The following is a 138,692-nucleotide window of genomic DNA, read 5'->3' as shown; positions in this document are numbered from 1 at the left end:
TGCTGCCCCCAGCCCCAGCTCGTTCCCCAGGGACCCAAGGCGCAGGTTGCGGGGCTGGCAGCTCGGCCCCGACTGGCCTGGTCTAAACCGATGTTCTGCCAGCCAGGCCCGGTTGGCTGCCACGGGCGCCTCACAGCCAGCCTTTGTCCCGTTGGCCGCGTGCTCTGTGCCCAGCTTGTTTTCCCCAGGCCAGGCTGGGCAGGCAGAAGCACTGAAGCCATGGAAACAGCACAGACCACCTGTCCCGTTCCAGCTCTTCCCTCCGCCCGGTTCCTTTCTTAGGCTCCGCAGACCTCCTGGTGTGCTGGCCCTGCCCCAGCCGGGCTCTGAGCCGGACAGCACTCACTGCCCTCAGCCCCACCCACCCTGGCACCTCAGCTGGGCCAGGGCAGAGAGAGCCAAGGGTGTTCTGGAGCTCTGGGGTTCCCTCACCTGGCCCCGGCACTCATCAGATGCAGGCTCTGAGGACCATGGGTACCGAGGGCTCCTTCCTTGACCATACACCCCTTCCTTCTTCCCCTGGGGCCCAGGAAGGAGACCAGCTGAGGGCAATGCTCTCTGATCCGAGCTGCCCCAATGTGAAACAGGCTATCTTGAAAGGTGGTGAGTTCCCCGTCATGGGAAGCATGCAAGAGTAGACTCCTGGAGCTGCTATAAGGGAATCCTGGTTGCGTGTGTGGGAAATTAATTGACTGAATGAATAAGCAGGGGAAGAGTTCTTTCATTTATTAATTCATTGTCTCATTCTTTCATTCAGTAAACACCAGTGTGTCCACCTTTGGGCTAGGTCCAGGGCCAGGGGCTAAGCATGTACTGGTGAGATTACAGTCATGATTCCTGCCTTCATGAAAGGTGGAATCATGTGGATAGAAGGACTTGGGGGGAGACACACATGCTCTGCCCCCACTCAGGCAGACCTGGGAGCCCAGAGGGACCCCAGAGGTTATGAGTTCAGTGCCCTATTCTGTGGGTGGGGAAACTGAGGCACGGGGTGCAAACATTCCACACAGAATCTGGATAACTCCCCAGAGCTTTGGGTCCATAGTTACCCAAGCTGCAAAGGCTCTCGGGAGTTCTGAGGAGGGGAGACCCTTTTCCAGATTTGGGGAGTGATTCAAGAACAGCTCTACGAAGGAGGCTGGACATTATTCATTTATTCAGTGAGCTTGCCCTGACAGCACCGGTTACATGTCAGGCTGGACTGAGGAACGCCGAGAGCATTTGGGGAGGATGTGTTCCTGGGACTGAATTCCAGGTTAGGACAATTTGCTTCATGGGGCCACGTGGCTGGCTGAGCTCACCTGTTCTAGTTAGCTAGGGCTGCATAACAAAGCACCCCAAAACCGTGGCATAAAACTACAGCCACTTTATTCTACTCATGAGCTCTGTGGGTCAGTTATTCTGAAAGGGCACAGTGGGGACAACTGTGCTCTGCTCTGTGATGTCTGGTGCCTGGGCTAGGACAACCTGAAGGATGGAACCGTCACCCAACACACCTCTGCATGGCCTCTCCATGTAGCTTGGGCTTCCTCACAGCATGGAGGTCTCAGGGGAGTTGAATTTCCTTCTTACATGGTGACTCAGGACTCCAGGGTAGCAGCTGTGTAGGCTTTTATGACTCAGCCTTGGAAGTTCCCCAGCACCACTGTTGCCACACCCTGTTGACAGCAGTAGTCACAAACCTGCCCAGATTCAAGAGGAGAGGACATAGACCCCACTTCTCAATGAGAGGAGAACCAAGGAATCGGCAGCCATATTGAAAACTGCTGCACTACTGCCTCTTCCTAGCTTCCAATTTCTTCCCCTCGTCTTTGAAAATCTACCATCTGCCAAGGCTGGGCTTACATCCCAAGCCAGAAAACCTTCCTGCTAACTCCCATCCCCAGTTGCACTTCCGGCTCACACATGTTTCTTTGGTTCTAACCTCTTTCTGATGAATAACAAGGACAGCCGTGAGCGTGATACCCCTTACGTTGCCTATATGTTCTTTTTTGGCTCTCAGAGCAACCCTGTGAGACATTTCAGAGGAGGGGGCATCTCACCTGGAGTTTTGCAGGATGAGTAGGAGTTCTCCAGACAGAATTTAAAAGAAGGTGTGGTGAGCTTGGGCACATGCACAGTCAGGTGTGGCTGGAGGACAGTTTCACTTACCCTGGGGCAAGGAGCTTTTAGTGGGGACGTGCACCAAACAGACCTGTGTCTTAGGAGGACCCTTCTGGCCCCAGCAGTGTGAAGACTGGCAAGTGGCCCAGGAGGAGCTGGTGCTGGTGATTGCCCACACGTCCCCCCACAAGAGCCTGTCTGCCTGTGCCTCTACTCCCTGTTTTATGTGGTTTCAAGAGTCCTTCCAAGCATTCTCTGGGGTGGGTGGGAGGGCACTGTTAGCCCCATTTTGCAGATGAGAACAGTGAGGGTCTGAGAGGTTTCTCTGGACTCCAAGTTGGGTGGAAGGGCTGGGACCAGAGTTCGGAGCTCCTCTTGTCTGCCCCACACCCTCAGCCCTCGGCACCCACCTCAGGCAGGGCGGGAAGTTCCTCCTCTTTCCCCAGCACCCCAGCTGCCCCTGCGGCTCCCACCCCTCTCAGCCCTGACCACATGGCCCAGAAAGACTGATTCAGAGCCAGCTGCAGGCAGCCGGGCCTCTGGTTTAGATCAGGAGGCAGCAGGGAGCACGGTCATGTGCTCACTTATGTCCAGGGCTCCTCGGGGCCACAGGAGGGGGAGGGTAAGATCTCGGGGGAGGGGTGCTGGACTGAGGGGAAACCAAGGCCCGGAATGGGGGCGGGCTCAGCTTCTGCCATTAGCTTGGGCCCGGCTTCCCCTCCCGTCCAGGCATCCAGTTCCGGCTCTGCCCACTGGGTAGCCAGCCGGCCGGGGCCAGTGCTTTGCTGCCTGCCTGCTTCAGACTGGCCCGGTCACCCCGAAAAGCTGACAAAAGCCAGCTGCCCTCCCAGTGGTTGCCCGGCAGGCAGACACCCAGAGGCGTGATGCCTGCCCTGGTCTGGCACGAGAGGCTGCCAGGAGGGCCCTTGGAAAGCTCCTCTCCACTCCCACTCCCAGGGGCTCTGCAGCTCCTTTCCGGAATGGCTTCCCGATGAGGTCATGCCGCTCAGAGCGAGGGAGGAGGCCGCAGGGAAACGCTGCTGGCCGGGCCCCAGTTCGCCTGGAAGATGGCTGCTCGCGGCCTCTAGGCCTGCCCGCCCAATGTTGCCAGACGGGGGCCACAGGGCCAAGCGGGGAGAGGACGCCGGGCTGGGACGCTTGGCGGCCTCGCTCTGGGGCGGCCCAGGGGCCCCCGGATGTTGACTCGTCTCCTGGCCTCGATGGCGCGGCCCCCCGGCCCCCAACCTCGGCCGCGGCCCCGCACTGAGCCCGCAGCCCGGCCTGTGATCACAGCAGTGCCCGCAGGGGACCGAGGCCCGGGCCGAGTGGGAGTGGACGCACTCTGGGCCGCAAGGGCGGCCTCGCAGCACCGTCACCTCGGGAGCTGCCCGACATAACGGCTCCAACCTGCCAAGCTGCAGGTTCCTGGAACACGAGTCCTTTCCGGCCACAGAGCAGAGAGCCCGAGGCCGCCCGCCTTCCTGTGCCGGGGCCCGGAGGAAATGCCGAGCTGGCGCATGCGGAGGGCGGCCAGGGCCTTCGCCCGCGCCCCTGTCAGACCTCCCCGGCCCCATGCGAAGCCAGGCCCCGTTTCCCTGTCAAGCCTGGCACCGCTCCCTTCCTGGGGCTCTGGGCCAGGCTCCTCTGCAGGTGGGACCTGCCCAGGAGACTTGGGAACTGAGTAGGGAAGTGTCCCAAGGGGTGACTCACCTCCCTCCCCCACGGAGGCCACAGGAGCCAGCGTGACCCAACAGCCCCTGGGCCTCCCAGGGGGGAGGAAGGGACACTGAGATTTGAAACTGCCCCATGAGGGCTGGGGGAGCAGGGTCCACAGAGGCCTCATCGGGTCCTCCCTGGGGCCTGGCAGCCAGAGGAGGGTCACCCCCACGCCGAGGGTGGGCCCAGCTGGAGGTGCAGCAGGATCCCTGCTCTTGGTGGCCTTTGGGACTGGTGGTGGGCAGAGCGAGCAGGGCAGGCCTCGGCCTCTGCAGGCCTGGCCAGTCCCGTCTCTGCCTCGAATTCGTTGTGTGACGTTGGCCAAGCCCCTGCTCTCCATCTGCAGCCCGGAGGCGTGGGGTCAGGGGCCCCCCAGGCCTGAAAGCTCAGGCCCAGGACCGCAGCTGTGTGGGGTGGGAAGCCTCTCTCTGGGCCTCGCCTTGCATTTCCGCGTTGGAAGAGATCCAGCCACCGCCAGGTAGCACCCCGCGCACAGAGAAGGGCCCGGGTGCGGGAGTAAAACGGCCGGGCCGGGATCCGAGCCCAGACTCCTCTGCTGGCCCCGAGTGACCCCGCTGGGCCTCCTCGCCTCCCTCCCGCTCTCCCTGCCCGAAGCACAGGCTCCAGGAGGGCCCGGCTCCGGCTCCCGGAGCAGAACTGCTCCCCTCTGCTGCCCCCTGGTGGCTGAAGTGACACATGGCGGCCCAATCCCCAAACCCCGGGCACCGCAGGGCCGGGCACCCTCACACCCAGAGACACCCACAGATGTGTGCACCCACGGGGACACAGATGCCCTCACTAGCAGCTCTGGCTAAGAGCACCACCTGTGTTATTTCACTGAATCTCCCTGTCTTCCCATAGACGGTGTTACCCCTTTACAGATAGGGAATCCAAGGTTCAGGGGCTCGGTGGGCAGCCGGGCAGACCCGGGCAGGGAGGTGGGCAGGGAGGTGATTTGTCAGGTGGCTGGTGAAGTTCGTCATCAGACGCCTCAGGGTGGAAAACTGCCCCAGTCAGCAGCCACCGGGGCTTGAGGCTGTGGGAGGGGAGGAGGAGTGAGGGAGCCCGGGGCTCCCTCTTCTGTAGGGGCGGGACGGCCACCCAGCTGAGGAATAGAAGGGCCCAGTTCATGAGAACAGGAAGGCGCGTGTCTGGGACAGCGTCCCGGGGCCCTGGGTGTAGGGGCAGGAGTGGGGCGGTGCCACCGTCCTGGGACAGAGGGGAGTCGGGACCCAGGCCCACACCTGGAGTCCCCAGAGCCATCACTACCCTCTCCGGCTTCTGGCCTCCAGGACCAGGCTCTGCACTGGCTGAGTCCCCACCACGTGTTAGCTGTTAGCTCTGCGCCAAGGCTGCACGCCCCTCCCCTCATCCTTACCGGTCACCGAGGGCTTTCACAGGGGAGGGAGATGCGCTCAGAGGTCCAGCAACCTGCCTAGGGCCACGTGGTGGCCACAGCGGCGGGCTGCCTGAGGACCCACGTTCCCGACAGCATCCTCGGGATGGGGGTGGGAAGGCTGGCGGGTCAGTAGCTAAGGACATGCTGGCCACTCCTCTCTGCAGGTGCTTGCTCACCTGGGCGCCCTCTCTGCTCCCTAAGGTCTGACTGCCTTCGCCTCCCTGCCCGCAGAAAGCACCGTCAGGCTCTTCCGCTAGCCTCCACCCCAACCCCCGTTCCCTGGCGCCTGCCTGGACACCCATCACAGTGGGCACAGTGCTGGTGCCAGGCCAGGCGCGAGACAGGAACCCAGCAGGGCCATATGGCTTTAGGATCCGCTGAACCCGAGTGTCCACTTTTGCTGGTGGGGAAACTGAGGCCCAGAGAGAGGAAGGGCTTGACCAGGCCCAGGATGGGCCAGACACAGAGCTGGAGTGGGATCAGAGCCAGAATCCAGGGGTTCCCATCACTGGTCCCACATCTGTGGCACTGAGTCCCGGGGGAACAGCAGGGACAGAGGACAGGTGGGGTCTCCCAAGTCCCTCCACCCCTGTCTCCCCGAGTTTCCCACAGGAAAGGAGACAGGGAGGGGCACCACTGTGCCTGTGTGACTGGTGATGGGCGGGCGTGAGGCTTGGCTGGGCCCCAGGGGGGCAGCGAGGGGAAGCCGTGGGCATACCCTGTCTCCTGCTCGTCCCCGGGCAGTCCCCGGGGACCCTTATGGAATGACTGACGGGAGGTGGGGAGAATGCTTACATAATCCAGGGGACACCATCTTGCTGTCCCATGACCTACGCCTTCAGGCCAAGCAGAGGTAACAAGGCCCGAGGTAGTCGTGCCAAAAACACGCCCAGGGCCTGCCCGTGTGCCCAGCCACTGGTCCTGTGGCAGTTCACCCGGGGGTCCTCAGGTAGGATGCAAGGTGTTCGAGCCAGTCTGCCCAGCTCCTTCCAGGTCCCTGCCTATCTGGCTGTGTGTCACTGGGCAGCTCACTCAACCTCTCTGTGCCGCTTCACAAAGCACAGTGAACAAACACACAGAAGATGCTATAGCACCTGGTGCAAGAAAAACGCTGAATGGATCCTAGGTAGCGCTGTTGATGTGATGGGTCAAAGCCAGGGATTTGGGGGGAAGCAGAGGCGGCCCTGCTCTCGGGGTCTCCAAGTCTAGAGGCAGAAACTTGGCTGATGTCACCATCCGGGCAGCCTGGGGCAGGAGGGAGTGACTCATTCCCTGGGACATGGGGTTTGGTAAGGAGGGCGGGGAGGGACCCGCCTGGCCCTGAAGAGGTGTGCAGCATCACATCACAGGCAGAGGGGCTGGGGTCGGGGGTGCAGGAGGCGGGGGGTTGCAGGGCGAGGTCAGTGCTAGGCAGGCAGGTTCTAGGAGGTCTGAGTTTGTGCCGTGAGTGGCCCTAGCTGGAAAAGCCATCCATTCGTCCCCGTGGCAATGGCCACGACGCCCCTGTGGGGAAGGTCGAGGTGAGCGCTGCCTCCACAGGGCCTGGGCAGACCGGAGGTACCTGGCCCCCATCACCCCTGTGTCCTGGAGTCTCCGTCTCGGGGCCAGGCCGGGGCTGTTGAAGGGGGGCAGGGGCTGCGTGAGGCCTGCGTGAGGCCCTGCACAGCTGGATGCAATTAGGAAAGCTGAGACGTTATTGTTTGGGGGTTAAATCGAAACTAATCTCCCCAAGGTGATGGCCAGACACCTCAAGGGTGTGTTCTCGCGATGTAGCCCCTTGGGCTCCGGAAGCGGGGCCCCTGGGTTCCAGGGATGTGTGGAAAGAGGATAGTAAGGGCCCTACTGCCCCGCGGGCCTGGTCCAGCCGGAACAGGGTGGCGTGGGTTCCTCCCACCCCATCCTGCAAATCCCAGCTCCGTCCGCCTCCCACTGAGCCCGCCCCCTCCCACCCCGGCTCAGCTGCACTATTGGCCCAGCCCTGCCCCGCCTCCGCTGGCTCTACCCCCGCACCTTTCCCCTCCACCTCCATTCGTCCACCACCTGGGAGGTTTTCTTAAACTTCCAGGTGGCCCAGTCCTGGCTCCCCACCCTTGGGGAGACCTCACTGCACCCCTCAAGGCTTCCCCACCCTGCACGCCAGTTCCCGTGGCTTTTGACACCCACTACCTTGTTTGTCCCACGACACTGGGGGGCATTTCAGTCAGATGGAGACATCGAGGCCAGGGAGCAGAAGGAACGTCCGGAAGGTCCCGGGGTGAAAGCAAAGCCAGGTCTGGGAGGCAGGGTCTGAACCCCCTCCCACTGAGCACCAGACAGAGGGTGTGGGACCCAGGAGCTGGGAAACGGGGGCAGGGGGCTGCCGCCATGTCCACCGAGGGACGCAGCCCCACTCTTGGCCTCCAGTGGCCTCCGGCGCGGGGCAGCCAGGCTGCAAGGGCCTTGGAAACACGACCGGGGCTGTTTGTTCAGCTGTCTGCGTTGGCGTCTGCTCCCCCTCTGGGGCCTGGTCTTTCTGGAGTTAAAATACCCAGCCCTGCCCCCACCACCGGGCAGTGACCTGCTCAAAGCAGGAGGTCTCTGCAGGAGGCTGGTGGGCAAAGCCGAGGAGTGGAGGCCCGGGCCTCGGCCCGAGCCGCGTGGAGGCGGTGGGACCCAGGGACCACCCTCTCCGAACAGGAGTGCACATCTTCTTTCCCCAAGGTTGCTGCGGGGCAAGGGCCCTGCTAAAGGAAGTGGAGAGCACCCTCGGTTTGGGGCATTTGAGGAGCATTTCATGAAGGAACATGGCCGTGTGCAGAGCTGAGGACGAGCTGCCGGGGATGAGCAGTTCTCTGGAGCTGGTGGCGGAGGGTCGGGGGCGGGCTTGGGCCCCCAGCCTGGAGCCGGCCTTTGGTAGAGGCCCCCGTCCTCCTGCCAGTGCCGCCTACGGGCTGAGCCCAAGTGGACGTCAGCGCTCAGGAAGCCTGTACGTGCGTCCCTCCGTCCACGTCAGCCTCCGGGCGGCTGGAGCTGGCGGAGAGTGGGTCTGCAGATGCAAAGGGAAAGGGGGCGGCAAAGCCCCCGAAGAAGGGAGACTGTGGCTATAGAAAGTTCCTCGTCAGGTGTAGGGGTGGAAGCAGCCACCGTACTTTCTTGCTCCAGAAACGCAGAGAAGCCCCGCCTGGAGGCAAACAAAAAGATGGAACTCTGTGGCCTTTCTTTAGAACCTTACTGATGCCGCCGTCCAGGGGCGGCATCTAATTTCCCTCGCCCTGGGTTTGGATGGGCCCGTGACGGCCTGGGTGAGTAGAAGGCGTGGAAGGGCACTGGGTGGGCTCGGGGGCTGGGCTGTGGCAGCCGGCACCGCCACCCGGCCTTCTCGGGCACTGGCTCTAGGAACCCAGCCGGGTGAGGTGCAGCCACGTTGAGGGGTCACAGCTGACAGCCGGTACTGCCCGACGTGTGAGCGAGGCTCCTGCTGTGATTCCAGCCCCCGGACGCTGAGCCACCTCCAGCGAGGCCCCCGACCTGGTGCAGCAGAAGTGAGGCGCTCCCGCTGCACTCGGTTCAAATTCTGGACCCAGGGAGTCCGTGAGGGTAATAAAACGGCCATGACAAGCCTCTGTCTTTCGGGCTGATCTGTTAGCAGCTAACCCAGCAACAGGGACAAACATCACGACACAGGTGGGCCCCGGCTTCTCTGTGCAGTCTCTCTGGACAGAGTTGAACCACCACCTTCTCTCTCTTTACTCCGAATGACACCTCCTGACCTTCATGGGCTGGCCCCCCGCTGGTCTGCAGAGAGGCAGGGAGAGGGCCGTGGCCTGGGCAGTGGCTGGGGAAGGGGGAGAACAGACGTGGCAGTGCCCAGGAGTCAGGCAGAGGCAAGTCCTCCAGCACAGACCCAGCATCCAGTGGCACCTGGCTGGGAGGTCGGGGTGAACACGACATGCCCAGGGTTCAGTGTTCCTATCACAGGGTCACAGGGTCAGTCAAGGAGGAGAGAGCACACCAGGCTGTGGAGTGAAATCACCGCACAAAGCTGAGGGATTGCACCCCGAGGACACACAGACCCACCGGATCACGGAGACCGCTTGCACCTTTCCTTCGTCTCCTTACTTGTACAGTGGGAGGAGTGACAGGCACTGGGCTGGGCTGTTGTCAGGTCGAAGCGAGTGGCAGTGATGGGCGTGTGCTGCGGGCCTGGCAGGTGGGGCCCCTGTGCCCGGCAGCCCGACTTGGGTCGAGACCTGACACCTTCCGACCCTAACCACAGAGGAATCACTTGTGGAAACTGCCACTTTCCCTTTTTGCCTTGGCTGCTGGGAAGATTCGAACAAAAGCTGGGAGCTCACCTCTGGCTCCACTTAGACCTACCTTCTTGCCCGTGCTTTCCTTTCATCTTTTACCTCTACTTTTCACCCCACGTCCTGTGGCATCTTGGTTGTACCCCCAAATCCCTTCTGGGCGAGGTGACCCTGACTCCTTCCTTCAGGCTCCTCAGCCCCCACCCCCGAATGACATGGAATTCTGCCCTCGGGAAAGATGCCAGCCGGGCACGGGACGCTCACGCCCTCCGCTTGGGCTCAAATCCTTGCTCCCGGTCTCACGGCGGTGTCAAGGCCGCCCCTCCACCCAGCCTGGCCCCCAGGCTCCTGAGTACAGGAGGCAGGAAGGACACCCCTGAGCTGTCCCCTCTCTTCGGAGAGAATGTCCTGCAGATGGCATCCCAGGCCTCTGTCCCAAGGAACTCAGTCTAGCCAAGAGGCGGGGGTGATGGAAAAAGTCCCAGGGCCGTGAGAGCCTGGCAGTGGGGGGCGGGGAGGGGCGAGGCGGAGGGCTATCCAGAGAGGCTGCCTGGAGGAGGGGGCCTCACAGGTGAGAGCTGAAGCTGAATAGGGTCAATCAAGAGAAGGTGGTGCAGGGGAGAACAGGTGGGAAGGAGGCCACGAGCAGCGGGCGGGACAGGTGGGTCCATGGCCCTTCTGGAGCCAAGGAGCTGAGGAGGTCGTTTGAAGCTGGCCCTGTGAATTTGTGTTGTTGGGGTTCTGGGGCCTACGTCAGCAGAGCAGGGATCCCGGGTGCCTGGGGAGGAGGGAGCAGGTGGGAGGCTTGGAGGGCAACGGGGAGCCACGGAAGGTTATGGGAGGAGCGTGTGCCAGGCTCTCAGATGCTCACTCAGAGCACGGTTCTGACCTGATCATTCACTCGGACCTGAAGACTTCTCTGACAAATGAGCCTGGCCCTACTTGCCTGGTGGGGGGGTGTTTCTCCCCAGCTTTGGCACTCCAACCCCCCATACCGTTCCAGGCAGCGGCAGAGAGAAGGGAGATCTCTCAGGGAAGGACAATGGATTCTGTCCAGCTTTTGACACTAAAATAGACTTTGAAAAGCATGGCTGAGACCACATTTTTGAAAGAAAAACAAGAAAAGGAGCTTCTAGAAGCCGGAGCCCCAGCCAACGTGAGTTCACGTCCCAAACAATGGCTCTGGGGAGATGATGAGCCAGTGACCCTGACCTGGCACGGCGGCGGGCCTCCAGGGGGGGTTGGACCTAAGGGGGTTGCAGACCCTCAGGACAGGGCCGGGCTGGGCTCTGAGGGTTTGGCGAGCCTGGCCTGTGCCCGCTGCCCTGAGATCGCAGGGGGCGGAGCCACGTGCTGCTCCCTGCTTTGGTGAAGGTGAGGTGGGGCGGTCCTGCAGTGGCCACGAGAGCACGTCCACTCTTCCAGATGCCCCAAGAGGGATGTGCAGTGATCGAGGCATGGGTGGCCCAGGGGGACCTGGCTGGAAGGAGGACCCCGGAGGCTGCCTGCCTGGACAGAGGCTGTCCGAGGCTGGGCGCTGCCGACGGTGACGTTGAAGGAGAGAGATGCCACTGGAGAAAGAGCGCTCTGAGCGGACTCAGGTTACCCTGTTGACCAAGATCACGGGTCTGCTAGAGCCAGAGCATTAGATACGAATTCGACTATGCACAAGTGGATTCCGTCTTGCCCGCAGGACGCAGCCATCTTTCCTCAAGGATGCCCGGCCAGGCGGGGTGTCTCGGCCCCTGAAACCCCAGCCCAGGGTGGGCGCCATGGGGTCCAGGCGCCATGGGGTCCAGCCAATCCTGTGGCTTCCCAGGATTGACTTCTGCACCGGCCCAGCCACCGATCCCTGTGCCTGGAGTCTAAGGTCCAGTTCCCTTGGGGCCAGAAACTGAAGCCTCTGCGGCTGTAGGGCCTTGGTGGGAACCGAGCAGCAGGATTCTTTTCCTTTGGGGGGGGAGGCCGAGGCCGTCCCTGGAGTCGTTCCACTTGTAAATTAGGTCTTGGCTTTTCTCCCCTCTGGCTTTCTCCCCTTTGCCTTGGCCGAGCGGTGACCATCTGCAGTCCGGGCTAATAATGGGGTGGTCACCCCCCAGCTGGGTGACTAGATGGTCGCGGGGAGAGTTGGGGGGATGCAGGCACAGGGAAGGGGCCCCAGCCTGGGGGGCCGTGCTGGAGGCAGGGCCCCCCGCCCGCCAGCCACGTCCAGCCCCCTCACTTTAGTTGGAGGCGGCCCTGGGTGGGAGCCGGGGTGGGTTGCCCTCCCCCAGCCCCGCCATCCAGGCCAGTGAGCAGAGGGTGATGGGGGCCAGGGCGGCCTCTGCGCAGACGCGGAGCCAGGTTCGCAGTCCCCAAGCCCCCGCCTGCCCTGGGCAGGAGCCGCTTCCGGCCACAGGGAGGACAATGCGCTGGCCTGGGGAGGGGTGGCCCTGGGCCAGACCCCCCCCACCCCGTCCCTGCCACACAGGAAGCCGGAACTCAGAAGACAGCGTGTCCTGGAGTGAACCCTCCACCAGGCGCTGTGACTCAAGGCGCCTCATTCCCAGAGGAGGCACCTCCAGTTGAATCCTTTCAGCCTGAAAATGATGAGGGGCCCTGGGACCCTGCCTCGGGGGTGAGCTGGGGGGGCTTCAGAAAACCTCAGCCTCACGTTTGCGCCTCTCTGGCAGCCTTGCCCTCGGGCTGTGCTGAGCTGCTTCCTACAGGCCGCAGGGCCTTTATGCTGGCTGTGAGCTCGCCTACAGGTCCCTTCAAGGCCGCCTCCCCTGGTCTCAGCCGCCGCGGCCTCCCGTAAGCTACACCCCTCTCCCTCCTGTCGGGGTGTTCCCGTGCCAGCAGCCCCTCTGCGGCCACCCCACCCACACAGGCTCAGACCCGTGCTGGGACCTGCCTGTCTCGGTCCTGTGTGACTGTGTGGGTCCTCCCCGCCCACCCCTCCAGGCATCCCCTCCCTGCAGGCGCAGCTCTGGTTGTCCCCCAGCCCCTGTGCACTTCCTCTAGTGCACACACCACACCCAGTGTGCTCATCTGCTGCTCTCCATCCGGCCCAAAGGCTGGGGTGAGGGTCCTGGCAGCTGGCGGCTGGGTACTCCAGCTGACGACCCCCTCCCTCTGCGACCCCAGGGCTTGCTCTAGGAGACAGGACACGGCCCCGCCTCCAGGCCTGTGGACCAGCCCCCTGAACCGGATGCAAGGAGCTGAGAGCAAAAAGTCTCAAGAGCGGAACTGCCCTTCCCTGAGCCCTGCTCACTGGGGAGACCTTCCCACCCGCCCGCCCCCTGGCCGAGGACCAGCTCCCTCCCAGGCCTCGGGCCCTGCCCGCTGGCTGCTGTGCCCACCGCCCTCAGCCCTCACCCAGGCCCCCAGCCACACAGCCTCCTTTAGGCTGAGAGTCACCCCAGGGCCTTGCATGCCCCATACCCTGCTCCAGCAGCGCTGCGGGCCGACGCCTCAGCCTCACGCTGCCTCAGGAAGTCCTCCGGGATCTGCCTGCTGCGCTCTCTGGTGTCCAAGCCCTTCCCAGCACTGAGAAGGGAGGTTTGTTCACCTCCAACTGGGTCTTATATCTCCTGCCACACTTGGCTCCATTTTTTTTTTCAAGGGGAAGGAGTTAAATTTCTGCTTATTTCTCTACCCCCAAAACTTTTAGCACAAAACCTGGTACATTGTAGGCCTCAAAAAGATCCTTGTTGGTTGACATATGGCTGCGTGAGTGAGCTGTGATGACAGCACAGTCCTCAGAGCGTGAGGGTGTGTGTCTGTGTGTGTCTGTGTGTGTGTCTCTGTGAGTGCGTGTCTGTGTGTGTGTGTCTGTATGTCTGTGTGTGTCTGTGTCTCTGTGAGTGCGTGTCTGTGTGTGTGTGTGTCTCTGTGTGTGTGTGTCTCCGTGTGTGCGAGTGTGTGTGTCTGCGCGTGTGGGTGTGTCCGCGTGTCAGTCTGTGTGTGTCTCCGTGAGGGCGTGTCTGTGTGCATGCGTGTGCACGTCTGCATGTGTGTGGCCCACCACCGCCTGGAGCACACTAGACTACACACTTGCCCTGCTGGTCAGCTCGCCTTGTCCTCTGGACGCTTCCTGGAAGTACGGATTTCTCCCCAACCCGCTGCCTCTGTGGCCTTCCTTGACGCCGGGGGTGTCGGTTGGCTTTAGGGTGTCTCCCTCCTGACCCTGAGCTCCTGAGGGAAGAGCACAGGCTATTATCACAGCCATAAAAATGCATGAGGCACAATGAACGAGATACCCCTTCACATCACTGGGGGCTGAAAATAATGACAACAATAAAACAGAAGGGAAATGACAAGGAGGAGAGAGTGGAACGCGCGGGGGGTGGGGGTAGCCGGGGCCATCGCTGTGGACAACAGTTTGGTGGTTCCTCAAAAATGAAACATCGTGTATGACCCGATAATCCCAATCCTGGGTGCGTCCCAGGGACCTGAGAGCTGGGTCTCCCTCCGATGCCCGCACGCGGCACCGGTCACGGCAGCCAGACCGTGGGAACACGCCGGTGTCCACCAGCAATGAATGGCCGCACAGAATGCCATCCATCCTTCCCACGCTTACCCAGACCCTCGGCCGCGCTGGCCTCTGCTGTGTCCCTTTCAGGGTCCTCGGCCCCCCAAGAGGGCAATTCTGGGGCCTTATAGAGCCCCTTAGCCCCACGGGGGCCCTACATTCAAATGCTTTTCCCACCACTGCTCGCGGCCATCTCGGCCTCAGTCTCCCCGCCTGGGGGGTTGTTGTGCCTGAGCCCTTTCCAGACCCTCAGATGTCCTCCTCGCAGCCCCCCAGGCAGCACCACCAGGGAGGGGGCTGCAGGGGTCACAGCTCTGCGGTGCCTGTCCCCCCAGCGCCCTTCCTTAAGCACTGCCAGTTCCACGGGCCCATCATTTCCCGGCTGCAAAGCGCCCTCTGGTGGGAACACGGGGGGTTGTCGGGGACTCTGGAGGAAGCCAGAACTGGGCGGACCCCCAAGGTCAAGGGCGGAAGGCTAGGGGCTGTCTGGGGACAAAGACCTGTCCACGTGAGTCCTGGGGGACGAGAGCGGGGAGCACATTGGACGGGATGGGGGAGGGGACAGCGACCTCGTGTTGTTGACTGTCTCCACGGTGCAGATGAGGCCGGGAAGGGAGGTGTCACCAGCGCTCTCATCCCAGGGACCCACTTCCTTACACCTGCCTCTGCCCCCAGGCCGGGGCCACCCTTCCAGGCCGGGCACGCTGGGGTTGCAGGCTTGGGCAGCCCTCCGTGCATAGGGGGTGCCAGGCCTCCGAACCCCCTGCCTGGCCCAGCGGCGGTCCCCCAGCCCTGATCCTGACTCTACCCATGGAGGACAGCAAAGACGCCCCGGCAGCCCAGAGCTGAGGGGCGGATCTGGGAAGGGTGACATTGAGATTTACTGTAAGAAATACAAGTTTGATCTTCGTCGCGTCCCCACCTCTGGCACGGAGCTCTTAAAACTTCTGGAATTTCCTGAGTGCAGAGGGTGAGAAAGGTGTCTTTTGTTATGTTGATGAGGTGACTCCTGTTAAGCACCAAAGAATGGGGGCTGGTCACGCAACCAAGTGATTAAAGGCTTGGAACTTTTAGTCCTACCTCCCCATCCCCGACCTCCGGGGAGGGGAGAGAGGCTGGAGGTTGACTCGGTCGCCGATGGCCAATAACTTAATCAGTCGTGCCAAGGTAAAAAAGCCTCCATAAAAATGCAGAAAGGACGGGGTTCTGAGAGCTTCTGGGCTGACGAAGGCACAGAGGTGCTGGGTGGGCGCGGCTGAGGAGGGCGTGGGAGCTCTGTGCCTCTCCTCACACCTCGCGCTGTGCAGCTCTTCCACCTGGATGTTCTTGAGTTTTATCCTTTTATAATAAACCAGTCATCTAGTAAATGCAACGTTTCTCTGAGTCCTGGGAGCCGCACTAGCAAATTAATGAGGAGGGGGTCGTCAGAGCTTCCAATTTATAACCAGCAGGTCAGAAGCACAGGTGACAACCTGGACTTACAACTGGCCTCTGAAGGGTGGGAAGCAGTCTTGTGGGACTGAGCCCTTAACCTGGGGGCTCTGACACCACCTCTGGGTAGATAGTGTCAGAACTGAGTTGAACTGTGGGACCCCCAGCCTGTATCTGAGTAACTGAGACTCCTAATACCCCACTATGGAAAACTGAGGCTGAAGGGGGCAGGTCTTGTCCAGGGACTGTAACACATAAGGGCAAATCCAGGTTCAAAACTGGACCCAGTGGGTGGAGAAGACACTTCCCCTCTTTTTTTTTTTTGTTTTTTTTCCCGATACGTGGGCCTCTCACTGTTGTGGCCTCTCCCGTTGAGGAGCACAGGCTCCGGACGCACAGACTCAGCGGCCATGGCTCATGGGTCCAGCTGCTCCGCGGCATGTGGGATCATCCCGGACCGGGGCACGAACCCGTGTCCCCTGCATTGGCAGGCGGACTCTCAACCACTGAGCCACCAGGGAAGCCCAGACACTTCCCCTCTTTTTAGTCTCTAAAATACCACCATCACCTCCACCATCGTCACCATCACCATCACCACCTCCACCTCCACTTGCCAAAGAAGGCTTCGCAGCCACAGTAGTCACGGCCCAGGCACCACTCTGGACTTGACAAGTACAGAGTATAGACAAATCATCATCCCACATCTGCCCAGAGGCTTCTCCTGGAGAAACAGAGACAGCACAGCCGGATCCAGGTTGAGATGGGAGAGCAAAGGGGCTGTGGGGGGCCAAGGGGAGGGAGCATCTAAAGGCTACCTGGGACAACCAGGAGGGCTCCCTGGAGGAGATGCCAGACTCTTCACGGGCTGAAGAGGAGTTTCAGGAGTCTTCTGGTGAAGGTCTGGGGGCAGGAGATCTAGGCAGTGTGTTTAAAATAGAGCACGAGGGGTCCCTGACCCCTCTGTGTGGCTGGAGGGGGTGGTGGGAGCTGGGGCTGGGGGCTCAGTGCAAATGGGTTTGCCAAGGGTGGGTTGCAGGACTGTGCTCCTGGGAACCTCAGGGAGGTGCCTGCAGGGTCTGTTGGGGGCAGGCAGGCATTGTCACCCCATTTTACAGATCAGAACCCTGAAGCTTCTGAAAGGAAGCCACTCGCCCAGCACTGCAGTGGAGTCAAGGCCTTTGGTCCCCACGCTCCACCGAGAGGCTCGTTCTTGCTCCTCTCTGTGTCTTCACTCAGGCTGGTCCCTCGCCCCAGAAGATTGTTTCTTGGACTGTCTGCCCGCTCATCTTTCAAGGCTCGGCCAGGACTCGGCGCTTCCACTGCAGGGGGCACGGGCTCGATCCTGGTTGGGATCTAAGATGGACGGCAGAGCCACCTGATTTCTTCCTGGACCCCCGGGCTCTGGACAGCATGGCCTGCCCGTCCCACACAGTTGGTGGTCCCCCTTCTCCTGCTGCTGTCACCAGTGCCTGTGAATGAACCTCTGGCCCAAATGAGTGAGGACGCTGTGCCCAGAGAGGCTGGGAGCTCACCACGGTCTCCCTGCCAGGTTGGCACAGCAGGCCCCTCAGCTCGTGCCCCATCTCTGGCCTCCTCCACGCGTGCCTGGGGCACAGGCAACGGTGTGGGGGGCGGGGGGGATGATGGGAGCTTCAGGGCCTCATAAAGTCTGGGCTCTCAAAAGCTCGACCCAAAAAGCCCCTCTCCCTGGCCAGAGAAAGATGCGTCCGCCAGGTGGACCCCATCAGCCACAGCGTTGCAGGAATTCATTTGCTTTAACAACCCAGTGGCCCACAGGGCCCCAGCTGTCCTCATGGGCAGGACCGAAGATCCAGTATAATTCAACTACAAGCCCACCCGGCGTCCGCTGTGAGCTTTCAGTACTTTCCTCTCCTGGGCCAGGCTCTAGTTCCTCCTGGCCCGGCTGTGAGAGAAGGCCACGTTCAGACTCTTGACCTGGCCAGGAAATCAGTTAGATATGCGTGTTCGAGGCACGTTCATTTGCATCACGCTGATTCCCACTCCCTAAAATCTCTCCCATGTTTTCTCCAGTGTCTGGGGAGAATGTCCTAAAAGTCCCAGCCCCCAGGAAGAAATCAGGTAGCTCTGCCCTCCAGGGGAGATGCTACACAAACAGACAGAAGCCTAGGGAGCCATGGGAGCCCCCAGGAAGCCAGCCCCAGATGGGGATGTTCAGGGAAGGCTTCCCGGAGGAGGAGGGCAACCATTGCTGAGCCCTGAAGGATGAGCCAGGCAGACAGTCCAAGAAACAGTCTTCCAAGCGGAAGGACCAGCACCAGAGAAGGTGAGGAGAAGACTTCCCTGGTGGTCTAGTGGTTAAGACTCTGCGCTTCCACTGCGGGGGGCACGGGTTTGATAACTGGTCAGGGAACTAAGATCCCGCATGCCCTGTGGCATGGCCAAAAAAATTTAGAAAAATAACCAAGAAGCGCACACAGAGAAGATGTGCAGGTGTACAGAGGGGAGGAGGAGGGAGACTGAGAGTGGTCCCCAAGCCCAGGTGCTTGCACCCGTTTAACGTCCACCACCCACCAGGCAGGGAGGGCAGAGGCACCCAGAGCGCTAAGGTGGCTCAAGGGGCTTGAAAATCGTGGGAAGGGAAATGCAGTTGGGTGCAGGAGCTGCCGTCCCCCATATTCTGGCTGGTGGTATGGCAGCAGGACCCACTTTCCCAGAGGCTGGGCTCTGTCCTGGGCCCTGGCCTGGATCTGCCCTGTCCGTCCACAGGGGTCCCAGCTGCCCACCTGGAGGAGGAGGGTGTGGGCAGGTCTGCCATCCCCATGTGCCCACCTGCTCCCTCTCTTGGGCACAGTTCCTCAAAAGACGAGGGGTCACAGAGCAGAGCAGTTTCCATATTACGAGCACCCTGGAGATGTCCTAGCGTTTGCAGTCAGTGCCGTTCACAGGCAAGAAGCCTCTTGTCTACGGGGGCAATTAGCGTGTGCCGGGCGCCACGCAGGATGACAACCAAGGAGGCAGCGAGCGTTTCATGGATGGGGAAACTGAGGCTCAGGGTCACAGAGCCTGGTGCCCGCAGCCTCCATCTGTCCCCTACCCCCCCCACTTTCTGCTTACTCACCATGAACCTAGGAGCCAGCTGTGAGGGGCCCCTCCAAGGACCCACCCACCCCCACTACGCCGGGGTGGGGGTGGGGGCGACCGGGTTGGGGGGGTGACCCAGCTGGGGGGGGGCAACGTGACAGGTGCTGAGGGGAGAAGCAGGGCTTGGCAGGCCAAGGCGGGCCCATCACCTCTTTCATTTGTTCATTCACCCAGTCATTCATTCATTCACCGTTATGGGGACACCACCAGTGATAAGGGATCGCAGGGCATCAGTGCTGGCCAAGGCCTCAGCATTGGTGACAACCTCTCATTTCACAGCTGAGCAAAATGAGGGCTGGAGCTTTTCAGATCCCAAGGTGTTTTCTGGGGCAGGACTGGAGACTGCCCTGACGCCCTGGGTGCTGCCTCTGGTGGCCTGTGTGCGTCTCAGGCCGAGGTGAGGGGCCTTTATGAGTCTGGATCTGTGTGCCCACCTCCCCAGGGCCCTGCATAGCGGGATGGCTGCAGGCAAGGAAGTCCATGTGGCCAGGCCAGGGACCCCAGCCCCAGGGCTGGATGCTGGCTCTGCCGGCTGCAGCTACGGGAGCGGGGGCAGTGCCAGAAGCCCTGGGCACCCCTTACCATAAGAGCTCAGAGTACTGGGCGCTGGGGCAGTGCACTCGGGCTTCAATCTTTGCTTGGCCACTGGGCGGCCCTGGCGGTCCTTTCCCTCCCTGAGTCTCAGGCTTCCCACCCTGAAACAAGGGGCTCCATCCAAATACTTTGGCCGCGCGTCAAAGTTTTTGTCCATGAGTCACGTGGGGCGCGGGGTAAGAATGCAGGTTCCCAGGCATCGCTGCGGTCAGTGGTCGGCCCTGGTGCCCTGGCTCTTGGTGCCCGAGACAAAGAACAGACACCTCATTGCTTTTGGGAGACCAACCTGGCAAATAGGATTACGGCTAGATGCAATTACATTTCAGACAGTTAATCCAGCTTCTTAAGGATGAGCCTCTGCTGCAGCAACGAGCTTCCCCCTCCACCAAACGATCGGCCAGTCGTTCTCTGAGAGGCTGGGAAAGCGAGTGACTCAGCCCTGGTTTCTAAAGAATACACTGGGCTTAAGAGGCATGAAAAATGCATGATGTTCACTGCAGTGGCAGAGTGACGACCCGGAGACATGAAAGTGTTTGAGACAATGAGGCCTCGCTGCCCCTCCCGGCCCTGTGTCAGCCGCTTTGTCCAGATCAGCCCGGGGTGAGTCTGACTCACCCCTCTTCTCATGAGCAGGGGTGCCTGGGGGTGGGGAGGTGGGGGTGTCCACTTGCTCCTTTATTCCTTCAGCACAGACCTCCTGGATCCGGCTGCAGGCTGGGGTCCAGCTGAGCCCCGAGAGAGGAACGTCTGGATAATCGGTTGCCCACAGGCTGGGTGGATCCAGGAAGGGGGCATCTGAGTAGATCATGGGGTGGGGAGAAGTTGGTGATGGTGTGCCCCAGTACGTCTCCCCACCTGCCTTGGTAACAGAGCTCCAATTTCACCTGGGCCTAGTGCGGCTCAGCTGAAAGATTACACTTCCCACCTCCCTTGCAGCTAGGTATGACCATGTGACCAAGTTCTGGCCAATGAGAAGTAAGAGGGAGTGTCCAGGCACGGGAAGAGGCATGCCCTTCTTTGGCTCTTTTTCCATCCAGCAACCTGGAAAGCAGATGTGATGGCAGAGCTCAAGCAGCCATCCTGGAGTCTGAGGTGAAGGAACACATGCTCAGGAAGGCAGAGCAATGAGGTGTCAGGACCCTGAGTCCATGATGACATGTATGGCCTTAATACCAGCCCTGGTTTGCCTACATCTGGACTTCTTTTATGGGAAAGATAAAACACACATTTATCTTGTTTAAGCCCTGCAGTTTTGAGTTTTGCTGTAATAGGCGGTCAAACCTAATCAGAACTGGTACAGTGGGGAGGAGCTCTTGAAGAAGAGAGAACAACACGAAAACCAGAGGATTGATCAGGCTGTAGGACTCCTGTGTCTTGAGTGGCTCATGTAGGATCAGTGGATGACTGGTCAGGTCAGGTCTCCTGCACTAAGCTAAGGGGCTCGGGTTGCACCCTCTAGACCAAAGGCCTAGAAGGGTCCGTAGTAATCTGATGGGTAGCATGGGAGCATGTCAGGCAATGGGTACGGAGAGGACCGCGGTGGGGACCAGAGTGTAAGGGGGTGTGAGGGACTGCCATCTGTCCTCCAAAACCCTTTGTTCCATTCTCCCCTGGTCTGGGTCTGTGTACCCACCTGTCCCATAAACTGGGAGCTGGCCCCGGACAGCAGCCCAGCCCACGACCAGGGTTCCCTGCCCCTTGTAGCTGAGTGTGGCCAGAGACAGGCCAGCATCAGTGGAATGTGGGCAGAGGGAATGCAGATGCTGTATCACTGGCTTAAAAGGAAATTGCTTATTTGGACTTTTCTACCAAGCGGGAGCTCAAATGTGCCCATGCCCGTTTGAGCCTGGCTGACTCAGCCACGTCCTGGGGATGGACAGAGCTGTCCGTCCGAGCAACAGGATGGACAGAACCTGCACTGTCCATACCAAAACGTCCATACTTTGTAGCTTAGACCCCTGGTTCTCGTTAGAATGTCTGGAAACACTTTGGGTTGTCACAACGGGGTAGGAGTGCTCTAAGCTTCTAGTGGGTGGAGGCCAGGGATGCAGCTAAACATTCTACAGTGCCCAGCACAGCAACCTCCCACCAGCCTCGAATGTCCATGGTGCCACCGTGGAGAAACCCCAGCTTACTCAGGCACCTGAGTGCATAGTGTTTGGTCCTCGTCTGGGACAAGGTCCAAGGTCTCGGTCTGGCTTTCGGTGCCCTTTATGGCCTGACCCAGCCTAAGGGCTCAGGAGGTCAATGGTCGGAGTCAGGCTGTAAATAGTCGTGGAAAGGAGAGGGAAAGGAATTCCAGGTGGGGAACAGCATGGAAAAGGCACAGAGGTAGGATCAAACTGTGGACCATAGACTCCTTCCTGGACTCCAGGCTGAATGGTTTTAGGGGCACGAGTCAGGAGGCCAGAACATGAAGGGCTTAAAAAGCTGGCCTTGGGGAGAGAGCAACGGAGAGATGGTGAAGCCTGTCATGCTAAGGAAGCAGCCTCTGGTCCAGGTTTTCTAAGAGTTCTGTTTGCCATATGCTTGTTTCTTCAAACCAGGAAGGAGTCTTCAGTTTTTCTCAATGCCTCTTTGGCATCCTTGGAGATGAGCCTGTGGCCTTTCTTCTTTGACTTACAGATGGAACATGCTAGAGTAATTTTCCAATATTGGATCACCCTCAAGTCCCTGAGCAGGGCCTCTCTATGCCTCAGTTTCCTCACCTGTAAATGCGGGTGATAATAAAACCTCCCTCACAGGGCTGCAATGAAGAGTAAATGAGGGCTTCCCTGGTGGCGCAGGGGTTAAGAATCAGCCTGCCAATGCAGGGGATAGGGGTTCGAGCCCTGGTCCGGGAAGATCCCACATGCCGCAGAGCAACAAAGCCCGTGGGCTACAACTACTGAGCCTGAGCTCTAGAGCCTGCAAGCCACAACTCCTGAGCCCACATGCCACAACTACTGAAGCCTGCGTGCCTAGAGCCTGTGCTCCGCAACAAGAGAAGCCACCACAATGAGAAGCCCGCGCACCGCAACGAAGAGTAGCCCCCGCTCGCCCACGCGCAGCAACAAACACCCAATGCAGCAAAACAAACAAACAAATAAATAAATTTACAAAAAAAAAAAAAGTAAATGAGTTAATGACAGAGACTGTGCTATATAAGTGTTTGTTAAGCACAGAGCTTTAAGCATGCAGTGGACACTGGTTATTTTTCCCGCCCAGCATTTACTCCCTTCTTCCATTTTTCTCATGAAGACATTGCTGCTCTTTTCTCTCTATGTAATCAGGATGGCAATGACCCCAACCGGGGCTCCAAAATCCTAGGCCGGTTCTTCCCTCCCCAGACACAGTGGCCAGCTAAAGGATAGTCATGTGACCCAAGCCAGGCCAGTCAAAGGCAATGACAGTCAATCTTGGAATTTTGTTGGAATCTGGGAGAGAGAAGCTCTCTTTTTCTGTGGTTGTCAACCTGCAAGGCAGAACCCTGGAGCAGTGAGGGGCCACTGCATGGAGATGGCCTGCCTGGGAATGAGGCTTATTTCTAAGTAAGCAAAATTGACAGAAAGAGAGACAAAAACCACTGGTAATTTTGTTTGAGCCCTGGCTCCAGCTATGCCTGAAGTCACACTGCCTGCCCTTAGGCTCTTCAGTTATGTGAATCAATGGTTTCCCTTTTTTATTGCTTACAGCTTGGCTTCTGTCATTTGCAATGGAAAAAGTCCTGACTAATACAGGGGTCAGCAAGCTATGGCCGGGGGCCAAATCTCCAAGCTAAGAATGGTTGTTACATTTTTAAAGAGTTGTAAAAAATTAATAGATCAAAGAAGACTATGTGATAGAGACTGCATGTGGCCTGGCAAAGCCTAAAATGTTTACTATCTGGCCCTTTTCAGAAAAAGTTTGCTGAATCCTGAACTAATACATGACTTATAAAAATTCTTAACCTCAAAACTTGGTTCACTTATTTTCATTTTTCCTTTTAGTGATGAAAGCAATGCATTTGCCTCTGAGTATGGCTTTGACTGCCTTCTGCAAGTTGTGACATGTAATACAATGGAGGTTATTTTCCCAGCTGTCTGCTCCCACCCAAGTACTGATATGGGGACTTTTCTTTCCATACTCATTGTCCATCACTGCCCCCCCCCTCTGACCTGTGGGGCTTCTGAGTATTCTGAGGAGAAGGTGGATAGGGAAGGGAAAGTTGGATAGGGAGTGAAAAGTCCCTAGGCAGACATCCTTCCACTAGAAAATTCATGGATTATGTCCTGGCATCTGCTGATGGAAGGTTCTTACTCCACAGCAATGAGAAAAAGAGCTGCTCAAGCTAGGGTCACCAACTTGGCCCAGTTTGCCTGGGACTACTATCTGGTTTTAGAACTGAAAATCTCTCCTCCTAGGGATCCCCTCTGTCCTGGGCAAGCCAGGACAGTTGGTCAACCTACCAGTAGCTCTGCCGCCTGGGTAAGCTGGTGGCCTTCTCCTGAATGGTGGCTATCCTCAGGCATTGGATGAACTTCCATGTGATGGATCATGTCCATGTAACTCTCCAAGGACTGGCCCAAATGTCCTCCCAATGCCAACCTCTAGTCCTTCCCCCTTCCCTCTTCCATTCTGAGCCCAATCTTGAAGGTCACAGCCCCTTTTCTCTGCACCTCATCCAGCCCAAGGGGCCTTCCTGCAGTAGATGGGGCATCCGTCTCTATTCTTTCTCCAATTCTAAGAACTCTCAGCCCTTAGAGACAACCTGAATTCCTTGTCACGAGGAAAGCTAGCAATGGCACGTCAAATGCTTCTCGTGCTTCGAATCTCTCTGACTGCCCCTTTTGCTACAAGCCAGAGAAAATTCTCTGTTTTTAAAGGGCTCATGTGATTAACTCAGCCCACTGGGATAATCCTCTTTTTGATGAACTTAAAGTCAACTGATTAGTAAACGTAACACATCTTTTGCCATGTAACGCAACATCATCATGGGCACTATATCTCATCATAATCCCAGACTCTGGGATTAAGGCAGGACCTGCAGGGGGGCCATTAGGGATTCTGTCCACCACACCTCCCTTCCTTCTGAGGCCCTCCTCACCTACCTTGCCTCCCCTGGGGCACCTTCCTTCCTCACAGCCTCCTGTCCTCTTGCCACACTCAGTGTCCCCCCATTAGACTGGGGCTCCCAGCAGCAGGAAGTGAATGGTTAGCCCTGTACACTTCACTCCATGAAGCCCAGGCTCTGCCTCCCTAGATGCTGAGAAATGCTGAGCTCTGAGCCCGATGGGCCTGGGTTCGCATCCCAGCTTGACCAACTGTGTGACTTTGGCCAAGCACTTTCTTCTCTACCTCAGTGTCCTCATCTGTGCAACGAGTCTAGTAGCACCATTTCACTAGGCTGTGCGAAGCCCAGTAGATGAGCTCTTGCTGCTTATCTAGACAGGGCCCAACACACGTTCAGGGTCTCCTCAGTAGGACTTGCTGGGGTTCAGGAAACACTTAACAGTGAAGCCAACAAAAGAAGCAAGAATGAGGCAGGAGAAAGTGTGCGAGAATGGGGTGTGGTTGATGTGGGAGATGGTGTTTGAGTCCAAACTCAAGGTTCAAAGGAGTCGATGTCAGGTCCATGCTCTCCACAGCTTACAGCACTGCAGTCACGATTGTAGCTGCCTCCTGGAAAATCTTTCATGCCATAATTGCTTATTGAGCCCTTACGATATGCCAGGTTCTCTCTCTCATATCTTGGGAATAGAGCAGGAACCAAAGCAGATGTAGAGATGGTCCCCATGGAGCTTATAGGCTGGTGGTACCCAAGAAACAAATAATGACATTTTGTCCCCAGCGTCACAAAGGGAACAGCAATGTTATGATAGAGAACACTAGTGAGTATGCTTGGGGGGGAGGCATGTGAGCGCCCCTCTGATGTAGGACATTTCTGCTGAGGCCACACAGAACCAGAGGAAGACCACTGTGCCAGAAGGGGCAGCATGTGCAAAGTCCCTGGGGCAGAACTAGCTTGATGTGTTAAGTAACAGAAGGAAAGACAAGGGAGAGGAGGATAAGGGTGCTCACATGTGTGATGAGGTTGAGGGGCAGGTAGGGGCTGAGCCTGCACTGACTGAGTGCCTGCCATGTGCCGGGCACCGTCCAAGCACCTCCACATGGGTTAACTCATTCAAGCATCAGAACCCTACGGGGTGTACGTGCTACTGCTGTCTCCATGTAGCGATGAGGAAACCCAGGCTGCAGAGCTTGAGAGCTTTGCCTGAGGTCACCCAGGGAAGAGTGGCTGAGGCCACTGAACCCCACTGAGCCTAACGGTGGCCTAAGACTCATCCGGGGTCCCCAGGGCATCCTGACTCTGGAGACTTCTGCCCCTGGGCATTGGCAGGTCACCATATTCACTGAGTACCAGAACCCCATTCCCAGCAGAGCTACGCCCTCTACTTCCACCCAGTGGTTCCCCCACCCAAACAGATGTGGGACCCTTGGAGCCAGCCACGGGCCACCACCCTGTTCAGGATGACGGGGAGCTGCAATTCCATTTGGGAGGAGGGACGGGGCTGGGTGTAGGGGTGACTGCGTCAGTGGACCTCAGAGCCCTGGAATCAGCCCCGGGGACCCAGGCTGGGTAGGAACCTCAGGCCTGCTGCCTGCCTCTGTGTGTGTGTGTGTGTGTGTGTGTGTGTGTGTGTGTGTGTGCCCCTGCACATGCGCGTGCGCACACACACGGGGAGGGGATTCATAGAGCTCTTCCACCCCAGATTTCCCCTAACCTTGGAGCCATTCAGGGACCCCCTTGGAGACGGACTCCGGCGGGGAGCGACTCGCTGGAGGTCACGCAGGCGGCGTCCTCAAACCTGGCCCAGCGGTACCTGCTCCGCCGACATTTCTCCCGCGGCCGGCAGGAGGCAGCACGACGCTGCGCCGCTGTTCCCAGTGTCCGGAGAGGTGCGGCTCTACATGCAATTCTCCCGGGGAAACTGAGGCACGGAGCAGCACGCTGAGTGAGTGGAGTAACCTATGCGTCCCACACCCTAGCCGTAACCCTCTCCTCTCCTGGACCCACTACGCCGGGCCGGCTGGTTCGGGAGCCTGCCCGACCTCGAACCCGGGAGCGGGTTGGGGGTGGTGGTCCGCGAGGCATGAGGTCTGGGGCGGTCGCCGAGGCCCCGGGACGGGAGGAAGCAGCCGCTGCGGGGTCATTACTTAAGTCCCGCCACACTCCTCAGCTCCCGAGGATTCGCCCCATTATCGGAGGCGGAGACTGAGGCTGGTGGCGCTGGGTGGGGGGGAAGTGGCCCCCGGAACCTGTGCCAGGTGGGGCACCCCGTCCGCTTCGCAGTCCCGGGACCCGGCGTGGCCCCAGCGGCCCGAGACACCCCCCTCCCACCCGGGTCTTGGCGGGCCCGCAGCCTCGCGTCCGCGCGTCCTCCACGTCACCGCCGGGTGGCAGCATCGGCTCGTGCTCCCCAGCCCGCCCGGCTCCAGCCAGCAGCCTCCCGTTTCCCGGGCTCAGCTTCCCGTTCCATGAAATGGGGTGACATCTGGGGCGCTGGGACGCAGGGAACACTTGGCGGTGAGGCTGCTCTTGTCGTCTCACTCCTTTCTGTGCCTCCATTTCCCTGCCTGTGCTTATCTCCAACGTGCCTTTCATCTGTGAACGCTCCCTATCTGCCCCGCTCTGCACAGCTGCCCCCACCACACCTCGGATCCAGGGGCCGAGGAATGGCCCGTGTCCGGGTCGTGGCAAAGGTTCGGGGGATTTGGAAGGAATTAAGAGGGGATCCGGAGCAGGGGGTCGAGAGGGACGGTGGGGCGCGGGAGGGAGGCAGACTCTGAGGTAAAGCCCCCGCTGGGGCTTGGCTAGGTGGGACCAAGGGTGGCTGGAAGCAACACCCCTCCCCCACCTCTGGCACTCTTTCCCCAGCAAGTCTCGGGTCTCGGCTGGTCCTCAGGGACTAAGTGCTTCCCAGTTCCATCCACTCGCCCAAGAGGCGTCCAGGTCCGTAGACACTCGGAGCGGGACGGGAGCCTGGCCAGGACAGCGCTTAGGCAGAGGGTCACCGTCCAGCCCTCTCGGAACAGACAGGGCTTTGGCCAGCAGCAGGGTCTGCCGGCCCGGGTGCCCACTGCCCAGGACCGAGCCAAGTCAGACCACTCCCGTATGCGAGGCACCGCGGTGGTTCTGACCTCGCGCTCTGGGCACCGAACGTGAATACTGAGCCTGGCACTGCAGAGGGGGTGGTGCAGACTGAGGGGACCGGGGGCGGTGGGGAGAGCCGTCAGGGAGTCCTTGGGGTGGGAGCCTGCCACACAGCCAGGGAAACCCCCGTAACCTCCTCCTATCCCTCGCCATCACGGTGCTGAGCCAAACAGCTTCTGTAGGAGGTCGTCCGAGCCACCGCCCTGCATCTGTCTGTCCCTTCCCTGTCCCTGCTTTGAGTAAGCGCCACTGGCAGCGGTAGTGACAGGTGTCGGGGGACCCTGGGCGCTGGAGGAGGGTCTGATCGAGCCCTGCGGCCTTGGCAGAGGTGCCTGGGCTAAGGGTGTGGCCCTGGTGGACCCCGTGTGGATAATTGCTGGGGGTAGGGTAAGCGTGCCCAGAACGGCGACGGGGGCGGGTGGGTGGTCTCTCCCTCCCCCACTAGAAACTGGAAGCCGAGTGGCTACCACAGCTTGAATCGGCCATTCCCCCCGGCCCCCCACCCTGGCGGGCGCAGAGGAGCGACCGGCCCCTCCGCAGGTGTCCCTTCGGTGCCGCACCCTCCCCCGCGCGGCCCCCCTCCCCGCGCACCCAACCCCTTTCCTCCCTCCCAGTCCCGGCCGGGCGATCGGAAGAGAGCCGGCCTGGGGAGGGGGTTCCGGGGGATAGATGCGTTTGTGTGTCACGGGGGAGGGAGGAGAAAAGGGAGGGGAGAGCCCGCGAGCGAGGGCGAGAGAGCGCGCGGCGAGCGAGGAGGGCGGGCGGGAGGCGGATCCTCCTACCTGGGGCGCGCTCGCACGCTCGCAGCTCGCTCGCCGGGGCCGCGAGTCACCTGCGGAGGCCGACAAGTGCGGACACATTGGCCGCCGCAGCCCTCGGCGAGGCGCGCACGGCCCCAGGCGCCTGCGCCCAGTGGAGGCAGCGCCCGCCCGCCGCGCTCGGGCCTCGGCCCCGCCGGCCCTCGTGGGGCCCCGCGGTCACACAGTCCGGCTCCGAAGTTGCGGCCCCCGGCCCAGGTCACTCCCCCAGGCGCACGCGGCGGCGGCGGCCCGGGCTCACCATGGTGGCAGCGCGCTCCGAGTGCCCGCGCGTCGCCGGCCGCCGGAGCCGCAGCGCCGGCTGAGAGCTGTCCACCGAAGCCCCCAACTCCTGCCCGTTCCTCGCCCGGCCCGCGCGTCCCCTCCGCCCGCCGCTGTCTATGGCGCAGCCCCCCTCCCTGGATCATGCACAGAAACTTTCGCAAGTGGATTTTCTACGTGTTTCTCTGCTTTGGCGTTCTCTACGTGAAGCTCGGGTGAGTAGCCCCGTGGTCGGGGCCGGTGCCCGGGATCGGAGCAGCCAAGAGGAGCCGCTTCCAGGGTGTCCCCCAGGGGACGTGGGGACCGGAAGGGGGCACGGGCAGCTCTCGGGGATCCGGGGCTGGCCTGCGCGTTGGACGCTCGCCCCGGCCCTGCAGAGACGCAGCCGAGCCCTTTGAGCTGCGGGTATGCCCGAGGGGCGCCCAGCCCAGGGTTGGAGGAGGGAGAGGAGGACGCGCGGGCGGCCAGGCTTGCTGGTAGCGGCGAGCGTGCCCGGCGCGTACTTTCACCTGTTTGGGCTCCAGGCCCCGGGGGTGGGACGCGCCTTCCCTCCCCCGGGCTGCGCTGGGCGCCGAGCCCGGGCCGAGCGCTCGCCGCCTGGAGGGCGCGCCGGGGCGGGGGGCGGGGGTCTTCGGGCGGCCGAGGGCCCCGGGTGGGCGGGGGGCGCGCACCCCGGCAGCGGGCGCGCCGGCCTGGGCACCCGCCACGGCCCTTCGTCTCTATCCATCACCCGGACGTGTTGAAATTACCTTGACAACTCGTCCGGCTGGCTCGGGAGGGGCCGCGCGGGCGGCCCGGCCGCTTCGGGCTCGGTCCGGGCCCCGCGCCCCCGCCCGCCCGGGGCCCTCGGCCGGGCCCCCTCTCGACGCGCTCCCCCTCGCGCGGCCCGGCGGGCGGGCGGGCTCCCGGCGGGCCGCGCTCGCTGCTTGAGGCAGTAGCTGCCCCGAGTCGTATTTCCACATTCCTGAACCCAGCCGAGTCCTTACCTGTTGAGCTGCGATCTCCTTTAGACAGAATCTGTCTCGGCCTCGCTCGAAGCGGGGGTGGGCGGGCAGTGTGACCGTGAGGAGGGGGGGGCGCGGTCCGCCAAGCCCGGGGGGCCCACGGCTCCGCGCCCCGACGCGCTCTGCGCGCCTACTGTGCGCCGCCAAGGGTGGGCGGCGGGGGCGGGGGGGGGGGGGAAGGCAGGCCCGGTCCCGGCCGCGGGCAAAGCCGGTGAACAGCCCCGAGGGAGGACCGGCGCCGGTGCCGCCGGCCGAGCCGCGGCCTCCCGGGCAAAGAGGTAGAAGCAGACCTGAGAGTAATTTCATCCGTTGCCTCTCCATCCAGCGCCTCCTCCGCCATTTTACAGATGGAGAAACTGAGGCCCAGGGCCGGCAGGGACTGAGGCCAGCGGCCACACAGGCAGGGCTGGAAGCTCCCTGTCCTAGCCTCAGCTCTGCAGGCCTGGGCGGGCGTGTCTGCGGCTGCTGGTGGCACTGTTTATTGTGGGTCTGTTGTAGGCTGTGTCCCTGGGTGTGTGTTTACGGGAGGTAAGGGTGCAGTGTGTTGAGTCTGCTGGGGGGTGGGGGTGGGGAGGGAGGCACTGTTTTCTGGACCCTCCAGGAGCCCCTGCAGTTACTCCCCCTGTGCCCCCTAATGTAATAGGCACCCCCTAATGAGGCTTGCCTTGTGCTGCCTGGTTCTCAGCACTGAGGCCTTGCCGCCTTCTAGCTGTGGAGGTGAGTGCCTTCACTCTTCCCGTTTTAAGGACTAGGAAGCGATGCAACAAGGGAGGCCAAGTCACTGTGCACGAGGGTAAGCGGTGGAGCTGGGACGTCCGCCTCTGACTGCCCTGCCTAACACCAGCTCCTCAACAGGAGTCCTCTGCAAACACCCCTTCCCCCGGCTGCAGGAGGAACTCCATGGATCCACCCCCACCTCCCCAGCCCGGGACTGTGGAAGGAGCTGAAGGCGGTGCCCGGCCTGGGCTCCCAGGACTGGGGCCAGGGCTCGAGGTGGATGTCAGCTCGGGCAGGTTCCCCCTCGCCTATCCTTCCTGAACCTCCTTGTTCCGCTCTGTAAATGGGACCGCAGCTCTGGCCGTTCTCAACAGGATGGTGGCCAGTGTCTGAGTAGAGAGAACCCAGTGAGTGAGACCCAGCCCGTGTGCCCAGGCACCTGTGCCAGCCTCTCTGGGAGCGCGTGAGACAGCGAACCAGAGCTCGCTGAGCCTTTCTGTCCTCTGCCCCACCAAGGAGCCCTGGAGGGGGGACTCCTCCCCCGGCGTGCCCCCTAAAACATATATTCTCCCAGTCCCAGGGGGAGAGAAGATGTGGCTTCCAAACACCGCTGTGGAATTCCATCCAGGAAAGCCAGAGAGTCAGCCTGGGACCTGCCAAAGAGAGGGAAGGGGAGGGGAGGGGGGGAGGGGACTCAGGGGACTCAGCCCCTGTCACCACCACATTGGTGGTGCCTGTACTGGAGTGAAGGGGCCTGCTTCCTTTGCAAGCCATCTTGGCTACACAAGGTGGGGAGAAGGGGCAGCTGGGCCAGATGTGACCTAAGGGGTTAATGACTTGGAAGCCCAGTGCCTAAGGGCAAGGCTTGGGGATCCAACCTCCCCCTCACTCCTCACTGGGTGGCTTTGGGCGAGCTCTGCAACTTCCCAGCCCACCTTCCCTCATCTGAAAAATGGGGTAGCGGTAGCACCTTCTTCACTGGCTGCTGGGAAGGTTAATCCTGAGGGCCTTTGATCTGGGGGCGTCCCAGTAAAGTCGACCTTTTCTTATTGGTGATGACATCACAGCCACTGCAGGCACCTGGGGACTCCTCCAGATAGTGTATTCCAGGGCCCTGACGAATCCCAGGACATGGGATTTTAGGATCATAAAAGTTCCAAGGAAATATCTTGAGATTGTATGTACTGGGGGACTCTTCCGTGATCACAGCCCCCTCCCCCCGCCCATACCCCCATGATTATGAGATTGTATGTACTGGGGGACTCTTCCGTGATCACAGCCCCCTTCCCCCGCCCATACCCCCATGATTATGAATGTCCAGGAGCAGCTTCCCTCACCCCCATGTCTACACGTGCAGCTCCCATACACACATGCCCCTCAGCCCGGGTGCCAGTGCAGATGTGCCGCCTCTGGGGGAGCCCCTGGGCCGGCAGGAACGGAGAACTCAGCCCTTGAAACCTTCTTGCGGATCGGGGCTTCAAGAGCAGATGCACCTTGGATTGGGGCGGTTTCAAAACGCATGGCTTTGAGGAGGCACAGTTCCTCACTTTGGAACTGAGCAGCCTCCAAGCTGCAGCCCTGGAGGAGGCCGAGCCGGGGCCGCGAGGAACCATCTGGAGTCTGGGTACCCTCTGCGCACTGGAGCTGGGGTCATGAAGCCTCAGGATGAGCCTTGCTCCATGACCGCCTCCTGCTCTTAGGGTTCAGGAGAGGCAGAAGGGCCCAGAGGGGTGAAGGTAGGGGAGGCGGCCCCCCCTCCTCCTGGATGCTGGGGACCAGTCTCCATGCCAGGTCTAGGAGCCAGGAAGTCCACTCCCTTGGGGGCCCCTGGCCATATTGCACAGACCTCTCCTGTCTTGTCACCTTCCCTCTTTGTGCCTTCACTCCTGCTTAAGGGATCTACACTGCATCTAGAGAGACATTCATATGTAGCCTGGCCTGGCTGACAATAGGAGGTGGGACTCAAAGCCTTGTGCTTTGGGCTTTAAAAAGATCACGGGAAGGAGGATTGTTCAGAGAAGTGTGTTCTTGTGGGTGTGCTCCGCCCCACACCTATCCCAGCCAACCCCTCAGAGGAGAGTAGAAGAAGTGAGGTGGGGGAAGCCAGAGTTGGGGGCCTCTATGCACTTGTCGGGGGGTCTCCAACAAGTGCGCAGCCTGTCCAAAGAGACTCAGAGGCAGGACCCTGCAGAGACGCCGGCGCGCGGGTGCACTGCTGAGCCCTACCACGCTGGGCCTGGTTGGCCACGGCAGTGAGTGCATGCGACCCACAGCCAGTGTCACCAAACCCAGGGGCGCACGCAGGCAGAGGCGCAGCGAACACAGTGCATTTGGGCGCACACACCTGCGGGCTCACAGACGCGCCCACGCTCCCGCAGTCACGCGCAGACACATGCAGGCACGTGCACGCACACAGGAGCACACATTGCGGAGCACAACACCCAGGAGGAGCGCACGCCCCCGCGTGGTTCTCCCGCGGTGCCTCCCCCCAGGTGCACCCTGCAGAGCGGGCCAGAGCGGTGTGGCTGGTTGAAGTTGGTGGTTGGGGGGATTGTCCGAGCCAAGGCGGTTTGGGCAAGCCCTGGAGGCGGCTCCCGCCGCACGCTTCGGTCAGCCTCCCCTTTAAAAAACCCGCCCGCGGAGGAGGCGGATGTAGGGGTGGCCCGTCCAATGGCAGCCGCGCGCCTCAGGAGACTTGAAGACGTGAGCCAGAGCGAGCGACAGAGCTGGTTCCGACCGATCGACGGGCGGAGGGCCAGACGGCGGCCGAGGCGCACTCGCTGCCCACTGCCCGCTCGCCTGCCGGCACTCCAGCCCCAGCGCCCGCCGCAGCCCCAGCCCCAGCGAGATGCGCGGCCCTGGAGGCGGGGCACGGGCGACCACTGCGCCGGGGCCCACGCGCTCGGGTCCCTAGCGCCGCGTTCCGCCGCCCTACCTTGGGAGGGCCGCGGAGACCCCGGCCTCAGCTGGCCCACGCGCTCTGCCCGCGGGGCCTGCGCAGCCCCGCCAGGAGCGCCGGCCCAACATGCTCCTGCTGTCGCCGCGCAGCGCGCTCCTCTCCGTCTATTGCCCGCAGATCTTTCTCATCCTGTCCAGCGGCAGCTACCTGTGAGTGCCGCGGGTCACACGCGGGGTGGGCGGGTGAGGGGCCCCCCTCCCTGGGCTCCAGCACTGGAACTGGGCGAGCAGGGAACGCGGCAGTGAGGTCCCTGGGCGGGGCGCCGGGTGCCCGGCGCGCGCGGGAGCGGGGGTACTGTGGGTCTTCCAGCCGGCCCAGGCCGCCGAAGTTGAGCAGTTGGGGGGCGGCTGAGGCTGTGAGAAGCTCTGGCCTTGAGGTCAGGGAAAGGGTGGCCCGTTGGAGGCCTGACGGCGCCGGTAGACCTGGCTGCGCGCACGGAGCGCGAGGGCCGGAGGGCGCGCGGGTAGCGCGGAGATACCCTGCGCCTCCCAGCCGAATCCTGGACCAACGGGAACCCCCTCCCTATATAAATACACGCGGCCGCACGGCCGTGCCACACTCGAGAGAGCCGAACGCACACATCCGCTCCCCCGCGTACACACTGGCACACACGTGCACGCCGCGTCCCACCAGACAGCACCCAAGCTGTCCTCTGAGGTTGCCGTGGTTTCGCGCGGCTTCTCGCCGCGCCGAGCGGCCCGACCCTCGCCGCGGCCGACTCCTCGTCCGGGGCGAGGGGGGCGCGCAGTGAGCGCGTGCGGCCGGCCCAGGCAGTGCGAGGAGCGCAGGGCGCGGGTGCGTCGGGCCGGGCAGCGCCCGCCGGGCTCCGGGAAGCTCCCGGCAAGGCCCGTCCGGGCCCAGGGAGCCGAGGGGCGCGTCGGCGCAGCGGTGGCTTCGCCGGATTCCTAATGGGACGCATATGCTCTGGCCTCCGATTTAAAAAGACGTTTGATTTATGGAACCGCCGTTTGGGGGAATTTAAGCTGGATGCTACTGATTAAACCTCAGAGCCAGTTCTCCCCCTCTTCTCTCCTCCCCTCCCCCTCCCCCTCCTTTACACGCGGGCCACGTCCGGGGTCGCCTAACGCGGCCAGAGGGGGCAGCCGCTGCCTTCCCGCTCCCCGCGCCACCCCCTCCCCCCGCGCGGCCGCAGTCCTAATAAATCGCCGCGCCCCCGCCCCCTTTTAATAGAGACGCAGCCAATTTCTCCTCCAGCTCCTAGGAAATTACTATCCTACCAGTTTTCCTTCTATAAATAGTCGCGCATCTTGAAACAAAAGTTCGCAACCGCAGCCAGATGCTGCAGGGCCCGCGGTTTCCCGGGCTGTGGGACATAATTACAAGGTCCGGGCGCAGAGAGCGCTCCAGGCCCGGCGGGCAGCCCCGGCTGCGGAGGCATCGCCTGGATGGGGGTGGGGGGGCAGGCCGCCCAGGGCAGGGCTCCGAGCCGGGTGGGGAACGCCTGATCACTGGGGACTCAGGCTAGCGAAGTACCAGGCCAGAAAATCCTGCTGTGACGTTCCTCCTGGGATCTGGATCGACTCAGCAGGTCTTGAAATCTCAAGCCTCTGGTTCTCAGAGGTCGGAGGTGGAGATCCAGAAGTCCCCCCCTCCCCAGAATCCCCAGCATGTCGATCTTAAGCCTTGCTAGGGAATCGGTAGCTACTCTGCTTAAGAAATCACTTTCGGAGCCAGCTGGCTGGGGTCTGGCGTTAACGGGGAGGTGTCCAGGGGTGGGAAACCAGGAGTCCTCCCCGGGTGGTTTGGAGTAAGAATCTGGGACGAGGAGGTGGGCTCGGGGCTCAGGAGCTGGTGAGAGTGGGATGCCGGGGCAGCAGCTGAGGGGCTCTGGGGCAGGTGATGGCCAGTACACCTCCACAGACCCTAAGTTTTCCTTTGGGGGTTGGCACCCCAAATCCAGGCCTGCCGTGACTACCATCTGTGCCCACAGAGGCTCACTCCTCGAGTGTGCACTGCCAGCTTTGTTGGCAGAAATTCTCCTAAGGCAACAGCTTCCCCGAACGTTCCTGGACCGGTGCTGGGGTCTGGAGTGGGTGTGTGTGTGGGGGAGGGCAGGACGGCAGACTCTGCCCCCTGCCCCGCCATCAGCAACCCCTGCCGCAGCGTCAGTCCAGCCTGACCTTCAGCCCCAGCGGGAAGAAAGTGCTGAGGCCAGCCTTTCCTGAGCAGAAACTAACGCCAGCGTTCCCGAGAGGGAGCAAGGGAGGCTCCGGCATCGCTGGGCTTCCCCCCACTGTTGGTGGACATAGGGCTGACTAGGGTTAGGGTTAGGTGTGTAAGATGCCATGGGTGGAAGCAGGTCCTCAGTGATGCAAATGAATGTGAGTGTGGAGAGAAGACCCTGTGGGCCGCCTATGAGCTGAGGCCTGAATGCAGGTGAGGCAGCCGTGCAAAGTGCTTCAGTCACAGTTGGGGGTCAGTGGTAAAGCCCATCTCAGCAGCCTTCTCAGAATGCTCCCAAAGCTTGGCCCTGGGGATCTGAGGATGCCAGGGGCAGGAGGGGGCCCTGGGCAGAGGCTTCTTTCTGCCCCAGAGAACTTTCCAGAAGGCATCCATTGCTGGGATCACAAACACTGGCGGACAATTGATCCTGCCCCTTTCATCTGGGCTGCTCTCCCGGCTCCGCATCCCGGGCTGTGGTCCGTGCACAGCGAATCCCAGATGCATGCCTGGGCCGCTGCCACTGATCTGGTCGGACGGGTGTGCTGGCCTGGAAGAGCCCCGAGCCCCTGCTGGACTCTGAGCTTGGCCTGGTTGGCCATCCGAGGCAGCTCCGGCCAGCGCGGCTCTCCAGTGTTGTCAGAGCCGGCGCTCTCAGGGCCAGTGAGGATCAGCAAGGGCCTGAGGGAGGGCAGGTGGGGGGCTGCAGGCCGAGGGGAGGGCCTGCGGTGCCGGCTCAGTGGGTCTGGGGCCAGGCTCAGGCCTCGTGCCAGGACCAGGCTGACCTACTGTCCTGGGCAGGTCCCTTCCGGTTTCGGCCTCCCTCTCCCAGACGTGGGGCTGGCTGCAGTGATCCCCCCAGATCTTCCGGTACGAGTTTCTCATGGTGACCGCCGCTCTGGGGACCAGAGTGAGTCATGGTGACGGGGCAGTTACTCACCGACCACCTGGCCGTGGGGGTGAGGGCGCTCACCACTGCCCTGCCAAGGCGGGGCCTCTTCCCGGCTCTGCCGCTGTGGCTTTACTGGTGGTGCCAACCGCAGTTCCAGAAGCCCTGTGGACGTGACCCTGGAAGGGGGCTGTTGAATCAGGCCCACTCCCATGGTATCGCATCCTACGTGGGGGCAGAATGGGGCCACCGGCTCAGGCGGGGACAGGTTGCCCTGGGGAGGAGCAGCTCCTAGCCTAGGAGACTGTGCGTGTCCCGGTACGGGAGGAACTCTGCTGTGTGGCCTCGAGCAGGTCCACGGGCCTCTCTGGGCCTCAGTATGCTTGCCGTCGGTCACTTGGAAATGAAGATCCTTCCAGCACAGGCTCAGGTCAGGCCCATATGCCACTGGGATTCAAAAGCACGTGTGGCTCTGTGGAGGGGTGTGCACACGGGTGAGCCGAGCTGGGGAACCTGACAAAATCTCAACCCCCAAGGGACCCCCAGCTCAAGATATACGAATAGAACTGCTCTGATCACAGAGAACTTCGAGACATCGTTGACGTATGAGTGTCTCGTCAGCCACTAGTTAAAGGGGGAAGTGGTGCATCTGGGACATGACTCCTTCGACTTTCTGTGTGTGGGGCGGGAGGGTCAGGAGGGGAAGGTGGGTCCCCCCATGCTTCCTCCCAGGGCTGCGTTAGGTCCTGCAGCTATGTATTGCGGCCCGCAGGAGAAGGGCCCATTTTTTAACCACGTTTCCCTTTGGTCCTTGTGAAGCCAAGGGGCCTGATGGTGACGCAGACACCAGGTTCACATCACCGTTCTTCCTCTTACTGCCTGGGTACATCCCGTAACCTCAGCTGTGTCCTCCGTACAGTGGGGGCCATGGGAACAGTAACCTAGAGGGGGTGTGAGACTTCAACAGGCAAATGCTGAGATGAGCTCTGCTGGTTGCCTGGTATACAGTAAGTGCTCAGAAGATGGGGTCGTTCTCAGCTATTAGGAGCAGGGAGGCTGGCCACCCGTGACAGAGGGAGGCCCTGTGTCTGTGCTTGTTCAGTAGAGAGTGATGAACTCTCTAGGGGATCTCAGAGGGCTTCCTGGAGGAGGTGACACTTAGACAGGGTTTTGAAGGATGGATAGGAGTTGCCCAGACTAAACAGGAGCACAACAGAGACTCTTAGAGGAAGGAACGATACTCACTGGCAAACACATCCACCCAGGGTTCCTCTCCAGGGAGCCTCTCGGCATCTTATTGAGGTGGGCAGACAAGAATGTCAGGGTCCAGGAGAGAGGCCCTTTCCTGAGGTCATCTCTGGGTAACAGCCCTCCCGGCTCTGGTCCAATAGCGAGAGGAGTCCCGGGATCTCTGGGGCCTCCGGGGTGGTACAGACAGCTGTTGGAGGTGCCCTGGAGAGGGGAGGTCACCACGAACGGGGGTGATTTTTGATTTTTGACGCCCTGACTGCACACTGTTTCATTGGGCTTCTCTGGGGACACCACGGACACAGGTCTGGCAAGTTGCACTCCTTGCCTCTGCCCTCCCCACACACTTGTGTCCCCCCGAGCCTCATGCCAGCCTTGGGGAGCAGGGGGCCAGGGCTGCTCAGCCTGCGGGGAGCCCGGAACTGGGCTGGGGACCTGGACCAATGCCATGGTCCGACTGCCCTGGAAGGACCCTGCGGGCGGTGGCAGACGAGGGGTGAGGTGGGGTGGAGGCCTTGGGTGTGGGGATGCAGACCCTCTGTCAGCTCAGGACTTGGGGTACCCAGAACAGGCCCCTCCATGTGGCCTGTGGCCAGCCCCCTAACCGCCTGGGGCCTCGCTCCTCCTGGGGCAGATGGAGGGGCTTCAGCTGGCTTCCTGAGGCCTCCATGTTGCATGGTCCTGGGTCCAGCTCAGACACAGCTCACCTCCCCCCCACCCCAACTCCCCCAGCAAGGGGACAGGAGGCCGGCGCCCTCCCTTGTCAGATGAAACCCCGGCCCAGGGCTCCCTCAGCCTGATGAAAGGGTCATTGTGTGGTGCGGGCCGCCGGCTGGCCAAGGACAAAACCACCATTTGTCCTCCTTCCCTGGCTCAGGGCAGGGGCCTCCCCTCGGGCCAGCCGGTGGGGTGGGGGTGGGCACAGGTGCGCTCCTCTTCCCTTTCTCCATCTTCCCGGTCTCCATCACAGAGCTGCTCCGCCTGCCCAGGCCCCCTCCCGGTCCTGCTTCCCACCCAGGGCATCTTCATCCTCTGGGCCAGCCCCCCTATTGGCAGGGAGGCAGTGAGCTCTCCAGCCCTGGAGGCATACAAGCAGATGCAGGAGTGAGGGCTCGGGATGATGGGGAAAGGCCTTGCCTGGAAGGAAGCCAGAACTCCTGGTCCCCTGTGTAAGGCAGCCATGTGGTGTGGATGGCCTGCTCCGTGGGTGGAGATGCTGAGGCCCTGGGCCGGTCATCCTACAGCCTCAGCAGCGGAACACAGAGCAGGGCTTGGACCCCTGCCCACTGATGCCTCTCCCAGTTTCGGGCCGGAGCAGGTGGCCTCTGAGGCACTGGGGAGGCCAGAAGGGCTCCATCTGCGGCTGTGAGTAGAAGACACTAAAATTCTGCAGCCCCCAGGTAGACACTGTTGCCGCAGACCCTAAAGCCTGCCGGCTGCCTGGAGCGGGACCGAGGGGGTACCCCACCCTGCCCAGCAAGCAGCTCCCTGGCATCAGCTGTGGTCTGGAAGAGCCCAAGTCAGCAGCCCCTGGCAGTCCCACCCCAGTGACACCTGTGGGCCTCCATCCCTTTCTGGAACCACCCCCCATGGCCATCCCTGCTCCCGACCTTTCTCCACGTGCCTCCCAGGCCAGAGGTATTCCTTGTGCTAGAAAGCCCTGCTGCCATGTCCAGCTGGAGCTATGAAGGAGCAGGCCCCTGGCAGGAGCCTTTGGAAGGGTTGGTGATGGCGGGGTTCACCCTCCCCGTAGCATGTGGCAGTGCTGCCAGGGTGCCAAGGGCCAGGGTGTCGAGGGATCCGGAGCTGAGACTTAGGCCTTCACTGTCCCAAACTGCAAAACCCTTTCGAATAGGAATTCCTCCAGAACATACTACCTGCCCCCTGGGCCCCTGACTGGGGACACAGGGCTTTGCATTCCACTTCTGCAGGACCAGGCCCCCCTGGAAAAGCTTTCTCTCGTGGAGTGGATGTGTGCAGACGTCTGGGGTCTGCTTTGAATCTGCTCCCTCCCAGGCTGCCAGAAAAGGGGAGCTAAGCAAGGGCCTCCCACTTGGGAGGAGCGTGAAGGTCAGAGCACCGAATAACCCTCTAGGTCACGTGCAACAGGGCTGAGCCCAGACTCGAACCTGGATCTGCCTGACCCTTAGGCCTGTGCTGCCTCTCATGGCGTTCTGCTGATGCAGGTTTCCTGCCTTGAGCAAACTCCACTGCTTCTAGTTCGCTGCCTGTAACCTCACATGGGTGGAGAAACCAGCTAACCCAGCTGGTTAGAATTGTCCGTCGACCAGGAGTCATGAGGCTCCGACTCTCAGGCTCAGGGCTGCCTCCACATTTGGATTTGGGGCCAGAGGGACAGCTATCCTGGTAGGTGCGGGGGAGCCGAGGAGCCCTGATTCCTGCCCTGGGTCCCTCTCTGCCATGGGCCCTGACCTTCTTCCTCTGAGACCGGCTTGAGCAGAGAGGAGGTGGCCCAGCTGGCCAGCTGGTGACCTCTGCCGGGGCAGCATGTGTATGGTGCCTTGTGCCATAGACTTGAGGAAACCTTGTGGGCAACCCTCCCCTTTTCTGGACCTCAGTTTCTCCTTCCAGGTGATAGGCCTCGGTGCTCAGGGGCCCTGCTCTCCCCTGCTGACCTCCCGCCCGTCCTCCCCAGCAGTCCCAGCTTGCTCTCCACACCAGCCGCACCCCCTGCAGCCCCTGTGCCAGGGGAACGCGACTGGCCATGTGTGCAGGTGGAGTTGGGAAGCCCCCTTCCTTCCCCACGATTATGCAAAGCCCTGTGGTACCCGCAGCAGGAACAGTAGTCCGTGTGCAGTGAGGGTAGACCAGGGAAAACCTCTCACAGAAGGTGACCTCTGAACTGGGTCCTAAAGGATGTGCCGGAGAGAAGGAGGGTGGCGTTGCTGGCGGCAGCGGGATGACGGGGATGTTGGGGTTGGGGCTGGGGGGACGGGGAGTGGGTGGCGGCTGGTTAGAGTGGGGTGCGCAGTGGGAGGTGAGGTCGGAGTGTTGGCAGGGCAGCTGCCCCAGGCCTGGGGAGCTGCAGGGCTGGGACGGGCAGCTTCATCCAGAGCTAAGGAAAGCCCCCGGGCTCAGGGTGGACGACAGGGGAGAGGGGAGGAGGCTGGTCCCGCTGGCCTCAGACGCAGGGGTGCTGAGGGGAGGGGGCGGATTTCCCCGGCGGGATCTGCAGGGCTGATGGGAGGCCGAGTGTGGGAGGGGAGCCCTGTCAGCACCCAGGCTCGGAGAGGCCAGGCCTGCGGTTGTGGGATTGACCACTGCCCCCTCCTCCAGCGCCCAGCACAGCACTCGGCTCTCAGTTGGTTCCCAGTAAACACATGTTGGATGGTCAGATGGCTGCTTGTGTGTCTGGGGCTCAGCGAGGCCCGCTGACCTGGTCAGGGCCCACTGCCCGGTGGTGGCAGAGGCCTCCAGGTCCCAGGTGTGTTGGCGCAGGTGGACACGGGGTGGTCTGGGTGCCAGGATGACTGCCAGGATCCCCAGACTCCCACCTTGCCCGGGTGAGTGGCTGCGAGTGCTGGGAATTTCCAGGTGCAGCTGACATGCCCCCTCCGGCAGCAGCCGGAACCATCACCTTGCTGTCCCCATCTTCCCGGGCCTGTCCTGTGTCCTGTGCCCCGGCTGCCTGGGTTGGGCCCTGCAGCAGGCTAAAGTGCCGGCCTGGTGGCCCCAATGGACCAAGCCCCTGGCAGTGCCCTGGCGGCGTCACCCCTCATGGTGGCACTGCCCTGGCGGTGGAGCATGGTGTCCAGCATGCCCAGGTTCCCAGGGCGGCCCTCCTGAGCCTCAGGTCCATGAGATAGGCTGGGATGCCAGGCGCCGGGCCGTCGGGGTGCTCAAGGAGTGTGCACGGGGTGACGGGGCAGGAGCCCAGGCGCACCGGACAGGGAATCAGCAGCCTTGGGCTCTGGTCACTCACCCTGTCCCCAGTAGCTCGGAGCACACAGGGACTCTGGGTTCATCACCCAGGGCGCGGGGGACCCCGGAGACACTGGCCTGGAAATGCCACATCGGGGCTGTGTGGTCAGGCAGGGCTTCACTCCAGGCCGCAGCTCCTGGAGCTGTGTAAGGAGTGGAACCTTCCCCCTGCACCCCCCCCTCCCGGGCCCTTCTTTATTTCCTTTTGTGCAGCTCCAGGAGTGAGGCAGGGTCCGAGCGCTGATGACTCCATGGCCTAGGGAAGTCCTCGATGTCTAGCTTCTGCCTGAGGAGTGGGCGTCGGAGGGGAGCCTCTGGCTGACCCCCTGGGCCACATGCTTGTCTCCCATCCTGTCCCAGAGAGGAGTGGAGAGCAAGGGTTTGCAGTCAAGTCTGAGCGTAACCCAGAGCCACTCCTGACCTTCCTTCTTCGGTTGGGACTCCTGTGGGGGTTGGGGGAGGGGGGAAAAGGGGAGGAAGCAGGGGAGGCAGGAGGCTGGCAGGGCCGTGGGCGGGTGGACGCTGAAGAGACAGACAGGGCCTGGGGCAGAGCCGGAGGCGGGAAGAACGGCTGCAGAGCCCGGTCCTGCTCTGGGCTCTGATACCAAATACCTGCCAGGTGGCTGGGGACAAGGTACTGCCCCTCTCCTTTAACCGGGGGCTGGCAGTGGAAGGCAAGGGTGGTGCTCAGGACCCCGGGCCACCTGGGTCAAGCCCTGGGGCCCCCTGAGCTCGGGGAGGTGTTCTAGCCCCAGGAAGCGCTCACCGATCGTTCAGGTCATCACAGCCAGGCTGAAGGGGGCGGGGGGGGGCGTGAGGAGGAGGCTCCTCCTGGAGAGGGTGGGCACCCATCCCAAAAGGCACCCAAGCTGAGGCACTTGGCTGGGCAGGCCCCGGGGGCCCAGGAATTCTTGGAGGGAGCAGCCCAGAGCAGTGGGCTGCTTGAAGAGAGAGGTGGGTGGTGAGGGCACTGTGCAGGGGCTTCTGACCCAGAGAGGGCCCCAGCTTCGGTGAGAGCAGAGGGCAGGGCTGTGGAATGGGGGAGAGCCTGGAGGGGGCTGGGCTCACTCACACTCACACTCCGCTCTGAGGTGCTGAGTGGCCCAGGCAGGGTCCCACCCTCATCTGTTCCTGGGAGAGGGACCCTCCAGGATGCCTGCCTGAGGCTCAGTGCCAGGGCAGGGACTCAGCCCTGCAGTTTGCACAGAGGGGATGGCTCGCTTCCCACTGTCCACAGGGCCTTGGCCCCCAGACCCGCTGCTCATACCAGGTCCGCAGTGGTCGGGAAGGCCAGAGTGCTGGCCAAGCCACTAGGCACTGAGACTCCCAGCCTAGCCATGGGCCAGTGGGGCCTGCCAGCCTCCTCCCACCTGTTCCGCCCTCCTGTTCGTCCATCCGTCTGTCCTGAGGTTTCAGACTGGCATCCTGGTCATCCGGGCCCGCAGGCGCCCCCACATCCGACAGATCTGGGGCATCGGGGCCGAGGCCGAGGCCCAGGCCAGGGGTCTCATCCCTGCTCGGGCCTCAGTTCACTGTGGGACCTCAGGTGCTCTGGCACCTCTGGGTGTTAGTATCCCCTCCTGTACATGGAGCGAGGCAAAAGGTCAGGGGTAAGGCCTAGGGAAGGTCTAGGGCACAGCAGAGGATGCAGGAAGTGTGGCCGTGGCCTGGCCAGGTGGGTATTGCTGAATAGCCCCTAAAGGCCTCCTCAGGAGCCTGGCTAGATGTGACCATGCTGGGCAGGAGGAAGGGAGAACAGAGGAGAGACCTGGGTGGGCTTCTTGGAGGAGGGGGTACCAAGCTGGGCCTTGAATTTTGCCTGGCTGCTGGAGGGGGTCAGGGTGGCCCTGGAGGGGGAATTGCTGGTCCAGTGTGGTCGGAATTCAGGAGTGTCGTGATGGGCCTAAATGCCCAGCAGAAGTCTGGAAGTTCCTGAGGTCAGAGGTCAACGTCCTGAAGTTGTAGGGTCACAATGACTAGGTGAGGTTCCGACTTCACAGATTCGGCAAATGTGGGGGAGGATGGTGGTGGCCGCAGCCCTGCCCAAGACCCCCTGCCTGCCACCTGCTTTCCCTCAGACTGCCTGGTTTCTCACCAGGGTGGGGTCCCAGGATGCCAGGCCAGGAATGCCAGCTATGTGGGGAGGGCGGGCTGGCAGCCGCCCGCCAGGGGCACGAGGGAGCAGGCGGACGCTTTGCTCTCTTCCCCGGGAACGCTGCGGGCAGCGAGCTGAGCGGAGCAGTGGCCTGGAAAGATTGCAGGGCCAGACTCGGGTGCAGGGAGCCAGCCCGCAGGAGGCCCTGCCCACGAGCTGGACGGATAGGTAAACTGAGGCTCCCAGAGGCCAGTGAGAGTCAGTGGCTGAGCGGCATTCGAACACAGGACCCCAACCCAGAGAACCTTCTTTAGGATACAGCTGCAGGTACCTAGATTGTCGCTTCAGCCCCTCACTCTGCAGATGGGAAACTGAGGCCAGGGCGGGCGGGGGGGCCAGCTGGGCCCCTTCCTGCCTCCAGGCCTCTCTCCAGGCTGCTTGGGACACCCTCCTCCCTGCCCAGCACCACGGAGCTCCCTGCTGGGTGTCCTCTTGAAGGCTTAGTTTCCTCATCTGTAAAGGGGGCTGGCAAGGCCCACCCTGAAGAGACCCCATGGGGATGCAGTAGGACAGGGTGGGGGACACTGCTCAGGAAGGGTGGTCTTTTTGTTTCGTTGGATTTTTTTTTTTCACAAGGGTGTTGTTTTGTCTTGTCGCCCCCGTAAGTGCAGGCTCTGTGACTGGGCAGGTTAGGCGACAGGTCAGAGGGTCAGGCAGGCTGCGATCAGGCCTGCCCTCTGCACAGGCTCCACTCCCCTGCACCGCCTCCGGCCACGTCCCAGGGGGTTCAGGTACTTCCTGACCCAATAGAGGGAGAAGCCATTTGCCAACAGAGGATTGATTGTGTCCGATTTTCAGATGAGAAAACAGTCTCAGAACAGCCTTGGAGTGGCCTTCCTGAGGTCTGGGGATGTCCCCAAGCCCCATGCTTCCCCCAAGCTGGCCTAGAACCCCGGCTGGGGAAAGAGATGTGCAGATTCAAGGCAGATCAGAGCAGGGGCAGGTGGCCTGCGTGCCACTGGGCCCTTGCACTGGCTGCATCAGCCCCCAGCCTCCTGTTCCGTTCTATCCTGATCCATCTGACAGGGGAAGGCTGTGGGGACCCTGCGGTGCCGGCTCTGGGACTGTGATGGTGGCCCAGGGGGTCTGCAGTGTGACCCCAGACTTGGAAGACATTCTTGTCCCATTTGACAAACAGGAGCACTGAGACCAGCGTGCACCCCTGCCCCCCACTCTGCCCACGGGGCCCTGCTGGGCTCCAGAGCCGGTGGAGAGCCTCTTCCAGGCCATCTGTGGCTGTAATGTCCTGGGCCAACTTCTGCCCACCTGAGGGAGAGGCTGGCAGGGACGCAGCCTTGGGTGGGCGTGGGGGCCAGGTGCCGCCCTCCCAGGTATTTGCGGAGTTACTTCCTGGACAAGTGGACCCCAGCTCGCCTCCCTGGCTGATCGCAGATAATTAGAACATTCTTCAAATATTTTGCCGGAGGATGCCTGAGGAGGAAGAATTACAAAGCGCCCGGCCAGGAGCGTGGGCTGGAGGAGCCCTGGGCAGCTGGGCGGCCAGGGCCGGGCCAGGGATGGGGGCCTGCAGGCAGGCTGGGGATCTGGCCATCTCGGCCCGCCTGTCCCCACCTCCATGGGGGTGGAGGTGCTTACGTCCAAGGGCAGCTCAGAGCCCGGCTGGGTGCTGGGCAATGTTGGGGATCACCCCAGCTGGTGGTGGTGGACAGACCCTGCCCCAAATGGCATCAGGAGAAGCCTGAGGGGGTCAAGCACAGAGTCCTGGCTCCCTGGGGGTCTGGTGGGTGGGAAGGCCTCTCGGAGGAGGGTCTCTGCCGGGGTGAGATCAGCAGGTCTGGGAAGAGGAACTGGAGGGTGAAGGTGCAGAGGCGGAAAGCCAAGTGTTGGAGGGTAAGAGTGAGTGGTAGGGTGTGCCCGGGGCCAGCCTCAAGACTGACAGCACCCAGGGCCAATGAGGAGCAGCCCAGGGCCGGGCCGGGAGGCCTGGCTCAGGCCCTGAAGCCGTGTCCTGCTGGTACGGGGGCAGGACGGAGGGGCAGACTGGGGCTGGGGTGGGCCACCCCGGAGGGCAGAGGGAGCCCTGGGCTGCCGGTGGAAGCCCTCTCTCATCACTGCTCACCTTCCCAAAGGTGGTACAAGCCTCCTCCCAAGGAGGAAAGCAGGATGTCCCCCAGCGACCCCCTCCTGGCTCCCGGGGCTCTGGGAGGGGTCTGGGGTGTTGAGGCCCAGTGGGCTGAGTCATGAGGTCTGGGTTCCGGAAAGTACTTAGACCCTAGTCTCCCCCATGGCGTGCTGCCCCAGTCCAGGCCTCGGGGACATGCCCAGGATTCTGCAGTTGGTCAGGGGCAGGGGCTGCTCCAGCCCAGAGCCCTGGGGGGTGGGTGGGCTGCACTAGAGCTGGTGTTCTGTCCAGTGAGAGGGAGCTGGGGGTCCATGCCGCGGTAGGCCGTTTGCGCTCTGCGGGGGTATCTCTATCCCAGGCTGTGGTCTGTGGGGTCCTTGTTCGGGAATTTGTAGGAGAAACGAGATGCTGAGGTGGAGGTGCCTGGCTCCTGCAGCCGCATCCGTGGCCATAGTTTTAAGGCCCTGAGGACAGATCAGATGGCGCGGGGCTTCCTCTGGGCCTGAGAGGCTGTTCTGTCACGTAGACCCGGGCTGGCTCTCTAAGTAGGAGGACAGGCCGATGCCAGGGGATCCGTGCCCTGTCGAGGGCACTTTGGGGGCACTCTGGGGTGGCTTCACTCCCATAATCCCGGCACCCTGCCCACATCCCGGGATCCACGTGCTCGGCCCTCATCCGGAGAAACATATTGTTTCTCAACAATATGTAAAGTGGGAATAAAATCTGCTCTTTATCGACTTGTAACAGTCGAAGAGAAAACGGGGTGCGCCTGGGTCCCCCGCCCCGCTGAGAGCGTGCCAGCTGCAGTGTCCTGCTGTCCACGCGCGCGGGGTCATTGTCCTGGGAGGCCCCAGCAGCTGAGCGCGAGCTGCCCTCACGAGTCCCACTGGCTGATGCGTCCGTCCGCCACTCATTTGGCAGCTCCACGGTGACCACTGAGGCTCAGCTGGGCCTGGCGCAGGCCAGGCAGACTGCATAGTGGGGAATGAGATGGGCCACCACCCTGGAGCAGCACGCGGCCTGCGTGGGGAGGGCCTGGCTCAGGTTTGGGGGCCTCCTTCAGCAGCCCTCCTGGGAGGTTCCTCCCAGTGTAGCCTCGTGCCCCCAGGGACCGATGGGGGAGGATGGTTCTCCAGGTGGACAGGTGACCTCTCCAACTGTCTTTGAGGGTCAGGGACAGGGTGATGAGACACTGACCGGTCTGGGGCCAGGATGTATGGGTCCTGGTCCCGGCTTCCTCCCTCCCTCCCTCCCTCCTTCCTCCCTCCCTCCTTCCTCCCTCCCTCCCTCCCTCCCTCCCTCCTCCCTCCCTCCCTCCCTCCCTCCATGAGCTACTCGGCAGGTGGCTGGACCTTCTGGGCCTTTCAGTCCTTATTCTGAGGAATAACAATAATAATTATAATTATTTTCACAACATTTGCCCCCCGTCCCACTACTGAGGGGACCCCTGAGCCCAGAGTCCAGCACACAGTAGGTGCTCACGCCACCTTGAGCCCAACAGCATGAGGGGTTTAGGGTAGACTCCTAGCTGCTGGGGCAGGTTTGGAGGGCGTTAGCTCCTGAACGAAGCAGGGGTGTCCTACACAGAGACAGGGAGGGGCAGGGTGGCTCTAATCCTGAGCATTGGTGAGACACGGGCTCCCCCACTTGACCCCTCTTGGGTCCTCAGGGTCCCCGCTCTTGTTTCCCAAGGAAGAGCCCTAAGGCTGGGCCATGGCAGGACTGGCGCTTGGCCTAGACAGGGGCCTTAGCTGGGTGGCACTGGGAAGAGGCTGCCCGTCAGGGTCTGGCCCCACTGGTGGGCCCAGCTCCTCGGGGCAGAGGACAGCTAGCAGGTGGACAGCTCTGCCCCCTGGCCCCGAGTGCTGCCCGGGGGCAGGCTGAGAGCAGAAGGGCCCTGCCTGGTGCGGTCCCACTGATGAAGGGCTCCCTCCAATGTCACGGTCCTCAGGGTCTCCCGCGCCCACGCTTCTTATGGCCCTGGGAGCTGCTGAGTCAGCCTGCCTCTCTATTCAGGGTTCCCAGAGGATCAGGGCCCAGTGGGGACAGGCTGGCAGCATTTGGACGGAGTCCAGGCAGAGGCAGAGGGCGGCAGGCAGGCAGGGGGCAGCCCTCAGCAGAACCAGGCTGAGGATGCCCTTGGATCCCCGGGCCTCTGAGCCTGGGTTCGGGCTGTACTCTGGCCTAACACAGCTCTGCCTGCAGGGGGCGGGGGCCCAGCCCACAGCAGCCCCCAGGAGCATGTGCTGCAGGAGGGGTTAGCACCCCTCAAGGCCGGGCACACAAAGCATCCAGGAATGATTTTTAATGTTCACATTTTATTTCTTTTTTTAAATTTTTTTTGCGGCACGTGGGCCTCTCACTGTTGTGGCCTCTCCCGTTGCGGAGCACAGGCTCCGGACGCGCAGGCTCAGCAGCCATGGCTCACGGGCCCAGCCGCTCCGCGGCATGTGGGATCTTCCCGGACCGGGGCATGAACCCGTGTCCCCCGCATCGGCAGGCGGACTCTCAACCACTGCGCCACTGGGGAAGCCCCACACATTTTATTTCTTAATTGTGCTTTCTTTATTTTAATTTTTGTAAGAAAACTTGGAGTTTGTATTCTTGCCTTGTTCTGCCAGCCCTGTAAACTTTTGTATTGCAACAGTTTACTTTTTTGTCGAGGTATAACTTACATAAAGTGCAGAAATCTCTAATGGGCATTTTGATGCTTTTTCACCTACATGGGCACCTGTGTAACCCCTGCCCAGCTTGAGATAGAGAACATTCGGGCCCCCAGCAGAGCAGGCTACCCCCGGCCCCTCCCCATCAGTGCCTCCCACCTCAGGGTGACTTCTGAGTTCTGCTTGGCCTAGAGCTTCTTTTTTTTTTTTAAGAAGATGTTGGGGGTAGGAGTTTATTAATTAATTTATTTATTTTTGCCGTGTTGGGTCTTCGTTTCTGTGCGAGGGCTTTCTCTAGTTGTGGCAAGCGGGGGCCACTCTTCATCGCGGTGCAAGGGCCTCTCACTATCGCGGCCTCTCCTGTTGCGGAGCACAGGCTCCAGATGCACAGGCTCAGTAGTTGTGGCTCACGGGCCTAGTTGCTCCGCGGCACATGGGATCCTCCCAGACCAGGGCTCGAACCCGTGTCCCCTGCATTAGCAGGCAGACTCTCAACCACTGCGCCACCAGGGAGGCCCCTGCCTGGAGCTTCTTATACGTGGTAGCATCGGCGTTCTCCCGTCTTTCACTCCATGTGGTGTCTGGGGGAGTCACCCGTGTAAGCGGTTCGCATCTGGCTGGGTGAATGTCCTGCAGTTTATCTCTCATTCTCCTGGTGATGGACACCTGGGTTGCTGTTCCCAGTTTGAGCTGGAGACCCGCGTTCATGTCCTTTGGCAGATGTAAGTGCTTACTTTTCTTGGGCGTATAGACCCTAGTGTGAAATTGCTGGGTCAGAGGGAAGAGCTGGTCCAGGAATGAACCCCTTGGTGGTGGATGCAGTGGCTGATATGAGCACCCACTGGCTTCAGAGTTGCCGGTTTAAGCATCGGTCCCCCTGATAGAAACAGCCCCCCCACAAGGGGGCTGGATCCTGGGGGCTCAATGAATGAGGGTCAGTAATGGGGCTCCAGTCTCAGGCAGTGAGGGTTAGTTAATGATGGCCAACGTCCATGGCCTCTCGCCACAGGCCAGCTACGAAGTGCCATGTGCTTCGACTCAAGCACCCCTCCCGGCAGCTCTGTGATGATCATGGCTATTATTACTCCCACTTTACAGATGTGGAAACTGAGGCACAGAGAGGTTAAGAAACTTGCCTGAGGTCTCAGAGCTAGGAAAAGGCAGAGCCAGGGTTCCAAACAAGCTGGCCCGCACCAGCGCTCATGTTCCTAACCCCTCCCCGCAGAGCTGCCAGGTGGGCAGCCTGGTACCCAGCTAATGATACAGCAAAGCCCCGCCCCCCCGCCCTTGGCCACTTCTCTGCCCATCTGTCACCTGGCAGTGGTCACCTGCCCCTCAGCCCCGCTGGAACCCCCTCGTCCTCGGGGCAGCCCCATCCACTTGGACCTCTCTGGCAGGAGAAAGACCCTCCGATTGTTCAGTGGCAGCCCCCTCCTTGCACAATGCCGGGCTCCAACCCAGCACCCTCTGGTCTGAGATCGGAGAGCCCTGCCCACAGCCCCCGGGGACAGGGACGAGGTGGGGGCTTCTTGTCTGCAGGGCCTGAAACCCTCCTCCTCCGAGCTCCCTTCATGGGACTGGCCCAGGCCAGGAGTGAGGAAAGTTCCAGACTTTCAGCTTTGCCCACTCCCCCTGGCATCTTGCCTGTGTCCCGAGGCCCCTCCCTGAATAGCGCAGGGAGATGAGCCCAGAGCAGAATTTTCCATGGAAAAAGTCAGCAACTGAAACACGAGCGCCCCGCCCGGCTTCTCTGTGCTCAGGGCCACGCAGAGCCGCCCTGCCAGCCTCTCCTGGGGCACCTGGGCGGGCAGCCTCCCAGAGGGTCAGAGCCGGGCCCACCCGGTGGGACACCTTGCTGCGAGTGCCCATAGCATGTCCTCACCCCAAACTGCAGTTACCCCAGAATGCTGCCGAGTCCCGTTCCTGTCTCCAGCAGGGCATCAGTTCTGTAGCCGCCGCGTATTTTTACCCCTTTCCCACTCTGACGGTTTCCTAACGCGCCACTCACATCTGCAGCCCCCTCCCCTCCGGGTGGAGGGAACAGTGCGGGCAGGTCTTCAGGTGTAGTGAGGCCAGGTCCTGGGGCGAGGCGGGCCAGGCCTGTTCAGAGAGGCCAGTGGTCAGACTGTAGGAGAGGGGATGGACGGGGCACCGGACCGGTTGCCAGAGCTCAACCACTGGCACCAGCAGCTGTCCAGAAACCTGCACGAATTAACCAGTGACCTGGAGGATTTTAAATGCGGGCAGGATGTAAGCTGTGTTTTGAGAATGAAGAGTGGGTGTAGTTTCCCACTCCAGGCCGTCTTCTATATTATGCTCCTACTGTGTGCTGTGCTTTGAGCCACAGTGCTGTCTCCACCTGAGTTCTGGAAGCAGAGACCTGGCTGTGTGGCCTTGGGCAGGTCCCTTAGCCTCTCTGAGCTCCAGTCCGCACTCCTGTAACACGGGGATGGCAAGGCTCGTCTTGCAAAGAGAGGATTGAGACACAGCGGAGGCCTGTGTTGTCCAAGGCGGGTGCTCAGAATGGGAATATTTAATATCTTTAGGGGAAAAAAATCTCCACATTGTAAGGGAGACAATGTTGAAATCATTTCTGAACTATCAACCATATCTGATTATTTTTGCTCCTGGTATACGGTGCGACTGTCTTCTCTGAAGCTTTTGTTTTACCTCTAATCTACACACTGACATCCGGAGGATGGCTGGGGGCTCCCATCCCCCTACTGCATCAGCATCAGTCGCCTGGGAGAAGCCTACAGGGTACCAGCCGGGCAAGGCCCCTCTGGTCCCCTTCCACAGATCCCACCTATGGCCGGGGATGTGGGAGTCCTGTGTACAGAGAGCATTTTTAAAAAATTAATTAATTTTATTTTTGGCTGCGTTGGGTCTTTGTTGCTGCGCACAGGCTTTCTCTAGTTGCGGCGAGCGGGGGCTACTCTTCGTTGCGGTGCGTGGGCTTCTCATTGCGGTGGCTTCTCTTGTTGCGGAGCACGGGCTCTAGGCGCGTGGGCTTCAGTAGTTGTGGCACGCGGGCTTCGTTGCTGCGTGGCATGTGGGATCTTCCCGGACCAGGGATCGAACCCGTGTCCCCTGCATTGGCAGGAGGATTCTTAACCACTGAGCCACCAGGGAAGCCCAGAGAGCATTTTTAAAAATCGTGTTCAAAGTTCATTTAACATAAAATTTGCCACTTCACTTTCACCGTGTTAAAGTATACAATTCCGTGGCATTTCATACATCTTCAATGTTGTGTAACCATCACCTCTATCTAGTTCCGTAACTTATCCATCACCCCAGGTGGAAATTCCGCACCTAGGAAGCAGTGACTTCTCGTTGCCCCTCCCCCAGCCCCTGGCCTACTCTGCTTCTGTCTCTGTGGATTTACCTTTGCTGGACGTTTCATAGAAAAGGAATCGTACAATATGTGGCCTTTTGTGTCTGGCTTCTTTCAGTGAGTATAATGTTTTTGTTTTTGTTTTTGTTTTTTGCGGTACGTGGGCCTCTCACTGTCGTGGCCTCTCCCGTTGCGGAGCACAGGCTCCGGACGCGCAGGCTCAGCGGCCACGGCTCACGGGCCCAGCCGCTCCGCGGCATGTGGGATCTTCCCGGACCGGGGCACGAACCCGTGTCCCCTGCATCGGCAGGCGGACTCCCAACCACTGCACCACCAGGGAAGCCCGAGTATAATGTTTTTGAGGTTCATCTATGTAGCATGTGTCTGTACTTCATTCCTTTTCGTGGCCAAATAATATTCCACTGTCCGGGTGGACCACATTCTGTTTATCCATTCATCCGTTGACGGACATTTGGGTTAGTTCCTCCTTTTGGCTATTGTGACTAGTGCTGCTATGAACATTTGTGTACAGGTTTTTGTTGGAACGCCTGCCTTCATTCTTTTGAACACACACCTAGGAGTGGAATTGCTGGGTGCTATGGTCATTCCTTTGTGAGGAACTTCCCAGCTGCTGTCTACAGCGGCTGCACCATTTAACATTCTCACCGGCAATGCATAAGGGTCCCAGTTTGCCCACATCCTCGCCAATGCGTGCTCTTTTCTGTTTTGATCATAGCCGGCTTGGTGGGTGTGAGGTATTTCCTCTCCGTGGTTCTGATCTGCATTACCCTAATGATGATTGATGTTTAGAATCTTTTCCCGTGCTCGTTGGCCATTTGTCTCTCCTTGGAGAAAGGTTTAAGTCCTTCACCCATTTTTTAAATGTGGTCTTCTTGTTATTGACTTGCAGGAGCTCTTTTTGACATAATCCCTGAGTATTCATTCATTCATTCATTCATTCATCCACTCCACACTCATGGTCGGCTACACGGGGCAGTCCCCGAGGCCCTAGGGCCAACTCAGACCTGGCACTGCCCTCGACGTGTTTGCGGGCTGGTGGGGGAGCCAGGGGTGGAAACAACGTCCAAGAGACCAGGGGTGAGGTTGGTACTCGAGGGACAAGCGTCCACAATGCGTGTCCTGGGTGCCTGGGGAAGAGGGGTTTGAGCCCAGTGGGGCTTTGCCCTTGGGCCTGGAAGGGCAGGAGAGTTTTCAAGACAGAAGAAAGGGAGGGAGACCAGCATGCCAGCAGAGGGACGAGCGCAAGCAGGGGTGGCAGGTCGTCAGAGACCAGATCCTAGGAGGCGTCAGATTCCGATCAAAGGAACCCAGGGAGCTGTAGGTGGGCTCTCAGGGACACCATCAGGGTGGGGTGGGGGGAGGTGGGTGCTAGGGGTGGCCTGCCTGGAGAGGGGAGACCAGGGCTGCAATAATCTGTTTCTGCCCCCAGCTGCATCCAGTTAGACCCCATGTGTCTGAACTTCTGCCCCCAGGAGCAAGGGTTCTTACCCTGGGCAGCAGGGCCTTGGCAGCCCAGAGCCTGCTGGAAGGATCTGGGCATGGGGAATGTGCTTTTCGCATCCAGGCTCCGACCAGAGGGCTGGAGGCTGGTGCCCGGCAGGGTTCCCATCCATCTCATTTCCCTGGGTTGGTTTTCTGAGCAGCTACAATTACTTTGGGCTGAATTCCCCAGATTCCAGCCCGCTCCCAGCCCCGCCTGCCCAGATGCTCTTCCTTCACGCCAGCCTCAGGCGTTGCTGCCCGTGGTGCCCGTGGGAGACCCAGGGGGGTCTTGGCCAGATTAGCGGGTGGGGCTGGCGGGCCACGGGGATTGAGTGTCGCCGGGGCGTCCTGGTCGCAGCACGTGCTGTGGGCTCAGGCCACACGGGGACTTTCCCAGCTGGCCGTGGGTGCTCGGCTGCCCTGGAAAAACACTGACTCGTTTCTCTCAAGAAAGGGGCTGGCAGGCTGTGGGCAGAAGGAGGGAACTCACCGTGCTAGGAGGCCAGGGCCTGCGCAGCGGCTTTGGGGAGACCCTCGTGGCCTCCCCACTCCCACCTTTTGCCCCCAAACTCTGTCTTGAAACCCAGCTGTTGCTGTGGGTCTGCGGAACCCAGCCCGCCTCCTTTCAGCTTGCTGTCCCTTCCCTGGGTGCTTAAAACCAAACAATTGATGCAGCTTCTGTGGGGAAACAGCCTGCCCATTCCTCAGAAAGCAAAACCAACGACCTCGTGACCCAGCAATTCCACTCCTAGGTACATGCCCCGAAGAATGGAAAATAGGGACTCAAAGAAAACTTGTGTGCATGTGTTCAGAGCAGCGTTATTCACAACAGCCAAAAGGTGGAAACAACCCAAACGTCCATCAGTGATGAAGGGATAAACAGAATGCGGTCTCGCATTACAATGGAATATTATTTGGCCATCATAAAAAGGAAGGAAGTTCATGATACAATGAGGATGAACTTTGAGGAGGTTATACTAAGTGGAAGAAGCCAGGCACAAAAGGTCACATGTTGTATGATTCCATCTGTATGAAATGTCTAGTGGCTGCCAGGGGCTAGGGGAGTGACTGCTAAGGGGTAGGGGTTGCCTCCTGGGGTGGTGAGTGCCTTGGAAGTTGATAGAGGTGGTGGTTGACCAACATTGGCAATGTACTCAATGCCGCAGGACTGTAAAATGGTTAACTTTCTGCAACGTGAATTTCACCTCCTTAAACGAATAAACAATCACACTGATGACACCCAGGGGAAGAGAGAAACAGGCCCCCAGTCCCTGCAGGGTGCTGGGAGATTAATTACTAGGCACCCTCAGGGGACCACTCTGAGGATACAATGTTGCAATAAAGCACCCAAGCCTAGCACACAGTAGGTGCTCAATGCACATCAGCTCCTGTTTCCTCCTCTGAGTGCACCCAGTCTTCCAGAAACAATAACACCAGTCATCCCCACGTGTGTGTGCAGCCTTTCTCCCCTCGGAGAGGGGGAGAAAGGTGTTTTATACCCCATGTTATGGGTGTGAAAACTGAGTCTCAGAGAGGCAGAATGTCTCCCCAGGGTCACACACGGGCTGTGGCTGCAGTCAGGACCCGGTGGGCTTGGCTGCCGGCCTGCCCAGCCTACTTCGCAGCCTGCCTGGTCCAGGCACCCTGGGGTGGAGGGAGCCGGGGGTCTACAAGTGATGGAAAAGCCTCAGTTGTCTGGGAGTTGGGGTCGGCTGCTTGGGGGCAGCTGTGGACAGTCACAGGCTGGTGGCTGTCAAATCCACGAAGGGTCTGTGCGTCTGATTCGGAGGCACAGAGAGGTGCGGCTCTTGTATTCCACGGGACTGTTGATTCATGGAACTTGTGATGCCGCGGTTCCTGCGCTCCCATTCCTGCAGATTCGAGGCTGGGGGGCGCGGGTGTGTGTGCCTTTTCGAGCTGGAACCCTGTGTGCAGGTCAGTGGAACATGGTGCCTGAGGGCAGGGCTCTGTGCTCTGTTCCCTGGCTGGCAGAGCTTGGCACGAGGTGGGCTCCTGGAACACGTCTGCTGGCCGAGGGACTGAGTGGGGAGAGTGGCAGGGGCGGGGTGGCGGGAGCCTGCCAAGGTGTCTCACCTCCTCGGCATCCTCTCCCCCCTACAGAGCGCTGTCATCCGTCGTGGCCCTGGGAGCCAACATCATCTGCAACAAGATTCCTGGCTTGGCCCCGCGGCAGCGTGCCATCTGCCAGAGCCGGCCCGATGCCATCATCGTGATTGGGGAGGGGGCGCAGATGGGCATCAACGAGTGCCAGTACCAGTTCCGCTTCGGACGCTGGAACTGCTCCGCCCTCGGCGAGAAGACTGTCTTCGGGCAAGAGCTCCGAGTAGGTAAGGGCGCCTCCGGGCTTGCGGGGACCCCGCCTTCGGGGCTTTGGGTGCCTGGGGGCTAGGCCACCCACTGAAGGCCAGGCCAGGTGGCCCACGCTCGCTTTTCTACACCTGCTGGCTGATTTCTTTGCTGTAACAGCACTTCTCTGGGTGTGGCCTGCTGGAGGCCCAGGACCCCAGGGAGACCCGGACCCGGACCTGGCCTGGCCCTCTGGGACACTGCCGCGTCTGGAACGAGGGAGGTGTCGACAGGGGCCAGCCCGTGTGAATGGACGAGGGCCCTTGCTCTGGGCTGTCAGGCTGGGGGACACTGTCCTGTGTGGACGTGAGCGGGCAGGTTGGTGGCGCAGTGGTTAGAGGCACGCCGTGCTGATGCACAGCAGCTGGGTGGCCCTAGGCACGAGGCTTTGTCTCTCCATGTCTCTGTGTCTGTGTCTGGAAATGGGGTAAGTCGTGGTTCCTGCAGGGGGTGGTTGGGGGGCTTGATGCGAAAGGTGGCGGCCCACAGGAAGCGCTGTATGATTGTAGCTGGGATTCTGAGAGTGGAAGGGACTCTGGCCAGAGGGAACAGCAGAGCGCAGCAGTGTGACAGGTGGGGGCAGGGAGGAGTCCGGCTGGAGGGAGGGCAGGGTTGTGCGGGGGTGGGTGGGACGGGGGAGAGGGGTGGCCTCCGATTCCGTGGGCAGTGGCACATCCAGATTTCTGTGGGCTGAGCCCCGCTGCGCTTTGCACAGTCCCTGGGCCACATGGCCCCGGGGGAGGCTCCCGTGTGCCCATTTTACAGGGAAGGAGACTGAGGAGTGAAAGGGAGAAGTGGGACTTGCGGAGCCTGACCTGATTTGGAGCTGCTGTGTGACCTTGGGTCTTGCCCTTGGGGCTTCGGGGCCTCAGTTTCCTCGTTTGTAACCTGAGCTCTGAGCGAGCAGGCCCTTGTCTGGGTCCCCAGCACCTCTCCCAGTGCCTGTGTGCAGTAGGTACTTAATAAACAGCTGTTGAACGAGTGAGGGTGGGGATGGTGAGACACCTGCCACCCCCCACCCCCAGGCCATTGTGAGGGTCAGAGGGCAGGGAGTGATAAGGGGACACAGTGCCGGGCATGCAGGGCTGCCCTGTTATCCCAGACCCCAACCTGCGGGCACAGGTGAGCCTCCAAACGTGTGATCACAACAGGTCCTTCCGTTCCCAGAGGGCCAAGGAGCCTGGGCCTTTGGAGCGGAGTCACAGCTGGCGGGACGGAGGCCAGAGCTGAGCTCTGCAGGGCTTGGAACGCCTGCGTGGGGCTGAGGGAGGCACAGGGGAAAGCCCCCAGGGGCTCCTTTGGGTGAGCAGCCTGTGGGTGGCACCTGGCACGGGGGGTAGCACCGCCCCCTCCCGAGGGCCGCGCCACCCAAGTGCAGCTTCCGCCCTCCAGGTGCCAGCGGAGAGGGTGGGACTGCCTGCCCCGTCCCCCGCAGCTGGGAGGGCATGGGCACCAGTGCCCGCTTCATGCCAGGTGCCCACCTGCCTGCCTGGCACTGCCCGTCCCCTTCCCACCCACCCCGCCCCCCAGGACCCTGGGCTCCGATGCAGCTGTGACCATCCCCACGGCACAGCTGAGGATACTGAGGCCAGGGGACTTGTGCGGTGGCCAGTGGCCACACGGGGGAGCTGGGTTCAGATCCCCTTTCTGGTAGCCCTCCCTGCCTCCCTGTGCAAAGGGGGACGGGCAGTGGACATGGTCCTGTGGCCTGAGGACAGGTGGGAACTTGCCCTTCATTTAGGACCTCAAGACATAGGTGGTGAGGGAGACCTGGCCACTCTGATCCTCTCGTCAGGGTCAGGCCCCAGGCGGGGAGTTCACCAATAGCACCAATAGTAAGTGCCGGGCTCCTATGCACCCTCCAAAGCCCAGAGGATTGGCGTAGGCCCCCCTGCCAGCGACCGGCCCCCGCGTAGGGACCCACATCACTTTCCCTGAGAGCAGCCCCTGGTGCTGTAAGGATCTTGGCTTGCAGCTCACAGCTGTTCCTTCTTGGAGTCTAGCCCTCTGCCCACAGAGAGGGGTGCCTACAGCCAAGGACGGGCTGATGCAGAGGGTATAAACTCCCCTTGTGCAGGGGGGGCTGCTCTGTGACATTCTTCATGCCCTGAGCTCCCCTTGGGATCAGGCATCTCAGGCTCTGCTTCTAGGGAGCCCACCTAGGACACCCCCTCTCACTTTCATGAGCATTTCAGAGGCAGAGTTTTTGGCAGAGATGTCCACACCCACTGTCCCCGTCCCTCATTTTCTCACTCCAGTCACCCCTGTGCCGGCCATTAGTGACCTTGGTGTGGCCGACTGACCCTCTTCCTTGGCTGGGCCCCAGCTCACCTGGGCTTCCTCTAGCCTCTGGTTGCTCCTTCCCAGCCCCGCCCCAATCAGCTCTCCCACCCCCCCCACCGGCGTCAAGACCGGCACGGCTGCCCCCTGTGGACCACTCGGCGCGGCTGACCCATGGGAGCCTCTGGTCAACACGTTCAGCATCTTGCTGCTGAAATCTCCATCCTCAGCCTCCCCTGCTGGCCTGACCACCCAGTCGTCCAGCAGAAACCTGGGGTTGTCCCCTCTGTCAATCCCCCCACTCTGCCCCATGGCCACTGCGGGCCTGCCTCCCTGGCCCTCCTCTGGCAGCTGTCAGTTCCTCCCTATGCCTCCTTCCCCACCCCGTCCATGCCATGTCACTCCCTTCCTCCAAAACCTTCAGTAGCTCCCTATTGCCCAGGATAAAGTTAGCTTCCTAGCTTGGAGTCTGAGTAGCCCCTGCCTCCCTCCATCCCTTCTGGAAACTAGAGCTTTGGCCATCGCTGAGCCTGCCGGCCGCTTCCCTCCTGCAGCTTCTCACTCTGGGAGGCCCTTCCCCTCCGCCTGCTTATTCACATCTGATTTCCCCGCTGGCCGCCAACGCCTTTTTTCACCCCTCCTGGCTCTCCGTCATCCACAGGGGGGCTGAAGCCACGCCCTGGCGCTTCCTCCTCAGGGGTCTGTCAGCCCCGGGCCAGCTCAGCACCTGCCTGAGGTTCCCTCTGCTCTCTGCCCCCCGGGGGGGTGGGCTTCCTAACACCCAGGCTGTCTCCCGACCAGCCGGAAGCCCCACCCCCTCCCCCGGCTCCTCGCTGCCCTCCGGGGAAGGCCCAGCTCTCAGCCAGGAGGGCCCTGGCTGCAGGCTGAGCTGGGCTGAGCCCTGCAGGCAGCAGGAGTCCCTCTGCGTGCTGTCATGGTGGTCTGAGCAGGCCCCTCGCTCCGCCCAGGGCTCAGCTCCTGGGACTCACAAGCAGGAAGTCGGGCTGAGCAGCGAGGCCAGCCCATGTAAGAGGCATGCAGGTGCCCCGGGCATGGGATGGGAGCCGGGCCATGGGCTGGCAGGCAGCCACTCGAGCGGTGCCAATTAATGATTGGCCCTGAGAGGGGGGATGGCCTGGGTGGGTGGGACAGGCCCCCATCAGGCCCTGCCTGTGACCTTGGGCCACGCCTAAATCTTGAGAGCTGAAGGCAAACCCTTTAAAGGCGCAAATCGACGCCTGTGCGAAGTTCCAACTCCTTTTCCAGCACCTGGTGCTGTTGCTTGGATGCTTCCAGAGATGGGGAGCTTACTACTCCACATAAGAGAGATCTTTCTTATGATGACCCTGTGCCGGCTTTGCCCTGGGGCCCTCGGGGGGCCAGTTGCTGTGCTTCCTCTGGGGAGTTGAGGCCCACCCTAATCCTCCCTCCACCAACGAGGTCTCCCCTCACGCCGGGCGGCCTCCACCCTCTGGCCACCGGAGCCCACCCAAGCCTATTTTCTCCCCTACATAGCGAGGCTGGGCCACCCTGGCCCCTCCTACCCGTCTCTCCCGTTACCTGGAAATGAGCTTGTTGGGGTGGGGTATGTGAATGCGTCCCCAACTCAACTGTCTTTTTCCATGGGGTGCGGGAGGGGGACGGGGGAAAGCATGAGAGTCAGGGGTGAACCTCGTATTCCAGGGACACCCGTTAGAAACTCAGGGTCCCCAGGCAGGGCATTTCTAACAGGCGCCACAACGGAATGAGGACTGCTGTCGAGGGCTTCCTTGATGGGGTGATGTGTCCGTTGAGACCCGAGGGAGGATCAGAGTGACCCAGACCAGCCTGAAGGTGAGAGCAGGGAAGGGGGCTCCAGGTGGAGGGAACAGCATGTACCAAAGTCCAGAGGCCGGAAGAAAGTGGATGGTATTTTCCAGGAACTGTGGGAGCGCCTGGAGCAAACGGGACGGTGGGGAGACCGGAGGCGGCAGGAGGGGTCACGGCTGGAGGGCTGTGGGCTGAGGCATGAGCGCTGTGAAGGCCAGGAAGGCACAGGTGGGTCTGAGCACAGAGGGCCTTCTGCCGCCCACCGCCCCATCTCTGCCTGAGCCCAGCCCCTTGGGACCCACTGGCACGGGCATGGGGGCTGCAGCTGCGCGCACTCGGGCCCCCGCCCACCCCGAGCTGCCATGGAACACTGAGTCCCGCCCATCACGAGCCGCTCGGACATGACCAGGCATAGGGGCCACCCCTAATCCTGCCTCACGTGGCGCCCGTTTGTTTTGTGGGTGAGATTTGCGTTGGGAGCAAGCCCTGAGCCTCCTGGCTGCCTGCAGTAGGGGCTCAGCAAAGGCCATCCATTCCTGGACACTCTGAGGGAGCAGAGTGGCCTACCTCTGAGTGTCTGAAAGGCGAGGGTCTGGGGGCTTCAAGTCGGCCACTGGCTGGGGCCTTGAAGGAGAAAGGGCAGCTCCCAGGCCCTGTGCACCTACCGCATGCCCGGCCCCCTGCCCGGGGCTTGCACACCAGGCTCAGGGAGGTCCGACACGAGTCCCCAGGAGGGACGAAGCCTGCACTGTCCACTCTGGGGGCACAGGCCACCACGGGCAGGAGAGCGCTTGAAATATGGTGCGTGCGAGCTGCGGTGTGCCATTGAGTGTGAGACACATGACAGGTTTCAAAGACTTGGAGAGAAAAGAAGCAAGAAAAATAGCTCTTTCGTGATCTTTTCACATTAAGATGTAGAAATGGTAATATTTGGATATATTGGCTAAATAAAATGTGTTACCAAGTTTAAGCTCACCTAATTATCTTCACTTCCTTTATGTGGCAACTAGAAAAGTTAAAATGACCTGTGTGGCTTGTGTGAGACCTCTGCTGGCGGCACTGCTCTCAGAGGGGTCAGGAGTTGCCCGGAGTCACCCTGGTCAGGGGCAGAGCGGACATTCGAACCCAGGTCTGACTGCCTTCTCCCAGGACGCCGTCCTCCAGCTCGGCTGAGGGCAGACCATCTGCTTCCGGGGGCGGCGCAGGGGCGTGAGGGTGGTTCCCTTTGGCAGCACCTGTAACTGCTCAGCCTGCAAGCGCTGAGTGCCTGCTGCCTGTCAGGCCAGGGGCAGGGCGCTGGCAGTGGAGCGAAGGCCACCCAGCCCTGCGCTCGGAGCCTTGCACCCGGGATGCCCTGGGTGAGCCGATGGGGCTGGACTGGGAGGCCTGCCGGGCCCCGGCCTTGCACCGGGCACGCCCTCTCGGCCCACAGGCCCCAGCTCTGAGGGACACACAGCTTTGTCCTGTCTGTCCTGGTCACTCCCTACCCCCACCCCCATCCCGGGGGCCCAGCATGAGGCAGCAGAACAGACATTGTCCAGGCTCGAGGCCCGGGGTCCAGGCGGGCAGGACGCTAGGGAGAATTGGGGCCTCGAATGTCAGAATCAGAAAGACTTTCCTGGAGGCAGGGCTCCCCGAGCCCACTCCTGGTTCAGGGTGTGATGAGCCTTGGTCGCTTGGGTGGCCCCGGCTCTGGGCCCCTGCACCGGAAGGCCAACTTGCTCCCGGGAGCAGCGGTTCCTGAGACGCCCAGGCTCTGGACCCGCCGGTGGTGAGCAGCTGGGGGCTCAGGCTGGGCCGTGGTCGATCCCTCCACGTGACTCCTCTCGGTCCGCCTGGAGCTCATCCAGGATGGGAATTTTCCACCTTCACTGGCAGGGCCCGGACAGACAGGACAGGCTGTGGGGGGGCGGATGGGGTCTGGGAGGGGAGAGGGCGCTGCCGCGGTCCCACTGTGTGACCCTGGGCACGGCCTCCCATTCTCCGGGCCCCCGTCTACCCACCCACACCAGGGCTGAGGCTGGGGCCCCGACACCACCAGGACTTGGGGGGGCGTCTCTCCTCAGAATAGGGGCAGGAAACCCTCTGCTTCCTTGGCACGCACATCTGCCCAGGGCTCCACAGACGAGGGGTCCAGGATGCCGGGGTCTGGTCCACCGAGCAGGACACAGATCCCAGGTGGGCGGGCCTCCACCCCCGGCCTCCAGGGGCAAGGCCTGGCCCAGACCTCGGTCCATCTCCACCTGGGACCCCTCCTGCCGCCACTGTAGGAGCACCATTCCCCCGAGGCCGCCGCGGCCGGCCCTTGCACAAACATCACTCGCTCCTGGTTCCCCTGTCCGCACAGCATAGATGGGGAGACTGAGGCCCACGGAAGCCTGTCTTGGCCAAGGTCACACGCCAGTGAGAACTAGAGATCTGAACCCACGGTTCAGCCCTGTGCCCCGGCGGGGTCCAGGTGCCAGCTGGTGGAGACAGGGGGCAGCTGCGGGGGGGCGGGAAGGGGCTCTGGTTCCATCGCGTCCCCCCTCACAGGCAGCGGCTGATTTTGCCGCAGGCCCGACGAAGGAGGGTGTGGTCTGAGGAAGGCTGCCCGGGGCTGACCTCCCTAAGGAGACAGGCCGCAGAAGAGGCCTTGCCAGCCTCCCCAGAGCCACGGGGCAGGGGTGGAAGCTTCTGGAAGGCCAGCCCAGCTGGGGACGCAGACCCCCCGGCCCTGGCTGCCCCTCGCCGCGTGGCCCTGGGCCAGGCCCCCCGGGCCCAGCCGGAGCATGACCCCCCTGGAGGGCCGCTGCGGCTGTGAGGGCCCCGCCGGGTCAGAACAAAGGCCGCGGGCGCGGGTGTGCCGGCGTGTTCGGACCTGGCATGACTGTTTCCAGTGCTCTGTTTATGACAACGGCAGGGAAGAGCTTAGCGTGGAGACACTGACTCAGCCGGGGACGAGCCGGGGCGGCGGCTGGGACGGGGCTGGAGAGAGCCAGGGGGACAGAGGGCCGTAGAGAGAGAGGCAGAAACTGAGAGGGAAGGACAGACAGAGACCTACAGCAAGAGGGACACAGAGAGGGCAACACACACGCACATGCACGGGCACACGCACGTGCACACACACAGCGCCAGCGCAGGCCTTCGCCTGTCCCAGGCCTAGGGTCCAGGCTGCTCTGCGATGGGTGATAAAAGCAGCTTCCGCGCCCTGAGCACTTCCTCACCCACGCGGCGCTGGACCCCGCGAGGTGGGTGATGTTATCACCTCCCTTTAGCAGGTACAGAAACAGGCACCGGGGTGCAAGGCATCCTCTCCAGCCTCACTCAGCAGAGCGTGGATCGCACCCGGTGGTGGTCCAGGCCGGGCCCCCCACACCGCCAGAATCCTAGGTCAGGATGGCAGGGGCCTGGTGGGGCGGGGCCTCTGGGCTTCTGACCCTTCAAGTGCACAAATGGGGATTGGGGGCCTGGTGGGCCTCGAGGCATCTCTAGGCTCCCCTGCCTCCCCCCACCCACAGCCTCTCCACCTCGCCCGTGTGTGCTGGGATGCAGCTCGGGCAGGGGGTGCGTGCCCAGGCCCCATGACTGAGCCAAGGCTGGGACACGGGCACTGCGCTGCCCTGCTGGGGGACCCCGGGAGCTGCTGGTGTGGCCTAGGGTGTCTCCTGGCCTCCCTGGCCTCCATCTCTCCACCTGTAAACTGTGGGCAGGGGGAGGTATTCTCCCACCCCTTCTAAGCTCCTGGGAGCCTGAGGGCTGAATGGGGTGGTGGTGGAGGGTCTCAGAGGAGTGGGGGAGCTTACCAGCTGGCACTGTCCCACTGGCCGGGCCAAGGACTCAGGAAGCCCACCCTGTCCCATGTCCAATGTCGGTCACAGCAGCACCCTCCAGGGGCTTTCCATGTTCATAGAATAAAATCTAATATCGTCCCCACGGGCTCCCAAAGTCACCATGGAGTGGCTATCTCTTCTGCATCAAACCATACACACGTGGCTCCCTCCCTCCCTGTGACCTTAGCATTGCTGTTCCCTCTGCCTGAACACTGTTCCCTGCGCCTTTGCATGGGTCATTCCTCTTGTCATATAGGACTCACCTTCGGCATCCTTCTTGAGAGGGGCTCGCACTGGGCATCCTCCACCCAAGTCCCTCCCTACAGCCACCCGCCCTGCTGTCCCGTCCGTGGTTCCGACCGAGGCCCTCTGCCTGCACTCCCTGTGAACCCTCCCAAGCCCGCTGGTCCCCTGGGCTGTGATGTGTTAGTCTTGTCCCGCTGTATGCTTGGCCGTGGGCTTGGGGATGGCTAGGGGCTGAGGGCCTCCTCCCTAGGGCCCTGGGGTTGGCCAGGAGGGCAGGCCATGCTTGGGGCTGGGATGGTAGCAGAGGAGTGAGGGAGGGAAGGGTGAGAGATGGAGTAGGGTGCCCGGGCGTGACACGTGCAAGCCTGGGTCTCAGGCCTGGTCAGTGAGGGGGCAGACAGACTGTATGGTTTCCCTGTTCTGCTGGGTGTGGGGGGAGTGGTCCGAGCATGGACTCTGGGGTCCTGGGTCAGATCCCAGCTCTGTGGTCAGCCTGCCATGAGGCCTTGGGCCAGTCACCCGCCTCCTTTGAGCCAAGCATGCTCACTGTGAGGTGGGGCCCCTGTGAGAGTTTAAATCGAGTAGGACAGGTTGTATGCAATCCCCTAAAACCATCAGATGCTGTATGTTTTTAGAACAGCTTCATTGAGATATAACTCATATACAGTACAATTCAAGCATTTAAAGTGTACTATTCACTGGTTTTTAGTCACAGGTTGTGCAACCATCACCATAGTCAATTTTAGAACATTTTCATCGCTCCAAAAAGAAACCCTTAGCCATCATCCTCCAATCCCCCTCGCCCTTGGCAACACTCATCTGCTTCCTATCTCTGTGGATTTACCCATTCTGGACGTTTCATATCAATGGAGTCATACACCATGTGGCTCTTGTGTCCAGCATCTTTCACTGAGCATCACGTTTTCAAGGTTCCTCCATGTCGTAGCCTGTGTCAGTACTCCGTTCCTTTATATGGCTGAAGAGTGTTTCATTGTGTGGAGAGACCACAGTTTCCTTATCCATTCATCCGCTGATGGACATTTGGGTTGTTTCCTCCTTTGGCTATCGTGAATCAGGCTGCTATGAGTATTCACATACAAGTTGTCGTGTGGACACGTGTTCATTTCTCTTGGGTACATAGCTAGGAGAGGAATTGCTGGGTTAAATATTAATAGTAACTCTGTATTAAACATTTTGAGGAACCTCCAAATGGTTTCCATAGCGGCTGCACCATTTTCCATTCCCACCAGCGGTGCACAAAGGTTCTGATTTCTCCACGTCCTCGTCAGCACTTGTTAGTGTCTCTCTTTGTATTTTAGCCATCCTAGTGGGTGTGACGTGCTGTCTCATCGTGGCTTTGATCTGCATTTCCTTGATGGCTAATGACGTTGAGCATCTTTTTTTGTGCTTAATGGACATTTTTTTTTTTTTCTTTTTTTTGCGGTACGCGGGCCTCTCACCGCTGTGGCCTCTCCCATTGCGGAGCACAGGCTCCGGACGCGCAGGCTCAGCGGCCATGGCTCACGGGCCCAGCCGCCCCGCGGCATGTGGGATCCTCCCGGACTGGGGCACGAACCCGTGTCCCCTGCATCGGCAGGCGGATTCTCAACCACTGCGCCACCAGGGAAGCCCTAATGGACATTTTTATACCTTCTTTGGAGAAATGTCTATTCGGGTCCTTTGCCCATTTTAAACTGGGTTGTTTGCCTTTTTATTACTGAATTGTAGAAAATGCTGTGTTTTTTCAAAGAGGGGCAAGTACAGGTTGGCAGAGAGGCAGGGTTTGACAGATCTGAGCTGCGTTGGCCACGAGCACAGGAACACACACGGGAGCACACACTTGCTCACACTTGTAGGAACTGCATTTGTGCAAACGTAAGTCCAGGCATATGCCCAGGGACACGGGCATGGGGACACATGCAGAGGTACACATGCATGGATGCCTAAACCTGTGTACACCCACGGAGAGCCCATGTGTGGTGTGTCCCACACGTGTGGGCGTGAAGCTCACGTCAGCGACCCTCTGTGTGCTGGGGCCAGGCCTGCCCACCCGGGACCACACGTGGGTCCCCTGACGTGGTGACTTGGCCATATAGAGCAGTCATCCTTATTTTGCAAAGTGGGGACATCGAGACATAGAAAGGCCCCTTGATTGGTCCAAGGTCACCCAACTGGCCAATTTTAGGGTCTGGACTTAAACTCGAGGTCTCAGACTCTGAGCCCCTTCTCTGGGGCTTTGACCTCACCTCAGTCATTCTGGAATGTCAGGTCTGGGCTCCCCGACTTCCTGAGCCACTGTGTGACCTTGGGCAGCATGCTGCCCCTCTCTGGGCCTCAGACTCCTTGTCTGAGGAGTTGCACTGAGTGGCTCGCACTGGATGGTCCCTGAGGCCCTCCCAGCCTCTAGGTGCCGGGTCCCCAGCTCCCCTTCTCAGAAGGATGCAAGTGCTTTTCTCACCCTGCCTCCCCAGGCCCGCAGTTAATCGGGTCATTATGAGCTCAATTAGGGCTTTTTGTGGCTTTCTAAAGATAGTGTGCCAGGCCCCTACGGATGCTAGGAAGTGGCAGGTGGCTTTGAGGGGACACTGAGGAGGGTGTGTGTGCCTGGGGCCTGGGGAGGGCCGGCACAGCCCCCAGCTCTGCCCTGGGGGGGTAAGGGGACCTCTGTTCTGCCCAGGCCCCCGCATGACCCAGGAGCCACATTTGTCCCCTCCAGTAACTGCTCACAGAGATCTGCCTGGTCCCCAGCGTCCTCATCGGGGTCAGGGTGAGGGGACAGCCGGGTGGGCTAGGCCCTACTGACCCAGGAAGACCCTCTTTCCCTGGGAGTCAGGTCTGGCCGGCACGGAGCGGGGCAGTGGGGGTGCGGTTAAGTTTGAATAACCAAGAGCAAAGGGAGAGCAGAGCTGGCTGGCCCCTGAGCGGCCGGCGCCTCAGTTTATCCATGGGGCAGTGGTCTCCGAGGGCGTGGCTGTTGTGGGTTCATCCGGAATAGGCATGGAGGCGGCAGCTGGGCAGGCGGACTGGGAGGAGGCTGTGGACAGCACAGAGAGGGGCCTGGGCCTGTCCTGGGGTCCCTGCACTGTACCTGGGCTTCCCTGGCCCGCTCAGTATTTGGTGATGCTGAGGGCGATGCCCATTTGTGCTGTTTGCTCTTAGATCTGCTCCTGGGGCCGTAGGGCGAATGGGGACGCAGGCTCAGAGAGGGTTTGTGACTTGCCTGGGGCCGCACAGCAGCTGTGAGAATGCAAGTCCAAGGCTTTCTCGCCTGCTCCTCCCCGAGTCTCCCCGTACCTCCCTCTCTGCTTTCCCGAAACCTCGGGCCGGGGCCCCGCGTGGCTAATGGAGCCCACCTTGACCTGTCAGGTGCCAGACGCAGACTGCAGAGCCCTGTTGCTGGCTCTGGTGTCTGGGGGTACAGATCCACGCTGGGGTGGCTCTGGATCCCAAGAGGGGCCCCCGGGCCTCCCAAGTCTGAAGCGTACCCCCAGGACAGCTGCTGGCCCCAAACAGACCATCCTCGCTGCCTTCCCCCAACTCCCCACCCTCATCACCAGACAGAGCTGGAGCAGCCGCTGTGCTCAGACGGCCATTACTGCTACTGCCTGGAGCAAATCACTTCCCGCCTTTGAGGCTCGGTGTTCCCACCTGCAAGATGGGTCTCATCAAGAGGCTCTGTTCCGTGGGTGGTCGTGGAGATAAAAGGAGGTGATGGGGCTTCCCTGGTGGCGCAGTGGTTGAGAGTCCGCCTGCCGATGCAGGGGACACGGGTTCGTGCCCCGGTCCGGGAAGATCCCACATGCTGCGGAGCGGCTGGGCCCGTGAGCCATGGCCGCTGAGCCTGCGCGTCCGGAGCCTGTGCTCCGCAACGGGAGAGGCCACAGCAGTGAGAGGCCCGCGTACCGCAAAAAAAAAAAAAAAAAAAAAGAAGGTGATGAATGTAGTGCGTCCAGCCCCAGCCCTGCTCACATGAAGACTCGGAATGATGCTGCAGGGTGGGCGTACCTGGAAGAATCAGACATGGATCCGACCCACCACCCCTGCAGCCCGCGGGCACCTGGCAGGAGCCCAGAGGAGGGCCCTCACCCCAATGGGGCTTCCGGGAGCAGGGGGCCTCCCAGCTGCGTCCAGAGCCTGGGTGAGCTGCAGGCACGTGGGCGCGCAGGCAGGGTTCCCAGCAAGGAGGGGGCCAGCGTCCCCCAGCGCAGGCAGCAGGGAGCCAGGCTACTCCTGTTCCAGAGCAGTGGTGTGCGCCGGCTGCTACGCTTGGCCAGGTGGGGCTTGATGGCGTGGTGGGTGGGACGGCTGGGCTCGAGGGCATCTCTGAAGCTTGGGGAGCCATCGATGTTTGCTGGCCCTGGGGCACGGGTTCAAGGGGCTTCTTTTTTTTTTTTTTTGCGGTACACGGGCCTCTCACTGTTGTGGCCTCTCCCGTTGCGGAGCACAGGCTCCGGACACACAGGCTCAGTGGCCATGGCTCACGGGCCCAGCCGCCCCGCGGCATGTGGGATCTTCCCGGACCGGGGCACGAACCCGCGTCCCCTGCATTAGCAGGCGGACTCTCAACCACTGCGCCACCAGGAAAGCCCAAGGGACTTCTTTCTAAATCTACACACTGGCTCCTTCTCACCCTGGAGGACGTGCAGGCGACATGCCAGGGATTCCAAGCCAGCCCCTGTGGTGATGGGGGAGGGGCCCGTCTCATCCCTCCACGTCAGGCACACTGTGACCTGGGGCCAGTAACGAAGCCCTCTGCGTCTGCATCCACGTCTGTGAAATGGGGCCACGGGGCTGTCGTGAGCATTAAATAAGATGTATGTGCAGAGTGCGGGCACGTGGGAACCCCTCCGTCCAGGACCCCACCTCATTCTCCTCGGTTCTCCCTAGACTGCAGCTCTCTCACTGCTTGCCTCCCCTTTGTCTCCATGGTGAGATGAGAGGGTTTGGCTCATTAAAAGCAAATAAAAAAGGAATTAGTGGGAGCGGCAGCCCGGTGAGTAACTGATGAGTAACCGGGTCTGAGCTGAGCAGGGCAGAAACCAGGCGGGAGCAGAAAGCCTGGGAGAGGGTTCTGTGAAATGCCCTCCAAACACATAGGCACGGCATGGGCGCCTGCTGGCCTGCTTGGGGGCGTTAGGTCGGAGGGCGTGGGAGTCCCCCATCTGGCTGCCGATGGGGAGGGAGAGCGTTTGGGGAAGAAGAGGGTCATGGGCAGGGCTTCCGAGGGCAGGCCGAGGGCAGGCCGCACGCACCGTGCTCGCCTAGGCAGGGCTTGGTTGTGGTGCTTTAACGCCGTTGGCCTGGCCTCTTGGTGTGATTACACAACTGGTGGAGATTTCTAACCCCTTGCTGGGCGACTAGCTTGTGACACGCCCACTCTGAGGCTAGCTCTACCTCCCCAGAGCTCCCCGCCGGCGTTCCCCTGCCACTAGCGCCCCGCCACCACCGCACGCCTGGGGTCCACAGATCGTCCAAGTGCAGCATCTCCTCTGCAAGGGGGCTGTGCACACCTCTTCTCCTGCCTCCTCCTGCCCAAGGTCACCGAGCTGCACGGGGGCCAAGCTGGGGGCAGGATGGCCTCCGGTGACCTGCGCCCCAGGCCCCGAGTCCCTCCGTCTGCCTCGCTGGGCTTTGATTCCTCTGCCTGGGCTCGAGTCCGGCTTCAGCCCCTAACAGCTAGTCTCATAACTTCTGTGTGCCTCAGCGTCCTCCCCTGTGCAATGGCAATAAGGATGAAACCTGCCTCACACGATTGTCGGGACAGTGCGATGAGAACACGTGCTAAGGGTTAGAGGGGTGCTGGTGCCGTGACAGCAGGTGAGCGATGGCGTGAGGAGGAGAGAAGCGCAGCTCTGCTGATCCACTTTCGAAACAGTTCCAGGACCCCACCCCTTGCGTAGCCAGAGTGAGCTCCAAGATGCACATCCTACAGCCTCGTGCCCCAGCACCTGCACGGAAAGTGCCCGCTGCTGCATGGGACATCTCTGGCCACCCACAAGCTGGCTCCCTGGGACCTCGGCCACCTCTTTTCTTATTGCTCTTGATCTCAGACTTGTGCAAGCAACAGAAAGTCGTTTCACACCTCTGCACCAGGAGTATGCACCTACCACCCACGCACCACACAACTATATACTCACACGCTCACGTACTCAGACACCATGTACTCAGTCACACACATCACGTACACACACTCTCACGCACTCATGGGGAGTTAACTCATACTTCTTGGTAAGATTTATTTTAAGATGTCACCTCCTACAGGAAGCCTTCCCTGACTCCACCCCCCCGCCCTCCCTTAGAGAGGCAAGTCACGGCATTCTTGGAGGTTCCATGGTTCCCTGTGCCCCTCCTCGCAGAGCACTGTGGTCCCCTCCTCTCCTGGAACCCCCTCACGAGTTCACCGCTGCTCCCCCGCCCATGCGCAAGCTTGTCGCAGGCCCTGCTGGGCTTGGGTGACACCAAACCAACAGCGAGGAGTTCAGTAATCCGCTTCGCACCATCCTCTCCCTGTCCCTGTGTCTGTCTGGTGCTCCCGGCTGGTGGCCTGGACGGTGCAGGGACCAGGGCTCCTCGGTGATCCTCCAGGAGCCACTCACTGTGCTGAGAGAGGCTTCTTACAGAGCAGTGGCAGCAGAGCGGTCCCCACACGGGAGGTGGGAAGTGTGGGCAGGAAGGGCCCACCCAGGAGGAGGGGCTGGATGTCCAGCAAGGCCCTGGGAGGGCAGTGCCACCCTGTGCCCTTTGCAAAGATCCCCTGATCTTTCTGGGGAGGAAGGGATGCCCGACACCACCTTCCATCAGCTCTTCTCAGAGGATGGAAGTTTCCAGGAAGCTATGGCCCCTCCGAGACAGCAGAGGCCAACCAAAGCCTCCTCTGCCCTGGGTCCCGGAGACCAGAAGGTCTCACCCTGGTCCTCATCCTGAGTGGGAGAAACCCCGGGAACAGGGACCCCAGATAAGTGAGCCCCCCAGGGAACAGGGACCCCACCGAGGGTGAGACCCCCAGGGTAGAGGAACTCACTGAGGATGAAGCCCACCCCGGGGACAGGGACCCCACCAAGGGTGGGCCCCCCCACCCTGGGGACAGGGACCTCCCTGAAGGTAAGCCCCCCAGGGGAACAGGGATCCCATCTAGGTGAGCCCCCCTCAGCTGGTTGGTGGGTGAGGAGGTGGACCCCAGAGCACACAGTTGGCGCCCAGCACAGGGCTGGGCATGCAGTTGGTGCTCAATGGATGTTTATGGAATGGGCCTAACTTGACCCTCCACCCTCCCTCAGTCTGGGGGGATGACGCCAGCCCCCGACAACAGGGAGAGCACACAGAGGGGCACGCTGGTGCTCGCGGGGCACAAACACAGGGCTTGTGCAAGGATGGGGTCGTGGGTTTGCAGTGGCCACACCCCGCTATTGCTGACGGCAGTGCGATTCCCGCTCAGCAGAGCTTGGCTTTGGGCCAGTCGACATCACTGAGCTCTGTACCCGTAGTGGCAGGTGCTGGGGACCACACAGAACCGGCCGTGGCCCACAGAGAGCCTCTGTGCTCGTTGGCAAGGTGAGAGGGGCTCAAGAGACTGGGGCCAGGATGGCAGGATGCACAGGCTGGGGGCTGTGGAAAATAAAGAATGAGAGCTGGACCCGCTCATCTGAGGGGACTTTGACCCGTGTGGAGCTGGCAAGTCCCAGTGGTAGGGCTAACCAGGTGGACAGTGTCGAGAGCAATGAGAGCGTCAGACCTGCCACTGAGGGAGATCAGGCAGCCCGGGCTCCCTTCTGGCTGGTGGTCTGGGAAGGTTGCCTGGAGGAGGAGGCATTGGAACTGGCCTTGGTAAGTTGTTAAAATTTGGGCATGAAGGGGAAGGAAATAACACCGAAAAGACCAGGAACCGTCCAGGAGCATGTGAGCAGTACCGGATTTGGGTCGTTCTGGGTGGCGGACGGGGAGAGGGGGCTGGGGGTCCAGCTGGACATGGACTTCAGGCTTGGACGGCAGGCCTTCCCTCCTCAGCTCAGGCAGAGGAGAGGGAGGGAAAGTGTGTGTGTGTGTGGGGGGGTGCGGAGCTGCACTTTGCACCTGCCTGGAGGGTGGCTGGCGGGTGAGGGAGGTCGGGAGGACCGGCACCTGAGTGTGGCAGTTCAGAGACCCCTGAAGCAGGCAGGGGTGTCGGAGGAGAAGGGAGATTCAGGAGGCCAGGGCCTGGTGATGGGGTGACAGTGGGTGCTTAGAGAGGGAGAGAGACAGACGGCAACGAAGGGCTCTGGCGCCACTCTGAGCTGGGGCGATTCTGTCTGGCTCCTGGCTGGTGGGGTGGGTGCCCCCCAAAGGGATCAGCACAAGTGGCTGGTTCATGAAGAGCAGCGCTGGGAGGCTGACAGAGGCCCAGACCCCAAACATCCCCTCCCAGGCCCGCCCCGCACTGCTGTCTCCCAGGAGGAAGTTGGGCCTCTCCAGCCCAGGCTTCCGGGACAGGAAGAGAAGTGTCTTACATGCCGGTGGCAGGGCCGTGGCATGCATCGAGTGCCCACTGTATACCGTCCTCACCACAGCCCTGAAAGGTGGGTTCTATCGGCCCCACTTTGCTGAGTGAGAAGCTCAGAGAGGCTAAGCCCAGAGTCACACAGCTGGCCGGCAGCAGGACCAGGGCCCAGCACTGGGTCCCCTGAGCCCACCGGGCCGGGACCTGCGGGGCTTCACCGTCCGCACCCGCCCCCTCCCCGCAGGGAGCCGGGAGGCCGCCTTCACGTACGCCATCACCGCCGCCGGCGTGGCTCACGCCGTCACCGCCGCCTGCAGCCAGGGCAACCTGAGCAACTGCGGCTGCGACCGCGAGAAGCAGGGCTACTACAACCAGGCCGAGGGCTGGAAGTGGGGCGGCTGCTCCGCCGACGTGCGCTACGGCATCGACTTCTCCCGGCGCTTCGTGGACGCCCGCGAGATCAAGAAAAACGCCAGGCGCCTCATGAACCTGCACAACAATGAGGCGGGCAGGAAGGTAGGGCGGGCACTGGGCGGGGCGGGGCATGGCAGGCCTGGGTCACGTGTGACGGCCGCGTTACACGGGGACGCTGTGGCCCTCTCTGAGCTTTGGGCCCCTCTCCTAGCGGAGGGAGTTGGTGACCTGAACCCTGAAAGTGCGGGGTGGGGAGTGCTGAGCGCAAGCCGTCACTTCTGTCCGTCCCAGCAGCCCGAAGAGCTGGGCCTTACTGTTCCCATGACAGAGGTTTGAAAACTGAGGCCGGGAGTGAAGTGACGCCCGCGGCCCCCAGCTGGTGGGCGGTAGGGGTGAGACAGGGATCCTGTCTGCACACAAGGTGGGAACTGGGCCTGGCCTGGGACCCAAGGGTGAGGGGAGGCCCCTGGGCCACAGTCCATGTCCCTGCCCTGCTCCTAGAGGGGTCTTGCCGATATACGAGGAAAGGCTTCCCGGAGGAGGCGGCCTTTGGCTCAGAGTGCTGTGAGAGACTGGAGGAAGGGGTGTTCCCAGGAAGCAGGAACAGGGCAGAAACTGAGCTGGGGGCTCTTGGGCAGCCAGCTTCATGCGTGGTGCGGGCCGCAGAGTGGTGGGTGATAACCGAGGACATTCAAGCCGGGACGCACTGGGGAAGAACTCAGGGCGAGTCCAGCCCCGCCCCTGGGAGATGAGGGCCCCAGATACTGGGCTGGGAGGGGCGGCCGCCATGGCGGCAAGATGGCCCGAGATAGGGTAGCCAGCCAAGTGGAACGCCTCTGGGTCTGGCTCTCCAGCCCGGGGGGCTGCACCCAGGGCGCCAGGGCCTGTGGGGCTCTGCAGGCTAGGCACGACTTGCCTTTCCAGGCAAAGAGTTGAAGATGCCCTCTGCCGCAGGGCCCAGAGCTGGGCTCGTTCACTCTCGCTGCCCCTTCTGTGTGCCAGGCGTTATGCTGGGTGCAGGGTCAGGGAGGAGTGAGACATAGCCTTGGCCGCGGGAGCTCCCACAGCTCCAACTGGGGCCACATGAGGGGAGCAGGGGCTGCACCCAGAAACAGTGAGAGCCCGGGGACCTGAGGGAGGGGTAGCAGTAGCTTCCGGGAGGCAGTGGTGTCCACATACCGGAGCTGAGAAGAGCAGAGGCAGAAGGAGCTGGCACCTGCGAGGTGTGGGAGGGGTGGAGGGGTGTGGGAGGAGTGGGGGAGGGGTGGGGAGGGTGGGGGAGGAGTGGGGGAGGGGTGGGGGAGGAGTGGGGGAGGGGTGTGGGAGGAGTGGGGGAGGGTGGGGGAGGGGTACTGCAGATGGTTCCGGCTGGCGGGAGCACGCGGGGCGGTGACAAAGAGCCTGAGAAGTAAGCAGGGACCAGTCCAGAATGGGCCTTGAACGCCAGGCCCATGGTTTGACTTCATCCTGTAGATGTGCAGGTTGCCATGCAGCAGGTGGTTATTAAATTATTGTCAGATGAACAGATGAGTGAAGAAATGAGTGACAGCCTTTGTCTCTAAGGAGCTCACAGACAGCACATAGGCCCCATTCTCTAGGCACAGGCAAACAGTGATCTGGGTCTGGGAGGGCAGAGGAAGGAGAGATTCACTTACATGGAGGCACCAGGAGGGCTCGCTGGAGGAGGAGGTGTGTCTGAACTCTCAACTGAACTAGCCCCCCCACCCCCCTTTGAGCCTCTGCAGTGGCTTAGGTCTTGAGCAGGGGCTTTCCCACACCCCTGGGAGGACGGTCTCACTGTCCCCATTTTACACATGGGGACTCGGTGGCAGCAGGGGGTGGGCGGGAGGGGGTCCTGCCAATTGACAGGTGATGAAAAGGCATAAGGGAAATGGAGGCTAGCAGGATTGGTTCCCCGGGGAGACAGGAGGCATGACAATAAGGAGGCTGGTGAAGGGGCCTGGGCCTGTTCAGGGGGATGAGGATGGAAGAGGGTCAGCATGTTGGGGGTTTTGGACTGGGGTGAAGCCATGAACCTGGAAGCCATGAACTGAGGAGAAGGAGATTGTCAGGGTCTGGGAGAGCAGATGGGCAGTGCGAGGGCCCGTCAGGGACAGGGCAGCCCCAGGAAAGGCCTCTAAGGTGGTCAGCAGCCGGGATTCTCCTGCCAGCGCTGTCCCCAGCTGTCTGTGAGGCCCTGGCTGGCCCGGTCCTTCTGCTGAGTCAGTCTTCCCATCCGCACAGTGGGTGTAATGCACCTTGTGCCCCTCCCCCACTGCCTCTCCAACAGCCTCGACCCTGTGGGGCTGTGCAGCGTGTTTGTGGTCTGAGCCCTTGGAAGAGGCCAACGGTGGTGGCCACACAGTGTCCCCGGGGGCTGATCATGGCAGTAGAGGTGGGGTGGGTGTGGCTTTTGAGGCTTCCTAGAGAACTGAGTCCAGACCTTCACGGGTCATCCCAGTGCTGGGGCACCCTGGCCCCATAATAGAGCGGCCAGGCCCACCCCTCCACCCCCTCAGGGCCATGGAGTTCAGCAAGTCACGTGGAGAGGAAGCTGATGATGCCACAGCAAAGTCCCCCAAACTGCGTGGCTTAGAGCACGAGAAATTTATTCTCTCATAGAGGCAGAGGGCCTAAGTCAAGCTGTCGGCAGGGCCAAGCTCCCACCACGGCTCCGGGGAAAGACCCTTCCTGCCTCTTCCAGCTCCTGGTGGCCCCAGGTGCTCCTTAACTTGTGGCCACATCATCCAGTCTCTGCCTCTGTCTTCACGTGGCCCCTCCCCTGTGTCTGTGTTCCCTCCTCTTCTGTCTCTTATAAGGACATGTGTCCTTGGACTTAGGGCCCACCCTGAACCAGGATGATCTCATCTCGAGTCTTACTTACATCTGCAAAGTTCCTATCTCCAAATAAGGTCACCTTCTGAGGTTCTGAGTGGACATGAATTTGGGGGGGACACTCTCTTAGCCCACCCCAGACTGGCACATGGCCCACCGCCTCACTGGTGGGCCAGGGCTGGACAAGCTGAGACCTGCTCAACTCCTGGCTCCCTCAGGACTACGGTCCATCAACCCTGTGACTCCCCCTAACTTAACAGTAACTAACCACTGTCCCCAGAGTGTGGGCCGTCCATTATTCTGTAAAGAATCCCGGTCAGCCCTTTTCTGGAGCTCCCCCATCCACCCCCTCCACTACCTAGGGTGGTGGGGCAGGGGTGAGGCCCAGGGGAGGGGCCCTGCTCAGCCGCCAGCTCCTCTAGGCAAGGGTGGGTCACACTGCACCCTCCCAGGTGGTCTCCTGGGGCAGCGGGACTGGCGCCACCGTCACTGTCGCTCTTATCGTGAGGGCACTGGAGACTGAAACAGCACATTCTTGAATCCTGTGATCACGTCCCGGGAGAGGCTCAGGCCCCGGGGACCCAGCCAAGCAAGGCTTCAGCCCCTTGCTCTGCAAACAGCTGCCCGATCAGCTTCATCTGCTGACTGTCACACAGGCTCTGGCCACACAGGATCTGAACGTGGAGGGAACGGGTGGAGGGAAGGGGCTCGGGGCAGATGGCAGAGCGAGGTGTGGGGCAGCTGTTCTGCAGCCGAAGTGGGCATCCCGATGGTCGTTAAGCCTGGACCACCTGACCTGCACAAATGCTAGCCTGGACACTCCTGCCAGGTCTCTGGCCATCACCACCTGTCTAAGGAGGCACCTCCGGGGTCAGCAGCCTGGGGTGGGGGAACTGCTTCCCGGGCTGGGGGCTCTGAGAGGGCTATGATCTGGTCAGCTCCTGGCCCGGGGGCATCACGGCAGGCAGTGTGGCCAGGGCAGGGGAAGCTTCCCGGCCTTGAAGGGTCGATTAATGGAGGGAGGGGCTTTTGGAGGAAGGGGATGGTCCAAGCAAAGATGAACATGGGGTGGGGTTGAAGGAGGGAAAGGAGAGGTCTGACTGCAATGAAGGGGAGACAGGGGAGGGGCAGGGGGCAGAGAAGAGGTCCAGATATGCTTTTCTGGGGTGGAGGTCCCACCCTTCACCCAGATCCCCAGACCCGACTTGTGGCCAGTGCCTTCCACCCAAACACCCCACGGCACAGTCACCAAGCCCTGCAATTCCAGTTCTGAGTGTTCCCCAAACCTGGCCCCTTCCCCTCCTCTCGATATCGGGGCCGCCCCACCTCGGCCCACCCATGACAGAGCATCACCCTTCCTTCTCCTTCCTCCTCCCTTTTCCCCAGCTTCTCCTGTCTCCATCCCCAGGCCACCAGCCTCAGTCATGTTCACTTGGGCCGAGTCTCCCCTTCCTTGCTTGTGCTGTGCTGCCCTGGCTCCCCCTCCTCTTTGTCTAATGACCTCCTACTCCACCATCAACACCTAGTACAGGCACCGCCTACTCCAGGAAGCCCCCCACCCTAGGCAGCCTCCCCCTCTCACAGCCCCTGCACTTTGCTGCTTTGTGTGTCGGTTTCTTCCTGTTTCCCACCTGGAGTGTGAGCCCCGGGGTTCCTGCCTCGGTCCAGGGCCCCGTGTGGTCAGGGCTGGGAAAGCGAGGGGGCGGCAGCCGACACCGTGTGTGTTTCTGTTTTTCATTCATTTGTTCATTCATTCATTCACTCACTGAGGGTCAGGGCTGGGAAAGCGGGGGGTGGCAGCCGACACCGTGGGAGTTTCTGTCTTTCTTTCATTTGTTCATTCATTCATCCATTCACCGAGGTTCAGGGCAGGGAAAGTGAGGGGGCGGCAGCTGACACTGTGGGAGTTTCTGTCTTACTTTCATATGTTCATTCATTCATTCATTCACTGAGGTTCAGGGCAGGGAAAGCGAGGGGGCGGCAGCCGACACCGTGGGTGTTTCTGTCTTTCTTTCATTTGTTCATTCATTCATTCATTCACTGAAGGTCAGGGCTGGGGTTCTGGACCAGGGGGCAGAGGGTGGCCAAGACCCTGTAGGGCTGGGCTGTCACAGTGAGGCCAGCGGGAGCCCAGACAGCTGACAAATGGCCCTTGTGCAGTCGTGGGGCGGCAGCTAATGATTCCCCATCTTTAATCAGGCCTGGCTGGCAGGGCCTTTTCGATCCGGGTAAATGAGTGCCTGGGGTCAGGGCTGGCTCTGGGAATTGGCTTTCCAGGGCCAAGGAGGGAGGCCCAAGGAAAACACGGCTGCACCCATCACGGGCCCTCAGGGAGCGGCAGAGAAAGAACAACACTGTCGGAGGGCGGCTTCCCAGCAGACGGCACGCCCGGGCCTCACGGATCCATGCACTCACCTCCCGCCCGCCCCCACTCTGTCCTTCAGCAAAGGGGTACAGAGCTCCGTGTGCGTGCCAGGCTTTCACTGAACAGCCACTCATTAAGCGCCGACTGCATGCCAGGGCCTACCCCAGGCACGAGGGTGCGTAGTGGAAGAGACGGGGGTGGGGGATCCGCACTTATTAAGCACCTGCTGTCGCTGGACCTGGCACCGACGAGAGGTGTCTCCTCCAGCCTGGATGGGTGCGCGCACCAACTTCCCCACCTGTGGTCAGTAGCCCCACTCAATGCATGAGGAGACGGAGGCTGTGGGAGGAGGAAACACTGACCGTGTGTCACACAGCGGGAGGTGGGGAGCCGGGTCCAGGTCTGGAGGAGGCCCCGACCCTCCACCCACACTGAGCCTGCCCTGTGGCCCGCAGGTCCTGGAGGAGCGCATGAAGCTGGAGTGCAAGTGCCACGGCGTGTCGGGCTCGTGCACCACCAAGACGTGCTGGACCACGCTGCCCAAGTTCCGCGAGGTGGGCCACCTGCTCAAGGAGAAGTACAACGTGGCGGTGCAGGTGGAGGTGGTGCGGGCCAGCCGCCTGCGGCAGCCCACCTTCCTGCGCATCAAACAGCTGCGCAGCTACCAGAAGCCCATGGAGACGGACCTGGTGTACATCGAGAAGTCGCCCAACTACTGCGAGGAGGACGCGGCCACGGGCAGCGTGGGCACCCAGGGCCGCCTGTGCAACCGCACGTCCCCCGGTGCCGACGGCTGCGACACCATGTGCTGCGGCCGAGGCTACAACACCCACCAGTACACCAAGGTCTGGCAGTGCAACTGCAAGTTCCACTGGTGCTGCTTCGTCAAGTGCAACACGTGCAGCGAGCGCACCGAGGTCTTCACCTGCAAGTGAGCGGCTCCTCCCCGCCCCGCGGCCCCGCCCCCCCGCCCCGCGGCCCCGCCCCGCGGCGTTTTGCACTTCTGCTCCCAGCCGGGCCGCCGGCAGAGGTGGGTGGAGAAGGTGGGAGCTCCGCGGGCGGGCGCGGCAGAGCTCCCCCGGGGCCGGTCACCCTCTCCTTGCCCCCCAGGGGCTCCCTCCTGCCATTCCTGTCCCCTCCCGTGGCAGAACAGTGCCCATCACCTGGCCCAGAGGGCGAGGCCAATGGCATGAGTGTCCCCGAGGGGCCCAGTGAATTTCTTTTCTTTTCTCCGGGAGAGTGAACCCCAAGGACACCCACATACCCCGGAAAGCAAAGCGACAAGACTCTGAGTGTCCTCCCCCGCCTGTGGTATGGACACGGAAAGACTGTCCCAGGCCACCTCAGTCACTGGGCTCCAGGGCGGTTTGGGCAAATGTTGACAAAAATTATTTATGTTTTCTTAGTATCAGAAGAGGACTTTAGCACTAAGGCATAGCCGGTCCTAACTCCATACTCTGTGTTAGCTCATCCCCTTGCTGCTCTCTGCTTCCTCTTTTGGCCCCTGGGTACCCTCGGGAGCATCCCTGTGTATGGCCCTGTCCCTGGGGAGGTGGCGGTGCACGCGGTCCCCATGTGAGCTGGGCAGGGGCTTGGTGGCTGACATGACCAAGACGGCCTCTGAGGAGAGCCACGGACAGGGACCTCTGGCCCTTCCTTTCCTTCTTTTGAAAACCAGCTCTAGCAAATCAAAATGTCACCCATGTCAGGTTCCAGGAGTGCTGCGTCCCCTCCCTAATGCTGGTGCCCTTCCAGTCCCCCGCCAGCCTGACACCCCCTAGTTTACAGAGCCCCCTCCCACCCTGGAACCAGCTGAAACCCCAGGACAGCGCTGTGCCGGGGCAAGCTGGTGGGAAGGGGGATAGTTCAGGGGTGTTCGCCTTATTTGACAGATGGGGAAACTGAGGCCAAGAATGGCTCAAGCACTAGCCAGAGACCCCAAGGCCGTGAGTGGAGGCTCCCCCATACCAGGCCTCCTGACCCTGAAGGACACGTTCTAGGGATGCCCAGGGTGAGGGGCAGCCCCCATGCCTTGAAAAATCTGGCCGTGCTCTTCCCCCCCGCTGCCAGCCTCCCTGGGGTCCACGCCCCGCCTCGAGGTGCCTTTGAGAGTTTCTCCTGTGGTCTTCTTGCCCAATCCTGGTCCTTTCGCCCTGGCCCGGATGCTGAGAAGACTCGGATAGGGCGTTGCTCCGCTGGGTTCCCACCTGCTGTGCCAGCAGACACTCCCCCGTGGTCCCCATACCACTCAGGCCCTCCCTTGAGGTCCGAATCACCCCGAAACCTGGGAAACGGGAATGGAAAGGGGTCCTGCTTGGTTTTAAACTGTGTGCGGGATAGGGAGAGATTGGGGGCCGGGGACTTGGCACTGGACGTGTCCTCTAACACTATTCCCACCCACCTTGGGGAGACTGAGGCACAACTTGTCCAGGCCCAGAAAGGCTGGTGTGCACTTGCTTCTGGAGCACCACTGCCCGTGCACTTGTCCCTGCTCTGAATTTAGGGTGTTTTCTCGCAGAAACCCGTGGAAATGTGTCTTCAGGCTACTGACCAGCCAAGTGGGCTGGACATTAGCCTGGGGTGAGTGACCCTGGGCCCTGGCCCTGGCGTCCACCCTGCCTGCCTCGATGATGCCAGGACGCTCCACCAACAGCGGCTGTCCTGGGAGCTTCCAGGCCACTGTGAATGCCCCCCAGTCCCCTTCCCCCCCGATCCCGGGTCCCAGGACACCCCTGAGTCCACAGGCCTAGCATCTTCTGCCAAGGAACCTGGTTAACTTATATTGTTATATAGCGTCGAAATGTCTATAGTGTCTTTTAAATTATTGTGACCTACACTGGGTGCTGGGGGGCGGGGGTGGCCGCGCTGTCCCCGAGCCAGCCTCCTCCTCCTGCTTGAAACAGACCCTTGGACCCTTGGGGCCCCTGATGCCACCAAGTCATGCGCACTGTCCCTCGGCTACGAGGTGCCGCCACCGAGACCCCGCCGCCCCCTAACAGTCTGTCAGCAGCAGCCCTTCCCTTGGGTGGGGGTGGGGTGTCAGCGTGGCCCAGGCAGGGACGGGGGTGGCCAAGGCGCTGCGTGTCTCCGCAGTGCCCTCACTTCAGGAGAGCTGCTGGGGTTCTGATGGGCTGTGTCTGGCCTCCCCGAGAGGGGAGCGCTCGGCTCCAATAAAGCTGGAATCAGAGAAGTGAGTGTGAGGAGTCTCTGCAGCTCTGGGGCGGGCGGGGAGACGCCTGAGCGGCCCGCCGAGGCCCGGCCCAGTCCCGCTCCCCCTCGCCCCTCTGTGCGGGCTGGGCTGGTGCCGTGCGAGGGGAGGGGCTTGCCATGCTGAACCTACAGGAACCTTTAGCCTGTCCCCATCTGGCAAGGGCCACTGGTGGAAGCTGGGCACAGACCCTGAGGCCTCCCTGGACAGCCTGGGTCAGGCCGCAGGGACAGGAGGGCCACGGCCCCGTGCTGAGCCGACTAGGGCTGCGGGGCTGGGTGCTACTCTCAGGAGAAGCGGAAGCCTGAGGGTGGGTGACCCGCAGCCAGGAGGCCCTGGGCCCGTCTGACCCCCTCTGTGCCTCCTTCCCCTTCTGACCCCAGGAGGGGTCTGTCCCCAGGGTCCCCGTGGGTCTGTCCAGTTGTATTCGCTGGGTTTTGACTCCAGTGCCCCCCTGGGGCGCTCCTTGCCCTCTCCAGGTGTGGGAAGGCAGACCAAGGTCCCTGGGAGCTCAGCGGCCCCTGGCTGGCCACCAGGCCTTGCTGCTTCTCCCCAGAGGCCCGGCCTCCGCCCGCGGTAACTAACCGTGTGAGCAGTGAGGATGAATGGCATTCCTGCTGAGGGCCGGAAGGCATGCGGTGGGGCCGGTTTGGCCACTGCCCGCTGTCCCGGCAGCCTGGCATCAGGCAGAACCGCTGATCAAACAGCCCCCGTCTGCCTGGGTACCCACAGAGCCTGGCCCCAGACCCACATCCCTGTGGAGGGGCCACCAGGTGGGCTTTTGGAGGAGGGTGCGCCCCTCCAGGGGGAGACAGGAGAGAGCCCTGGATCTGGAGTCCAAGCCCTGTCCTTCCCGCCTCCCAACCCGGGGCACGGCAGCCCGTGGTGCGCCCCCCCCCCAGAAGGCCTCAGTTTCCCCATGTGGCAGCCGGAGGTGGCCGGGGCCAGGACTTGGGGGTCAACAGGCTCTGTGGGGCCTGAGCCAGGCCTGGGCTGGGGGGTTGGGGGGTGCTTGGCAGGAGGCCCCTGCTCCCACCAGACGGTAAGCAAATCTGCGGTGGCGGCTGCGGTGGAACGCCAGGGTCCGGCTACTCCCACAGGGCCAGGAATGAGGAAAGAGCTCCGAGAATGCCACGGCCCCGGTGCCCAGACTGTACTTATTTCTTGGCTACGGTTCAACCCCAGCCCCGGCCTCCCAGGGCCGCCCAACACATCCTCCAAGGGGCCCTGCCCGAGGCTTCGAGCCCACACTGCCTGGCCCAGCCTGGGGGACCCCCTGACCCTCAGCCCCAGGCTCCACCTCTGAGGTTACTGTTTCAGAAGCATTTCCCCAGGCGGCCCTACACCCCCGGCACACGGTGGCTCATTGCCCCCAGAGTGACACCTGTGCCCCGGGGCTCTGGCCCATCTCTCTCTGCTGGCCCCGGGCATGCCGGGTACCATCCTGCCTCTGAATTTGCCCGGGATGCACCTTCTCCAGGCTTGCCTTCCCTCTGTGCCGGAGAGAGCACAGAATCACCGAGGCAGGAGCGGTCATGTGGGCTTCCCTGAGTAGGATTCGGGGACACTAGCAGGGGGAGCCTGGAGTTTTGAGTGCAACGTCTCCATCACCCATTCATTCATTCATTCACTTGTTCATTCACTCATTCAGGCTTGCTGGAGGCCAGGCCCTGGTCTGGCCCGGGGGGGTGGGAGGAGGTTCAAGCCTGGCCTTGACCCCCAGGGGCTCCAGGTCTTCGTTCCACTCCTGCCTTAAGCAGGAAGCCCATTCTGGGGGTGCAACTGCGGACTGACGCAGCCCGGGAGACGGAAAGCGCTTTGGACCGGCTCTTCCACACCTCTGAGCCTCAATTTCCCCCTCTGTAGGATGGACACAGAGGAGCCAGCTCTGTCCAGCCAGGCTGGGGTTCCCTCCTCCTCTGTCTGGAGGACACTCCTGCCCACACTTTGCTCTCAGGCCGAGCTCTTGCATTGAGGTCTCTCACGCTGTTCCCCCTACAGGCTGTCCACTCAGCTGCTGCCTAGTGGGCAGAGCCCACAGGGGCCCTGTGGCCATGGTGGGCAGAGGCTCTCTCCTTGCTGTGGCCTTTGAAGTCCTTCCTGACCCTCTGTCTCATCTCCTACAGCCCGAGACCCCCCACACAAGGCCCCTGGCCCTGCCAGCAAGCTTCCCCTCCCCAGAGCTGCCCCCAGCCGCTGCCCAGCCTTTGCTCCAGCTGTGCCCACACCCCTCTTCCCTATAACGCCCCCGCTTCCCCAACAAGCTCGCTGGGGCTTCTGTCCTCCCTCACCTTCCATCTCGGCTCTTGTCCTCATGGGCAGAGGTCTCATTGCTGGGACCACCCCCCTCCCCCAGCAGGCTGAGGGCCCTTGGAAGTGAGCTGGCCTGTGGAATACTGAATAACGCCCTCCACCACACCAGCCGCTGGGTCTGGTTCACGGTTACCCATAACCTTCACAGCACCCCTTTCCCAGATAGGTCAGTGCTAGCTCTATTTTATAGATAGGAGAACGGAGGCACAGAGAATACAGTATTCTGTCCAAGGTCATCCAGCTGGTGAGAGGCAGAACCGGGATTTGAACTCAGGTGTCTTCTGGCATCTTCCTTCCACCCAATTCATATGCCAACTCCCACGAGGGGAAACTGAGGCCCCGGGGCCTTGTGCAAGGCCTCACAGAGGTGAGTGGGAAGAGAATGGCTGAGGCAGGTCTCAGGGAGGGGATGACGGCCACTCACTCTTCACCGGGCACAGAACAGGGAAGACAGGGCTAAAAAGTAGCAGGAAGGGTCTGGGTCAGATACCTGAGTGAACTTCATAAACGCCCAGAGCTGGGAGGTGGGGAGGGGTCAGGAGGGCTGGCTGTGGGCCTGGTGAAGGGAAAAGGGGCAGGTGACCTGGGTTGGGTGGGCCTGGGGTGGCACAGCTGTGGTCTAGGGGGCCTGAGGGGCCCAGGAGGGGGATGAGAGGCGAGTGGGGACTGAAGCTCCCGACACTCAGGAAGTTGTGAGGTCCTCTGAGCAGAGCACGTCCCCCAGGAGGCATGGCGCTGGGGCAGGGCCCCCGGGAGCCAGGAGGTTCAGCTGAACATGACCTTGGACCTCCCCTGCTGCTGTCCCTGCCCTTCTCTCCTCTTGGTCGGAGCTTGAGCCCACCTTCCTTCTCTGATGCCCCCGCCTGCTCATCAGGTCCTTGGTCTTGTAGGACCTGGGGACTCAGCTGCGTGACCTGGGCGTCCCAGGACTCTTGGGAATCAGAACCTGTAGGTCTCAGAGCTCCCAGGGAGTCGCAGGCCTGGCACCCACAGCAGTGCCCAGCAGAGTCCTCGGAGGAGTCTGGGAGGTGGGCAGGTGGTCCACCAAATGCACTGGTGAAGGGGGGTCAGGGCCCACCTGCAGCCTCCCCTGGGCGGGCACTGCTCCTAGGGTGCCAGGGGTGAGCAGCGCCCGGACCGGAGCTGCCTGGCCAGCCCCCCTGGCTGGCCTGTCCTCTGGTGGGCTGCATGCCTCTCTGAGCACAGCTGGAATCCTGCAGCCACCTGGGATGCTGTAGAACGGCTGCCCCTGCAGCCTCGCAAGGAAGCAGCCCAGATGCAGGCAGTGCAGGCCCAGGATCAGGAGTCCTCTTACTCCCCCTGCAGGCAGAGGCCAGTGGCCGGCAGGGCAGCCGGGGCTGAGACGCCCTCCAGGAGGTGGACACAGGTGGCCTCGCTGGTCCCCCGTGGGTGGCCAGCCCACACACCCTGAGGCCCAGCGGTGGCCTCTAGGACTCCACTCCTTCCAGACTAGCCTAGTGTGGGGTCTCGCTGGTAACGCTGGGCAGGACTCCCGTGGAGGCCTCTCCAGGGGTCTGCAGCTCGGGAAGCTGCCTGCCTGAGCTGCCGGAGCTGGGCCGCAGCTGGGGCCGCTCGGCTGCTCCAGTGGCTCCTGCATCGCCCCAGCCCCAGAGTGGGCTGGGGGGCTTTGCCCAAGTCCCTCCCCTGGTTTCGGGCTCAAACCCTCACTTCTGGTCCCCGAGCCCCTCTTTTTCCGCCAAGCAGGACGGGATGGTGCAGCCACCCCTCCCCGCATTCCTTTCCCGTCATCCATCATCGCGCATCTCCTCGGGGCCCGGAGCTTGCTGGGCATGGTGGGGTCCCAGAAATGAGCCTGAAATGAGGTCCTCCCTTAAAAGCCCCAGGCCAGGATGGGGGACAGAAGGATGAACGTCAGGTGCTTCAGTGCGTGTCCCCCCACCGCCCGTCATCCATCCCCGAGGCTGCAGCGGAGGGAGGAGGGGCTGGGAGTGCAGAGGGGCAGGGTACCGACCTCGGGGCTGGGGTGGGGCTGGGGAGGGGGCGTGGGGTTGTCGGCAAAGCTTCCCGGAGGAGCAGCCTCTAGGCTGAGGCCTCAAAGGAAAGGGAGGGGTCGGGAGGGAGGCAGGAGGAAAAGAGATGTTCCAGGGTCAGCAACGGAGGTGGGTGACGGTCTAGGATGGGACCCGTAGCATGGAGTGTATGGGGGCTGGGCAGTGGGGAGAGTGGAGCTTGGAGAGCTGCCCCACCACTGATAAGGTTCCGGAAGTTTCTGGAAGGACAGAAGGGAACCTTGCCCTTGAGTCTCATGGCTTCCAGCATTTGTCAAGAACACTCAGTCCCCGCTCCTCCTTGCCCCCGGGGCCAGCCTGGTCCCATGCCTTCTGGGCAAAGCCAGCTGGCTTCCCCGACACCCAGGCTGCAATCTACAGCGCCCCCATTCCATAAAGAAGTCTCTCGAACAAGAGCCATCGGGCTGGGAGGGGTGTGGGGGGGAGGGCTGGGCACTGGGGGCCTTCCTGAAGCCACTCTGCCCACCTCGCCACCTTGGCTGGGCCTGGAGGCCGGGCTGTCCGTTGCCCTCTGGCTGGCTGCTCATCAGATCCAGGATGGGCCCAGCTGCTCGAGCCCGCCTTGCCTCCCGCTTTGAGCTACCAAGGCTGATGCCAGGACTCTGAGCTTCTCCTTGTCAGCCAGTGCAGGGAGGGGCACCCTGCCTGCTGAGGAAGTGGGGATGGCCTTGTCGATGGGTCCTGACACAGAAGGGGTGACTAACGCCAGCTTCCCCTCCTGGGTTCCCAGGGAAGGAGGATCGATTAAATCTCAACAGCAAACACTCGGAGAGGGAGGGCAGCTGGTGGCGACGGAGCTGAGTCACCAGGGCTGTCTCCAGGAGCTGGGGGCGTGCACACGGCTGGGGCGGCGGTGGCGGCGGCGGTGGGGGGGCCCTCCCCGATCTCAGCAGCCCGGCTCTAGTGGAAAGGGCCTGCCAGCGCTGCTCACTGAGGAGACTTTGGGGCAACCCTAGGAGGTCTGGTGGGGGGCAGGCCTCAGGCCACATTAGGAGGAGTTTCTCACTGCCTGAGCTACTGGAAGCAAGGAGTTCCCTATCACTGCAGGAATTCAAGCATGGTTTGATCTCCACATGATGGAGAGGGAGCCTCCACGGTATTCTGACTTCATTGATTCTCAGATGCTGGGAGTCTGAACTTTCTGTCTAGGGTTCCAGGAGTCCCGGTGCTGTGCTGGAAGAAGGCCCCGGTGGGGTGCAGATGGATGGGGTCGGGCTCTGGGGAGGCTGCCTTGCCCAGGTCCTCTTCTCCTGCGCCTCACAGGAAGTTTCCTCTGGAGGCAAGAAGCCTCGTTTCACCCTTATTCATTTGCTTGACAAATGTTATTGTGCCTCTCTTGCGTGTCAGGCACTGGCGATGCAGCAAAAGTCCTGCCCGTGGGGAGCTGACAGTCTGCAGGGGGCATGAGACGAGCATCTATCAGCCACGTAATAAACATCATAGACCATAAAGGGCTCTTTGCAGAAGAGGGTAATCAGGGCTTAGGAAAAGCCAAGGCAGGTTATGTAAGATGGGTGGGTGGTCAGAGCTGGCCACATGGATGAGCTGCCCCTTGATGGAGACAAGGAGGGGAGACATAGAAGATGCTCCGGGCAGAGGGACCAGCCAGGCCAGAGGCCGGGAGGAGAGAGAACAGTCGGTGGACTGGGGGAGCTGAGCACGCAGCTACCCCTCAGGTGCAGGGAGCAGGGACTCGCTCCAGGGCGTGCAGGGTTGGGGAGGAACCGGCACGCAGGCCTGCCTCCTGCGCAGAGGGCCTGGCCCCTCTTCACCCCGGTGGCCTGTGGATGGAGGGGGTGGCTGGCCGGGCCAGGGAGCACGCTGACAGCAGGGGCTCTGGGTCTGATCCTTTCCTGTCTTTGTGAACTTGGCCGACCGTGCCTCAGTTTCCCCTCTGTAAGACAGGACGAGAGTGCCTGTCCAGGGGCTGTGAGGAGGGTCCAGCCAAGCGCCCAGAGGAAGTCCTCAGCCTTTCGCCCCTCCTCGTCCTCAGCATCCAGTCCCACTGAGGGACAGAGGGCAGACGTGCCCCCCGGCCGGCAGCCAAGCAAGGACACTGGCAAGCCCCTCTGCCGCCCGCCCTGCTCAGGGCCCCTCCCCCCGGGCAGGCTCGTGGGTGGGGTGGGGGGCTGTGGAGTAGACGGCCCCTCCCACCCTCCCCTGGGGAAAGCAGGGCTGTCTCCCTGGGGACCTCTGCCTGTGCGGAGAGGCCTTGCCAGCCCTGACTGGGGTGGGCACCACGGGCTCTGGGAGGATACCAAGAGCCCTGCCCCGGGGCGCCCTCGCCTCTTTATAGTTTACAAGTTTCTCTCATGACCGTGGTCTACTGCAGCCTCAGGGTCTGGGGGCCCCGGGTCCCAACCTCTCCCTTGTCCTCGGAGTCTTCCTCAGCTGGTGCCCTTCCCCCTCTCTGGTTCCTTCCTGCGGGGTTTCTCTCCCTTTGCTGGTCCCTGACTGAGGCTGGGGGCACTCAGGGGCTCAGGGTCCCCTCCCGTCCCCTCACGGGGTTCTCAGGGCCACAAGGCCATCTGTGGTTCCGAATCACTGTGTCCCAGGCCAGGGTGGCCATCGACCTCCTTGAGCCCCTGCAGGCTCCTGTAGGTGACACCCAGCATGTCCCCCCACCCTGGGGATCCCTCCCCACAGCCTGCCACCGCCCCCCCCCCCCCCCCCCCCCGTGCCTGAGGACCTCCAGGTTCACGCCCCAGCTCTACCCTGGAGCGCAGCGCAGCTGGGCACCGCGGCCTGCGGTGTGAACACACCACCTGGCGGCAGCCCCCTTGCACCGTCTCCAGCCCTTCCTTCAGCCCTTCTTTGGGGCCTCTGCTCCCTCTGGCTGGTGGCTCCCCTGGTGGCTCCTGGTCACCCTTCAGCTGGGACGTGGCTTCTGCCAGGACACCCCGTCTGTGCCACCCCTGCCCCAGCTGTGTTAGCGTTGTCTCTTCCTTGTTAGTCGGGGGGCGTATTATTGTTACCACCGGGTGAAGGCGGGGCCGCGACGGTGTCCAAGCCCCTCCTGGCTGCCCCCTACCCCGATGCGGCCCCTGGCCTGGCTGGCCTGGCGCTGACATGCCTCCTGCAGGGCTGTAATGGGCACCTTGACCCCATAATCGTTTTCTGATACCGTCGTGCTCCCGTCACCGGCAGTTAAGTCACAACTTGGCACGAGACTGGGAGCGCCAGGCCAGGACCAACCGGCGGGCGGGGCAGGAATCCCCGCAGGGACACGAGATGCGCCTATTTTTAGCCTGGAGAAGAAAACTAAACCCCAACACACACAACACGCAGCACAAATATTTGTTCTTATTCTTAAAAGGGCTCGGGCGGCGGGTTTGGGGCCTGCAGCACACGCTGGGCTGAGGCGCGCTGGCTCAGGGGAAGGCTGGCCTGTCCCCGCACGCCCCAGCCAGCGCGCCCTCCTGCGGCCCCCGCCCTGTGCCCCGGAGCCTCCCAGGTCCCCACCCACCAGCGCTGTCCCCAGGCACCGGGCCCCTCTCCCCTCAGCGGCCACGGAAACCCTGGCCTCCCGCGAAGTCTCCCCCCGCTCCGGATGCCCAGTCGCCCTCAGACCAGCCTCCGTCAGCCGTGGGGAGTGGCAGACGTGCCCCATTTGGGGTTGCCGCTCCGGCTGCCCCTGTTGGCTACTGCTCTGCATCCCGGGCGTGAGGAAGACACCCCAAGGTGCTCCCACCCCAGGGAATGCTTTCGCTGCAGTGAGTGAGGATGCAGCCCGGGCTCCCCTTCCCTGGGTGCCCAGGAGGAGGCCGGGCACTCTCTCCTACGGCTGCTCTAACCAACCTCCGCAGCTGGGCGGCTCTACTTCTGAGGCCAGAAGTCCGAAGTCGAGGTATGGGCAGGGCCACCTCCCTGGGAGGTGCTCGGGGAGAATTCTTCCAGCTCCTGGTGGCTGCCGGCATCCTTGGCTTGTGGCCGTGTCACGCCAGCCTTCAAGGCCAGCATCTTCCCGCCTCTCTCTGCCCCGTCTTCACGTGGCTGCGCCCCTCTATGTGTTGGAGCCCCTCTGCTCCCTCTCAGGACCCCTTTGGCTGCGTTTAGGGCCCACGGATAATCCGGGATAATCTCCCACCTCAAGATTCTGACTTTAATCACATGTACCATGTAAGGAAACACGTACAAGCACGGCATTAGGACCTGGATGTCTCTGAGGCCACTCTTCAGCCCTCTACAGACAGCCTGGGCTGGTGGACTCCCCAGACCCCGCCCACCAGAGGCAGCTCCTTCTAAGAAGAGTGCAGGGTTGGTGGGGGAGTCCACAAGTCAGAGGGCGGCTGTTACTGCCCGAATTGGGGTTTGCGGGAGAAACGCAGAGCTCCTGGCTGCATCCCAGCCCGCGGGGCCTGGCTGCTGGCTGGGCTGTGAGGGCCACTCTGGGGTGGAGTGTGGGCCCGGGTTGGCTTTGGCTCACACTTGCGGGCTGTGTGCTCGCGAAGAAGCATGTGCCCCAGGCTGGTCGGCGTCACCACGGTCCACGCCTCCGAGGGCTCTCCCTCGCGAGGTCCTTACCAGCAGGAGCGTGCTGGTGAGGACTGAACATCCAGTGAACAGTGGCTACTAACACTCTCCCGACTCTGCGCTGTCCCCACCCAGCCCCTCCTGCCCAGGACCTTCTGGTTTCCCTCAACTTGGCCGGGGTCTGCCCGTGACCCCTGGTATCCCTCCTGCCCCCTGATCTGCCAGTGGGGCGGATGAGGTGCCTTCTGCCTGGAACAGTCCCCAGAACACCTCCGTGTGGCTGTCCTCCCGCTTTGGGTCTCAGCTTGGTGGTCACCAGCTCAGACAGACCCTCCCGGGCTCCATACTGCAGAGGCCACGTCGCTGTCTGCCCCGTCCCCGGAGCTGGCTCTCCCTGAGCTTGTCCCCCAGACTTCCGGTTGATTCCACTGGCATGTACAACCATTGCTGGCTTGTCACCAGCGAGGCCCAGTGACAGGGCCCAGGGCATAGCAGGAATACAACAATGTTTTGTTGACCCAATCAATGGGTGGAGGTTTTCCAGACATTGGTTCAATGAGAAAATGCCGTAAATACCAGAAAACAACAATACATAAAAACAAAACCAAACTGCTTAGCGATGCTAAGCAGACCCGTCTCGCAGCCCGAGCAACAGAGTAGCTCCCACCCCAGGCCCGAGGTCCTGGCTGGGTTCAAGCTTCCTACAGGATTAGGAGCTCACGGGGAGCTTGTGCCCAGTGAGCGCCATCTACTCTATGCCAGGGCCGCCCAGTGAACAGAGGGCTGAGTGCCAGGCCCAGGGACACTCCCAGCTGGAGGAACCACGCTGGGGCCCTAAGCCCATTCTCAGAGCTCAAGAGATCTTTCCAGAGAAGAACGAGAGGCTGGACTTCTTTCCACCGTGTCCTGGAGGCGCGCACACCGTGGGGCTCCGTGACGACTCTTGAACCGAATCAAACAGAAGGCTGAGAGGAGGCCCTGCCATCCCCGTGCACACAGCCAGGCAGAGCTCCGAGGGGCATTCTCGGTGGTTTAAATCCCAAACCCTCTTCCCCCTCACAGCCAGTGTATGTGCAGGGAGAGGGGCTTGGGGCCTGAATCACTGGCGTGGCCGACCTCGGGGGCGGGCACAGAACCAGCAGTCCTTTCCTGCTCAGACCTTGTTTCCAGATGGGGGCAGCGAGGGGCAGGGGACACTGGGGCGTGTTCCCTGTGGCCCTGGGCTCAGAGCAGGGGTCCAGGCTCTGCTCGGGGCAAGGCTCTGGGCCCTGCGCCCTGCCCCTGCAGAACAGCTCGACCGCGACCGCTTTTACAAGCTGGGGTCCCACCGAAGGCTTAGTTTAACAAAAGGTCTCTGCTACTAAAGATGTTTGACAACCACGAAGGAAGTCCTGCCCCGCAGTTTCACGGAAGGTGCGCAAGGCTTGGAGAGGGACGCCATCTGCCCTGGGCCAGAGAGGCCGCGCTGGTCCCCCGGCCCCCGCCTGCCAACCCAGGGGTTCCCCCCAGACAAAGGCTCCCTGAAACTGGGCTCTCAGCTTCTGCAAACTGGGGGTGGCCTGGGACAGAGCAGCTCAGCACCGGTCCCATCACCCCCGACTCAGCCGGGGACCCAAAGTCCCGGCAGAAAGCCCAAGTCGAGGTTCTGTGCTCGAATGTCCCTGAGTGAAACTGTCACATCAAAGACAAGTTCCAGAAATGCTTTGAGAGCTTTTAGGCATGCTAATTAGCCACGGAGGTCGTGGGTCAGAGCAGGTGGTACAAGGACGCCTTGTTACCGGGTATGGGCTGGCTTACCTAGGGTTACGGCGGGAGACCCGCCTGCCATTTCCCGGGAGGTCCGGCTGCTGTCCACTGCTGCCTGTCGCCCCATGGAGAGGGGAGGTCCAGACAGAGCCGGGTCCCCTGTGCCCCATGGACAGGCGGGGCCGCAGTGCTGATTGATCCCATGAGGCGACAGTGCAGCCCACCTGCCCATACCACCACGACCCTAGGCCTCCTGGTTGGAAGTGAGAAAGGCTTGGTCCTGCCGGATGGAGCTGCCCAGCAAAGAAACCAGACAAGGACCCAGGGCCCAGAGGGAAGCGCCTGGTGGGAAGCAGGGCTGTGGGACTCAGAGGACCACCCCCAGCTTCCTAAGGCCAAGTTCAACTTTCCAGATCTGGCTGGCGGAGATGGGGCAGGGACTTCCGGAGCCCAGGGTGAGGGCAGGAAAGCCCAGGTGGGCATGTTGGTGCCCGCAGCATGCAAGCAGAGCTCTGGGAGGCCAGCAAGGGCTGGGTCCAGAGTATGCATGGCTTCACTGCCGAGCCTGGACAGCTCCAAAAGCGCGGTCACCCCCTGGCATGGCCTGGTGACGCCTGGGGTCAGATCCGATGGGCGCTCTCAGGCCCCTGGCCCCGGGCTCTCAGTGCGTCTGCCACTACTGGCTGTCAGCTCTGTCAGGAAGGTCTCTCCTCCGTGGGTGCATAGCCGGCACCTGCCCCAGACCTCCCAAAGGTAGCGAGTGGAAGAATGCACTATGGGGTGGGTGAACAGAAGGACCAGTGAATGAATGAATGAAGGAGAACGTGAGGCATCCATGGGGCAAGGAATGAATGAACATGTGAACAGAAGCACTGCCCGCAGAGCAGCCCCCGAGCGGGGCAGAGGAGCCCCACGCCACGCCCAAGTAGTACCGTGCTGGGGGCCAGAGAGGGGTTGGCCCAGGCCCCCGTCCTCAGCGCCTCGGTGGCTGCTAGGTCTTTGAATGCCCCAGTGGTTCCCCGGGGTCCCACAGGACATGAACGTGGCCGGAGTGGCCCGTTCTCCAAGCCACAGTACCTCAGGCCCCCCCTTCCCCGGTGCCGCTGCTCCCCCGGCCCCGTCGGCTTCTTTTCCTTTCCCGAGGTGACCCTCCAATCCTCTCTGCTGGGTGAACTCCTGTGCATCCTTTAAGAGCAGTTCACAAGTCACCTCCTCCAGGAAGCCCCAGGTGCTACACAGACAAGGGCAGGAGCAGGGGCTCCAGGGGCCCAGCCACAGCCAACTCATCCCAGTGGCTGTGAGGGACTATGCTGCCCTCCTGTCGGCACCCAAGGGCTCACGCCGCAATGGGCCCGGAGCAGAGTCGAGGGGAGAGAGACTCCCGCACGCAGTGCTCCGCGGGGCAGGCGGGGTGAGGGGCCTGGCGGAGGGCGAGCGAGGCCTGCGACAGTGCCTGCTGGTGGCTGCGGTTGGGACGGCATCGGCAGAACGGGAAGCAGTCTGGTGTCCGCGGCCTGGCGCTCTTCCCCCTGAGCCGTGAACATTCTCTGACCCTTCTGGGTGTCCAGTAGGGCAGGGGAGGGGGTGTGGGGCGACTCACAGGCCGGACCCCACCCCTGTTCCATACCCATCAGGGCTGGTAGGGCCCAGGAAGCGGCCCTGTTGTCCCGGGCTGGGGAACGTCCCTGGCTCCCCTCTGTGAGGCAGTCACGGCCGCATCACAGCCACAACCCCACTCCTGTGAGCTGCCTGGGCTCCCGCCTTTTACCGGGGATGCCTTGGAGCTTGGAGGGGCCCGAGAGCCAGCGCCGGTGGGCCTCAGCACAGAAGCTCCCCTCTGGGCCCTCAGCATCCTCGCCTGTGATAATCCCACGCCCTGGGAAGACGCCCCAGACCCTCTGCTTGGACCCAGGAGGGGCACCCCTGGGGTTTTCACCGGTTGCCCCACCCTTGGGGTAATTGAGAAAGCGGCTTCCTTTTAATTAAAGCTCTGGGAAGGGCCTGAGCTCCCCAGGAAAGGAAAAGTGGAGATGCAGAATAATTAGCCAGACAAAAGGCAAATCCTCTTAGCATCTCCCTGGGCGAGCGCAGGTTAATTGGTTGACGCTCATGCGGCCGCCCGGCCAGACACCCGGCTTTCCCCAGCCTCCCGCTGCTCGCTGACCCCGAGGCCACACCTGCCCCGCGGTCCAGCGTGGGAACCCAGCGGGGACTCCAGTTGCCCTCTGATCCTCCCTGCCCCACCAGGCCTCTGCTCAGCCTCCGGCCCCTCCCTCGTTCCCCCCCCCTTCCCCCCCCAGAGCCTGGCTGAGCCTTCGGAGCAGCCCTGGCTGGTCTCCCTGGAGCTCCTGCCCCCTGGGCAAGCGCCCCCACCCTGCCCCAAAGGCACGCTTTCCTGCGGCCACGTTCCAGCCACAGCACCCCTCTGAACCTTTGCCCAGGACCCACCCCTCTGCCTGGGAAGCCTACACCGCCTCCCCCCCAACCCCCGGACCCCCGACCCCGGGATGGCTTCTCCTGCAGGGGCAGGGCTGGCTTAGCCTCTCCTGAGACCAGCCTCTAGGCGGGGAGCCACCGTGTGGCCCTCACAGCAGGTAGCGTCGCTGGCTCTAAAGCCCGGCTCTCCAGCTGGGCCCTGGCTAAACTGTCCCCAGGCAGGGCTGGAGTTCTCCCCAGGGACTCAGGGCCAGCGCAGGCCCGGCACACAGTAGGCACGTAAGGATGGCCAGGTGCCTGGCAAAGGTTGATGCGGGTCGGAATAAGGAGGGAGCTGGCTTGGAGAAACTGGGAAGTTATCAGTGGACAAGAAGGAAGGAAGGGGAGAGGATGGGAGGGAGAGAAGGAGGGAGGGAGGGAAATAGAGAGAAGAGGCGGGAAGCAGGGGGCGTCGGAGCCTGAGGACCTGACCAGGGCACCTTGAGGACTGGCCAAGGCCCACCGGGAGGCCCATTCCATTTCCACCTTCGTTAAAAATCATCCTGAAATGGCCATTTTCCTGTCCTGCTATGGTGAGGCCTTTCGCTGGTTGTGGCCTCTGGTTGGATTGCAGAGCCGCACGCACCTTTGTCATCGTCCACAACCACGGAGGGAGCCAAAGCGCCGGGCCTGCCTCTGGTTCAGGCGGCGAGGCCACCGAGGCGGGGGTAGGGGGGCGGGGGGCGGGGGGGGGGGATGCCGGGGCCGAGGGTCAGGAGCTGAGCCTTGGAAGAGCAGGGGCTGCAGCGGGAGGGGTGCGTCCCCGTCCTTCGGGCTTGGGGGGTGAGTGTGGGGTGCAGAGAGGGGTGGGCCTGGCCTGAGGTCACGGCAGGGCTCCTCGGGGCCGCCCCGGGGCCCCTGCCTGCTGCCCGCACCCGGTGGACGGTGACTCAGCCCCACGGCTCGGTCTGAGGCCGCGGGCCACGGCGGGGTTTCCAGTTGTGCAGAAAGGCAGACAGCTGTTTATTTTCCTTGCAGTGAAGGGGGGCGGCGGGGGCGGCGGGAGCTGGCCCTGCCTGTTCTCACACTGGCGCAGGCTCCCCAGGAGCCCCCGCGAGGAAGGCGGCCCCGGGGACAGGCCGCCGGGGGTAGTGGGGCTGGGGGCCTCCCCCCGCACTGCCGGGGCAGCCGGCCAAAGCCAATTCCACAGGCCAGTTCCTGGGGAGGGATGCTGGGGTTTCCGAGGTCGGGAAGAAACTGGCAAAACTCGATTCATGATGTCACCCGCCCAGCCCCAGCCCTGGCCCAGGCCCCGGCCCGGCCGCCGCCTTTTGAAGACGAGGGGCACCCCGGGGTCTGCGCAGAGCCGCTGTGGTGGGGTGCCCGGGGAGGGCTCAGGTGCCTATCCCAGAGCGTCCCCGGCCCGCCCCTGCCCCTCGACGCCCAGATCCTGACCGCTGGAGCCGCCAACCTGGGGAGCCCCTGGGAGGTGGGGCCCGAGTCCCCCGTCCCCGGGCCCGGCCTCAGTGGCATCGAGTGGGTGTTTCCCGAACAAAGAGAACATCCTTCCAAGAGGCAGTGATTCACCCATCCTGGGAGGCCCTCCCAAGGACGGCTGACCCTCCTCCCGGCAGGCCAGGAGCTCGGGCCCCAGGGGACACAGGGGCCCCAGGGGGGACGTAGACCCCTGCCCGGGCCAGGGCCCGAGGTGCAGGGTTAGGGGGCCGTGCGGCCTGCGGCCTGGATGCCCCTGCCCGAGCCTCCCAGGCCGAGGACCCCTCCCGGTGGGCAGAGGATGGACAAGAGCAACCATCTTCCTTCTCCTTTTCTGGGATTTCCAGTTTTCTGCCGCAAGCACTATTTTTTCTGGAACTTTTTAATGAAGTATAACCCACAGGAAAGTGGACACAGAAGTGTACAGCTCGACGAATTTTCACAAACCAAACCCTGCACGTAAGCGGCACCAGATCAGAAACAGAACGTGGCCGGTTCCCAGAGGCCCCGGAGCCCCTCCTGGCTGTGGTCCCACCCGGGCCGCCTTTTGCGCTTCCCTCCCGCTTTATCCCTCACAGGGATGGTCACACGGCCTGTCCCCTCAGCTCTCTGGATTCTGTGTCCGACTCTGTGTTTGTGAAGGAAAATGACTGTGGGAGGGGCGGGATAGCTGGATCAGGGTAATCACAACACGGAGTGTACGTTATCAAAACTTCACACTGTGTGTCTTAAATAGTACACTTTTCAGGGTAAGTGGTATCTCAGTGAAGCTGGAAACAAAAGAAGGCATCAACAGACAAAAATGGTGTTTACGAGGTTCTCCCACACTGTAGTGCGTGGTTGTAACTCATGTAATGCCCCCCCTTTTTTTAAAAATAGACTTTTTTCTTAGAGCAGTTTTGGTTTACAAAAAAACTGAGGAAAAAGGTATAGCGTTCCCATATACCCCACTCCCCACACCCCCTACACTTTCCCCTGTCGCTCACATCTGCCATTAGTGTGGTGCCTTTATTATCATTGATGAGCCAGTACTGATACATTATCATTCATAAAGTCCATAGTTTACTTCAGGGCTCACTCAGTGTTATACATTCTATAGGTCTGGACAAATGTATAATGACATGTGTCCACCATTACAGTATCATACAGAGCGTTTCCACTGCCCTAAAAATCCTCTGTGCTCCCCCTGTCCACCCCGCCTCTTCCTGCCCCCAATCCTTGGCAACCACTGGTCTTCCTGTCTCCATAGTTTTGCCTCTTCCAGAATGTCGTAGAGTTGGAATCGTACATTACGTAGCCTTTTCAGATTGGCTTCTTTAACTCCGTGATATGCATCTAAGTTTCTTGCATATATTTTCATGGCTTGATAGCTCATTTCTTCTCAGCACTGAATACTATTCCGTTGTCTGGAGGGACCACAGTTTGTTTATCCATTCACACGCTAAAGGACATCTTGGTTGCCTCCACGTTTGGGCAGTTATGAGTAAAGCTGCTGGAGACATCCAGGTGCAGGTTTTTATGTAGACACGTTTTCTACTTCTTTGGGGAAATACCAAGGAGAGTGGATGCTGGAACATATGGTAAAAGTATGTTTAGTTTTGTAAGAAACTTCCAAACTGTCTTTCAAAGTGGCTGCACCATTTTGCATCCCCACCAGCCACGCATGAGAGTTCCTGCTGCTCTACATCCTCGTCACCACTTGGTGTTGTCGGTCATCTGGATTTTGGCCCTTCTAATAGGTGTGTATTGGTATCTCATTGTTATTTTAATTTGCATTTCCCTGATTATATGTGACGATGAGCATCTTTTCATATGCTTCTTTATCGTCTTTGGTGGGGGTGTCTTTTCAGAAGTTTTGTCCATTTTTAAAATTGATCTCTTTGCTTTCTTATCATTGAGTTTTTAGAGTTCTTTGTATATTTAGGATACCAGTCCTTTATCAGATGTGTTTTGCAAATATTTTCTCCCAGGCTGTGGCTCGTCTTCTTCTCTTGACGTTGCTTCTCACAGAGCAGAAGTGTTTAATTTGAATGAAGTCCAGCTAATGGATTATCTCCTTCACGGATCACACCTTTGGTGCGACGTCTAAAACGTCATTGCCATTATCAAGATCATCTAGGTTTTCTCCTGTGTTCTTTTCTAGGAGTCTTCTAGTTTTACACTTTACGTTGAGGCCTATGATTTTGAGTTGCTTTTTGTGAAGGTTGTCAGGTCTGTGTCTAGATTCTCTTTCTGCATGTGGCTGTCCAGTTGTTCCAACATCATTTGTTGAAAGAGACTTTTCTTTGTTCCATTGCGTTGCCTGTTCTCCTCTATCGAAGGTCAGCTGACTATGTTTATGGGGGTCTATTTCTGGGCTCTCTGTTCTGTTCCGCTGATCTATGTGTCTGTTCTTTCACTGATACCGTGCTGTCTTGATTCTTGTAGCTTTGCAGGCTTGTGTACTGTGCATTACTGTAGCTTTCTGGTCAGTCTTGTGTAATACTCTTTTTAATTAAGAAAATCGGCCAATGTTATTTTTAAGAGATGCCACGGTAAAAATGGCTCTGCCTGCAGCTGGCCCGCTTTTTGGGGTGTCTGCTCTGCTCACCCCATGTTACCTGGCAGTGACTTCCAGGCCCCTGTGGGCCCCTGGGTGGCAGGTCGTGGGGGGAGGGGGACCCCCTCTTCATCTCCCCAATGTTGGTGAGTCTGGTTTTGTTTCTCAGGCTTGTGGTGAGTGTGTGTACAGGGGGGGAGTGGGGAGGGGGGAATTCCTTGATGTGGTTTGAACATTAACCATTTTATCAGCCAGACCAGGCCTTGTGGGAGCCGAGGTGGACATCTCCCACTGCTGGCTTCCTGGGGCCACTCTAGAGCGGAGTCCCCGTCAATGTCACTGCAGTCTCGGGGGGAGGGGGAGGAGGGTAGCCGCGTCCCTGTGGCACCTCGGGCAGGTCACTCCTTCTCTGAGCCTCTATTTCCTCACCTGAAAACTGGGTCCCAGCCCTGTCCAGAGAGGGAGTGAGGCCAGGTCAGTCAATGGGCAGAAAGCCCTTTGCAAACTGTAAAGTGCCGGACAGACCTGTGAATGTTGAGGTCAGCAGGAGTGAGCATGGGCCAGGCAGCCCACTGAGGTGGTGGAGATGGGCCGGGAGGAGAGCTTTCCGGGTGCTTCTGTCCTAATTCACAGGTGTCTCCCTGTCTCCTGAGGGACGAGGGATGTAACTTTCCAGGCACACAGGTGCAGGAGGTAACGGGGGTCCCTGACCTGGTTCTTCCTGTCTCCCGGCCCCAGCTTTCTCCCAGGCCGGGCCGTCGACCTGGTGAACGGCTGGCATTGAGCAGATTGAAACATCCGGAAAGCCTGGTGCTTTGTGAAAGAAATAAGACTGGAGAAGGAGGAAGGGGTGCCTCCTGACACCCCTGGAACTCGAGGCCTGGGAGTTGAGACTCTGTTCTTTGGTCAGTGGGGAACCATGGAAGGTTCCTGGGCTTGGAGGGAATAGCGGTTGGAGGGAGATCACCCTGGTGGGCCCTTCTCGATCTCTGTAATGTACAAGCCCCTCTCAGGACATCCGTTCCCTTGACTAAGAGACAACCCGTCCGAGGCTGGAGCGAGGCTTCACCAAGCCAGGGACACGAGCCCTGGTGGGTGCCGGCTACGCGGTAGGCCGCTGCTCTCCAGCACTAGCTGTGCTCCTGGGTGGGGGCCACCGGGCTCCCCGTGACTGTGGACAGCTCCTCATGTTGCAGACCTGGAGACGAGCCCAGGCCAGCCCAGGGCGGAGCCCCCTCCCCACTCGGCGGGACAGCGCGCAGCAGGCCTGGCAGAATCATTTGTTACGTCCAGTGAGTCCACCCAGGCTCCCCAGGAGGACATTAGACACTGCCTGAGCCAGTCACAGGTGTGGGCTTACCGGCCAGCAGCTGTTCCTTCATTTTCTACCAGAAGCTGCACCTGCCACGCCTCTGAAGCCAGGCGGCCAGGCACAGCCCCTTGGTGGTCTGCTCAGACATGGGCCTCCCTCTGCCAGAGACCCGGCCTCACTTCCTGCCTTTCCTCCAGTCTCCCACCCCTACTCTCTAGCAGCCCTCTCTGACCTCAGACTCCACCTGGATCCTCGGCTCCCTTCTCTGCCAGGCTGACTCCCGCTCACCTTCTAAGACAAAGTGCCTGCTTCTCTCCTCCTCCAGGAAGCCCTCCCTGCTTCCTCTCTGGCAGGGCCCTGATGAGGGACACCCAGGGGCCCAGGAAGCCCTTCCTGAAGGTCAGGAGGACTTCCTGGAGGAGGTGATAATGGAGCAGAGGTTTAAGTCAAGAGGAGACAAAAGGGAGTTACTGACGAACGACTGTCAGGTGGGCCTAACACTGGCCACTCACATCTCTATGGAAACGGGCAGGGTAGCGTAGTGGTCAAGAAAGTGAGTTCTGGAGCCCCTGCTGTGACCGTGACCCCTCTGTGCTTTGCAAGAGGAGAGTAAGCCATGGCCGCACTGGGCTGTGGGACTGAACAGTCCATACATGGAAAGCGTGGGATCGGGGCCGGTAGCTGGGAACACGGTGCCCAGTGGTCATCGAGTCACAGAAGCCCCCAACGGGAGGTTACTGGGCTGCATGACCAGGGGCTGAGAGATGCCAGGTGCCTGTTCTGGGGAGACGCCAGGAGCAGACCCAGACAGTCCAGCCCTAGATGAAGCCTTCAAGCCCCTCCGACCCGGGCACTGCCCCAGGGGGTTGGACAGAGACCCCAGGGGAGGGACAGAGGTCACCAGCATCCCATGGAGCAAGCAGGACGAGGGACTGTCCAGGCCCAGGGAGGGGCAGAGGGGCCAGCTAATGGCAGAGTGGGAAGTGGGGCTGGGCCCCTGGGCAGGCCAAAGTTGGGGAACAAATAATTTTATCGTCCAAACAAGGACACATTTTGAAAGGATGGGGGACACTAAAAATCATTTCAATTATCAGTTGTTTGAACAAACAAAATCGTTTTATGGTAATGATGGTTCTATAAAACAGTTATATTCAAAAACAATTTTTTTAACAATTACTTCTGAAATAATTTAAATAAATTGTATCAGTGTACGTTAAGGCTTCTTAAAAAAATAAGCCTGTCCCAAATATTATGAACATTAAAAAAATAACACATGTAGAATGTCGATTCTTGGTCACACTCACATCTTTGAGCCCCATCTATTTGTTCCTGGAATTTCTCTCCACAGTGCATTTTAAAAAACATGGTCTTATTATTTTTAAGGTTTATTTCCATCAGTTCCAATAATCTTCAAAGCTGCTTATGATGTGAATGTATTGGTACCTTTGCTCAATGCTTCTCTGCAGGTCACAATGTTTTAGTTGAGAAGATTCTCTGTCTACGGGGCTGGGGGACCTGGTAAGCTCAGAAGAAATTCTATAAACAAAGGAAGTTCTAAATTCTAATATTTTGTGTAAACATTTCGACCCAAACATTCTCACAGACACTGCCTTTTGGCCTCCATTCAGGGTGCAAATATCCAAGAGCTAAAGACAAACCGTAAGAGACACATCTTGTCAAATAAGTTGTCTACCACTTATGATTCTTTTTAATGATTCTTCAAATTTAGATGCTGCAAAACTGTGGCCCATTTCAATCCAGACTATAAATGTACCCAATTAGGGAGATCGGGATTGACACGTATACACTAATATGTATAAAGTAGATTACCAATAAGAACCTGCCGTATAAAAAATAAATAAATAAAATTGAATGTAAAAAAAATGTACCCAATTAACAATAAGAACCCCATCCCCAGATGCTTCTCACACGTCAGGCTGTGCCAACGGGCAACTGTACAATTACAGAATGAAGCCTCGTCACCTATTGCTTTCCCACCGGCGAATGGGATCGACTCCTCCCTTGGGGATGAATTTTAATGTCTTCTGGTTTGCAGGCTGCATTTTGAATCTTTGCAATTCTGTAAAGGCTTTGAACGCTGAAGCTTTTGGTGCTCTATTTGTTGAAATACTTGACCGAGAATTTCTGGTGAATTGCAAGTGAAATTTAGAAATCTCACTCCCCAAACACTTGTGAGCATCGTAGGTCTCTTGGGCTGAGTCATGAAGCACGGCTCCAGCGGCTCTGGGGCTGAAGGGCGACAGGGGGCAGCGGGTGGCATGTGCCCTGAGGGCTGGGGCACTTTCTATGCAACGCCGCCGTGTCCTCGAAGAACCTCGGCTGTTCAGCCCTGGCCGGGGCACATGTGAAAACACATATAAAGGCTGATCACCACAGCTCCTGATTTTTTTTTTTTTTTTTTTGCGGTATGCGGGCCTCTCACTGCTGTGGCCTCTCCCGCTGAGGAGCACAGGCTCCGGACGCGCAGGCTCAGCGGCCATGGCTCACGGGCCCAGCCGCTCCACAGCATGTGGGATCTTCCCGGACCGGGGCAGGAACATTTTCCCCTGCATCGGCAGGGGGACTCTCAACCACTGCGCCACCAGGGAAGCCCGGAACATTGCTTTTAACACCAGAATCTGTATCGCTGGACAAATCGTTTTGCAAAACCAAATCATTTTGTCTTCGCGCTGAACTTCTAGCTGAGTTTACGAGCATGTTCACAATCGTGTCACCCCAGTCACCTCGTCAGAAGTGACCTCTGAAAGCTTTACCTTGATTGCATAAATGGGGTGGAAACGTCTGCTGTTGGACCGGCTGACCCGTGTGCCACTGCCGGCGAATAGGAGGGTCAGCCCCCCAGGCGTCCTGAGTCAGGGTGCTGCAGCCCCTACCCCAGGACTCCCGCCAGCGACCCCTGTCCCGGAAGCACAAGCCGCTGCTGCCCAGGGCCCCGTGCCCTGTCTGGGCTGGTCGGCTCTGGGGGACCAGAGGCTGAGAGGTGGGCCTCGTGAAGACCCCTGGGCTTCTTTCCCTGACTCAGAGCCACCCCCAGTCAGGAGCACGGGGCTGGGATTTAGAGAGCACTGGGGAAACTGAGGCTCAGAGCCAGAGAGAGAGCCTGGGGTCTGGCCGCACCTGTCTCCTGGGGTGACGGCAAGGACACGGCCAGGATCGCTGCCCGTGAGGACGGGGGCCAGCAGGGCTCTGCCAGGAAGCAGTGGCTCCCTGGGGATGTCCCGTCTCCTAAGCCACTTCGCCCACAGCCTGGCCTGTCACCGTCGTGGCTCCACACCCACGGCTCTGTGCTCTGGGTGGTGTTTCCTGCGCCCGTTTGTGGTCCAGCTTTCATGCCCCTCGGGGTTCCACACACCACACTTTGGGACTCACTGGGCAATACCCACGTTCATCACTGCTGCGGCGAGAGCACCTGGGAGAGCCGGAGGCCTGGCCCAGCAGAGAGAGCGGGGTCCACGGGGTAGCTTCTCACCCGTGGAGGGTCACTGCTTCCCCGTTGGGCTTCCAGCTGTTCCCTTCCCCCTGCCTCAGTGTCCCCACTTGTACAATGAGGCCACTGACCCTTCATGCCGTCGAGAGCTGCTTCCCTGGGGCCTTGGAAGGGACAGGGTCCTGGAACGGTCTGCTGAGCCCAGGGGCTGCTCACACCACCTCAGAGCCCGCGGAGCCCCAGTCCTTTTCCCTGCAGCCCCTGGGTCACAGCTGCCCAGGGCCAGGCCTGGACGGGGAGGCCGTGGAGCGGGTGGGAGAACCTGCCCCCACGTTGCTTAGAGAGGCTGCTCCCAGCACAGGCAGCTGGGCCAATAGGCAGAAGGCTCCCCAGAGGGCCTCTCTAGGGAGGCTGCTTTGAGTGACTGAGGGTCACTGTGTCCAGGTCTTGGGGCCCCGGGTCAGCCCTTCCCCGCTCTGGGCCTCAGTCTCTCCATCCAGAAACATCGACATGGCCACACGGGTACAGTGACGAGGTTTCCAGGTGCCCAGGTTCCAGGGTGTGGCTGAGGATGTGGAGAGGTCTGTGCCCATTTCACAGATTGGGAAACCGTGGTCAAGAGAGCAAGGGAGGGCCCTGGGGCTGGAGCAGGCCTGGAGGCCCTCGGGGGTCCCAAGCTCCCCCACTGGAACAGGCACCCACTGCCCACACCCATCAGCTACGTGGTGGGTGCTGGGGACACAGCCATGAGCAACACAGACCACCGAGCAGGTGCCCCCTGGACCCACCACTGCATCGCAGCCACGGGAAGGAACCACGGAGGCAGGAACTCTCTGAGGAGCTGTGCTCGGGGGCCCGCAGGGTAGATGAGGCTGGAGGGACGGGTGGCTGTTCTGGCACAAGGGGACCGTGTGAAGGTTGTGAGCATTGCCTGCTGGCAGAGGCTGAGGGCTGAGGGGCCTAAGAGGAAGCCAGGGAGGAAACAAGGAGTGGGGCTGGCTGCGGCCCCCAGGAGGGGGAGGGGGGTGGCTGCGGCCCCCAGGAGGGGGAGGGCGGTGGCTGCGGCCCCCAGGACAGGGCGGGCGGTGGCTGCGACCGGCTGGTGGGGTGTGAGCCGGGAGCGCCCACTTCGGGATATCTCTGGAAGGTAGAGCCGATAGGATATGCTGACGGATGGACTGCAGGGTGAGAGAAAGGGGTGGCAGGGAGGTCCGAGGATTTGGTCTGAGCCTTGGAAGGAAGGAGGGCTGGGCTCAGAGCCGGGGGTGGAGGAGCTCAGGGATGACGGCCTCACTGGAGAAACAAATGAGGTCTTGGGCTGACGGGCGGACTCGGGTCTGATGGGACCGCGAGGGAGGGCGTGCAGGATGCAACCCTCGGGGGCTGCAGCCGTCTCCCGTTTCCTCTCTGGCAGCCTGACCACTGCACGGGTCCCAGCGCCTCTCCTCTGCTCCTGTGTGCCCGTGCCCCGCACGCTCATACCGCCTGCTGGGCACAGAGAGCCCTAAGGGCCGGCGAGGCACGACTGGGGTCCCGAGACTCAGCCCTGATTTTTGCAGAGCTTAGGCCGGGGGGCGGGAGGGCGCGCTTGCCGCAGGGGAACACCCACCACGGCCCTGCCGGCCCCTGTCTGGGGTGGGAGGTCCTCACCCCGTTCTGCCAGGTGGGGAATCAGCTGGGAGCGGCAGTCACGCGCCCCGGGCCTCAGGGCCAGCGCTGGGATTTGGACGGCGGGCGTCGGAGGCCAAAGCTGCTGCTTTTCCAGGGCTCGCGCCCGCCTCTGGGACCTGTGGGAATTTTCTCTCCGGAGAGTCCTGAAAGGCCGGAGGGGACGGGGTGCCGAGTCCAGCTGATGGAGGCGAAAGGGCCACATGCTTTTTGTGGTTGAATTATCCAAACACTGAATCCCTCTATCCGCCCGGGCGGCTGTGAACCCGCTGGCTTTGTCCAGCCTGAGAACAGCGGGGCGCGCGGGGCCAGACAAAGGCGGGCGCTGATGCGGCCTTTTCCATGGTCCGGCAGAGAAAGAAAGGCCTGCTGGACAAAGCCCGGCAGAGCCGACGGGGCGGGGGCGGGGGTCAGGCTTTAGTCACGGTGGGGCTGGCGGGAGGGGCGAGGGGCGCCCGCCAGAGCTTCCCAGCAGCAGGCCCCGCTGAGAGTGGTCAGGATGAGAAGGTCGCGGCAGGAGCCGGCCTGCCAGCGGCCCCCTGCATCCCGGGGATGGGAGGCCCACCCCAGACGAGGCCTGACAGGGACACCAGGAGACCCCCCGCCCCCAGGGCGCCACTGCCATCAGCGCCCCCCCAGTCCGGGCCCAGGGCCTGGCCGTGCATCCTGGACAGACTAGGGCTGGTCTCACCACACCTGGCTGGGCAAGGCCCCCCCAGCTCCACAGCCAGCAGCCCCTCAGAGGAGGCCAGCCAGCGATGGGCCCAAACTGACTTCTGAGAGAGAGGTTGGGGCGGTGGGGCAGGGTGGGCGGCAGCGACAGTCCTCAGGGCTGCCACCTTTAGGAGCCAGGCACACGGAGCTGGGCTGGGGACTCCCTTCTCCTCACCCTTCTGCTCTCTGGGACCCAGCTCTGCTCCAGGTATGGGTGTCCGAGGAGTGACCACAGGCTGAACGCCAGGCCTGCAGGGCTTAGAGGGGGGCCTGAGCCGCAGGGAAGGGCAGGGGAGACGGGGTGCCCCAAAGAAGAGGAGACCCCAGCGGGAAGCATGGGCAGAGCCAGGCCCCGCTCCGGCCCCTCTGGCCTCGGCCCCCCGGGGCCTGTCTGAGGATCCAAGGCCGCGCCCCGGGCCCACAGCGAGCAGCCAGGCCCCACGTCTGTGCCCAAGGCCCCGACGGACGGCAGGAAGCAGCGGGGCAGGGACGGTGCTTCCCCTCAGGCTGGGGAAGGAGGGACAACAGGGACAGAGGGAGGAGGGGGTTCTGGAAGGTGCGGTCGCGTGGGCCCCAGGCGGGGCGGGGGAGCCCCGCAAGCACTGAGGTCTCAGCAAGGAGCGCACGGGGTGACAGGCTCATCCTGCATTTTCCAGCTCCCTCGAGGCCGCCTTGCGAGGCAGCGGGAACGGGGAGGCCCGGCCCTAACCAGGGCGGGCAGTGGGAGGCCCCTGCGGGCCGTTCAGGACCGCGTGGAGTCGAGGTGAGGGATGGCAGTGGTGGCGGGCAGCCAGGGTCCCCTGGGCGAGCAGGGGGGACAGTGGTGCCTGGGGCCAGCAGGGGGATGTCCTGCTCTAGGGGCGTCCGGACGCCAGGAGAGCAAGCCCTGGAAACACGGGCCTGACCTGCCAGGCCTGGGACAGCGTCTCCGCACACCATGGTTACATCGTTTAGTCCTCAGGACGGCCCGGAGGCTGCTATCTCGTTCACAGCCATGGAAGCCGAGGCTGGGGGACCCTGAGTGCCAGGCCCAGCCTGAGGACCTCGGGGGCCTCTCCTCACCGTGCCTGGCGGCTGCCTTGACGAACCCAGCCCCCAGCCGACCTCAAGACCCTCGTGTGCTCCCGCGGGAGTGCCTGCACGGTGCCCGCGGGTGAGTCAGGCTCACCCCAACGCTGAGCCCACCTGGGGCCCCGGGGGCACCGCCGGGAAGACACGCGGGCCTGGCCAGGGTCGCCGTCACCCTCTCTCAGGCAGAGCAGGGCCCCTAAGCCAGGAGGTGGAGCCCCGAGCCTCACCCCAGCCCGCAATGCCCTCTGAGGCCCGTCCCAACTCCCATCTGGGTCCCACCAGCTCTGCCCTCGGCCAAGAGCGTGTGACGTCCGTAGCAGGAGGAGAAACAGCCGCAGGGGCCCGGCCTGCTGCCGAGGGGCCTGGCTTCCCCCCAGCTGGGAGGGCGCATTTCTGGTGAGGAAACAATGCAGCTGATCCATCCCCCATCAGGTGGTGCCCGGGGAGGCTGCCCCGGCCGCCACCAGGCCCTGGCCGCCAGGCTCCGGCCACGACCTTCCGCCAGGATGTGACTAAAGGCCTGACCGAGGTCTGCGGGCTGCGGGGAGGGCAGCAGCAGTGCCCAGCGGGCACTCAGAGGGTCGGGAGTGGCTGTGTGTGTGTGTGTGTGCGCTTGCGTGCGTGTGTGCACGTGTGTGTGCATGTATGTGTGTGGCTCTGCCCTCAGGTCCTGGCACCAGGAGACGGGGGCCCCACCGAGACCCTGGCGGCCCACATCAGACCGCCCGGGGCTCAGGTCCCTGCTTCTGCAGTTTCTGCCTCGTCCGGCAACTGACCCTCCCGTCTGAGCCTCCACTTTCCCAGCTGGAACGTGACAGTGATGATTCTCACTCCACAGGCCTGTTGTGAACGGCAGGAAAAGAGGTCACTTCTCCAAGCCCCCTAGAGTAGCCCTTGGTCTGAAGCAGGTGCTCAGTAAGTGGTCACTTGTCCTCTGAAGAGTCCAGAGCCTTCAGGGACTTGGCCAAGGGTACCAGCGAGACCTTCTACGAGGAGGCAGCGCGGAGACCTCGGCATGCGTCATGGCCTCCTTACAGCCTCTGGATATCCCATCGGACTCAGCAAACCTTTCCCAAAGTCCTACAACAGACCAGGCTTTGGGTCCAGGCTCAAGGGCTAAGGATCCCAAGATGATCAGAACCTGGTGCTTGCTCTTGAAGTCTGACGGGGTGCCAGCACCTGCTTCACGGGGCTCGGGTGCAGTCAAGGGGGGCTTCGTGGAGGAGGGAGCATTTGAGCTAAATGTGTAGAACGTGCACACACTGGCCAGTCTGATGAAGAGAGGGAGGAGCAAGCCCGGAGAGGGACCAGCACGGGCAGAGGCCTGGGAGACAGGCTGCACGTCAAGTCTACATGTGGGATTGAGTGACGTGTAGGGAGGAAGCAGGAAGGAGGGCGGAGGTGTGTCAGGCAGGGCCAGGGGACGCACTGAGCAGGGGCACAGATCACCTGAGGCCCACGCCTGGTACCCACTCCCTCCCTTCCAGCCCCGGGCGCCCGACGAGAAGGGTTTGGTGGCAACCCCCCGGCCCAACATGGGGTGTCCGGGGGCCATCTCCGTGGGTGGCGTGGGCAGGTGTGTGGGTCCACACACGCCGGGGGCAGGCGGGCAAAGCCGTCCTGGACGAGGAGGTGGCTGGACCTGTTCTGGACTCTGTAGATGGCCGTGCGGCTCCCAGGGGGCTGGGACCGCAGTGGGCACTCAGCTGATCCTGCCGGCCCAAAGCCGCCTGGGAATGGCATTTGCGTTGTGGATAATGAGGGCGGAGGGCGCGTAAATTCCAAAAAGCTAATGTGTTTGGAGAGAGCAAGTGAGCGGCCCGGAATGCTCGGTCACTGCTGGTCATCGCTGGGCCTGGCCTTTGTTCCCCGGCCTCTGGGAGCTGGATTCCAGGGGTCAGGGGGCCTCATCACAGTCAGCAGAACTGGCCAGGTCCTGATCAGACTGCGGGTGGGGGTAACCCCCAGGCTCCCCTCCCCCACCCCCGGCCAGGCCTCCCTGTGCACGGGGAGGGCGCCCACCCCGGCCCCCCAGGTTCACGTCAGGTGTGGGTAGGCAGGGAGACCTCGAGGCAGGTGGTGGTGGCAGCGGGGACAGTCAGGGACAGAGGGGACACCGTGAAGGGTGAGCCTGAGGAACGGGGCAGCCAGGGGGCTGAGGGGCCTGGCGAGCAGGGCTGTGGACAGGCGTGGCCGTCCCTCTGCCTGACGTCGCCCTCAGCCGTGTCCCAGGGCCCTGCTCGGCCTCCTCGCAGGAGGGGGCTCCACGGGGGGTAGTTAGGAGATGTGCACCCCAAGCTGACTTCCCGCGGCAGCGCTCAGACTGCAAGACCCGGTGGGGCCTACTGCTGGCTTCCCTGGGGCTCCAGGACCCACCGAGCAGACGGGCCAGCGCAGGATCCTGGGGTGAAGAGGCTGCCCGACGGGTCCAGGAAGGTGGCAGAGGGGGAGGGTGCTTGAACCCAACCCTGAAGGAAGCCTGGGATTACAGAGCCCGGGGAAACCGAGGCAGGGTGCTCCAGGGAGGGGGGAGTAGTGTTGGGAGGGAAGCTTCCATGACACCACAGCTGGAGCTGGGGCAGGACTGAGGATCGGGTCCAGACTCCCAGTCAGGGCCTCTTGGCACTAAATCACCTTTCCAGAAATTGCTAAGCACCCCCTGCCCTGCTTGTAGCCAGGCCATTCTCTCCAGGGCGTCAATGACAGGGGCAGTGACAGCCACCTCCTGGTGGCCTCTCGGGAGGGCCTTATGCTGGGGACGTGGCCTGGGCCTCTGTTCTGGCCCCGGGCGTCCATCCTCCCCCCATCAGGAGCATCTCACTGAGGTCACCCCATCGTGCAATGAACACATGTGAGGCCATTGTGGTGCCATGGTTTTCCCAGGGTCTTCTGGGTGAAGGGCAGTCTGGCTCCAGAGCCGTGCCCTTGACCTCCATGCCCTGAGATAAGGGTAGGAGCAACCTTGTAACCTGCTAAGGTTTATGGGTTGTCTGCACTTTTCCTAAAACACGTTCTGCTCCCTCCAACACCTCCCATGGCTCCCCATTGCCCACAGAATGTGGTGGACGGGAGCCCAGTGTCAGTTTCCTCACACTCTTCCTGAACGTGGCATAGCCACGCTCTCCCTGCCGTTCCTGCCGCGAGGGCCTTGCACCGTGTCCCCCATCAGGATACCCTGCGCTCTCTCTAGGGCTTGGTCTGGGGCCAAGGCAGCCATACCCGCCACCCCACCCCCAGCCCCTGGCTCCGAGGTGCACTCGCTTGAGCCTTTGATGGCAAAGGCCGCTGAGCATCACGCTCCTCCGGGCTCGTGGAGGATGGAGGCCGTCCTTCACTTGCGTCCAGCGTCTGGCCGCAGAGACCCAGTGACCAGGCACTGGTGTGGGAGCTGCGTTTTGGGCATCCCGCCGGACCCTGCTGTAAAGTGGTGTGGGCCGGACCTCGGGCTGGACAGGTACTGGTCTCAGGAGTTCCCTCCTGACGGACACAGATGTCGTCAAACCCGAGGACACCAAAGGACCCGGTTAGCGGTCATGACGCCACGCTCCCCGTCGGCCTCAAGCGATGCCTCCAAGCTTGGAATTATGGTTCCCAAGTATGTACTTACTTGGGCTTGCATTTGAAAAGGTTACGATTTAAGTATCACCCAATAACACACACATGCCCAGCTACACCCGAAATTACAGAGCAGCTGGGCCCAGGGTCTGGCGGGTGCCCACGGCTTGGTGAGGAAGTGTCCCCAGGCTGCAGGCCACTCTGCCCAGGGAAGGGCCGGTCTGAGCAGTGCCACATACCTGGGCCGTCGCAGGGGGGCTGGGGGCGCTGCTCCCCAGGGGAAGGAGGGTTTTCAGGGCACCCCGAGGACAGAGGGAGGCTCGGGCTGGCTGCATGCACAGAATACTTCGGCCGGTCCCTGGTAGCTGAGAACAGACACCGGCTCATCGCCCCATCCTGGCGCCTGGCACAGAGCGGCGGCTCCCGAGACCTGTTAGGAGTTTGGATCTCCGACACTTGCCAGCACTGCGGCCCCGGGCAAGTTTCTTACCCTCTCTGTGCCTCACTTTATCATCTGCAAAATAGGGGTAAGGCTGCTGTAGGTAGAGAAAAGGTACGCAAAGACCGACCCCAGGGCTCACTTGAGGCAACACCAGGAGATTTCGGGGCACGACCGGCCCGGAGCGGGCAGACGGCAGCGAGCCCGGGCGTGCACCTCCCTACACAGGGCCTGGCGTGTCCCACGTGCCCAGTGGTGGTGGTGGTGTCGATTATTCTCAACAACATTATTGTTCTTGGCCACGTGAAGACCACCGCAGGAGCGAGGGAGGCATGGCAGCGTGGCTGAGGCCGGGGGCCTCTCTGCAGATTGTAAAAGTCAAGCATGCAGGGGGGAGGTGGAGGCTTTGGGGAGGAGCCCAGGGGGATGAGGCCCAGTGACTGGGACCCATGGAGGTGCCCCCCCTTCCCTCCCCTCTGACTATAGAACGGGACCAACGTGCCGCAGCTGCACAGCCAGGCCCCCGGCATGGGCACCCACACCCACACGAACCAGCCGCCTCCCGCCCAGCCTCCATTCCTGGGCCTCCCTCCCCGCCCTCGTGCCCTGGGAGTCCTTTCCCTCTCTATCCGTCTTCTGCAGGGAGCCTGGCAGGTGTCGGGCGGAGCCTGCTCTTTCCCTTAGAGCTGTGGGATTTTGGGAAAGTTGGTTAACCTCTCTGTTCCCGGGTTCTTCTCTGTTAATAATGGTAGCGCTGTCTCCCCCAGGGTGGGGTGGATGGGGCTCAGTGGACATCACAGGTGTTCAGCCTAGTGCCAAAAAACACTAGTCGGGTTGGCACTGGGGATGGTGCCTGGACCCCAGGCCAGAGCTAGGGCCCCTGACCCACCGTCCAGGCTCCCAGGGCCTCCCTGGCCACTTGGGCCAACTTGCTTAACACAAGGTACATACTGGTCAGCCTGTCGGCCGCCGGACTACAAGCTGCCCCAGTGCAGGGCTGTGGACTAGGGGTCTCCGGGACTGGTGTGTGGGTGCCCCTTACCCATCCTCAGCAGTCAGAGCAGGGTGGGCCCCTCCCGGGATCAGGAGTGGGGGCTGCGTCTGGAGGGGCGCCTGCTGGCTCCCACTGCGTGACGTTGCCTCGTGTCAGTTCCGCCTGCGGGAGCAGCCTGCCTGGGGGGCAGTGAGATACGGGCATGGGGAGAAGTCGGAGGCCAGCGGCATGGCGTTGGCAGACGTCTGACCCTGGGCTCATCATGGCAGTGAGTTGGGGTGGAGGTGAGAGTCCCCCTGAGTCCGTTTGCCCATCTTGAGCACTTCTGGACACCGTCTACCATGGACATATCCCCATACGATGTGACAGGCACCATGGAGGTCTGGCCCGGAGGTGGGAGGTGTCCACGGCACAGGCCCTGGGAGGATGGGGCTAGCCTGAACCTAGGCAGCTGGGTGATCCGGGCCCCCCACCCCAAGGGGCATGCCGGCGTGAGGCTGGGCACAGGGACACGCAAGAGACAGGCACAGAGCCAGGGCAGCGGGGAGGCCTGGGTTCAGGTCCCGGCCCAGACTCCTCGGGGCCGTGTCAACCTGCAGGCCAGTGGCCCAGCCTCCCTGGGCCTCGGTTTCCTTGTCTCTACGGGAAGGGAGCAGAGGTGCCCCGGCAGAGCCGCTGTGAGGAAGAGGCCCGGTTACCATCACTGTTCCCGCGCCTCGCCTGTCGCCGTCGCAGGGTCCCCAGGGAGTGCGGGGACAGGGCAGCGGTCTGGGAGCCGCCAGGCGGTCGAGCTCAAGCAGAGGCCTCCCTCGATTCACTGGCTTCAGCACAAGAAACCCAAACCCAAAGAGAACGCGGCACCAGCCCTCACCAGTGCCTTGGTGCCGGCAGGGGCTTCCACCCACCGGGACATATGTGGCTGCCACGCTCTGAATAGGGTCCCGGGCGTCCGTCTGCATTCAGCGGGGGTCCCCTGGGCCCGGGGTTGGGGGGAGGCGGGGCCCCGCCCCCCAGGACCCTGTGCCACCTCCAGCATTCTCTCCCTGGGGTGGTCCCCAGCACCACGCCCCCATCCTCAGTGCCTGCCATCACCCCTGAGGGATGCCCAGGGGCCTGTGGGTATCGTCACCCGGCCACCTGTCCTGTCCCGGGCGGGCACCGGGGTCACAACTGCTCTGGCTCATTCACATGGGCCTGAAAGGAGGCCCTTCCAGGCAATTGCCCTCCTCGGCTTCATCTGAACTGCGCAGGGGGAGGGGCGGGGCAGTCACACAGTATTTTTTCTGTTCTCTCCTGCACGAATGGAATTCAATTAGGAAAGAAGAAACCCAAGTCCAGCCAAACAGTGCTTTAAAAGAATCCTGCAGGAGACAAACATCTCCCCAGATCCTTAGCGAATCAATGAGATCAATGGGTCCTGTGCAGTTTCCTCCCCAAATGCATAGGGTGCAGCCAGAAAGTTCTCTCCCGCACCCAACGGGGGCCAGGCGGTAGGGGAAGCTGATGAATACAGATGGAGCTCACTCCAGCCCCTGACCCTGTTCCTGCCCCACAAACCGTGGTGTGAAAGCAAGACTGTCCCCAGGAAGAGGGGTGGCCAGCAAACTGGGCCAGCTCTGCCGCCTCCCGGGGCCAGGCCTGGGCGGGTCACCGTGCCGCCGGGCTCTGAGTGAAGAAACTATCTCCCCGCTGCCCGGCCGCCTCCTCTGCTCCTCCTCTGGGGTTTGGCCACTGCCAAAGCCGGCAGGGGTGCTCTGGGGCCTGGACACAGGAAGTCACGGCCGGCGGCTGGACCCACGGGGCCCACTTCCCGCAATGGCCTCTGTCACCGGGTCCCTTCCAGGCTGTTCCCAGGGCCTCAGGAAGCCATCGCTCCTAAACCGGTTCCGTGGAGTCGGGAGGTGGCTTCACCTGCCCCCCTGCGTCACGAGGAGCAGCCCCACCCCAAGGAATCCTCCCCAGCCCTCCCAGAGCCGTCCTCCTGGCCTACAAGCAGCCTTCTTTGGAAGAGGACTGAGGGCTCGTCCAAGTGTCCTGTCTTATCTCTAGACGCCACATGTCTCCAGAGACTCCCTCTGCCTCCAGGGCCAACTGTTTTCAGAACACCGATATGAAACCCAAGAGAAATCCATCAGGCTTTTCAGAAGAGAGCCCCCTGGGTGGAGGCCAAGTCCATCTGTGACCTCAAGTCGTGGGGAGACCACGGAGCCGAAGTCCCGGGGTCTGGGCTCTGGTCACGCCCATCCCTGCCCGCCGCCCACCCCGCACTCCCCGCCAGGCTCAGTGCAGCTCGGCAGACGCTTGTTACCCCATCCGGGAAGTGGGCGGGTTGGGCCCAGGACCCAGAGCACTTGGGGAAGACGGGGCAGGGCAGCGTCTCAGCGCAGCCCCTCTCTGACCTGGAGGTCGGGTGGTGGTCCGCACGCTAGCTGCTCCGGGCCTTTGCTTGGTCTCCCTTCCCCTCCCCATGGGGAGCCACCTGCCCATCTCCCCAGCACCCACCCCCCCTCAGCTCCTCTGCTGTCTCTTCTTCCATAAGGGGCCCGTTTTGCCCCAAGACTCCAGGCATCCTGACCTCCCCCAGGCTGAGGGCTCCCCGAGGGTGGCAGTCCCTCTCTCGTACCACCGGTGGGCCCCCAGCCCCAGCTCGGGACTGGCACATGGAAGGGACTCGGTGAACCGCCCTGACGGCAGCCGTGTCTTCTCAGCTGTGTGGCGAGTGTCCTCAAGAAGGCACCACTGGTCTGCCCTGCGTTCGCCTCTGCGTCCTGCCTGGTGGACGCCCCTGCCTTGCACCCACATTGAGGTGGCATCCCCTCGGGAAGAGCAGGGGGCCAGGACCCAGCCACCAAGAGACCCACTTCCCCCCATCCTCCCCACAGCCCGTTCTGCAGATGCCACTGGTCCAAGGTCACCCAGCCAGAAGGGCCAGAAAACACCCGTGCATTTCAGCAGAGCATCAGCTTATCTTCAATTCCCTTTGATGTTCTGAACCAGAGGGCGACTTGGCTACCAGTGACTTGTCTCCCAGATTGCCGCAGCACTAATTAGCGCTAATTAGAACATGATCGACTCAGCAAGGCAATCTGTCCTGCTGGGGCAGGCGGGATCCCAGAAGCACGTCTGATCTTGAAGGGAGTTCGGAGTCTTTTCTGCAAAAAGACCCTGTGGGTAGCTTTGTGGGGGGGGGGGGGCGGGCGGGGAGTCTTTGTGCATCGGTGCTGGCTTTGAGGACGTCACCGTTGGAAGCGATTCTGTTCAAACGTGTCCGAATATTCCAAGGGGAGGCAGGACCACTGCGTGCCTTTGAGAGATGGGCTAGGAGTGGCAGCAAGGCTGGCCAAGTGTCGTCTTCAATGCTTGGTGCAGAAACACCCGTGGGGCTTCACAGGCTAGGGTTGCCATGGGAACAGTCTCTGAATGGAAGGGGAAGGTGGCATCCTGAATCTTCCCTCCCTCCCTCCCTCCCCCTGGGACCCCTCCAGAGCAGGGGGGGGCCACAGGCCCTTGCAAGGCCTGGAGAGAGAACTGGAGCTGGCAGAAAGAGGTCCCCTGAAGCCTGGTCCTGGCAGAGGGCAAAAAGCCAGGTGTGGCTTAAAAGTCGTGCCAGCCACTGTGATGCGCGATGGACAGGCCCGATCCCACCCGCCCTTCACAGTGCCTCCTGGAGGTCAGTGCTATTGTTTGCCTCTGACACACCTGTCAGGCTAGGAAGAGGCAGGGCCAGTGACAAAGCAGTGGCCAGAGCCGCACCCGATCACCGTGGTGAGAGGCGGCGAACACCCAGGTCACGCTGTGAATCAGGCAATAATGGCTACGCTCGCAGCCTCCGTCCCAGGGGCTGGACTTCCTGGAGTCCAAAGCTCACCCCCATCTTACAGGTGGGGGACTGAGGGTCAGCAGGTGTGTGGGCCTGCCTGCGGTAAGACTGAACCATGTGTTTCCCCCGTGCCACCTCTTCTGTGGTTGAGTCTGTGCGTTTGCATGCTGGTGCTTTGATAGAAAATACCCACCTGCACATACGTCCCATTTTTCTCCACCGGCAGGTGGGTGAGCGCCTTGGCCACGGACACATAGCCTCAGGACGGCCGGTCCAGCGTGGAGGGCAGAGCCTCCAGGGCCCCAGGGCACACGTGTGAAAGGGGTCCACCGGCCCACAGATCGGCAGAAGCACAGCTCCCGAGCTGCTCCTCTGGGGACACTGTTTAGCTTCTCCCCCTGGGCCCAGGGGCTCCGAGTGTGCACGTGCGGTGGGGATGGGGGTTCTGACTGGGCAAGGGAGACCCTCCTGGGGTCGGGGGATTCTGCCTGAGAAATTTCTGAGTGAAGCCAATTTGCAGAAGGGAAGGGGACGAGTGAAAGGTCAGAACCTCTGGTTTTCTGATGAGCCCCGGGACGGTGATTCAGATTCTGGGTCAGCTCTCCATCATCAAGTACCTTCGAGTTGTGGCCACGGGGAGGAAGGGCCTCACTTCTGGAACATTCCTCTTGCTCTTTTCTTAAAAGCAGCTTGACTGAGGTATAATTGTTGGACAATTAACTGCACATGTTTAAAGTGTACAATTTGATACGTCTGACACGTGTGCACCCTTGAAACCACCATCACAAAATCCAGGTAATGACCAAATCCGTTATCCCCAAGTGTCTCTTTGTAATCAACCCTTCCCTCCTGCCCCTCTCACCCCAACCCTGTCCCCAGGCAACCACTCATCTGCCTTCTGCCACTAGACATTAGCTTGTATTTCCTGGGATTTTAGGTAAATAGAATTATACAGTATGTTCTCTTTTCGTCTGGGTTTGTACACTCCGTAGAACGATTCTGAGATTCATCTATGTTGTATGCCAAGTTGACAGTGAGTTTCTTTTTATCGTTCAGTGTCTATACCATCATTTGTTTTCCCATTCACGGGCTGATAGACGTTTGCTTGGGTCCAGTTTGGGGTGACAAATAAAGTTGCTGTGAATATTCATATACAAGTCTCTGTATGGAGCTGTGTTTTCATTTCCCTTGGATAAACACAGGAGTGGAATGACTGGATCCTAAGGTAGGTGTATGTTTAACTTTTGAAGAAATTGCCACACTGTTTCCCAAAGTGCTTGTACCGTTTTATATTCGTTGCTACCGGGAGTGGGTGAGAGTTCTAGTTTCTCCACATTCTCACCAACACTTGCTATTGTCCGTCTTCCTAATTTTAGCCGTTCAAATAGATGTGTGGGGACCCTCACTGAGATTTTACTCTGCATTTCCCTAATGAATAATAATATTGAGCATCTTTCCATGTGCTTATTTGCCCTTCATATATCTTCTTTGGAGAAATGTTGTTCAAATATTTTGTCCACTTAAAAAATGGGGTTGTTTGTTTTCTTATTACGGGTTTTGAGAATCCTTTGTATATTCTGGATACAAGTCCTTCATCAGATATTGCTTTGAAAGTATTTTCTCCCAGCTGGTGGCTTACCTTTTTATTCTCATAACAATGTCTTTCAAAGATCAAAAAAGCTTAATTTTTATAAAGTCAAATTTATCAATTTGTCTCAATGAATCACGCTTTTGGTGTCATATCTAAGAAATCTTTGTCTAACCCAAGATCACAAAGGTCTTCTTCTAAAGTTTTATAGTTTTAGGCTTTTCAATTATCTTCTAAAGAGATTCAAATTTTTAAAAAGTGTTACATACTTACCTATGTAGATACCATTTCCAGTGTTCTTAATTCCTTTGTTAGACCCATGTTTCCAGCTGGTATTATTTCTCCTCTGCCTGAAGGACTTTAACATTTCTTGTGGGGCAAGTGTCCTGCTGATGAAGCTTTTCCTTCTTTTGTGTGTTTGATAGTGTCATTATTTCACTTTTGCTTTTGAAAGGCATTTTTGTTTTAGAGATAGGTATAGGTTGATAGTTTTCTTCTAGTAGTTTAAAGGTGTTGCTTCACTGTCTTCTCACTTGCATTGTTTCTGACAAGAAATCTGCTATCATTCTTATTTTCTTCCTCTCTGTGTAATATATTTCCCCCCCTCTGGCTGCTTTTAAGATTTTTATCCTTATCACTGTTTTGAGCAATTTGGTTATGATGTGTCTTGTTTTTCTTCATGCTTCTTGTGCTTGGAGTTTGTTGAGCTCTTGGATCTGTGGGTTTATAGCTTTCATCATTTTGGAAAATTTTTGGTCATTATTTCTTCAACTATTTTTTCTGTCCCCTGCCTGCTCACCTTCAGGGACTCTAATTACTCATATATTAGGTTGCTTGAAGTTGACCCAAGCTCACTGATGCTTGTTTCATTGGGGGATCCTTTTTCCTCTGTGTGTTTCATTGTGGATAGTTTCTATTGCTACGTCTTCAAGTTCATTCATCTTTTCTGTGATCTCTTAATCTTCTGTTCATTCCGTCCGCTGTATTTTTTATCTCGTGCATTGTAGTTTTTGATGAAGTTTGATTTGGGTCTCTTTTTAATCCTCCATATCTCTACTCTATTATTTGAGCTTGCAGAAGAATACAGTTAGGATGCCCTTCTCCGCTAATTCTAACATGTGTGTCTATTCTGGGTCAATTTTGATCGATTAGTTATTTCCTCACGATGGATCATGCTGCCTGCTTCTTTGCATGCCTCATAATCTTTGGTTGAATGCTTGACATTTGTGAAAATTTACCTTTGGGGGCACTAGATAGTACTGTATCTCAGTAAACATTCTTGAACTGTGATCTGGGATGCAGCTAAGTTACTTGGACTCAGTTTGATCCTTTGGGTCTTGCTTTTCACCATATATTAGGTAAGTCTGGGGAAGGACTCAGTCTAGGGATAATTATTCTCCACTACCTTTCTGAGTCCTCTACCCTCTTCCCCCAAATGTCTCACTCACCAGAATTATTTTTCTTCCAGTCTAGCTGGTGGGAACAGGCATTGATCCCAGCCCTATGAGAGCACTGGGCACTGTTTCCTTTAATCCGTTAGGATAATTCCTCACACACACATGCAGGGATCAGTCCTCTGGGGAATACTTGAGGGGGACCCTATGCACATCTCAAGGGCTGTCTCTCTGTGCAGCTCTCTCTTCTCTGATACTAAGCCCTGTCAATTCCAGCCGCCTTGGTTCTCCTGGACTCTCAGCTCCATTTTTGGACCTCAGGCCAATTCCTGGTATCTGCCTGGGCTCCCCTTCCCTGTACTGTGGCCTGGGAACTCTCTCAAGGCAGAAAGCTGGGCGTATTGTAGAGCTCACCTTGCTTCCTGTCTCTCAGGGGTCACTTCATTTCATTGCCCAATGTCCAGGGTCTTGAAAACTGCTATTTAATATTTTCTGTCTGGTTCTTTTGGTTGGTTCATGTGGTGGTAAAAATAGCCCATTACTTCATCTTGGCCAGGAGCAAAAGGTCTCCGTCTTTTTAAACCAAGTTTTGGCCGCCTCCTTCTTGCTGGGTGTGCGACCCCATGCAAAGCCGGACAAAACGCCAGCCCTCTCCTGATGACAAGTCCTCCCCACACCTCCCAAGGGATAACAACTTACAGACAGAGGTTTCAGCAGAAAGAGAGTGAAATGTGATTTGACACAGGTTGTTTCGCACCTGGGCTGGTCAGGGAAGGACACGTTACCTGGACGGAGGCAAGCCAGCCAGAGAGAGCTTCCTGGTAAGGAGGATTGGGGGCTTCACTCACACAGACAGCAAGAGCCTGGTGTTCACCGAGAGAGCCGGGAACCCCAAGTTCTGGTTCTGGTTGGTGAGCAGAGAGCAGTTTTCTCCTAAGTTGGAGAAACAGACTGATGCCCCAGCAAGAAAGGTCCGAGGTGGGACAGGCCAGGGGGGAGGGTGAGAACCAATCTACCCAGGTGAGGGCAGAAGAAAATAACAGCCGGTTGAGAGGCTTACTGTAGTTCAAGGTGCCTCAAGCCGAGCCTAGAATATGGGAGCAGCAGCCACGGTCGTCACCACTCCTGTTCCTGAGAAGCCGCTGTGGGCACTTCCCGTTGGTCGTCTGGTTCGGTGCACACAGAGACCGGGGCGCCCCTTTTATCCATGCCCACTGTGGGGAGGTAGTTCCTGAGGCTGCTGCTTGGCCTGGGACGTGGCAGTCTCCCTCACCACGTCTAAACGTGGCACGGTAGAGCAACACTGCCAATCGGGAGTCAAAGGTGATGCAAACCGCATCCTCTCTCTGGGCAGGGTCCTCGCTTGTGATGTAAGATGCTAGGCAAGATTGTCTCGACGGGAAGGGCCGGCCAGCGCTGACTCTCCAGGCTCCAGTCTGACGCCAGGGCCACGAGGAGTCATTAGCAAAGTTGAGGCCACCTGGCTCCCTACATAGTGTGCGCATGTGTGTGCGTGTGTGTGTAGCGGGGACGCCCAGAGGTCTGAGTCCAAGACTGAGACTGGGGCTGCTGAACCTCCCCCGCCTGTAACTGTCACGAGAATGTGGCAGCCGGGGTTGAACGGCGAGCTAATCTGGCTGTGACGCCGACCCACTGAGCATGCGGGGCACAAGGGTCAGGCCACCTGCTCGAGCCCTGGATGAAACACCGAGTGTGACTCTAGCCCACCCAGCCTCACTTGAAGCCACTTGAAGGCTGAAGGGTTAGGGGGTGGGGCTGGGCTTCCCCGGCACCGGAGAGAACCTGTCCTTGGCATCTTCCTGTTGGGATGCCTGGTTCTGAGCAAGGGGCAAAGGGCCTTCCTTGTGCTATTCACTTGGTGGACACGTCATGGGCACCTGCCGTGTGCCAGTGCTGTTCTGGGCATGGGGTGTTGAGCAATGAGTAGAGAGGGAGAAATCCTTGCCCTCATGGATCCAAGAATCCACGGAACCGACGCCGGGCCGGCTGGATGGCTGTAAGTGGAGACGAGCATAAAGCAGGGAAGGAGGGAGGCTACCGTGGAGAAGGGGCCAAGTTGTAGTGTCACCAAGAAGGTGACATTGTAGCAAAGACTAGGAGAAGGTGAGGCAGTGAGCTGGGTGGACAGCTGAGGGAGGAGTGTCTAGGCAAAGGGGATGTCAGGTGCAAAGGCCCTGAGGCAGGAGAGAGTGGGCTTGCGGAAGGAGCACCTGGGAGACTGCGGGGCTGGAGGGGAGCTGGAGGAACGGAAGTCAGCACAGGGCAGCCCTGTCGACCCCCGTAACGCTCGGCTGTGCCCTGAGCGAGATGCAAGTCTTAGGGGACTGTTGGTGGAAGAGTGACACGAGCAGGCAATCCCAACCAGCCCAAAGAGCAACGGCGCTCCGCGGTGGCTTAGACTAGGAGGCGGTGAGAAGTGCGACACCAAGTAGGGGTCTGGGTGCAGGGTCTGGAGCTCAGGGGGCGGGGTCTGGGCCGGACATATTTGGAGGTTGTCAGAGCACAACTGGTATTTAAAGCTTTGCACCTGGATAGATTTCCAAGGAGTGAGTAGATGCTTAAGAGAGAAATGCCACCGTCTATACCCTGGAGAGCTCCCGGCTTTATGGGCTGGGAGACAAAAACAAGCCAGCAAAGGAGGTGGCCAGAAGCAGTGATGAGGGAGGAGAAAGGGCTAGGGAACCGGCCGGAGCTGCGGGCACATCCGAGGAGGTCTGAGCGCCCATCACCGTGAGGGGCGTGAAGGTTTTCGGCGGCTGTAACAGGTGTCTTCCGGTTGCTGCTGTTTCTGGAGCTGGGAAAGAAGACCCCGAGCTGAGGCCAGGGTGGCGCACGGGGCAGAGACTGGAACAAGGGGCGCAGGCGGCAGGGGTGTGGCCCGTGGCTAGAGACGCTAAGGCGTCGGGGACAGGGTCACACCTGCGTTACCCGGCTGCAGGGCAAGTGCTCCCCCCCGGAAGCTGTAGCCATGGAGCAGGAAGGAGGTCGGATTTAGCCAGGATTGGCATTATGCCAGAAAAGAATTCCCCGCGGGAGAGGGGCAGGGGTTGAGGGTGTGCGGGAGTGTGATGAAAATGAAGAGCACGGACAAGGGTGTGGAAGTGAGGCCGCAGAGGGTTCTGGGGGAGCTGGAGGACCGTGGGAGGCAGTGAGCTTTGGGGCACCTGGAACAGGATGCGCTTGTTGTCAGTGACAAGCTCCAGGCCGTGCCTGTGGAAGGGAAAGGCTGAGCGGGTCTCTGGAGTCGCTCCCTGAGCCTCAGTTTCCTCATCTGTAAAATGGGAATAATAAAGGCACCACCTGAGAGACTGCTGAGGGTTAAACGTGGTGTGTGATCACGTTCTCAGGATGGTGCCTGGTGAACAAGAAGCACTGGACGGGCGCCAGCTCTTGTCCTCACCATCATCCCTGGACGAGGGGCGGTGGAGGCCGAGCCAGGGCTGCCAGGACCATCTCTTGGCGGGAAGGTGTCCAGGCACTACTGCGGAAGTAGCAGGAGCGTGTGGTGAGCCGGGGGCTGCGGGGAAGGAGGGAGGGGCAGCGGCAACCCCGTGGGGAGCGCCGGGGTGACGGGGCAGGGGTGGTGGTCCGGGTGCCGGGCTGCTGTGGCCCAGTGGCACATCAGCCTCCCTCCTGCGGGGGCGACCCCCAGAGGGCAGTGCAGGATCACCTCTCGGCCATACTAGGTCTTCCCCGGCTGGGAAGCCGGCTCTTTCTGGAACCCCTCCACCTGCCTCGATTGGATTCGACTCTTAAAGCCCCTGTGTTTCTTCTTTCCTGGCCCGCGGCCCTGGATTGAAAGCGTTACGGGCCCGGCGCTGCCCTGAGCTGCTGTGTGCATGTCAGCTCACTGAGCCTTCAGAGCAGCCCCAAGAAGTCGTTACTATGAGCAGCTCTGTTTTACAGAGAAGGAAACGGAAGCCCCGAGAGGTCGACCAATTTGCCCAAGGCCACACAGCTAGGAAGGAAGGGGCTGAGGTTCACATCGGTGAGGACTTGGTGCCAGGACCGGGGCTCTGATCCCTCCGCTGTGCGGTGAGGGTGCACATGCGCCCTGATGCTGCAAACAGGGTCCCAGTCCTCCCTCCCTTCTCGGCCCCGTCACCAAGATCTGTTGTCTTGTAACTTACTGGTACTGGGCTCCGCCCCCTGGACATCAGCTCCGGGAGGGCAGGGACCTGGTCGGCGTGCACAGGGCACTTGGTGACCACCGTTGAGTGGGGACCAGGTGACTGCACGTGGTCACAGGAGGAGGGAGCCCGCTCTGGGCACCCGCAGGGCACTCTCGTCCCTGGATCTGCTCCTCCCGCCACGCGGCACCAGGGTAGGAGGCTGGAGCTGGGGGCACTCCACAGGAGAGTGCAGTTCGCACACCTTCTGGAGCCAAACCACGTGTTCCCTGGGGCTCAGCCCCTGGCGAGCGGTGACAGGGCCGTGGGTGGCTTGGGACGCCTGTGGTGCCTCGTATCCCGCGCCATGTCTCCGTGCTCCCCCCAGGACCCGCCCCTCCTCTGGGTCGTGGCTCGTCCCCTCCACTGTCCAATGCCAGTCGGGCCCTGCGCCCCATGGGGGGAGGGGGGGCGAGAAGTGAGTGCGTCTAGCATCAAGGCCCAGAGCTGAGAAAGGGGGGCGGAGGTGGGCAGGGACCCCAGAAAGAAGCAGAAGAAAACAGAGAGGAAGCGAGGGAAGGGGAGCAGCTGGGAGCACCAAGAGCACAGGAAGAGGAGGGGCTGAGGAGGGGCCTCGGGCCTCGGGAGCTGGGGTCCCGGGCAGATGTATGATTTACAGGATATTAACTGCTGGGAAGAGACTGCAGCTGGAAACCCTCTAAGTGTCAGCTAAACGCCTCAGAGAAAACCCTGTCTGCGCAGGACTCTGGGAACAAAGGCTCCACGGAAACATCTTCCGAGGTGTGGAATCTCTGGGTGACTCAAGGACCTCACGTTCAGACACCGAAGTTGTGAAACCTGAACCCCCGTGAGGCTGCTGAAGTGTCTCCTGGGTCTGATGACGGTGGAATGTTGACTTACCGAGCGTGAGTCGTCGTCCGCGGTACCTGGGAAAAATACCCAAGTCACCCCAGGTACAGCATTATCGATCGCCGCCATCGCTCTGTAACCCAACCCAGCTGCGCCTGGCCGGGAGGAAGCCAGCCCTTGGCGAAGGCTGCCTTCCTGGCAGCAGCCTCTGCGGTCACGCCAAGCCGCAAGCCCTGTGTGGTCGAAGTGTGCAGAGGTGTCGGCCCCATTTCACAGTCACGGAAACTGAGGCGGCCGGGGCCAAGGCCTCTCCTGCAGCTCAAACCCACAGCAGAGAACCCTGGGAGAGAAAGGCTGCCTGGAGGAGGCAGTGGCCTCAGGTGGCTGAGGGTGGGAGGAGTGTCCCCCGTGCCACCACCTTGGCACTGGGATGGTGGCCACTCGCGGGGCATCTGTTCTGTGTGGGCAGGTGCTGATGGCGGCCCTTGCGTTATCTCATCAACCTCAACAAAGCAGGTGCCACGATCTTCGTTTTACAGATGGTGAGACTAGGGCACAAGGAGTTTGTCACTTGCCCAGGGTCACTCAGCTAATGAGCGGCAGCCCTGGGTTAGACCAGCCCTACGCGACTCCAAGTCCACGCTCCTTCCAGGGTGACCTGCTGCCTTTCCGTCCCCCTGATGTAAAGCTAAACAAGCTTAGTGAAGGAACCTGCCTTGTCTTAGCGGGTCCGTTTTAACGCCCTGTGTGTGCCCGCGTGCATGCACGCACGGCTATCCCGTCAGCAAAGGTTTGCGCTGGGAGCGTCCGCGCCGCCTTCTGCCTCTGCTACGCTGCGGGTGGCGAGCCGGGCCTGGCCCTGGAGAGCCGGGAGGCCAACGACGGCTGGCCCACCCACGAGCCGGGAGCTCTCCATGCTCTTGATCAGTAAGATATGTTTCTGGAATAAAAACCACATCAGCATTTTCATTTTCAAGTTCAGACAAGGATTTTTTTTTTTTTTTCCTTCCCAATTTTCCCTTCACATGGGTGAGGCTAATCCTCTTGCCTTGACTGACAGGTCTTTAGGCTTCGCCGTACACATAAAGAGGCGAAGAATCAATGAGAAGAGCACGGGCTGGGGGCCTTCTGTTCTTCCTGACATTTTCAGGTTTCATGAAGACCACAACCTGTAATTACAACGCAGAACGTTTAGAAAAGTGATAGCAGACCTGCAGCGGGGCCAGCTCTGCCGTGCGTCCCCGCCAACACACAGGGAATGTGCTGAAGGTGGCTCTTGCCCTTCCCCTGTTTAACCTACAGATTGTCACCTCTTCCTGAGGATCTGCCCTGTGGGGTGGGGACAGGTGGTCCGCAGGTAGATGGGCCCCCCCACTGGGAGCGGGGAGGGGGAAAGCTCGACAGAAGCTCAACTTTGGGAGAAAGATGAACTAGGATAATAAAAAGTAGAGATTAACGGGGACCAGGAAGGGGGAAGTGGGACGGAGAGGAGACTGGGGTGCTCCGGGAGGGCCCAGGTGTGGGCCAGAGCTCCCAGAGAAACCACTCACAATCCCAGAAAAGGAAGATCTGGAAAAAGCCTCTCTTTCAAGAGTAGGGGAGCCTAACCGTGGTTACAGAGTAAATATTAGAGTTTCCTCGCCCCCCCCCGCCTTAGTGCTTTTAGTGCTTAGAGTATATCCAAACTAAAAGTCTTTGCTCCTGGACTTGAACCGGACTTATATTTAATTAAAAGGGGTGCAGGTGGAGGGAGGCAAACTCAACGCAGTAAATTTGCTGGGCATATGTTTGGAAGCAGAGCCCCAAAGGCTGAGTCAGGATTAGGCGGGTAAAGACGAGGTAAAGGGGCTGCAGGCAGAGCTAACGGCGTGTCTAATTCCCAGCGGTGAAGTCGAGAGAAACTTCAGTCCGGCAAGACTCAGTGGGGTTCTCGTGGCATCATTCTCAGCAGCGCGATTCTCACCGTGGGGTCTGTTCCAGGCATCGCTGGATGTCTGACACCACTGCCCACTCAAGGTCAAGTGACAGCCCTTAGTGGTTGTGACAACTCATGCTCCCACACATTCCCAGATGCCCCCTGGTGGGGGGGCCGGGTTCTGCCAGCAGAGAACTAGTGGGGTAGAAACCAGGCGCGTGCGCACTGCACTGTGCGTGCGCGCGCCGGTGTTTGTGTGCACGGAGCGGGGAAGGATGGTGGTCAGAGATGAGGGTGTGAAGAGGCAGGCAGCACCTGGATCAAACTGCCTCGAAAGTCATATTGCGGAGTGAGCCACACTTTGCAGTAGGGGAATGACAGGGCAGACTTGTGCTCTGGAAAGGTCACTGCGGCTGCCATGTGCGGCATGCTTTAGAGGCGTTGAGATCAAAGATAGAGGCTTGGGATTTTCTTTGTGGAAAGATCAATTCAGTTTAACAGACATAGGGCTATTTGGATTTTCTATTTCTGTTTGTGTCCATTTTGATAAGTCATGTCTTTAACAGAAATGATTTAAGTGTTCAGTTTTTTTTGGCATAAAGTTGGTCACGTTTCCCTCATATTCCCTCATTCCTTTTAACGTCTGTAGGATCTGTAGTGATGTCCCATCTTTCTTGCTGCTCTTTGTGGGTGTCTTTTTCCTCGAGCATTCTCCCTGGAGATACGTCAACTTTATTAATCTTCTTAAAGAACCAGCTTATGGCTTCACTGATTTTCTCTGTTCGCCCATTTCTTATTTTATTGATTTCTGCTTTTATCAGTATTGCTTCCTTCCTTCTACTTACTTTCGGTTTCATTAGCTCTTCTCTTTCTGGGTTTTTATAGTGAAAACTGAGATTATCAATGTTAAATCTCTCCTCTTTTCTAACAAAGCATTTTGAAGCTCCAGATTTCCCTTAAACACTGTTTCAGCTGCATTTCTAGAATTTTCATATACAGTTGACCCTTGAACAACACAGGTTTGAACTGTGCAGGTCCGCTTATACTTGGATTTTTTTCCAGTCCTACAGTACTACGCGAACCTCGGATACGCAGGCTGACAGTAGGACTCGAGCATCTGTAGACTTTGGTATCTGCGGTGGGTCCTGAAGTCAACCCCCCTCAGGTACCAAGGGCTGTGACTGTGTTGTGTTTTCCTCATCATTTGAACGTTTTAAGTTGTTTTATAATTTCTTCTTTCACCCACAGGTTATTTAGCGGTGTGCTGCTTTTTTTTTTTTTTTTTTTTGCATTACGCGGGCCTCTCACCGCTGTGGCCTCTCCCTTTGAGGAGCACAGGCTCCGGACGCGCAGGCCCAGCGGCCACGGCTCACGGGCCCAGCCGCTCCGCGGCATGTGGGATCTTCCCGGACCGGGGCACGAACCCGTGTCCCCTGCATCGGCAGGCGGACTCTCAACCACTGCGCCACCAGGGAAGCCCGCGGTGTGCTTCTTAATTTCCAAACATTCAGATATTTTCCAGGTATCTTTTTGTCATGGGTTTTAATTTAGTTCTGTTATGGCCAGAATTTAATTCTGTATGTGAAATCATACATATTTTGTATGATTTCAAGCATAAAAATACTACAATAGGATACAATTCTGTGAGTAAAATAAGGTGGAAATGCAGACTCCAGAAGACAAAGTAAAACTATTATTTCCAAACATTAAAAGAAAAGCACATTCACTTTTAAGATGGATTATGTTGGGAAACACATTTTTCTATATTTCAATTCTATTAAAATCATTTAAAGGGGTGATGCAATAGTTCTCTTTAAAGCATCTCTACTATTTGTTGCAAATTATGTTTGTAACTATAAAGACTCAAGATAAAAATGTTGGTGTAGATTTTTTCAAAGTTCTTTTAGTGAAATGTGAACAAAAAGTTTGAAGACAACTGAGCTAAATAATGAAAGGGTATCTGGAATTTTTTTTAAAGACAGTTGAAACTTGAGCCTGTTGGAAAGGAAGCAAGAAGGAGGGAGAGGCTGATGATACGAGAGATGCTGCCTGATGCTGAGATCCCTGTGGGAATGGAATGGATGTCACCACTGCATGTGTGAAGGGACCTGCCTTGAAAGAAGGTGGGGCTCCTTCACGTGACAGGAGGGATGGAGGAACAGGTGGGTGCAGAGGAGGAAGGCTTGACGGTCTGGTGGTGAAAAATGTTGGGAGTTCCTGTTCAAGGGCCCTGGTGAAGTGGAAAGTGAGGGGAGACAGTGGGGCCAGACGCTGGGCGAGAATGGAGGTTTTGCCGAGTGGCTGTGGAGTTCCAGGGGTGCTGATGGTGTGATGGGCATGGGTATGATGGGGCGCCACTATGCAGTCAACAGGCCCGTGTGTCCCTCTGGACACTTACCACGGCCGTAACTGCACTTTTGTGATGATCTGATAAATGTCTATCTCCCTCTGAGAACTGGCAGCGGCACGGGGACCACTGACCACCTCGTCCCAGCACCCAGCACAGTACACAGCACTTGCTGTTTGTGGAAGGGAGGGACAGCTGGCCGAGCGTCGGGGTCATCAGAGCAGAGCTCTGTGCAAGTCATTTCCGAGATTCCAGCGACCTGCTGTGTCGGGGAAGCAGCCTTGCCTCCCTCCCCCAGCGCCTCTCCCGAGTCAGTGGTCCTCATACAGGAAGTGAACTAGGCAGTGGCTGCAAAGCCCAGCGATTGGTGGAAGGTGCAGATTAAGGAGAACCTAAGTCTTTGGAAACCTCTTGGAGGAGGAGGGTGTTACGGTGGCTTGAAAAACTGAGCAGGACTTAGGAGCACAGTGGGAGGAACCCAACCCGGATCCAGTGGAAGGCAGCAGGGCGGGGCTGGAGCCAGCCCTGCCTCTGCCCTCTGTGGGCGGGAGTAGGATTCCCTGTTCTGCTCCTGCCACCCCACCCTGTGGGAGCCCCAGGAGAGCTGCCATTCGCTGAGGCTGAGCATCTTCTGAGAGCGAGGCCCCTTACATAAACCGTCAGATCAATCCTCACCTTGATTCTGGCCTGACGGCTAAGAGGGAGACGCTGATGCTCGGAGACGCCAGGTAACTTGCCAAGCTCAGACTCGGGAATGGGACCTTGGTCCGAGGCTTTCTGCTCCACCAGGCTACCTCTTGCCTGGCCCGTGTGCCAACAGCTTTGCTTCATCCAACACGTCTGCAGCTGCCAGAGTGAGAGTCTCCTGCCGGGGGCCGGAGAGCCCCACACCGTCTCAGGCCGCGGCCCCAACTCCTTAGGGAGGCTCGAGGTCTCCCCAGCAGGGAACCCTTCAGCGGCGGTGAGGATGTTCCCAGAGGCACTGTTCTTTCCTGGTTCCCTGCTTAGAGCGCCTTTCCAGCCCACACCCACCGCGAGCTGCCGCCAGAAGCCTCCTCCAGGAAGCCTCTTCTGAACACCCTCTGTTCCCATGGTCACCTCGGGGCGGGAACTGTAGCTTGTTTCCACGTCTGTCTCCCGACATTACAAAGGAGGCTCGTGGAGGACAAGGGTAAAGCGTCTTATTGCTTCAACCTTCAGCAAATGCCGAGCCCTGTGCACTTGTGTTAATTTCCTAGGGCTGCCGCAACAAGATGACAGACCGGAGACTTACACCACAGAAACCCTTTCTCCCTGGAGGCCAGAGTCTGAAATCAAGGTGTCGGCAGGGGTGGCTCCCTTTGAGGCCTCTCTCCTGGGCTTGCGGACGCCCGCCGTCTTGCTGCCTCTGTATGGGATCGGCCCTCTGGGCGTGCAGGGCCCTGGGGTCTGTGTGTCCAAATTTCCTCTTCTTACATGGAGACACCAGTTAGACTGGACTAGGGCCCACCCTGACATTTTAATGAAATCACCTCTTTAAAGGCCTGTCTCCAAATACAGCCACATTCTGAGGTGCTGGGGTTAGGGTTTCAACACATGAATACGGGGTGGGGGTATGATTCAGCCCCTAACGGGGCTAAATACGCAAGGGACGTCAGACACCGGCCCTGCTGACTGGCCTGCTAGCCCAGTGGGGATGCAGGCAGTCCAACAAGCAGCTAACGTGGGCCCCGGCGGGCAGCAGCGCCATCTAAGTGTCCCTTCCCCGGTGGCCACCGCGACAAGGCACGTGCACGTCCCCCACCTCATGGACCCTCACAGGACCCTTAGAAGGCGTGATGGTGCGTTCTGTGTCAAGCTGACTGGGCCATGGTGTGTCCAGACAAGGGGTCAAACATGACTCTGGGCGTGCCTGGGAGGGCGGTCCACACCAGCATCTGGGTAGGTGGAGCAGACGGCCCTCCCCGGGGAGGCCCGAACGGAACAAAAAGGCTGCCACTCCCCTGGGAAAGGGCTTCTCCTCCTGCCTGCCTGCCTTGAGCTGGGACACTGGCTTTTTTCCTGCTTTTGGACTTGAAGTGAAACTGGCCCTTTCTGGGGATGGAGCTTGCAGGCCTTTGCACTGAACTTACACCACTGGCTCTCCTGGACTTGCCGCTAGCCACAGGCCGCAGCTCCTTCAGTCAACCTCTTAGGGTGTGTGTGCACATCCTGTAGGTTCCATGTCCCCGAGAATCTAACACAGGCGCTGCAGCATCCTCGCCATTTTACCGACAAGGAAGCCAAGGCTCATGGGGACCTTTAGGCCTGCAGGCCTTCATCCAGGGCGCGGGGGCTCCACCCCGCCTTTCCTGAGCCCCGGGGCCTCACCTGCTGCTCCCTCCTGGCCCCCCAGACAGTGAGCCACTCACTGCACGAGTCAGTCCTCCAGGCCCTGACCTGGCCACGGCACCTGCGCATTTCAAGCAAGGACTCCCAAAGCTCCCTGCCGTGGGGGCCTCCTACTGAAGGGAAGGCACCCTGGGCTTCACACCCCCGTGCCCCCGTCGCCATCCCCCGCTCTCTGCTCGTGCCCTGGCTTCTCTTTCTTTCTTGAATTGCCCTGGCTCCTGCCCTGCCTTCATGCTCAGCTCTGGGATCCGGACACGGTTGGCTCCTAAGGCCTGACCCCTGACACTCCCTCCGGGCAGTGTGGAGTGTATCTTCAGGCCACCTATCCTTCAGGACATTCCAGCCACATACATCTGCCCAAACAGCCCTGGGCCGCACAAGAAGGGGGCTGGGGACGCTAGAAAGAAGGGCCGGGAGATGAAACCCCTCCCACGCAGGGCTCGACATCACAACTCTGGGTGTTGTGACAGAGCCTGCCAACTGTCCCCACCACCCACTCTGCCTCCTTCCTGTGGTCAGGGACCACCAGCGCCCTGAGGGGGGCACACGGCCACCCGACTAGACACAGCCCGGCCCAGCTTCACTCAGGACCGAGTGTGGCCATGGGGCTAAACTCGCACCAACAGGAGCGTGTAAGATGTGTGCTTGCCCTTCCCTCTCCTTCCTTCTTCCCAAAGGCAGGAAATAGGCACGCGGTAGTCACCCAACCTCAGCTGTGCAGCGGTGGCACCCGAGGAGACGGCAGAGCCGCCAGACACAGAGGAACTGGGCTCCTGCCGGCCCCCAGGGCTCTCGGTCCCCAGCCTGCTTGCCCGTCTACCTCGAGTGACAGCCCAGAGGCCACTCATCACATGATGAGAAGGAAGCATCAGTCTGGTGGGGCCACAGTATTTTGGGGTCTCTGTACAGCAGCTCAACTTGCACCCAGGGGAGCAGGGGAGCATTTTTGTTAGTGTGGAATATAGAACATGCGGAGAAGGACACAAAACCAAGTGCACAGCTCAGTGAACGAACACAAAGTGACCACACCCATGTGACTGCTCTCCTTGCTCCTACGGTCCTATCTGCTGAACTTTAAAGAAACAGTCATACAGTAATCATCTGTGCGTAGCGTCTTTCACTCGACATTGGGAACCCACCCCTGCTGAGTGTGGCTGTCGAGTCTCACACTCTGTGAGTGTGTCACTGCTGAGGACACTTGGGTTGTTCCCACGTCCTGGCCGTCACAAATAACGAACGTTTGCATCTCGTCTGTGCCTCTGGTTCACCGACGCATGCATCTTTGTCAAGTATGATCCTTGCAGTGGAATCACCGGTCACACTCTACGCTTATCTTCAAATTTAGCAAACAGTAAATGCCAGATTGTTTCCCAAAGAGGTTGTGCCAGTTTACACTCCCCCAGCAGCATTCGAGAGTCCCGTGTGCCCCACATCCTCACCAATACACGTATGGCATTGCTGGTCTTAGCTATTCTGGTGGGGAGCAGTGGTATTGCATTGTGTTTGTTTGTTTTTTTGCGGTACGCGGGCCTCTCACTGCTGTGGCCTCTCCCGTTGCAGAGTGCAGGCTCCGGACGTGCGGGCTCCGTGGCATGTGGGATCTTCCCGGACCGGGGCACGAACCCGTGTCCCCTGCATCGGCAGGTGGACTCAACCACTGCGCCACCATGGAAGCCCTGCATTGTGGTTTTAATTATTTCCTTGATTACTAAGGAGGTTAAGTACCTTTTCGTGTGTCTGTTGGTGAAATGGGTATCTTCTGTGTCTAGTGCCTGTTCAGGTCTTGTCCCCATTTTTTTCCCTAAGTTTTTAACAGATACATATTCTTTCTTTACACATTTGGGATATGAACCCTTTGGCAATTATGTATGTTTCAAATCACTCCTCCCACTGCCTTTTCAGTCTCTTAAAGGTGATTCTTTAGTTTTTAATAAAGCCCATTGTAATCGCTTTTGTAACATAGTTAAGAATTCTTACCCTATCTAAGGTTGTGAGACTTATTTTCTAGAATTTCTAGCATTTTGCCTTTCCTATTCAGATTTACAATCCAACTAGGAACTGATATGTTCATATGGTACAAGGTAGGTAGGGGTCAATTTCCTTTACCCTCTATAGATATTCAATGGTCTCAGCAGGATTTTTTGGAAAGATCACCCTTTCCCATGCTCTGTAATGCCACTTTAAACATATACCCAGTCTCCATTTGTGAGGGTCTGTTTCTGGACTCTGCTCTGCTTCCTTGGTCCATTTACTTATCCTTGTGCCAATAAAATACTGTTCTAAGGATCTCGCTTTGAATAGTTTTAACCATCGCGTTCTCCTTTCAGTGTCTTGGCTATTCTTGGCTTTTTGCATTTCCTTCAGAATTTATTTAAAATTTTTACTTTCTAAATATTTGTTGCTAGTCTGTAGAAATTCAATGCATCTGTGTATATTAACCTTGTATTCAGTAACTGGCTATACTCATTGATTCATCCTAACATTTTATGCACAGACTTCTGCATTAGCTATATAAACAGTCCTGAGTCCTCTTCCGATTACTACCCTTCCACCTCTTTTTTGGGATGTTTTCCATCAGCTCTTTCACTTTTCCAACCTAAGTGGTGAATTGTGACTAACCTTGCCTTATTAATGTCAAGAGGACAATTTTCAACATTTCTTCATCAAGTTCGGTATGTGCTGAGGGAGTTTTTGGAGATGACTCCTTATCAGAATAAGGAACTTCCCTCCTGTTCCTAATTTGCTAAGGTGTTTTAATAATATGTTGGATGCTGAATTTTATTGTGAACTTTTTTCTGCACGAATTATGATTTTGTCTTAATTTGTTAATGCAGTTTACTACTTTAAAAAAAATGTCATCCCGATCTTGCATCTCTAAAGTATAGTTTGTTAATAACGTGTTTAGGATCTTTGGATCGATGTTCACACGTGAGATTGGCCGTTGCTTTTCTTCCAATAAACTTTTCAGATCTTGCTATCAGGGTCATGCTGGCCTTAGAAAGAGTTCTGAAATGTTCTCTTTTTCTGGAAGAGTTTGTGTGTGGTTAGCAGTGTTTCTAAAATTTGGTAGAATCTGTTGCTGAAGCTGAGCCTGGAGTTTTCTCTGTGGAATTTTTAAACATTCAGTATTTTAAATATTATAAGGTTTTATTTCATTTTGTGTCTTTTTTTAAGGAATTTGTCCATGTCATCTAAAGTTCAAATTTACTAATGTAGAATATTCACAGTATTCTTTTATGGACGTCTAACGTCCACGAGATCTGTAGTGATAATGATTTTCTAGGTGCTCTTTTTTCTTTATTGGTTTTACCACAGTTTTCTCAATCTAATGTATTTTTTCAAAGAACCAATTTTGGGCTTTATCTTTTGTGTGTTTTTTTTTTTTTAATATTACTATTGTGGTTATTTCCTGTTCAATTATTTTCTGCTCTCATATTTATTCTTTTAACTGTGGTTTTAAGTTCTTTTTAAAAACCTTCAACTGTGGTTTTAAGTGCTTTTCATAACTACTGAAGATAGTGCTTAGGTTACTGGTTTTCTGTCTTCTCTTCTCACATGCATTTAAGGTAATAGATCTCCATCTAGGAAAAGCTTTAGCCGCAGCCCGCAATCTTCGACATGTAGCATTTTCATTCACATCCAGTTAAAAATATTTCTTAATTTCCATTTCTTCATCTGACCCTTAGGTATTTGAGAAATGTTATTTAATCTCTAAAATTGTGGGGATTTTCGAGTTACCTTCCTGGTATTGATATGTAGCTTAGTTGTACTGGGGTCAGAATATACCATGTGCGATTTCAGTCCTTCGAAATTTGGTGAGATTCGTCTCATGGCCCGGCAAAAGGACCGATTTTGGTAAGTGGTTCCATATATACTTTAAAGGAATGTGTATTCTGCAGTTGTTGGGTGTGCTGCTCTACATGTCTGCGTGGCAACAGCACTGATCAAATGCTTACTATCCTTCCTGATCATTTTTGTCTTATTTCACCACTAAGAGGACAGACCACTGCATGCTGACCTTATGATGGCTCCAACCGCTGTGCAGATCAGGGCAGGAACATCCACAGGTGGTCTCTAGACGGCTGGCTGGGAGCGAGGGACAGCGAGGCACGGAGAGGGAGGGAGGGAAACTGACAGAACAGTCCCTGGAAACACAGCCCCTCCCCTCTGTTGCTCACAATGACTACTTAGCTTACTTAAAGGAAAGAAAAGAATCATCTGTCTGAGTGAATTTTCTCTTGCTGTTGCCTTCTTGGTCACCTGAAGGTCAAAAGTAAACCTACAGCCTCACCTTACTTATTTTCTTTGTGGCATTTACTACAACATGTGACACTCTTGTTTTTATCTGTTTGCTTGTTAACTTTGTCATTTTCATCAGAAGGTAAGCTTCACAAGGGCACGGACTGTGTCTTGTTTACTGCTGTATCCCCAGGACCTGCCTGGTACATTGCTCAAGGAGGAAACTTAGGCTCAGAGTGGTTAAGCGACCTGCTCAAGGCCACGCAGCTAGCAAGAAGTGGAGGTGAGATTTGAGCTTGGATTGCTCTAACTGCAAAGCCCGTGCTCTACCCATGAAGCTCCCCTGGCCCTCCCCCGTCTACAGCCACAGTTTAGGCATTTCTGCTACATTTACTCTCTACGCTTCTGGGGAAGGAAGCCATATTTTTTCCCTCATTCATTCCCTTCTAATTAACCACAGCAATTAATCATTAAGCATTTACTGCTGTGTGACCCCGGGCATTAACCTCTGCAACTCAACTTCCTCATTCATATAATGGGATTAATACTGGAACAGACCGTATAATTACGATGAGGATGAAGTGATGAATATTTTTAAGGTGCTTAGAACGTCGTGTGGTACACAGAAAGCACCACACAGGTATCTGTTAAAGACACAAAACACACTAAGTGAGCACCTACTGTATGCCCAGCACCGTGGCGAGACGGGGAGCAAGAGACTGGGCGCGGTTCCCACGCACGTCCGTCAGCTGGGCTCACGATGAAGGTGTCAGAGGCTTAGAAGTGCGTGTCGCTGCAGCAAGAACACAGCCAGCATCAGCGAGTGTTCCCCACGAGCCAGGCACCACCCCGAGCACTCCACGCTCGTTTAGGTTCATCCTCCTACACACTCCTGGACGCTGCTGGTGTGACAAGCCCCACGTTACTGATGACAGAATCTGCCCGCAGTTGCGCAGCCGCAGAAGGGGCCTGGGGCCCAGGCCCTCACTCAGTTTATGCTCTCAACCACCACGCTATACACAGCGGCGGTGAAAACTAGATCCAGGCTGTAAAACACGCAAGCTCTCGCCTAACTGAAGTAAAAGAAGCATAACGCAATTTCATATATAGATGAAGAAGGTACATTGTGTTGTTTAAACAAAAAGAAACGTTTAACTTAATGTTCCTAATTTAAGGCTGCAATTTAAGCAGGAATAAACAACTATCAAAACCTTCAGAAAGTCATTTCCATTGACATAATTGTCTTTGGTTGTGATGAGGGAAGTCTGACGGATGAGTTAACACTGTAACCACTACATTTACAGAAAGAGCTTTCCTTTAAGATTCACATACACTGTAGATGGTAAATCAAATTTATATTGTAAAATACTATCCAGATAACATGTGACCCGAAAAATCCAAATAAACATATTAAAATGTGCAGGGAAGAAGAAAACAGATATTCTATCATATAAATACAAGGGAAAACATCTGAACTTTAAAAAGGGTTTTTAATTGATTTTCCATATTCAGGCCCCTGGAGCTGAAATTATCAGAACCTTGGACAGCACTGAGAGGGCCTTTTTCCTCCGAAGGACTGGTTTCGTGGTGGACTTTAAATGTTAAGGTACCTCCTTCCCTTCTCTGCATTTAAAACTTCTGTCTTAAGTTTACTGCCTCTCATACAAAAATTGATTCCTTTATGTGTACAACTTATTGATGGCGAAATATATATATATATTTACGTCTTCTTCTTGCAAACAAAAACTGGCATTTTTGTCCCGTCACCTTTGTTTACTTATTCATCTTATCATTATTCATATAATTAAAGGATAGTGAAAAATCACTTAAGTAACATTTAAATCCCAGGTGTTGCTGTTAAAAGCAGATCAGTGCCTTCAGACGTTAACGGACACAAGATACCCGTATGTAAAATCTAAATTTTTTGATTTAAGATTTACTAATTGGTGGCCCAAATGACCTCAATCATTCCTCTACCTCCCATTTTGCAAAATGGACATCTTTCAGCAGTTTCCAAAGCATGGTGGTTAGCTTCAGAAGTTACTGAACAGAAATGCGTCTGGCATTACCTTCCAAAAAAGCCATACCCATGAGATGTATTCATATATATGGACACGTGGACAAATTCTAATGGTTTATTACTTAAACTGTGAAAATAAATATTTTTGAAATATTAACACCCACTATTAAGGTATTAAAGAAATCATTCTGCGAATACTTGAACTCGATGTCAAGCAGAAAAGCCTTTCTCTGCTACCTTTTAGAATAAAGCAGGCTAAAAAATTGAACTGCTTTGTCAGTTTGCTCTTGAAAGCAATAATACGGTCACAAAACTTGCTGTGACCATTCTGTCTCTTTACAAATTTTGTAAGCCTGGCCTGCCTTTTTTTTCCCCCTTCTAAATGACTGATTGAGGTGGTGCTTTAATCCTCTGTAGCATGTAAAACAAGGTTCTCAGAAGCTCTAAGTCCGCTGGCAGAGGACAGGGAAGCTGTTGTGCTCAGGAATTAATCTGTCCAAAGGCATCAAAAGCTGCCACAATGCAGCCATCGGCATGTTTTCACTATGCAAGCCCTACATTTCCTATTTAGAAAACACATAACCATCACCCCATTCTGTATTCTCACAGGCTCCCTTTTATTTATTTGTGTTTGTTATTATATGGCTTCTACCGACATGTTTGTGTGATGCCACTGGTGTGCATACATCCATTGAGAGGAAAAAAAGAAGTGTCTATTGCAAACTTGTTAAAAGGAAAAAGGGACCCCCACTGCTTTTTCCCTTTGGCCAGACTTCTATTTAGAGAATAAGGTTTTAACTCTTTGTGTCCCAGAAGAGAATGACTTCTTCGTGCAATTTGAATTTTGCAAAGGATTCTTTACTGACGGAATGTCACAAATGAGAGAAAAAAAAATGTTATTCATAGATTATCACAGTCCTAGAAGCTGGTATTTCTTCAGTTATATAGAGGGCATCAGATCACACATGGGAAACCTTTTATTTTGTTCTTAACATGCTTAAAGCTGTTTTTTACAAAGCAATTTAAGTATGGCTACAAAAACTTAGGAGCACTTTACTTTGGAACAGTTGGTATTTCTGTAGAACTTCTGGTTGGGTCTTTGTTGTTTTCATTTTGGAAGGTTCAGCAGAAATTGTGCAAAATCTCACAAGATATTTTAGTTTAGTAACATGGCTGCTCAAGAAGATAACATGTTTTAAGCGTCTGCAGCAGGACCTCCCATGAGAGTTTCTGTGGATTATATTAATGATCTGGGTGGTTACAAAGATTTTAGTGCTCACTTAATCCAGTTCTACCTCTGAGTGTGTGTCTATACAGAGAGAGGTACAGACAGATAGACAGACACAGGTCAATTAACCTCCCACCTCTTCAAAGCTGCTCTCGCAATTCCAGTGAAGCCCTGGCCCAAACCAAGTGGTGCGCCTTTCCAAGACTGGGGCTTTTTAAACTGAGGAAGCCACGGATGAGCGTTTAACACTGTGGCCCGGCACACAGAGACGACCATGAACTATGCCTTCCCACTTACAGCCTTAACAGCGGGTAAGATGCAGGCATGGCTGGTAAACGTCACGGGTCTGGAGAAGCCCAAGTCTAGGGTGATCTGGGAAGGGAAGAGTTAACGGCCCCCACATTCCCTCACCCGCTCACTGCCGCCACATTCCAAAGGGACAGGGCTCAGTGACAACACAGCCCAGGACCTGAAGTGAAGAGGGACAGCCCTCTATTCTTCAGCATCTCTCGAATTAATTAACTGGAAATGAGTCTTGTCAATGTTTTGGAAAGGCAGAAGGGGTGAAAAGAGATTGCTAGAATTAATCACAGTGAGAAACTACTTCAGCTGCCTGCCACAGCCCAGAAAACCCCACGGGAAGAGACAATGAAGGGAAGGAGGCCGACCTGCCGAGGAGCAAGCGGACCCGAGCAAACTTCCAAGCCTTTGCCAAGGAAGGGACATGCGCTCAACAAGAGGAATTTATTATCTGCGGCCACAGTAAGTACAATATATCACTTAAACGCACATTGTATCCACGGGGACAAAAGCAAACCAGACAATTACATTTTTAAAGCAAAGAAACCACAGAATACTCATGTACTTTCACTTTTAAGCTTATACGCATTTAACTCTATTGTCTAAAAGATTCACGGGTTCTTGAATTTGTACTTAATAAATCTTCAAACACTCGCAAATTCACATACTGCGGAAGATGAAAAATCCATGAAACAGATTCCAAAAATTCAGTTTTGGATGGAGAGTTCATTCACTAAGAAGAAAAAAGAAACAAAACTGCAGATGTAACAGAGCTATTTACAAGAACAAATGAAAAAACATACAGAGAATTTTGGTCAACGATAGAAGTAATGGAAAGAAACCTGAAACAACTCATTCAATATCATACAAGGAGTTTTGTGTTCTTTTCATTGCTGAACATTAGTTATCTTTTAAAGAAAGTCTAATTACTGCCAAAAACTTTTAGACCACGTGAAAATTTCGATACCATTTTCTATTTTTCCCCTAGAACGAGTTTGAAATTTCAACTCTCTTAAGAAAATGGCAGCATAAAGCCTGAATGAAAAATTACTTGCAATTAAACTTAGGGCTTTCTTTGCCATCTTAGAAGGCAAAATTACTCCCATCCATGTTCTTATGAAGGAACTGTGTCACACCCAAGGTGACGGGGAAGCAGGGACCACTTTCTACAAACTGAAAGGGAATTACCGCTCCTTCTGGCATACTTACCAGCTGAGGTGTGTCACTAGTGGACTTCAGAATCAGCTTGTCGCCCCTCTTCTCAACTTCAAAGCCCACTTTTTTAAGCAGGGACGCGTCTGCCAGGCCCTGCTCCTCCATCTTGGCAATCAAGTC

General features: G+C 59.4%; 2 protein-coding genes and 1 long non-coding RNA gene across 5 annotated transcripts in view; 2 read left to right on the top strand and 1 right to left on the bottom strand.

Moving 5' to 3' along the window:
* The first annotated feature begins 28,496 nt into the window (after window positions 1-28,496).
* On the top strand, window positions 28,497-100,532 carry WNT7B (Wnt family member 7B). 3 transcript variants are annotated; one of them, XM_033405246.2, is made up of 5 exons: window positions 28,497-28,632; window positions 55,217-55,439; window positions 72,327-72,598; window positions 78,152-78,627; window positions 98,674-100,532. In XM_033405246.2, exons 1-5 carry the CDS (start codon window positions 28,537-28,539, stop codon window positions 98,717-98,719), a joined length of 1,113 nt encoding a protein of 370 aa, XP_033261137.1. In that variant the 5' UTR covers window positions 28,497-28,536; the 3' UTR covers window positions 98,720-100,532. The 3 variants fall into 3 exon arrangements, with proteins under 3 accessions (XP_033261137.1, XP_004279638.1, XP_004279637.1); XM_004279590.3 differs by lacking the exon at window positions 98,674-100,532 and having other exon boundaries at window positions 55,217-55,443; window positions 78,152-80,886; XM_004279589.3 differs by lacking the exons at window positions 28,497-28,632; window positions 98,674-100,532 and adding an exon at window positions 31,403-33,246 and having other exon boundaries at window positions 55,217-55,443; window positions 78,152-80,886.
* Window positions 56,104-60,526, top strand: LOC117196487 (uncharacterized). The gene is made up of 2 exons (XR_004476706.2): window positions 56,104-59,575; window positions 59,662-60,526. It is a non-coding gene; the product is annotated as an uncharacterized LOC117196487 (long non-coding RNA).
* A 37,255-nt stretch (window positions 100,533-137,787) lies between the features above and the next one.
* ATXN10 (ataxin 10) overlaps window positions 137,788-138,692 on the bottom strand; it is a 153,283-nt gene continuing 152,378 nt past the window's right edge. Inside the window, exons 11-12 of the mRNA XM_004279588.4 lie at window positions 138,567-138,692; window positions 137,788-138,090 (exon numbers count right to left, since the gene is read on the bottom strand). The exon at window positions 138,567-138,692 is cut by the window's right edge and continues 62 nt beyond it. Coding sequence (XP_004279636.1) covers window positions 138,088-138,090; window positions 138,567-138,692 — 129 coding nt within the window. The 3' untranslated portion in view covers window positions 137,788-138,087. The remainder of the gene's footprint in view (window positions 138,091-138,566) is intronic.

The sequence above is a fragment of the Orcinus orca genome, chromosome 11 (assembly GCF_937001465.1).
Source record: "Orcinus orca chromosome 11, mOrcOrc1.1, whole genome shotgun sequence".
Lineage (NCBI taxonomy): Eukaryota > Metazoa > Chordata > Mammalia > Artiodactyla > Delphinidae > Orcinus > Orcinus orca.
The sequence above is the reverse complement of the archived record's forward strand: the minus strand, read 5'-3'. Positions and strand labels throughout refer to the sequence as shown.

Excerpts from the sequence above, each read along its gene's own strand:
- WNT7B (XM_033405246.2), top strand. The coding sequence starts at position 28,537 with ATGGCGCAGCCCCCCTCCCTGGATCATGCACAGAAACTTTCGCAAGTG. Across the intron at positions 55,440-72,326 it reads TCTTCGGGCAAGAGCTCCGA|GGAGCCGGGAGGCCGCCTTC; the intron begins GTAGGTAAGGGC and ends CCCTCCCCGCAG. Across the intron at positions 72,599-78,151 it reads ACAATGAGGCGGGCAGGAAG|GTCCTGGAGGAGCGCATGAA; the intron begins GTAGGGCGGGCA and ends TGTGGCCCGCAG.